Source organism: Cynocephalus volans, chromosome 13 (assembly GCF_027409185.1).
Source record: "Cynocephalus volans isolate mCynVol1 chromosome 13, mCynVol1.pri, whole genome shotgun sequence".
Lineage (NCBI taxonomy): Eukaryota > Metazoa > Chordata > Mammalia > Dermoptera > Cynocephalidae > Cynocephalus > Cynocephalus volans.
Window position 1 is genome coordinate 41024012 of NC_084472.1, and position 130583 is coordinate 41154594.

General features: G+C 44.8%; 1 protein-coding gene across 2 annotated transcripts; it reads left to right on the forward strand.

Moving 5' to 3' along the window:
* Positions 1–45388: 45388 nt before the first annotated feature.
* SLC14A2 (solute carrier family 14 member 2) lies at positions 45389–104943 on the forward strand. 2 transcript variants are annotated; one of them, XM_063077044.1, is made up of 20 exons: positions 45389–45562; positions 49305–49485; positions 50499–50688; positions 55435–55563; positions 62981–63173; positions 67254–67401; positions 68464–68598; positions 70333–70382; positions 70804–70975; positions 76831–76836; positions 87456–87578; positions 90018–90100; positions 90842–91001; positions 91655–91844; positions 92166–92294; positions 93125–93317; positions 96273–96420; positions 97047–97181; positions 101796–101845; positions 104743–104943. In XM_063077044.1, the coding sequence occupies exons 1-20, from the start codon at positions 45389–45391 to the stop codon at positions 104941–104943; spliced, it is 2790 nt and encodes a 929-aa protein (XP_062933114.1). The 2 variants fall into 2 exon arrangements, with proteins under 2 accessions (XP_062933114.1, XP_062933115.1); XM_063077045.1 differs by lacking the exon at positions 76831–76836 and having other exon boundaries at positions 45407–45562.
* Positions 104944–130583: the final 25640 nt, after the last annotated feature.

Sequence of the window (130583 nt, forward strand, 5' to 3'; positions counted from 1 at the left end):
GGGGCAGTCCCTCCAGAGTGAGCAAGGCCTCATGTCAAAGCATCAAAATATAGAAAATAAAAAACATGGTTAATACACATGATGGCTCATAGCTCCGAAAGCTTCAAAGTCACACAGAATCACTTCTGTTACTTTTTATATGTAAGAAGCAAGTCACAAGGTCAGCCCAAAGTCAAAAGTAGAGGAATTGGGATCTACCTATTGATGGAGGGAGTGTCAAGAAATTTGTGGACATGTTCAAAAATCAGAATACCTCTCAAAATAGAGTCTCCACAACATGTCGTTAATGACTGATGGGCCCCTTTCTTCATCCTTTACATCCCAGAAGCCTTAGACTGGAAATCTGCTAAATCTAATTCCCCATCTGTTAGCAGCACTGCAGGCCAAAATGCTAGACAAAGTGGTAGAGTCAGAATAATCTCCAGGACTCTCTTAAAATGACAGGGGTCAAGAGTGAGAATTTGTGACCCCATTGCTTTGAGTTACAGGAACATGTCCACAGCAAAGTTCATCGTTAGTCAATGTACTCTGTCAGAGTCTCCCAGTAGATATCCAACTCCATGGATGATATCAAGAAAGAAGGAAACTAGCTCTACTCTCTAGGAAAACACACTCTGGTGAGAAGAAAAGTCATGAAATACTTAAAGAAGGACATGGAGTTCAGAGAAATGATAAATTAGTCTTTTGGGAGTAACCAAGGAAGGCTTCATAGAGGAGGTAGACCTTAAAGGACATGAAGGCAGCTCATATCCACTTTCATGGTTAGCTCACTCCATGACAAGCCTGGAAGTCTCTAGACCTCTGGGCCAAACCTCCAGATCTGTCCCACAAACAAAATAAAATGCTTTTCCCTTTCTCTGTGTCCTATCATTCCGTACCTGGAAGGGTCTTTCCTTTCTACTTTATCCTTTCAGATCCTGTCATGCTTTGGGGTCTACTTCCTCCATAACCTCTTTCCTGACTATTCCCAAACAACCATTGCCCTGTTTACCACACCCTTAGGACCTACTACTTTCCACAAATTTCATCACTCATGTCTCCATTTGTGTGTGCTTGTCATTAGTTCAGACTTGTTGACTTGTTTTTCCATCACTAAATTGAGATTATTGCAAACCACCAACCACACATTCTGCTCGTTCTGAATGCCACTTACCCAGGGCCAAGTCTAAGTGTACAGTGGCTACTCCATGTTTATTTTGGAGGCAGATGACTGATAATGTAAGAGTAGTGGTTGTCAAGCTGTGTTCCTCTAGGGTCCCCAAGGGGCCAACATGCAGGGAAGAGCCAAGAGGGAAGAAAGGCATGGGGGTCTAGGGCCTGTGCCAGCTTCAACAGAAAGGGGCTCTCTTAACTGACTTTCCATGTTGGGACTCCACACAATTTTACTTGAAGGAAGCACTCGGCAGCCAACCAATTGTTGAAAACCACCAGTATTGTGGAAACAGCATTGAATTAGGAACTGAAGCTTTGGCTCATCAAACTTCTGATTCCTCACCTATGAAATGGTGATAACTTTTGTTCCTGTCCTGCTTTTCTCAGCGTATACAAGTTAACTAGAGCTGCATAACAAACCACCCAAAACTTCTAGGGTTAAGACAACAACATATTTCACTCATGAGCTGAAGGTTGGCTGGGGGCTGGTCTGGGATGGCCTCACCCAAGGGTCTGTGGACAGCTAGAAGGCTGGCTACCACTTGGCTTTGCAGAACTTGCCCACATGTCAGAGGTCTTGGCTGGGATGAATCAGCTGACTCAGCTCTGCTCCCCGTGGAGCAGTTTGGCCCAAACTCACTCACATGGTTGTCACAGGTGTCCAACAGAGACAGCAGAAGCTGCACAGCCTTTAGAGGCCTAGACTGAGGACTAGCTCAATGACACTTCTGCCATATTCTTATTCTTGATCACAGCAAGTCACAAAGCCAGCCCAGGTCCAAGGAATGAGAAAATAGATTCTGCCTCTTGCTGGGGAGAGCTACGACATCGCTTTGCAAAGGATATGGATACAGGGAGGCATGGAGAATCAGGGCCATTTCTGCAACCTACACAGAGAGGTTATGAAGAACAGAGGAAATTACAATGTAGAGGTATTTGAAAAAGTACACAACTTTACACAAAGTATGACTATTATCATGGGAGTTTTCTTTTTCTCATCAATAGATTTTGGAATAGTAGTGATGCTCTGAGACATGTTCAGTTATTCACGTTAACAGTGCTGAATAGAGAACAGGTAATGTGTTTCTCCTCCTTAAGTGTTTTTTTTAAATTACTGTTATTCTCAAATGTCTTAAAATTATGTTGCCTTCTAAAAAAAGGAAGGAAATCTGCTTTCATGGTTCAAAGCTCTGTCTTTTTTAGGTATATGTTATTGCCATGCCTTGTTAAGCTTGCACACCAGCAGCATGGGATCGGGGCTCATTCATTCATTCACTAGGCAGGTCCAGCACCTGCGGCACCAGGCCCGCTACAGGCACTAGCGGTGCAATGACCGATAAGACCCCATCACTGCCCTCAAGATGCTCACACATCAGTGGGGGAGACACAGTGCAAAGTAAGGGAGGTATGAACCAAAACCTGTAGGAGAGAGAAAGAGAAGCAGCTAATTTTACTTGGGGGAGTCTGGAAAGTCTTTACAGCACAGTGGTAAAGAAATAGAGGGAATATGCACTGTTCAGGGAGCCCAGAGGAAGGAATACCAGGCGGCGGGAATAGCATGTGCAAAAGCATGGAGGTGTGAAGGGAGTGGGGGGTTGAGAAGCCCAGAGGTTGTCTTGAAACAAGGATGGTATACAAGGAGGGAGTGTCGGGATACTGATGCTGCAGAAATAGGTTGGGGCACAGTGGAAGAGGCCACAACACCTCAACCCTTAGGAAGAGCCCCAAGGTCAGATTTGCTGTTAAGGAAGATGTCTGCTGGCAGCAGGGAGGGTTTCAGTCATGTAGGGAATGAGACAATGTGAGCTAGAACCACAGCAGGGCCAGTGGGGACAAGCAAGGAGGTGCCACATTCAGGAGACAGTTAGAGAGATGGAATACACATGGTGGCTTGGGTGTTGGAGAGTCTGTCTGATTTCTAGTCTGAGGGTTAGTGGCTGGAAAGCTGCCATTTGCTGAGGCTGGGAGAACAAAACATTCCATTTGGAGCTTGTTGAGCTTGAAGTGACTATAACGCAGATGCCCAGAAAGCAGTGAGGGACATGGGTCTAGGTCCCTCAGGACTTCCTCTAGGGAAGGTAACAACCAAGTCCGTGGGGCTGTGTGCACAAAGAGGGTCATCGTAGCAACGGATTGGAAAGGGCTGAGCTGCCTACGGGAACAGTCGAATTGTTTCTGGTACAGTTTATGATGAAGTACTACACAGCCCTGCATTATTGTTGTAAGTACATATAAACATATATGTTATATATCATATGCTATGCATACTCGCCCAGCAAAGACTTGGAGGATTTTCCCAGAGATGTAACAGTTGGGGTCTCTGAGTGGTGTGGTTATGAGTGATTTACACTTATTTCTCTCTTTGCTTATCTACGTGATGCACATTTTACGATGAACATGGATTGCTTGTGTAATAAAAGTGACAGAATTTGAACAAAGAAATGTGGGCATTGTCAGCAGATCTATCTTAGTTAAAGTCACATGAGTGGATGAGATCACTGGGGAAGAACATGCAGAAAGACTAAGGCCAGGAAGGTTGAGAGAGGACAGCTCTGGAGAGCACCAATCTCTGGGGAGGATCAGGAGAGGAGGCGGATATTGCAGAGGAGCATTACAGGGCTCAGCATCAGGGGAGAGGGAAGACTGAAGGAATGTGATGCCAACCAGCCATGGGAGCAAAAAGGTCTAAGGGAGCATGGGATGAGAATCACTAGCTAATCCTCATGGAGAGCTTGCCTATTGCTGTAGCTAGTTCTCATGGAGTGCCTGCCCCCATTCCAACTGTTTTGCATGGATTAACTCCTTTAATCATGACAGCTATATATTGCAGGTAATGTTATAAGCCCTATTTACATATGAGAAAAAAAAGGCATGGGGAGGTCATGTAACTCACTCGAGGTTACAGAACTAGTAAAGGGCAAAGCCAAGATTCAGACTGAGGCTGTCAGGAAAGTCCAAGCCCTCCCCACTGTGCTCTGTGGCCTCCTATGGTGAGAAGGGACATAGCATCAAACAGACTGGGTTTGAATCCTGGCTCTGCCATACACCTGGAGCAAGTGGCGTATCTTCTCTGAACCTCAGTTTTCTCATGTGCAAAGTGTACATAATGGTAGTTCTACTCACGCAGGTGCTGGGAGAAGTGCACGACCCGTAAACAGTCCCTGTTAGCTGTGTTGCTGTTGTTGATATTGCTGTTGTTAGCAATCAGCCTCTGAGTCCTGAATGAACCTGCAGGAGTCATTTGTGCTAGTGTCTGAGCAGTACTTCCTTTAAGATGCCCAAAGAGAACTGCGATCTGATCTGTTTCCAGCCCTCCAGAGAAGCTGCCCTCATTTCCCCACCACGTGCTCAGCCTGGTGAATAAGCCCTTCTGTCTGTAACCAGCGCCGTGCCTGCTCAGCACCTCCAGCGGTCTCTGCACTCGCAGCCCTAGGCCCCATGGGACAGCTCTACTTCTCAGAACTTGCTTTCCTCCCCAAGACATCTGCCTCCTTCTGTGCATCTATGGCCTCTTTCCCAGCTCCACCCAGAATGAGCCTACCATTCTGCCACCTGACCACCCTAAAGTGTTTGAAAACAGCTATCACCCCGTCTGCCCTTCACCCCATGCTTTTTCCACTTTTTTTTAACTATGCATGCTCAGCTTCAAACAGACCCATGTCCAGTTTTTCCTGCATATGTTAGAGAAATAGCTTGAGGGGAATGTCACTGGAGCAATTGCTGTGACACAGTACAGGCAGGAGGAACCAAGAGAGGACGCTCCACAAGCATTCATAGAAGCTCTGAAGGTCTGAAGGCTAGAGACTAAGGGACAATTTCCTGAAAAGAGAACCTTCAGGGGTCTTGAAGAAATTGAAGTGGCAGAAAGGAAACTGGGGGTGGCTCTGGACCTGTGGTGGTGGCGGGTGATCACATCAAGGTGGCGAAAAGGAGGGGTCTTGGGAGCAGCCTGGAGGATAGATATAAAAGAGCAAAGCTGGACGAACAGCCAAGGCTTGCCGGGGAGAGGCTTGCTTGCCCAAAGCAAGCATGTGTCCCTGTCTGCCCCAAGAATCCACTGGTGGCTTTAAGGCATAGGGGGGAAAAATTAGACAAAATCTGTCATTTAGAAGAAATTTTCTGACAGAGAGGAGCAGACTGGCCTGAAGTGAGATACAGATGGAAAGAGAAAAGGTCAGAAAGAACATGCAAGACACCGTCCACTTCAGAATAGCTTTGCTCTTGACCCACTGGTTTCTGAAGCAGCAAGAATCCCCCAGGTGCCAAGAGATGAGCAGGAAGGGTCTACCGTGAGCACCTGGGCCAGGTAGCCGGTCCTCTGCCGTTAGCATCTAAACAGTACAATACCTGCTCTCGGGATTGAGAAATCCCCTGACAAATTAGTGATATTGGGCTAGAGGTGCTAGGAAATGTAAACCCCTTTGATCCTGGGTTAGCAATTCCACACTTTAGGTCTTAGAATCATCAACTATATCACAGCAGTGGTGTAAAGTGCTGAGATGAGAAGGATTTTTTGTTTCTACTATGTGCTACTGACCATTTGTATTACGGGCCAAAGCCACGTCAATAAAAAACAATTTGTTTAAGGTTTATTTTATAAGAAGTAGCAAATATTCTAGTCACGTGCTTAAACCTTCAGAGAAAACATAAAATAATCAACAAATATAACAAATATCAAAACACATAGAATTTAGTCCAAGCGTTCAGTTTACAGATAAGGGAACTGAAGTCTAGAGGTGGAGTGACCTTCCCAGCCATGCAGGAGGCCTTTTGCCAGGTGGTTTCTCCACCACCCATTACTCTAATGTCACTGTCAGTGACACACCTCCTGACTCTCCCCTGCCACTCCCACCCTGACGCTGGCACAGTGGACAGAGAGATCTCATTTCATCTTCACATGGCATCTCCCATGAGACACACCCCTGAATTCCAAAGTCACCCTCCCCCTTAGGAACACTCCAATGACCAAAGGGAGCCCCAACTTTCACATGGAGTCTCTGCGTCCGTCTCCCTTCTGGCCCTTGGGGAGGGGTCCCCAGATCCAGTTTGATCTCTTCACCACCTACTAGGATCTGGCATCAAAAACTTCATTCCTGTATGGAACCCCTGACCGGTGGAACATAAGGCTTTAAAGGTTAAACTCTCTACATTCCAATTCTCCTTTAATGAAAGAGACATTGGAGAAGGGCAGCAGGAAGAAGAGAGAAAATAATTGTGTGTGGCTTTTTAGCCTGTAATAAAAAGCCATTCTCGTTGTGTTCCAAAATTGTCTTTCAGTCTCATCGAATATCACTCCCTTTTCCTGCCTCCCAGCTGTGGCAACCCCAAGCCACCTGGCAGTGCCATTCCACCGGGAATTGTCTTTCCCAGCTTCTCTTCTGACAAGCTCCTATTCACCCTTAAAGAGCCAGCTCAAATAGCCCCTCTCTCTGAAGCCTTTCCTGCCCCTGCTTCTCCCACTTATCCAGGCACTGCAGGCTGTCCTGTTCACTGGGTCCCAGCTTCATCACTGCTCAACTTCTGTTCTATTACAGATGTCACTGTCATTAGATCCTAAATGCCCCAAGAGCAGGATCATGATTTATTCATCTTAATCTCTAGGGTCTAAAACATAGACCTTATTCATAGAACTTATACATAGAACTTATTCAATGATTATGGGTGACCGAATAAATGAATGAAGTAATACAGGCATAGGGGAAAGAGGTAGAGGAAAGCACAAACAACTCCCACACTCAACCTACACACCCAGAAAAGAAATCTTGGGAAACAAAACATCTAGAATAGCAATAACTGAGAAATGTAATGTGAGGAGTGATATGCTGGTAAACCAGCCCTCAAAAAAAAAAAAAATAGAATAAATAAAAGCCCTACTTCATAGACCTTGCTAATTTCCATGGTGTAAAAACTCCCCCTGTGGTTGATTTCTTGCTACCAACCTTACCTCACTGAACTCAGAAGTTGGGAAGAAAGGCACACAAATGGCTCTCATGAACTAGTGTGAGCCTGCTCCAGCACACCACTGAATGCCAGCCACATGCGTAATTCTAAATTTTCTAGTAATCACATTAAAAATTGTAAAAAACTGCCAAAATAGATATAGTAATATGTTTAGTTAGCCCAATATATCCAAAACATTTAAGAAATTATTACCGAAATATTTTACATTCTTGGTTTTATATTAAGTCTTTGAAATCCCAGGGTGTATTTTACACCACAATACATCTCAACTTGGACTAGCTGCATGCGGCTAGCGGCTACTGTTGAACAGCACAGGTCTAGAATCACAGGATCGGGGCCACTCAGTAACAGAGTAAGATGGCCATCGTGCCATTTTTAGGATTTTGTCAATGATGGTGATTTCTAAAATAGTGTTGCATTTTACAACTTCAGGCAGAAACTGTGTGTGTCCCGTAGGCTAGAACAATTTAAGAGGAAGCCATATCTGTTACACCTTAAAGGGATCTCACGCCTTCTCTCACCCAAATGCTTGCTCTGTTGCGATCCTGCACCATGTATCTGCACTCGTAAATTACCACGTATTTTTTCCAGCTCTCAGTACATGAGACTGAAGGCAGCTAATGAACACCCAGCTGCATTCCCTCTGCTCCACGTGGTAATTCAGCACCAGAAACTGGCCTTCTTCCAGGACTGCTCCTCCCATCATGCAATTGCTGGACAGTGCAGGAGCACAGATAAAGAGGCTTGATTTTTCAGAAGCTAGATGTGAATGGGCAATGTTCAGAAATGCACCTGTTCGTTAGCCTAGGAGTCAGCTGCTGCACAGGAGCCTCGGGGTGGAGAATGTGAGGTGTTTTTTTTTTTTTTTAAAGGAGAGTTTTTCAAATTTGAAGCAGTGATACAGGCATCAAAAGTTGTGGGTTCCAGCTCCAGCTCTGTGTGACCTTCAGAAAATCCCTCTATCTCTATAGTGTAGCCTGAGCTTCTGTAATCTGACATTGAGAACCTGGCAGCAGGATTCTGAATGTAGAACAAAATGGGTATGAAAATGCTCTGGGAAAGTGTTAAATGCTGGAATATTGAGAACAAAGGCAGCAGAGCTTAGTGGGAGATGCACAGAATCGGAACAGAAAAACCTGGGTTCTTTTCTTGGCTCTGTCAGAAGTAGGCTGTGGACAAGTCATTTAACCTCTGGGCCTTTCCCTGGTCACTAGAATAACAGGGCCAGTCTAGTGACCAGTGGAAGTTAGATCATGTCATCTCCTAACACCCTCTAATAGCTTCTCATCCCCCTCAGATTGATATCCCCCAGCCCCCCTCTCTATCATCATCTCTTCCCCCTCTGCTCTTTGTTTTAGGCTTCAGCCACTCTGGACTCCTTGTTCCCTTGACCTTCACTTGTCACTCAAGTGACACCTTTCAGTGAGGCTCCCTGACCATCCTATTTAATTGTAACCGTGACCCATATTTCATTTCCTTTATAGCCATTATCACCTCGTAGTATAATATAAAATTTGCTTATGTATTTTGATATTTGCCTCCCCTCTCCAGGATATAAGCTCTGTAAAGATGGGAATTTTTGTCTATTTCTTTATCCTGATGCATTTCTAGTGCCCAGAACAGCACGTAGTAATTCTTCAACAAATATTGTTTGAATGAATGAATGGGGACTATTCTGGCTCTAACATTCCAAGATTATGACTTTTTATAATAAAAATTAGCACTCTACCCAGACAGGTTAACAGCTAAAATTCTAGAAACCTTCGTATATCGTAGGCATACATGAATCACCTCCCCTCCTAAGGCAGATCCAGAAGTGACACTGCCAGGGTGGCTTCCCTTCACCTGCTGAGCCCCAGCCTCCCATTGGCAGCACCTGCTCCAGTCTTCGACTCCACTCTCTCCCCATTCCAGATGCCCTAGACCTCACCTGTCCCCCCCCCACATGTGCCCTTCTCAGGAGATGCTCTGATGGCCCCTCTGAGAAGTGGCTCCACATGAGTGAGAGTCCCTGAGCTGCCTGTTGCTGCGCGGGTACCAGTTACACTCCATCTCACCCTTAGAGCAGGTTCCAGGTTTGCCCTGGGATGTCATCTCTCACTGGGAAAAGTAAATCATTCACTCACTTATTCATTCAATGTGTATTTATTGAGAGGGCTGGGAATATGGAGACAGACCAGACAAAGTTCCCTGTCCTCCTGTGGCAGAGACAGGCAATAAACAAATAATGCTAATAAATATATAATACACTGTTGGCTGGTAATAAATATGATGAAACAAAGTGAAGTGGGTTAGGGGAGAGAATGGTAAAGAGTGCTACTCAAGGTGAGGTGATCAGGGAAGGCCACCTTGAGGAGACCTCAGTGAAGTGAGGGAGTGAGTCACATATCAGGGACAATCAGTGCAAAGGCCCTGAGGCAGGAGTGTGCCTGCCTTGTCCATGGAACAGCAAGAGAGTTAGCGTGGTTAAGGGTGAAGCACAAAAGGAGAGGAGCTGGGGGAGACAGCTAGAATCTAATTCTAGCATACCTTGGAGGCCTTGGCTGATTGGGATTTTATTTCCAGTGTGCTCAGAAGCTCCAGAGCAGGGAAGTGACATGATCTGATTTGTTTGCCCAAAGGATCCTTCTGGCTGCTGGATGGAGAATGTTCTGTAGGGAAATAAGAGTGGACAAGTCATTGCTATAGTCCAGGTGACACATTTGGTGACTGGGACCAGGCCATGACAATTTGTCCTCCTCCCCCACCTCAGCATATTGCATGCTTGTCCTTCTAAGGCCCTGCTCTTCCATCAGAGGCAACAGGTCTCTCACCTCCATCCCTCAATCTACAATCAGGAGTGTCAGTGGTCTGCAGTCTTTGGTTACCTCCACCTACAAGCTGAATAGGGATCCTACAGCCCACACACTCCTAGGCTGAATGGGGATCCCACAGACCACACACTACCAGGCAGGAGGCACAGGCAGGGATTGGAGGAGAGGCCTTGGGTTATAAGAAGCAATGGAGAAAAATGCCAACTATAACTTTATCCCTTTCTCTATTAATTAAAGAACTTATGATAGAATGTGCATGAGTAGGACTGATGCTGTTGTCAAAAAAATCTTTATTCTGCTTTAATTTTTTAATTATGCATTCATAAACTCAGTACTTTAATGTTAATAATAACACATGGCTTGCAATGCACTAACACACAGCCATTTGCTTTCACAGTGTCAACAATGGGGAAGAACCCCTTCCAAGATACCCTTTAGGGCATCTGGTTATAAAATGTCTTGCCCAGCCCTTTAATTCTGTCCTTTGTCCACTTCCTGTCTCATGAATATGAAAATAGGTTCCTAAGAAACAAGACCTATGCCTTCTACTCCTCTGGTCAAGTTCACTGTCAGCACCAATGGATATATGAGCAGAGGGTAGTAGGGTCTGAGATACAGAAGCCTCCAGGGCCTCGTTCTAGTTGGCATCAATATCTGCCCTTGTGGGGCTATTGAACCAGAAGGGACCTTGGTAGTCATTTAATCCAGCTGATTTCCCAGAGGGAGAAACTGACCCCCAAGGAAGATGAAGTGTCTAGTCCAGGACCACCCAACTAGGAAAGATGGGTGAAGATAGGAAAGATGAGAAGCTATGTGAGGAAGCCCCCACTCTCACCAGTCCATGCTGGTCCTGTGTCCATGCTGAAGAAAGAAAATGCAGAGGAAATGAGCCTCTTCATCTCATTGCAATCTTCATAGCCATTCTAGAAGGTAGGAGCAAATGGTATAATTATCCCCATTTTATAGGTAGAACAAACAAAAACCAAAATTCTGCTGAGTGTTCTAGATCATGTGATCAAAGATGGGTATGGGGGTGATTGAAAATGCTGGGTTGTCAATCAAACACAGCAAACATGGCAGCACTACAGGTGACCACAAGGGCATAATCAGAAAAATCCAGATATGGTCCATTCTACCAGGCTTAGATTCTTCAAATATATCAATGTTGTGAAAGATCAAAAAAAAAAAAAAAAAGGCAGGTAACTGTTCTATATTAAAGGATATTAAAGAGACATGACACCCCAACCCTGAGTAGATCCTGGATCAGGAGGAAAACTACTTTTAAATGAAATTTGGGAAACATTTGGGAAAAATTGAATATGGACTATAAGTTACATAATATTATTTAATCAATATTAAATTCCTTAGGTGTTAAAATGAAAAAAAGAAAAGAAAAGAAAATGCTGGGTTAGTCCTTTTTCAATCCTTGGAAAGGAAAAAGTTGGGATGAATGTGATAATGGAAAGAAGGACTTGAATTCTTCTGTGTAGCTCCAGAGGACAGAATGAGGACCAGCAGACGCAGGAATAAGCATGAGGACCTGGGTTTACAGGAGGGACAGCTTTCTGATCATTAGGGCTCTGAAGGTAGAGGGAACTCGCTTGGGAGATAGTGGTCTTCTGGGAATCAGGAGGTCTTCCTGGGCAGGCTGGAAGTCGGTGAGTCAGGGGCACTGTTGAGACTCTGGCTCTTCAGGGGCAGTTGGACTGAATGACCTTTGAGGTCCCCTCTGAGCCTGATATTCAGCAATTCCAGGTACAGAGAACTTGGCATCTCTCCCTTTGAAACCGGAAACAGTTTCTCCTCCCAACCTGGCTGGAGGCTTTCTCCCCAATCATCCCAAAGAACAGCGACTGGATGTCTTCCATTCTGTAAGGATGGGATGAGAAGAAATGGCCTTAAATCATGTGACTTCCCTTGGGCCTATGAAAGATTTCCTATATTGTGAGCTACTAGGTGGGGTTCAGTTGCCAGAGGGTGTCACTGAAATTCCTCTCTGGTGATCTCTGAGGAAAAGGTTGGTACCACGGACTTCGGTGCTTTGGATAAAGCAGAGTGCAGGTGAGAGAGTGAACTGCACGACCCCTCACAGTTCCCACCAGCCCATTCCAGCTATGATTCTATGATGAAACCATTAGAGTTCCCAAAGGTGGTTTAGCTTCATTTCTCCCATTCTGGTGATTGAACACATTTTTTTAAAACCCTATAAACCCTAAACCCTCATTCTTTTACAGCAAAGGGAAAGACAGGGCAGTCATGCACAGTTTGGAGCAAGGGAGTTACAGGAAGAGGTTAAAGGGGGAGGAAGGTTTGTTTAGATTGTGGTTGTCTTTTTTTGTCTGGGGTTGGTGGGTGGGGGGTGTTAAATGTGAAGTTTGATGACTGAGCAAAAGCAGATCAATAGAGAAAAAAGAATGAGAAAAAACTCAAACCTGCAGTTTTCTGATACACAGAAGGGAAACCCAAACTCCGCTCATTATGGCGCATATTTATGGCAGATCATAACATTAAATTACAACTCTGCAGCCTCAGCCAGGACTGCGGAGTTCTTCCCATGTGCTTCCAATTAAGCTCGTTTGAAGTTGCCCTGGATATTTATTTGTAGGGGATTTACTGCGCAGAACGATTAAAGTTTGTTCTTGTTAGGAGTTTGGGGCTAGTTTTGGGGGGTGGGTGAGATGGAAAGGGAAAGAGTTAGCTAGAGAAAGAAAGGGGGCTGCAAGGGTACCCTGAATGAGTTCAAGTATATTTTAAAGTGCACACAAACACACACACAAGGAACCTTTGTTTTCAACATGGTAAGGGCCAGCATCTCTGACGGTGATTTTGTTTATAGGAAATCCTTTATAATGCACGTTTAGTGTTTCCATATGGAATTCTCATAGGACATTTCCCCACACCACCCTCCCCACTCCCCTTTTTTTATTTGGATAAGGCAAGAGAAAAGGGACTGTACATTCCAAAGATTCATAGTCATTCCGGATCAAATTCAATGGATTTTGGCAAGAGTTGAAAAACCCAGATGCAGGACTTCAGCCTCCTGCTGAGCCGCCTCCAGCTGCGAGTGTCTGGTGGAGGCACTTTGTAAAATCATGAAAACCCTATTAAATTCATGAAATATGATATACTGTCGTTTCAGACTAACTTTCCATTGAACTGTCCACGAAGAGAGAATTCGGTTAACTCGGCGGGGGTGGGGGGAGGCCGGGGTAGGATGGTGAGGCGGGAGGTGCTGTTGAGGAATGGAGCACAAAAAAGTGCTGGGAAGGATGAAGAGGTTGTAAATTTCTGTGTCTGGGTACAAGGCTCCTTTGGACTCCAACAGGACCAGGCCTTCTCAAGCTCTGACTCTTCCCAGAAAAGGAGGTGGTCACCTTGATTCCTCTCCCAAGTTGGTGAACATCCCACAATGGCCAGTTTAGCTGCTGGGATGATTAGTTTCAGAGCTCATGAGACTCCAATAGTCCTTGGTGGACCTTTAGGTTCTGTGCCCCATTGTTTTACAGCTGCAGGGTCAAGGGCAGAGAGAGAGAATGATTTGCCCAAGGTCCAGCAAATTGAAAATTCGGGACTCCTGAATCCCCATGTGGTTCTCTCCACCAAAGCACGCAACTTCCCTGGATAAATGAGATGGAGAACTTCACTGTGGGCACCAGCTCCATTTACCTCAAATCAGAGCTGCTGACAACATTGTTTTTTACATGAACTCACAGGCCCAGACTCCCCCCCAGCTATGAAACAGCCCATCCTGAAGAAGTTGGATTCTCTTAGTTCATTTCCTATTGGACTATAATTCACATCATAAAACTATTGCATGTTTATTTTCAAACAGAACAGGGTGAGGAGTCCCTGGAGGTGAATTGGTTTTGCTTTCTGGAATCCACCACAGGACATGGGCAATTGCCGGAGCTCTCGTGTGTGTGTAGAGTTTGCCTTGCAGGAAATCAATTGGGGCCCTACTTCCCAATGTTTGGGCACCCTGGGGATCTAAACGCCAGACTCCTGGAATGCAAGTATATACATGAATATCAGGACCCACCTGTCATCCATGCAGTGGTCCCTGAAATAGAAATGTCACAAACTGCAATCAGCAACATCTCTGACCCAGCAGCCAAGGCTGATTCATGCATGGAAAATGATCAGAATAAAAGCTGACATTGATGGAGTGCTTACAATGTGCTAAGGCACTGTTCTGAGGGCTAGACATGAATTAGATCATTTCATCTGAACAAGAACCCTATGCTGTAGTAATACTATTATCCCCATTTAACTGATGAGAAAACTGAGTCAAGTTGCCCGAGTTTTCATACTGATTAAGTTCACATAACTGATGTAAGTGACTGAGCCTGTATTAAACCTTAATAGGCAGGCTCCGGAGACTGAACTCTCAAACTGCTCACCATGCTCCCCACTCCCACCCCACCCCCAGCCCCAAACACACAGACCTAAATACCGGATGTCACTGAAGTCTTAGTTCTCCCCTTCTCACCCCCATGGAGATGTATTATTTTTTTTTTTTTTATTTTTATTGAATCAAAATTGATTACATATATTTTGGGGGTTCAACATTGAGATATGTTGATCAAATCAATATTACTAGCATATATATTGTTACAAATCATAATTACTCTTTATGCCCCTTGTCCAGTCTCTCCCCATACTTTTTTCATTAAGCATTTCACACTCTCCTTACCCTTACCCTTTTGATATGCAAACACTCATGAGGGTGGTAACATCTTAAGTCACTAATACCTAAGCCAGTGCTTCTCCCCACTGCAGTGGACATACAAATACCCCAGCAGTCTTGCTGAAATGCAGATTTGCATTCAGTAGGTCTGTGGAGGAGCCTGGGGTTGCACATTTCTAACACACTCCCCAGTGCTCCTGCTGGGCCATGGAGACACCTTTTGAGCAGCAAGGCTCTATCTAGGCTGTTAACCAAATGGCTTTCCTCCTCCAGCAGAGGCACCCACAGCACACTGAGTCCGGGATGGAGGCACATGTAGAAGGTAGCTAGGAGGACCAAAGACATTTCATCAATTTCACAGCTGTGGTCCAGGCTAGCCTGACTGCCATCCATCAGTGAAACCACTAGATTTGCAAGCTTAAAGTGCCAGGCACTGGGAGACACAGGGAAGGGTACAGTCTTTGTGGCCACTAGAAGCCCTTTGATTTTCATCTTTGCAGCAGCAGGCAACAGCCAAATGACACAGGAACAGAGTCCAATGTCTCTATATCATGGCAGGGGCAATTATGAATGTATAGTAATCGCTGTGGTCAAGAACAGTCAGCACCAGATGCCTCCCTTACATCCTGCAGGGAGGTGGCTGACCAAGAGGAACTGGCCCAGTGATAGTGGCTCCCACCTTCTTGCTGGAAGAGCTGGAGCAGACAATTAACCTTTCTGGTTCTGTTTGTCGGACATGTAAAATGAAAGGATTACACTAGATAACTTTTGCCTCTCTCCACCCCCATCTATGAGTCTATAAAGGCCAATACAATTAGTAAAAATTCAACCAATTGTCTGGATATCTAAATATTCTGATGTCCTCGTTGCCAGCCCCACACAGCAGGATACCAGATGGAACCAGTTTTGTTTCCAGCTGGAGGCTGAGCACCATAAAACACAGCTTCCACATGAACCTGGGCGCCCCATTCCCATCTAAATCTTGGGAAGCAGATGCAGGAAGGTTGGCTCCCCACAGCCGCCAAGCATGCTGCCTGAGACCCGAGACACAAAGGCGAGAGTCTAGCCCCCAGAGCTCTGCCTCACAGCCAAAACACACTATATTGTATTCCTACCAGCTCTGAAGGCCTTGCACAGCCAAAAGAAACAGGCCTTTGAGAACAGGAAGGGGCAGCACTTGACCCCTGGCCTGTTCTGTCTCACTCTCTCTGGCAAGGGGAGGTGAAGCAAGGGGAGGCCTTGTAACGGCCAGGGAGGCCCAGCACACAGTTCAAGTCCAACAGAGCTGGGTCCAAATCCTAGCTCTCCCCTATCTGTGTTATGCACTTTCTACCTCTGTGATCTTGAGCATTATTGTGAGCATTATTCCTTATTAGGCTAGGCACAGAGTAGGTGGGCAGTAAGGTGAAGCTATTCCATGGAGCAATTGTTGGCAACAAATCAGACACTCCCAGATCTGCTCTCCAACCTACAGAGTCCAGAGGGACCCCTTGGAACCAGTATCGTTAAATAAGTAAAGATACAGGGTTCTAAACCAGAGCTGTCCGACAAATGGAATGTGAGCCGTCAGTGTGAGTCAACATGAGCTGGTGGGGAGGGAGGTAGGCTTCAGCTCTCCCATCATCTCCAACAATCCCCCCATAATAATAATATTAATAACCATAAAACCCTAAAAATACTGTTCTTAGATATGGTGGCGAAACATTTCCTCATTCTTATGTAAAGGGTAAATAAGAAGATTTTTAGAAAACTATGCCGTTTTTAGTGATCTTTAATTTGAGCTAAGTAGAAATTATGGGCTTGCTATGCAAATGAAACCTTAGGACATTAGGGCCTTTTACCTCTTCCAGACTGTTGCCCCTAAGCTCCCCCAATACAAAATTTCCACAACTATAACAAACCAGTGGAGAGGGTATTGGGCAGTACAAAAAAAGCACCTGCCAGAGTTCCTCAACAAATGAAGTGTTTAGTGCTACTGACTTTATTCTAAAGTGTGATTAAAATGGGGACCTTGATCACAGGTGCTGGGAGAACACAGACTGCATGGTGCAGGGTGCGGAAGGTACTCATATGGTACAGATGATTCACTACTAGAGCAGAGGATTTGAGAAGGACCACAGTGCAGACTCAGCACAAGGTACCAGGAAGCAGCATGTTAACAGATGTGCTGTAGCAGTGGGGGATTTCAGCATAAGACACATCACAGATATAAAGTGCATGGGAAGCAGGGCACAGGGTGGGGGAAGTGGAATTGGAAGAATCCATGGCCTTCTGCAGTCAGAAAATGGCACTGCAGGTTTTCTCTGAGAGCTTCACGATCACTTTGTTCCTCACTTCCAACCTTTGTTCCTCATCTTATCAATGGGATTGCTTGTCCTGCTTATTCCTCCCCCCTCACCCCACCCCTTCCTCTCCTCTCTCTCCTGGACCAGTTGTCACCTCTGCTAACAGGACTCGGGACAGAGGGGTGGACCAGGGCAGAGCAGGTAGACCCATCACAACCCTCCACACCTTACTTCCCTCATCCATGTAAAAATTGGCGTAGTATTTTGAGCCTGATGAACTGGAGGCTGAACCAGATGCCCTCTAGCTCTAACTTCTGGAGCTCTAGGAAACAAGCCAGAACTCTACACCCTAAGTCCTGTCACCAAAGTGAGACACCCACATACGACCTCATGGTTCATCACTACCCTGACTCGGCCACCCTCAGCAGCGGTCACACCCAGTCAGGTGGTTGGGACCAGAACCTTGTACTCTCCATCCATTGGCCCCCAGGCCTCCTGCAAGCTTCACAATTCCCTTCCATGTACACAAGAAACAGCAAAGACTGTAAATTCCAGGCAGAGCCTCCATTTCCCCTTCTGAAATAAGAAAACAGTAATAATTTCCTAGGAGGGATGCTGTGAGGACTGGGATCAAGAAAAACTCACACATGGCCGGGCACACAGTAGTACTGGGAGAGTGACAGCCTCCAGCCTCTTCTCTCCCTCCCTGCCTCCCTCCCTTCCACACGCTGTGCAAAACTTGAACCTCCTTGTTCAATTTACCTGACTCAGTCTCTGATGTTTGGAGCCAACATCAGACTGAACCAGCCACCAGCAGTTATTCATTAAGGAGATTTATGCCCCCCACCCCACCCGAAAATCATGGACATGAAATCCCAAGACCCATGGTACTCATGCATCCTGGAGCCCCTCCTGCTGAGTGACACAGACTCCATCCAAGAAAGAGAAAACCACCCATCATCAACCAGAGGAAGCATCTGCTCCAATAAAGACCCTCCCCTCCCTCTGTCTCCAGGGAATCCCTCCCCCCAGCCCTCCTTTACCCTCTCCTATCTCACCATGGTGGCATAAGGCTAAGTTAATTAATGTGGGTAAACCATGTGGAAATGCCCAGCTTGCCAAGTGCTCTCAATAAGTTTGAAATACTGTTGGAAGCAGTGGAAATTGGCACAGCTACCTAGATCAAAATTAATTTCACCCCCAAGACTCCTGTGCTTGACTGTGTTGGTTTGGGTCTCTCCGAGCAGCACGAATAAGTCCTACATTGTACATGTGTGACTTTACGCACACAGGAGGTGGGCAGATACCTGCTTCCATTTCCCCGACAGACTCATCCCTGCTCCTCCTCCACAAGACTCTGGTAAAGGAAGTGGGGCAGAGGCGCCCTCGTCTGGAGGGTGGACATGGCTGCAGGGCACCAAGAGACCTGCCTCAGGCAAGGGCTGGGCTTGATTCCTGCCATGGCTGCTGCACAGTCAGGGTTCAACAGAAAAGCTGAACCAGTAGGAGCTGTGTATATTAAGAGATTTATTGCAAGGCTTCTGCAGTTTGGGGCTCTCCAGGCAACTCTGAAATCCATCAGAGGTAGGGGCTGATGCTGCTGAACACAAACAGAATTTCTCTTTTCTCAGGAAGGCTTCAGCTCCACTTTTGAGGCCTTTCAACTGATTGTATCAGGCACATCCAGATCATCCAGGGTATCTCCCTTTCTTGAAGTCAACTGTTTATGGGCCTTAATCACATCTACAAAGTACCTTCACACCAATACCTGGATTAGTCTGAAATTGAGTAGCTGGGGACTGTAGCCTGGCCAAGATGACACAGAAAACTGCCATCACAGCTGCTCCGCTCCTCCTCTACCATCAGATGCTTCCACTCCTGAAGCCTCCCCTTCTCTGGGGGCTCTCTGGTGTCTCAGACCCCCCGGAATGGCCTTTGAGCCATCTGTCAACCAGTCCCATCCAAACCTTGAACAGGTCTCCAAGGAAGATTGATTGCACATCTTTTCACTGTTTTTATTATCATGTCTCTGGTGAGTTCCAAAAATGGCTTCCCAACTGGTCTCCCTGCCTCCACGTCTGCATTGCCATTGCCAAGAGAATGTATTTCTAAGCTGTAAACCTGGGCCAGCCCCTTCCGTGCTAAGACCCCCTCAATGGTGGCCCAGTGCCTTCCGGGTGAATTGCACATGTCTCATAATGGTGTCCAGCCTGCCTTCTCACCCCACCTACCTTACTCTCTTTCAACCCCCCTGGGCTGGAACTTGCCACACAGGCTCAATCCTCAGCGCCAAGACCCTTGCACTCCCCTGACCTTCACCCATGCCTTTGACTCATCCCATCCTACTGACATTGAAGACAAGCCCTGGGCACCCTGCGCTTCCTCCCTGGACACCACTCACCCCTTATGTGACTCCCTGCCTGCCATCTGCCCCCACCACTAACTGATGAGTATTGCGCCCTTGCCCCCAGTGCCTATCCCCATATCATCTCACAGTGTATGCTCCATACATGTCAGTTGGATTAATAGGCAGAATGTTTGTCAAACGATCCCACTCCCTCACTTCCTCTCCAGCTCTTCCAGCAGCCTTCTCACTTTCTGCCTCTCCCATAGTACAACTTGAAATTTACCAGAGAGGTTTTTTCCTTCTCCCTCTCCCTGTCCTGTCAATTTGAAAACTATTTTGGGCAATAATAGTGTCATGATGATTTGTGGTATGAAAATTATGGTTTGAGACAGCAGGGCCTGCTTCAGGGATTGAGAAAACATAGGCTGGCTGCAGCGAGAGGCTCAGGTGGGTGGCAGGAGGCATGACTGTGAGGCTGAAGGAGCCTCGGAAGGGTCTCGGCAGCAGAGGGACAGACCCAAGTCATGGCAACATGAGGATGAGGAAGGGAGACCAGGGACTGGGCTGTTTCAGGAAGGCACCTATGACATGATGAGATGATGAGGGATGGGCTGGGGAGGGGCCTGGGTGAGACCAGGATCCGAATCTGTGATGAAAATGGAAAACCCACCTACGCAGGCAGATGTTCAGACATTTTTTCAAAAGAATAGATTACTTTACAGTCACAGTCTTTTAGCCATTCATTCAAGAAATATTTGAATATGTAATTTGTTATAGGTTGTAGAGCTATCCCAGTGAATGAGACACAGTCCCTGCCCTTAGGAGCCTTTATCCCAATGGGTATGTGACAGGGTGTCAGGTAGCCAGGAGTGCTCTGAGGAAAATAGCAGGAAAAGGGGGGCAAGTTGGGGAGGGGCAGGTGTGCTACAGTAGAGAGGGTTGCTGGAGAATGCCTTGCTGAGGAGGAGCCACAAGACTAGCTGGGGGAGGGCGTTCGAGCAGAGGGAATGGCAGAGCAAAAGCCCTGGAGCAGGACTGGGTTTGTCACACTCAAGGCAGGAGAGAGAGCAAAGGGTAAAAGGTGACATCAGAGGAGTCGGCAGAGGCCGGGTCACGGAGACCAATGTGCCATGGGAGGACTTCAGCTTGTGTCTGAGTGAGCTGGGAAGTCACTGGAGGAGTTTTGAGCAGGGGAGGGACTCAGTCTTCGTATCCCAAGGACCCCTCCAGCTGCTGTGTGGAGAATGGACTGAAGGCAGGCACAGGAAGAAGTGGAGAGACTGGTCCAGAGGCTATCACAATATCAGGAGGGTGGTGGCAGCACTTTAGGCTCAGTCACTTAGCAGTAACAGCAGTGAAAAAGTCAATTCCAGATACAATTTAGAGGTGGAGCTAATAGGAATTGCGGGTGTCTTGGGGTAAGGGGTATAAGTGAAAGAAAGGCCTGAGCAAGCAGGCAAGTGACAATCCCTTTTACTGAGATTGGGAAGCCCCGCAGGATATCAGGTGTGGGCAGGTACAGGCCAGTCAATGACACTCCTGACCAGAGTGCTCAATGCATCCCGCATTTTGTTAAATGGAACTTTCTATAAATAGACTGCCCACATGTTTTACACAGCAGTTATGCCTCACATGTCCCATGGAGATCCTGAGACCCAGAACATCCTCAAATGCCTTCTGATAGATGTGGAGTCAGCCAGAGCTCTACTGTTAGTGTGTATTGGCCCATGTTGTTTATCTCTGCCACACTTTACCCATCATAACTGCCTACCCCGAACCCTTATGCCCCAATTGAAGTGACCCCTCTGTAGAGAGAGAGAGACAAGACTTTGAAGGCCCAGGGAGGGCTCAGAGAGGCTCAGTGCAGTGGGTGGGGTTGCTCAGCGGGCTGACCCCAGCATTGCTCCATGCCTCTCCTAAGTGGTCTGGATCAGCATGATGACTTGTGGGGGCTCAAACACTTTGCTCTTATAGGTCCCTTCCTCCATAAAAAAAATATTAAAAATTATGTGTTATGACTCTATTGGTATTGAGACAAACATAATGCAAGCTGGATTGTATGCATTTTTCTTCTGATTTTAAAAGAAATGAAAGTATTTTTGTGGGCCCCTTTTGTATCAGAGGCTCTAGGCACTGCACTTAGGAAGGAAAACAGGTGGGTTTGGATTCTCCGTGGGGAGCAGGAGGCCTGGGCCTTTGTCCTGACCTTTGATCAATTCGCTCTTTGACCTCTGGGTCTCTCCACCGCTGAAGACCTCCGCCTCCTCGTCTTTCTAAGGAGCAGCGGGACTGGAGCATCTCTCAGCTGCTTTGTGGTGAAACTCTCCAAGATTCTAACTAAAGCATGCACACATCTCACTTCGTTTTTAACTTTCTTACCCCAAGGGAAGGCTCTTCCTCCTAACTGTAATATTAAACTTGTTTTCCTTTTCTGGATCTTCTTCTCTCATCAAATCATGTGCTGGTGTACGCAGCCACTGGTTCCCAAAAAGCGGCCATAAAACCATAATGAGCATGGAAATACCAATGTGAAAACGACAGAGAGAAAGTCATAAACATTCAAATAAATATATAAATATAAACAAGTCTATAAACCAAACCCTGGAGGTATTTTAAACACATAACACAGCATTTATATCTCTTACTTTGCGCGGCAGAACTTTCAAAGGAAATTCATTTAATTCTATTGCTCACACCCCAAACCCCCATCCAGGAGTAATCACTAATAACCAGCACAATTACAGCCTCCCCCCTGATCGAGGACGGTTCATTTCGGAAGCTCATTCTCAAATTCATTATTGTGCTGCAGTGAGTTGAATCGCAGCGGATGTGGCTGTGTGACAATCCCCCTTGCACTTCCAACAGCTGGGCTCAGCAAGATGCCTGACACAGTCCTGGCCCCAGCCTTCTCTGACCACTGCCAAAGTAGTTACCTCTCAATTACCTGGCCTGATTTAAAGAAGCAGGTCACGACTCCGGGAGAAGGCAGATAATTCTCCATTTTGTTATGGGCTTGATGAACGGAAGGACGTCCCCCAGGGAGTGCGACTGCGGCCCTTCCACTCCAGAGCAGGCGGGGAGAGCACTGAGCTGCCTGTGCACCTGGCACCATTCTGCTGCTTTTCAGATACTTGCTCCTCTAATCCCCACGAAAGCACAGGAGGTGGACACTGGGCCAGCTACAGAATTTGTGGGGCCCAGAACAAAATAAAAATAGGGGACTCTTGATCAAAAAAGCAGAGAAAATGAGATGCAGTTAAAGATACTAAAATATAAAACTTTTCTGAGTGGCATTCTCTTTCTCTCTCTCTCTCTCTCTCTCTCTCTCTCTCTCTCTCTCTCTCTCTGTCTCTCTTTCTCTGTCTTTTTCCCCTCCCCACTCCCAATGTCATGGCATTTTTATTTGCTGTTTAATTTCACATTCCCTGGGGCACAGGGACACTTGTCAGGTGAGTGCAGACCTGCACAGGCACCCAGGATTCCATCCTGAGACTTGATGGCGCACACAAAGGGCTCACTGGCTGCCAGGTTTCCCCTCCCACCAGCCATCAGATCATCATCAGAGGAGTTGAGCCAGGCAGCTCCTCTTCCCATTGGCCCTCCACCCCAACCCACAGAAAATGGGTGACCCCCAAGTCATGGCAACCTCTGCACCAGGATACGCTTGGTACCAGGATTGGGCTGACATGCTGCAGGGTACATGTTCCCAACTCTGACCCTTCCCAGGGCCCATGCACACTTCTGCACAGAACATAGCAGCAGTGGCTGGGTGGGGCGCAAGGAGGGAGAGGCTGGGCAGGGAGGGCCCTGGGCACCAAGAGGCAGGTGAGTGGGCAGTCAGGAAGTGGGAGGTAGTGGGAGGCAGGACTGAGTGTGAGCAGAGGATCCAGTGGTTGATGCTCCTTTATCCCACCAGACTTCACTTACAAATTCAAGATTTTGAATAAGTGAAGATACCTGAATTATCATGAGCTTCACTTTGGCATGCAGGGCCATGTGCAATTTCATTGGTTGCACACCCACGAAGCCGCCCCTGGGTTGATTTTATCACCATTCTCATTCTGCAGATGAGAGAACTCAGGCTCTGTAATCTGTCCAAGGTCACGATGCTAAAAAGTGGTGGAGTGGAGGGAGGCAAGTCTCATACTCAGTCATCTGCCTCTGGAGACTCATTCTTCACCAGTTCCCTAGGCTGCTCCTTATTCCACCAAAGCCGGCTGCCTCGCCTCAGGGTGATCATTGCCTCGCCACACGGTCTGGTGGAAAAACACAAGAGCGCGTTCAGCCCAACCTGCACCATCCTGCTGACTTCACCACCTTGGCAAGTCACTTAACTTTTCTGAGCTTTCGCCTAACCTACCACATGGGGTGCTGTAACAAAACCCATAAAGGTACATTTATATCAAATCATTCAGTGTGTGGTGGGAGAGCCCTAACAAGAACCCACATCTCTCAGCCATCTCCTCCTTTCCCAGGCTTTCCCCAGGCTTCTCTAGGCAGCTGACCCTTCCTAAATGTCCAGGAAGACAGTGTGCATGCCCTGTGGCCACACAGTAAGAGGCAGGCAAGGTTGAACCAGTTCACTGCTCAGGTCTCTTGGGGATGCAATATTTTCTAGGTCTGTGTACAACTACTTTGATTCCCTTGTCTTAATTCCAGTGGGGTTCTCTTCCCTCTCTCTATTCAGTCTAATGGGCTAACTCTCTCCATTAGTGACCCAGAAGGAATCCCTTGACCCAGACTGAGCAGATGTTTGCTAAGCGAATGTCACTAGGAAAAAGTCTACACAATGTTTTTTCTCTAATCAACTGATCAAACTGACCCATCGAGACAACATCTTGGTGATCTTCTACCTCTAAGTCTTTTCTGTTGAGCTAGAGTGACTTGCACTTCCTTGGATAAGGTTGGGAGCATCTCCTTTGGTCTGATCCAAGAAGCATCTGCTTTGGCAGGACTGGGTGAAAGATCTGAATGGTTCGAGCCCTTGGGGTGTTGGCCATTGTGCTACCTTGTGTCAGGTGAGGTTGTACATGACTGTTCAGGATGCCCAAGGGCCTCCTTCTTTCTGGGACCCAGGACCTGCTGCAGGAGTGTCAGTTAATTGCCCAGATCAAGACAGATATATCCAAACATCCACCAGAACTTCAGCTCTAAACTTCAACCTAGGAAGCTCATCTCATGAAATATCAAAAGGCTGTAGATGAGCCATACAATAGCCAGTGATCATGAACATTAAACGAGATAAAGTGTGAAGTGCTCAGCAGAGAACCTGATGAATAGTAGGTGTTCAACTAATGTCCATCCCTAATGAAAATGTAGTCTTTCTTAGAGAGGGTGAGTGAGCAGAGTAATTTGTCATTCATTCCTTTGGGGGATTAGAGGATATTTTCCCTGGAAAGGGAGAGTATGAGGGCATTGGATGCTCTCGTGGTGGGTGGAGGAATATCAAAAAGGAATTTGAAGCAGGGAGAGGTGGCAGGAGCAAGAAGTACAGAAAACTGAAAACCTGCTATAACCACTGCGTGGCTTTTCCAGGGGCTGGGTCTCGTGTGAGGTTAATGTAAGGTCTATGGTGTAATGTGAAAAACACATTTACTCCCAGGCTCTCTCCTGCTGCTTCTGCCTTCCCCAGAGACTGACACATGTAACCGTGATGGGGCACATAAGTTGGTCTTTCCTTGAGAAACTCAGGACCTTGCAAGAGATCAGAAGACACAAAAAATCTCTCAGGTTGTTTCAAAAAATTTTCCTCCTTCAGAGAATTTTCCTCTTTTTGTATCTTGAGGTCAAAAGCCTTGTGGTTCCTCATAAAACAGACATTTGAGTGCTTTCTTCAGAGCAAAAATTGGTTGACACTCTCACTGATGGATTCAAACATTTTGACTCAACTCATTCAAATTCCCATCAGTTTAGTCAATTGATGTCATATCAAATATCTGTCAGCACAACCAGCCAAGTCGATTAGACACCTGGTCTTTTTAGTTAGCTAACTTGTTATTTCTGAAAACAAAAATAAAAGATCAAGATTAAAATAACCCATCAATTTAGTTAGCAACTGACTGATAATTTCTATCCAAAAGTACATTTTGTCAAATGACTTTGATTTTTTTACCCACTGAATCTATTGAGTCAATCAGTTGTTGGGAGGGAGTGGGATTGAACAGATGTGTCAGCGTGCTGAACAAGCAGGGGGGTAAATATCAGAAGTGAATCTTCAACAAGATTCCCTCAGAATGGTCACTGCTCGATCATCCCCAATAACAATGAGAAATGGGGTCCTGTAAATATATGACAGGTAATCTTGTGCTTTGAATGGTATTTATCTATTCCTTCTAGAAATTTACCCTTCCTGCCTCTTGTTTGTCCATAATTGATAAGAAAATGGGTGTGATTTCCCAGAGTGATCTGATCTGTGCTCTAGACTACCCATCGGCAATCAACAAGCAGATGACAGTCACTGAAACTTGAGGGTTTACTGTATTTACTGGGGTTGAATGTTGGATTATACTGAATTCATTCTGAAAGATGTGATTCCTACCCAGTCCAGAGGATTATGATAAATTCAGTGGTTGACATCGTCTATTTTAGACCTGAATCAAAGGGTTAAAATTTAGGGTCTTTCCTTGTCAAAATTGAAATCATTGTAGCTGGCTTTTGTCACTCTCCTCCTACTGCCTTCACTCTTTTCCCAACCCTCAGTCTTCATCACCCCCTCCCTCATATCCAGAGCCCTAACACTCTCCAGAGTCCTCCCAGCAGGGGAACCACTTAACAGACCGACTCACACTAAAGTGTCACTGACTCCATGTGCTAACTCTTTCCAGGGATGCTTGTTTTTCAAAAGAGGATACCTGAAGAGGTCTGTGCTTAGCCCAAAGGAGTGAATCACTAATGGCGTAATTCCAGATACCAGGTAACTAGAGAGGTATCTAAGTATCAGCAGGCGTGGTTTTAACAAAACCGGGTATTTGAAGAGCCATCTCACTTAGACAACCAGAATATATTCACTCTCAGATGTACTCATACAGAATTCAGTGGCTCGCTTTTGTCCAAGTCAAATATTCCACTGGTCAAATTTTCTCCTGGTCATAGATATTTCTGGAATAAGCTGATTATTTGTGACTAGTTACTCACCACCTACAATTCACTTTTCCAATTTTCTTCTGTTGCCCATATCGTGGCATTTTGTCAATTTCCATGGTTTATTGACTGAGTTCTGAGGGCTGGAGTAAACAAATTACTTCAAGAATAACTATGGGCTGACCCCGTGGCTCACTCGGGAGAGTGCGGTGCTGGGAGCGCAGCAGCACTCCGGCCGCGGGTTCGGATCCTATATAGGGATGGCCGGTGCGCTCACTGGTTGAGCGTGGTGCGGACAACGCCAAGCCGAGGGTTGCGATCCTCTTACCAGTCACAAAAAAAAAAAAAAAAAAAAAAAAAAAAGAATGACTGTGGTGTAATAAGTGCATTCCTTGTCAGGTCCCAATTGATAGAATTGGTGTGTGCTAGAATTAGCCCTAACGTCAGGAGGAGATTCACCACGCTGAGGACGCAGGTTACCATAACCCATCCTATCAGCAACATAATTGTGTATGGTACATAATATTTACCATTTTTTGGATTCTGAGTAAATGTCTGATAATATCCAGATCAAATAACTTTTCAGATAAAATGCTCCAAATCATGAAGTCCAGTTCTTTAAAACCCATTGAAAATATACTGCATAGAAACAACCCTGCTTTGTGAGTGCATGAGGAGCACCAATTACCAATGTGTCCACATCCTTACATTGCACTGGAGGATATGCATTGTGTCTAGGGAAAATCATTACATAGTCAAGACCCAAGTCTATGTATACCTCAGTGGTCTCCAATTTCTTTACTGTGCAATACTACTAGAAAAATATTTTTGAGCAGGCATCCCCAATATGTTTGTTTGATTATAAATTATATACATGCACTTACAACAGCCAATATGTCAAGGCACCATACACACTTAGGTGAGAGTCATCTTTAATGAGAATGAATATAAATCCTTTTTTTAAAGTAGACTTCATAATATTGAACTTTTTGGTCTAATCTTCATTGTGGCTGATTTGATTGTCATCACCTTTACTTCATAATGTGGCTAGTGATGAGCTCGTAATCAGAACTGAGAAAGCAATAGTCCCACCACTTTCTTATGAATTATTTGGGATTGCACTAGTCTTTTTTGCAGGGATCTTATTAATTTAAATTTCCATTTTGTGTAAATCCTTCTGCACTGTGAGACTTCCACTCTTCTCCAGAATGATCATCATAAATATATAATATTTATAACCAATATAAAGAATTTGTCCAGGCAGTCTGGCTCCAGCAACTGCACAAGCAACCACCATTCTCTTAACTCTGCAGTGCTGATCTCCACACATGATAGACAAGGACCATATGTGACAGGTGGCAACTTTAAAGACAATATGAGCCAGGACACATCTTAGATTAAATGCTTAATTTTCTTCTTACCTTTTAGATAAAAACATACATAGAAGTTCTAATATTTTCTACCCACACCCAATGGACTGTCTTATATATCCCTCGGGGTGAACTTACCACTTTGGGGACCCCTGGTTTTATTTCATCTTAAGAAACAGCCCCCTCTCAAGAGGACCATGGAGAGAACCACTGAGACAAATAAGACTTTATGTCCTGCCCAGGAGTTTCAATATCCTGGGGGCACCAGGAAGAATTGAAGAGTCTTAAAAGAGAGGTGATACGATCTAATTTACATTCTTACAAGATTTTTCTGGATGCACCAGGAAGAATGGATTGATGCACAGATAAAAGGAGAAATGGTAATGATCTGAGTTAAGAGCAGCTTATAAACCAGACAGAAGGGGGCAGATCCACAAGATATTAGAGATTTGGTTATTAATTAAACTTTCCCAAGGTTAAACAGCTGGTAGGCAGCAGAGCTAAATTTAGATCCCAGTTCTTCTCAATCCCAATGCAATGATTTTTCTTCTGATGTTCCATGTCAAAGAACACCTGGTCCCTCCGTCTTATCCTCCCCTGGGGAGATTAGGTGATCAGGAGCTGAGCATGGGACAGCAGCCTGCAGTCTCCAGCAGGGTGATGAAGGAAGGCTGCATCAGGAAAGGAAACGAACTGCCTTTTCCAGATGCATTTATCTTTGTAGGATCCATGAGGGGCCTCCATGACAATCTGTTTTCTGCTTATTAAATCCCATATTGATATAACAGATTTCCCAGTGACAATGAACAGAAACTCCTAGTAACTATTCATTCAAGTCCAGGCCCTAATGAAAACCATAACCCATCCAGCTGGAGGGTGGGAGGTGATGGGGAAGTACCAACTTTGGGGAAAGAGAAACTAACAACCCTCATCTCTCCTTCTGGACTGTTTGAAATCCTTGCTCTTTTATGCTAAAAAGCTACCTCCTCCAAAAATTCCTTACTCATTATCCTTTCCCTCCCTTCTCCTGGCCCAATCTCCTGTAACCCTCTGGTTCCTTTCTCATGGCGCCTATCAGTCGGGGTTTAGCATAGGAAACAGTAACCGCCACAGGTATCTTAAGCAGAAAAAGATTTAATACAATTTTGAGTGGGGTTTCAGGAGGGAGTTCTACAGGTAGACCAGAAGTGATTTTGGGGATGCTGCAAAACTGGTCTGCCGTAAGAGCTACCACCTCTGAGGTTACCACTGAAGCCAGGAAGCCAGAATGACACCACCACTGCAGCTACCACCACTCAAACCTCACAAAGTTGGTGCCTAAGCACAGAGTTGCACGAAAACATTTTATGTTCATGACCTTACATCAGAAAACAGCCAGAAGAGCAGGAAGAAGTCTCCTGCTTCACTTTTACCTTCTAAATTTTGCCTAAATGACTATAACTGACAAAGCCTGATTTTTCTTAAAACCCAAACTGCAAAGGATGCTGAGAACTTTAATATTCAGCTGTCCCACCTCTTGCATAACCTAAAAGGAGGACTGAGCAAGCCAAGCTGCAGGTTCCACCACAGGAATTTTCTGCATAATATACGCTATGTCATTTTTCTGCAGCTTACCACCCCTCAGTTTCCAGAAGACAGGGATCACAGGTCTCACATCCTTCAAGGCTACAAGCCTTGCAAATGAGAGGTCCTCACTAAGATGAGCAACTAATTAAATGATGGAGTGTCCTATTTTCAATATTTTCTGTTTCAGTATTTTCTTACTTTGCTTTCTGATTTTTTTTTTTTTTTTTTTTTTTTTTTTTTTTTTTTTTTTTAGTCCATTTAAGTGTTGCCTCTGCATTTGACCTCCTTGAAAGAAATGTTGGTTAATACTCTTGGGGATGTCCCCAAGGGGGAGCCAAAGGGCTGGGTATATACCTTCCACAGTTAGTGAGTTGATGTTCAAAACTGATCCCCAGTCAGAGTTTTTCCCTGAAAGGGGCATTTCTGCCCTGTGAGATTCAACCAATAGGAAACTAATTTTCTGCAAAAGTGTGAGGCTGACAGGTCTTTTTCACATGGTCCGTCATCCCATTTTGGCAGCGGACTACCTCCAAACTGGCAGGCAAGTGCTCTCCATGATTCTACTTAGTTGCTAGGAGGATTAAGTAAGATAGCATAGGTAACAGTGCTAATACATAATAAGTACTCAATAAATATTTGTTATTTCCTTCCTCTAAGAACTTTTTCCTCCGTTAAAAAAATATAACTTCCTGGGTTCCTGGTAAGAGACCAGGTAATCTGATCCTTGAATAAGTATCCATTATCTATTAATGTGTGACAAATTACACAAACTTAGCAGCTTAGAACAACAATAAACATTTATTATCATCTCAATGTTTTGGGCCCAGAAATCTAGGAGCAGCATAACTGGGTCATTCTGGCTTAGGATCTCTAATGAGATTGCAGTCAAGGTATTAGCAGGGCGGCTGTGACCAGAAGGCTGGACTGGAGCTGGAGGATCCACTGTCAAGGCAGGTCACATACATGACTGGCAAGCTGGTGGTACAGGTTGTTGTCAGGAAGTCTCAGTTCCTCTCCACAAAGGACTGCATAAGGCTGCCTGCGTGCTGCCAAGACATGGCAGCAGTTTCTTCCAGAACAAGCAACCCAAGAGTACAAAGCCAAAGTGGCAATGTCTTTCACAGTTTAGCTTCAGAAGTCACAGACCATCATTTCTACAATGTCCTGTTGGTTACACAGACAGGTCAGGTCTGTGAGGGCCACCTTGGAGGCTGGCTGCCACACCTAATAATAGCTTAATAATTTTCTCTTCTGGTTACTGTAATGGCGATTTGAGAGGAATTTTGAATATCTCAGTGCAATAGTTTGAGATATCCTCAGAGTTACTTTTATCTCTATCAACAGTTTAGCTCTGGAGTGTTCTCATGTGACACACAGGAAATATGTGAAGAATGAATAAATTTGTTTTTTAAGTAATATACAGGCATACCCAAACATGGACCAACTCAACAGCAACTATGGACCTTTCTTCCAAACATATGAGGGTATTTCAAAAAGTTCATTGAAAGAGTCTTTTAATTCTATTTTTCTACACACTTTTTGAAGTGCTCTTGTATATGTATATGAATTACATATCATGTGTACATGTGTATGTGATAAAATATTGTCACCCACAAAATGAAAAACAAATAAGGAACTTAAGAATGTATAAGCTGAGATAAAAGAACTAGGAATGATCACTGAAATCCTTTACACATACAACATGGGTATTTTCTCTCTCTCTCTCTCTCCCTCCCTCTGTAAATTATAATTATAGAATGAAGTATATAAATCTTGATGAAATAAAAATAACAACAATAGATATACATATTATTAATAAATAAATCATTATTGATTTATTGTTTAATAAATTACTAAGTGGTTAGGCTATTTATTAATAAATTATTTGAAGTAATGGTAGTTATTAAATTATTTATCAAATAACTATTACATTAATTCAGAAATTTTTTAATTTAAGTTTTAAATTTTTTTCTTTATTTTTATAGCAGTTTTAGTTTTACAGAGAAATTGAGCAGAAAGTACGGATAGTTCCCATACTCCCCTCCCCCCACCTGCATATACAGTCTCTCCTGTTATTAACACATTACATCAGTGTGATACATTTGTTACAATTGTAAATTAATATTGATATATTATTATTAACTTAATTTTACAGTAAAGTTCCCTCTTTGTATTGCACAGTTCTGTGAGTTTGGCCAAATTTATAATGTCATGTATTCACCATTACAGTATCAAACAGAATAGTTGTGCTGCCCCAAAAATCCTCTGTGCGCCACTTGTTCAGCCCTCCCTCCCTCATCCCCTGAAATCCTGACAACCACTGATTTTTTTTTCTGTTACTTCAGACATTTTTCATTTCTTTGCATTGTAAATATTCAAAATCCTCTCTTCTAGCTAATTGAAACTACACAATAAATTGTTGTTATAGTCACCCTACAGTGCCGCAGAACACTAGAACTTACTCATCCTATCTATTGTATTTTTGTGTCCATTGACCACCCTCTCACTATCCCCCTCTCCCTACCCTTCCCAGCCTCTGGTAACCACCATGCTACTCTCTACTTCTACGCAATCACCTTTCTTAGCTTCCACATATGAGTGAGAACATGCAGTGTTTCTCTTTCTGTTACTGGCTCACTTTACCTAACATAATGTCCTCCAAGCTCACCCATGTTGCCACGAATAACAGGATTTCATTCGTTATCCATTCATCTGCTGATGGACACTTGGGTTGATTCCATATCTCGGCTATTGTGAATAGCGCTGCAATAAACATGGGAGTACAAATATCTCTTCGATATACTGATTTCCTTTCCTTTGTATATATATCCAGTAGTGGTATTGTTGGAGTTCCCTTTCTCCATATCCTCACCAGCACTTGTTATTTTCCATCTTTTTGATAACAGCTATTCTAATAGGAATGAGATGATATCTCATTGTGGTTTTGACATACACTTCCGAGATGATTAGTGATGTTGAGCATTTTTTCATATACCTGTTGGCCAATTGTATGTTACAAATTTTAATTTTAAAACATTAATCATTAAATTAACAAATTATTAACAAATAATAAATGATTATTTAATGATGAATAATAAATAATCAGTCAATAAATAAAATTATTAATAAATAATAGAATTAATAAAAGTTGATGAGAGTATACGAAATCCAATTTTCTCATTTTTCTTAGTAAGAAAAGTAATCAATACTGCCTAAATATGAAACCTAAAAATTTTTTTAAATACTAAGTTTTTTTTTTCCAAAATAGTTTTTGTTTTCTTAGCCTTAGAGGGTTATAAAAACTAAAACTATTTCTTATGATGAACAAATATTTATCTGAAGTTTAGCAGTTTTGTACTTTCACTTTAATTCATTTTTCTTTCGATAAATTAATCTAAAGTTAAATATAATACATTTAAAAAATAGCTCATATGACAAAATCCTGTTTCTAGAAAATTATTTTTGTCTATCCGTTTCTTTTGCTTCTTGTGAATCTGAGCAGAGGGATGTCTGGGAGAATAGTCTCCAGTGTTTATGATGGCCATTTCTGCATTTGGGAAATGGCAATAATGTTTTGCTCTCTTCTTTAAACTCTTTGGTAGTTGAAGTTTTCATTGTGAGTATGTAGAATTTTATGAACAAGATAATGAGGAGTTTCAAATTAAAGAATACAATTATTTGGTGGACCACATTATCATCTCATTTTTAGAGCACATCCCCAAAAATGTTTATATCTTAAAGCCTTAAAGGTCTTTGCAAACGTTCTAGATGGGTCATCAACATTTAGAGGACCCTTCACCTGCTTCTTGTCCTAGCAGGCTAGTGTGTGGACCTAATGAAGCCAAAGACAGTGGGTCCAGATCCAGTTGGACCATTTGTCTTTGTCCAAATCTATGATCCGTATCTACACCCCTCACCAGAGCTGGACCTCTTATAGAGGCACATCACTCACCAGTGGGTCTACAACTCCTGGAATCCTGATTGAATCCCACGTCTCCTCAGTTCACAGCTGGCTGCATCAACCTTGTGGATGAAGGAATTAGGAACAATGTTTTTCAGAAAAGCAACAGAGCTGTTATGTGGAAGGAAAGGTCCTAGGAGAAGAGAGATGTGCCCGTAAAATCTGAAAAACAGGAGGAAACAGGATATGGGACCCCTTAACACCCAGTTTAAAGCTCCCTTAAAAGTTGGTCTTAGGAAAATGATGATATTAAAAATATTTCTACCAATAAGCAAGTTTTTGGTTTTCATGACTTTTTTCCATCCATGGTCTACGATGACTTCTCACTGAGCATTTTGAGTGGGACAATTCTCCATCATATAGGCCTGTTCTGCATATTGCAGTATATTTAGCCTCCCTGGCCTTTAACCAATAAGTTCTAGTGGTGCCTGTCAGTCATTGAGAAAATCAAAAGATGCCCCTCCACTTCCGTCTTCCACCCCACCCTTCAGTGAGAACCACTACATTCCCATCCCTGGGCATTTACAGTTGCTTTCTGGTTACCATTAGAGCAAGAGCTTTTTCTTGGTCACTGTGGAATCCCTTGTGACTGGCACATAGTAGGTACTCAACAAGCACTTCTGAATGAATGAACAATATCCGACACAGGATCTGCTATGGAGAAATTGGTGCTTTAGGAAGATTAACTTTCCTAAATATTTACTTCAGCAAATCCGCTCCCATCAAATCCCTGATATCCAAACTCCTTAGAACTTGTGAACAACCCCAGAAAAGATGAAGGGAGGGATGCAGAAACTGACCCTTGTCAGCACTGCCTACCTGCTAGGCGGCACCCTGGGCCCTCTGTGTATGGCCTTATGAGGTAGCTCTCACCATCCCTGCTTCACGGATGGGGGGGAATCTGTGCCTGACACGGGGCTGTGGTAAGTGGCAGTGCTGGAACTTGGCGGCACTCCCGCATCCGCGTTCTTTTTGTTCCACCCGCTGTGACCGTCCCAGTGGGTTTTGCTCATCAACACTCACCCTCCTTTTAGAAAACACATCTTTAGAGATTTCACAACAAGCTCAACTAATTTTCCAGTGATGTCCAGAAAAATTCCATCTTTTCAGAGTCTTGGCTGTTTGAATAAAGCCAACTTTTCTGCCCCATTACGTCAGTCAAGCTTCAGAGGGATCAGGCGACAAGCATCTGAGCAAATGCCTTCAGCCGCTTCCAAAATGCAGACATTCTTTAATATTCTACTAATGCAACCTTCAGTGGCTCCTTTGGGAATCTGAAGAAAGCTCACTTTGTAAATCTGGTTAGGCAGGAGGGAGCAGAAAGGGTGGAACAGAGCTAGAATTGTCAGGTTCCCATCTTCTTGCCAGGTCCCCTCTGGTTTTCCTTCTTGGGTAGCTGGTCCAGGGACCGTCGATTTCGAAGTCAAGCTGGTTTGTCAGGAGCCACAGGGCAATGGGAAAGAAGAGATCCAATGCCTCTTGTCAAGGAAGACTGTTGCTCTGTCCTTCACACGATTCATGGAAGAAGGGAGGGAGAAAAAAAAAAAAAAGAAGAAGAAGGGAGGGAGGGAGAAGAAGAGGAAACCTCCCCGGGGAGTCTTCGGCAGCTTGAAGGCTGTTGCTCCCTTCGGAGCAGGGACATGTGGCTCAGGTGCATCCATCTGTGTCCCTGCCCCATCCCCTCTTCAGCCTGTTTCGCTTCCTCCTCAGCACTCCCTTCACCCTACCCCGAGCATCCAACCTCCCCTGCGCTGCGCCTTCAATTTCTCCTCTCTCCTCCTATACTCCTTGTCTCCTTGTTCCTCTTCCCTTCTTTCTTGTGTCTGTCTGCAATTCCCTGATCCTTCCCTTTTTTCCTTCCTTTCTGCCAATCTCAACTCTATTTCTCTTCTCACTACTTCCACAAAATGTCCCTTTCCACCCACGCGGGGCTTTCTCTGTTCTCTCCTCTTTGGCACTGCACAAACTGATCATTTCATTACTTACAGTTTTTACTGGTACTCTCCATTCCAGCATCCACCACCTCTCCCAGCATCCCCACGGAAGTTTGCAGCAAGACTCCATCAGGGCGCCATAACTAAAGCCTCCTCACTTTGATTCACCACAACATAGGTCTGGAGGGCCCACGCTTCTGTCCTCTTGAGGGTTGGGCAAATCTGTCTTTCCTCTCTTTGATCTTGTGTGGGTTTACAAGGCAGAAGTGAGCATTCCACTTAGATATTTCAATAATTGAGTGAGCCTTCATTCCCATACGTGATAACTTTTTATTTCTGAAATTGTGCACCACCTACAACGAGCTTACTTGGGAGCAGCCAACCCTGAGCAGGTTGCAGGAGAAGAAGGGATTTAGCTTCCCCCAGGTCGAGACATTTGCTGAAAGAGACTTCATGTGCTTGCCTCCTCCTTTCTTCTGGAGATAGAGGATGTAAATGGTGTTTAATTAAAGCCATAAATCTAGTTTTTGTTTTGGTTTGGTTTTGCTCGTGCTAAATCTAATCTGGTTTTGCTTGTTTACTGAATGCTCTGACCACTAAGCAAAAATTCTGTAATAAATGAATATTGTTTCCAGGCCCTCTACCCCCATCTCACCATTTTGTGTAGCTGGCTGCACCCACAGCCCACCTCTCAGCAACAGCGCTGTCCATTGACACCCTGCCCAGCGCTTCTCAGACCTGAAAGAGCATAGGAGTCACCTGGGCTCTTGTTCGAGTGCAGATTCTACTTTTGCGGGCGAGGCTGAGAGGCTGCTTTTCTAGCAAGCTCCTGGTGAAGCTGATCATCAGCCCTCACCTGGGGCTGCAAGGGAGAAAATATGTGCAGTGAGGACGGATATGCAGAGATCTAGGTCAGGGGCTCTCAGTCTGAGCTGCACATTAACATCACCTGGGGAGCTTTTACACATTCCAATGCCCTGGTCATACCCCAGACCAATTAAGCCAGAATCTCTGGGGAAGGGACCCAGGCATCGGCAATTTTTTAAAGCTCCCTGGATGAAGATGACCGTGGTATGCTGTCGAGGCTGAAGATCTCTGCTGTCAGGGCTTACAGGAAGGAGCACTCACATCCAGCTTAAGGGAAAGGAAGAGGTGCTCTAAAAACAAGGCCGTACAACCAAAAGGAATGCCTATCTCACGGGGGTGGTTAGTTCTCCTTGACAGCCTAGTGGAAGACACATTTTGGGAATGGCAGACTTTGCAAAGCTCTGTAATTCCATCACTCCATGGAATTCCAGGCTGACCCAGTGTGGCCACACAGAGTCCACTGACAGTCTCCTCTCACTTCAAAGTCTGCTTTGCTCTAACCCTGGTCTCCTCACCACCCACAGATCCTCTGCAAGGCAGCCACACTGCGCACTCCTCACCGGGTCAGTTTTCCACCGAGCCAGGCTATTTCATGCAGAAAATGTATTATGGGAGACCAGTTTTGAAAGACTGTAGGTTTACTGGGGGGATACTCCCACCTGCGATGACTCCTAGACACATGATGCCAGGCTGAGAAGTGACGTGGAAGGGCGCGGAAGATGGGCACAGCCAGATGCTGCCCTGGGAGAACCTAGCCCTGGTGGCCCCTTCAGCTGGTGCTTAAGAAAGACCTGAGATTTAGCACCAGCGCATTAACTACCTGCCCTGCTCCCACCCAACACCACCCTCACCCCCAACGTTCACAGCTCCATTCTGTCTGTAAGTTGCCCTTTTCCCCACCAAGAATACCTTCAATAGTCATCTGACTCTGAGTTTTACCTGAATAAGAGACTCCTGGAACAGCCTCTGAAGGGATCTGTCCCAATTTCCACACCCTCCCAGGGACAACCCTTCCTCCCCATTCCAAATAGGTGTCACTCTTAGAAAGTAAACATCTGTGCAGGAAAAAAAGGTCTAAGTTTTGCTGAAATGGAAGGGGGTGGCACAAGGGCCTAAAGGCCATGCCAGACTAAGTCCTCATGGAAGCCAAATGCAGAAGAGCAGTATCTCTCCCAAAAGGAAAGAGAGCGTTATCCGCCATCCCAGCTGGCACCTGGGAAGACCCCACTTCACACCACAGCCCAGCATCTGAAAGGAGATGTGTCTTCAAAGAAAGCAACATACATAAAAGCAGACCTCAGCGGGGGTAGCTGTGGGGCCTGAGGAAGCCACCTGCCCAGAACATGGGCACCTGCTGCAAGGGAGCTGGAGATTGGCTGAGGCACAGGTGGAGCCTCCTGGGCAGAACTGTGGGTGATGGAGAACAGTTGCTATCCTCAAAGCTTCTTAACGTCTCCCCTTAAGTACCCCAACTGGTGGGGAGAATCGACACATTACCCCTAAGCAGTCAGGGGCACAGCCTGAAGCAGGCATCTGCAGACTCAAAATTTCTTCCCAGAAATTTTTATTTTAAAAATGAAAAGGTTTGCATTTGACTCTTTTATAAGCTATGCTTGCTTAAATATACAACTGTTGTGCTATGTTAATTCCCATCAAATTCAAATAACATTCCAGAAAAATGTGCTTCTCTGTCCCCCAGGCACTGGTCACCCCAGGCTCAGAGCTTCAAGTCCAGGGGTAAATGTGCCCGATTCAAGTAGCAAGGCACTCAGACATGGAGCACCCCAGAAGTTTTCTGACCAGTGACACAACCAAGTAGTGTTTTAAGATAATTTATCCATCACCGGTGGCAAAGTGTAGAGGACGGAGGGAGCCTGAAGTCAAGGAAACCAGCTAGAATCTCACCTGGGTGGGGGAGAGCCTGGCCCAAAGGTGACAATCCATACAAAGGCACTTGAAGAAAAGTTTGATGGCTTCATAATTGCCGTTGATGGGATGGGGTGAGGCAGGGACTCAATATATACAGCATTGAAGGGTCACCATACTTTAAAAGTGCCACTGAGAAGAGTGTGGCAGGCTCCACCGATGCCTTTCCAAACACAAGCTGATACCTAAGGAGGAGCCTCAAAGGAGGTCTGGCCTGTCATCCCACCCCACAGCCACTGCAGCCTCCTCCGGCCTTGCAGCTAAGGGCCAGCCTTTCCTGCCGGCCCTGGTTAGATCCTCAGCAGCAGCACCCCAGCCCTGGTCCTGCAGGAAAACCCAGAAAGATCCAGCCCCAGGCATGCTGGCCCAGACAGTCTGCAGATGGCCCGGAGGAGGGGGCGCTGCTCTGACTCCCACCCACCCAGACTGCCCCTCTACCCCAGTGACTCAGGCTCCTCTCAGCCCAGATCAGACTTGTGCTGGAGCTGCCAAGAAAAGCTCTGTGCCACCTTAATAAAAGGCAGTGCTCAGACAACTTCTTCCACAATCCAGCTCTGAGAAAGGCATCTCTCACCTGAGCCAGCTACTGGCCTGTTTACCTGCCCTGTCTGCCTAGTGACCCAGCCTCTCCTGGCTCCATCCCTCCCTGACCTCCCTGGGGTATGGTCCACAGGCCATGGGCCTAGTCTGCCCCATTTCCACGGCCCAACCGAACACCCACCCAACCCCCCACCTGATTTCATCCCTTCAGCAGCATCCACCACCTTGGGGATCAGCACAGCCCCTGACCCCAGGGATCCAGCCTGACTCAGCAAGGTCTTTCAGAGTGGTGCTGCCTCTGTTGCCCCAGAGGCAAAATGGCAGAGAGTCTGGGGGCCTTTTCTGGTGAGCCAGACAGAAGGAAAATCAAGAAGGCTGCCCTAGAGAAAGGAAGGCTTAGGATCAACCTTGAAAGTGTGCAAAGGTGGGCAAGGGAGCTCACATGTCCTGTGCAGACATGATGGACAGGACTGGCATGAGCCAGGGGTGAAAGCAGATGCAAGGGTTTCTAGTAATCAGGGCTATTCACAACAAGAATAACCTACCTTGCAGGAGCCAACAGGAGCTAGACAGCCATCTGTCAAAGATGTCAAGAATGGGTCCCTTCATCATTTGGTAGAAGGCAAAGAACACCCCTTTCCTCCCTAAAGTTGCAGAAGTGTACGGAAGTGCTCCTTTTCTGTAATTACTTGAATTGCAAAGTCTTGGGCAAAGTTCATCAATTCAACAAGTATTTTGGAGAGCCTACTAATCCCTTTTTCTTCTCCAGAGCAGCTGTGACCTCAGTTACTCAGCTGGTCAGAAGATGACGTACATGAGGCCATTTTAAACTCACCCCCGGATGACCAGTTCACTGGGATACTTAACCCCAGAGAGCGTGGGGCTAGTGGGGGGTGGTGAACTCTGCACTGACTCACACCAGCTACCGAGGCGGCAGGAGTGTGCGGGATGGCACGGCTTTCCCCACGGGGCATGAGCGCCCCCTTCTATGCTCCCACTAGGAATGGATGGGCTTTCAGAGAAAACAGAAGAAGAATTCAAAATCAGTACAACAGAGGAGGAGGCACTTTCTCTAAACACTGGAAGGAGAATTTGGTGCAAACATAGGGACTGAGAACTCCCCACAGGCTGGCTTCTGAGCCCCTAGTTTTGCCTTTGACTGCCTGCTGCCGCCCCTCCCACACTCCAGCGGGGTCCACACTAAGATTTCCTGGCACAAACCGTGAACTTTCTCAGGCATTTCTTTGGCCTACACTGTGCTCCTCTCTTTTGCCTGCTCAGCCAAGCATGAAAGCTGGGCCCCGGTCTCTCCAGCACCAGGAGGGTGGGGGCAGCTGCTCTGAGCTCCTCCGGCTGCCCCAGCCACCCTCTACTATGCGCCCTTTCAGTACAGAGCATCTGTCACTGATCACCCTGCCACCACTCCAACATGACCTCTTTGCAGGCCAGGCCTGGGCCGTTCAGTTTCTGATCCTTCCAGGGTAGCCCACAGGTGCTCAGCAAGGAAGATTCTTCCAAAGAGGAGGGAGGAACAGGTCTGTTTTGGGAGCCCCTTGGCAGACATTCAAGGCCCGGCTTTTTGCAGAGATGTGGGGCTGATCCAAACAGCCTTTTCTGTCCATATTTGTGAGGGAGAAGAGGAGGTGCGGGCAGCTGAGGAGAGCGAGAGCATGCCAGCAGATCATTATGTGTTCTTGGAAGCAGGTTTAACGGACTGGCTCCGAGCTGAGCTGGGAACTGTCTCTGAGGCCCTCAGACGGGACGTGGCTCGGGCAGGGTTTCACGTCCAGTCCTAACAAGTGGCGACGCCTTATGGAAACTTTTGCAAGGCGTGCTGTTTCCGACCAGCCAGCTTGTACTTCATCTGATTGCTCTAGCCATTTTTCCCTCCAATTTGGGAAGAGGCAAACTGAAATCACTGAGTGCCTACTACGTGCCAGAAACCAAGTCAGCAGTTTCATTGTCCCAAGAATCCTACGTTGCCCTTTGAAGAGGGAGAGATGGAGGCCCATGCAGCCCCTGGTGGCAGGAGCAGCTTAGCCTCTGCAGCCTGTGTTCTTTCCAGATATAGTGACCTCCTCTTTACAAGGCCATTTTTGCTGCATATCTCACCCCTACCCCAAAGCCAAAATTCCCCTATTTTAACAGGATAAACATTCCCATGGCAGAGGAACGCTGTGTTCCCTAGAGGAGATGCAAGCACTTTGTTTCTACTGAGGCTGTGTGGGCTTATGAAATAGAATGCTGGGCTAAGGCCTGGCCCCAGCCTCGAGGGCCCACTGGCTCTTCATATTCAGCCTGGCCCCCACAGGCAGATGGAGTAAAAAAGGAGGCCATGGTGGGGAACTGGGTGTAAACTTGACCCTGCAGCAAGCTGCTAGTTTTCTGTCTCTGCTTCCTGCCAACAGCACAAGGAGGCAAGCTTGCTTTAGAAAGTACAGAGAGCTACAGCCGCATGAGAAACAATTCCTATTTTGCTTTGCTAGGCCTTGATTTCTCTTTAAATGGGAATATTGTCTGCATACAGGAGGGACTCAAAAGTGGAGAAGAAAGTGCCTTTTTGGAGAGTACTCTGGAGCATCCTTCCACTTGTTCAAAATTCATTCTTTCCTTAATTCGTTAAATATTTATCAATGGATCATTACATGTAAGGCTTTCTGCTGGGAGAAACAAATACAGAAATTAACAAGGTAACAGTCCCTGTTCTTAAAGGGCTCATAATGTAAACAAGTTTTTTTAACAAAAGAAATATAAAAATGTTTGAAATCTTGTGGTTAGAAAATACTTTCTGAAGATGCCCATTCTCAACTCCTACCTGTACACTTGAGCCCTATCACTTAAAAAACCACTGTAGTTCCTTTATTATATGATATACATTGTTTTCATATTATAACATTTTTGAAATCAAGATGTGCCTTACAATTATGATTGGCAGCATTTTCTTCTTTCTTGATGATATATAAAATAATGATATATCTGACAGTTGATCATATCTTAGATTCAATGAAATATATTCAAGAGAAAGCTTCTATCATTACCATTTTTCAACTGGAATTTTCATAGATTTCACAGTCACTCAATGCAACACATGGCATTTAAAGAACATTTCTAGTTCATTCAGATGTGTGGTGTCACGCAGATCACGTAGATATCTGATTGCCCCTCACTTACTTTTCGTATGATTGGCTTGGATGTCAACTTTTACCATCAGCCAGGGATGCTGTACTACCTGTTGGCCACCAGATGGCACGAGCTCATTGGAGAGGGACAGGTTCCCAGGCTTGCTGGGGTTTGCTCTCTCCTAAACCTTTTCCAGCGTGCCCGCTCCACAGCAGCGTGCCCCATCCTGCACTGACACCCCATTACAGGGTCAGAATAGAGGAAAGGGCCCCATTCTAGGGCGACGGCAGCATTTGGGTTGGTTGGATTTGAATGTTTGCAAACCCACACAAAAACTAGCTATGGTTTAATGAGCTCCTCCTGGGAGTGAGGACAGGTTCTAGGCATGACCAAGAGTTCAGCCCCCTGAAAATGCAGCACTGGTGGGTGGCCCCACACTCTTCTTAAATCATGGAGACTCCTAAGAGCCACAGGGATTTGTAAAGTTCTCCAAAGAAGTGTTCCCACTCTAGCAGTCACCTGCAGCCTTATGATTCCTTCCTTCCTTCTCTCCCTCCTTCCTTCCTTCATTTAATATTTATTTATTGAACACCTACTAAGTGCCAGGCACTGTGCAAAGAGCTGGGGATACAGCAGTAAACAGAACAGAGAAAGTTACTCATGAATCTTAAGCTCTGGTGGGAAAATACCAACTATACAAATAAATATACAAATCTGCTATGAGCAAAAGTACTGGGTCCCATGAGAGTGTAAGACAGGAGAACATGGTGGGTGGGTGGGAGAATCTGGGAAGGCTTCCCTAACAAGTGATGATTAAGACAAAGCCTGAAGGAAGAGTAGGGGCTGACCAGGTAAAAAGTGAGGGAGAGGCCTCAGGCCAATGGACCAGCATTTGCAGAGGACCTGAGCTGGAGAGTGCTCAACACATTAGCCCTAAAAGGAGGCTAATGTGGAGCCCAAAGTTGTAGGGCGAGAGAAGCACAGGAGGAACTAAAGCGTAATGGAACGTCAGCCATGCAGAACCCTACATTCCATGTTAAAGACGTGTTTTTCCATCTGAAACCATTGAAGGGTTTTAAGCTGGGAACCAACATGAGTGGACTTGGATGTTAATATGACAACTCTGCCCTGTAGAGCATGGCTTGGAGGAGAAATCTGAGAAAAAGTAAGGGCATCCAAATGAAAGTTATTGGAGAAGTGGTAAGAGGTGATTTATGGTGGCTAACTGGTGACCGTAACATGAAAGTATATTTTAGGAATAGAATTCCTGGATTTGGAAAGTGAAGGAGAAGGGAGTAATAAGTATGACTCCTGAGTTTTCTGGAGGAGCAGCTTGGAAGCGGAAGAGGAGTTTTACTGGGGTGGGCACCTTGGAGGAAGGACAGGATTTGGGAGGCAACGTGACGAGTTGCTTCAGCTTATTGACTTTAAGCAACTTTTGGAACATCCATGTGCAAGTGTAAAGGAGGCAACAGAGTCTACCAACCAGTGCTCAAAACTGGGCAGGAAATGTTAGATTTGAGAGTCGTAGGCACGTAGATGGAGTATAAAGCCATGGCACGGGCTGAGATCACCTGGGAAGGATCATCGGTGAAGAGAAGATGGCCCAGATCAAAGCTCCGCACAATGCTCCTGTTTACAAGAGGAGCCAGCCAAGGCGAGTGTGAAGGGGCAGGTAGAGAGAGGGTCAGGGGTCAAGGCTGAGGAGAGTGTCAAGGCAGGATGATCAACTCCTGCAATGCCACCGAGTGGTCTAGTGAGATGGAGGTTGAAACGTGTTTGGATTCACCACCATGGAGGTTCCAGAGACCTCGGCAAGGGCAGTACTAGCAGACCCCAGATGAGGAGGGCTGAAGAGAGAAAAGGAGCCACATGGTTGTTCAAGGATGGCAATTGTAAAGTCAAAGAAAAAGCAGTCTACCGCATGTGTGCGAATGTTCTCTAGCCGTGTTCAGCTGCTTGGTGGACACACAGAAAACGTGGAGGGTCGGGGTGTCCTGGCTGGGACTGCACCACACAAGCGTGAGGGAGCCAGAGAGGAGCAAGGGAGTCGCAAGAATAAACAACAGGCTGCGAAACCTAAGCTGGCCAAGGAGGGAGGGGAAGGTAGTCGCTGGTGAAGCCAAAGCATCACAGGTGTTCAGGAGGTCAAAGGGCTGTGTCAAACGGAGCACCTGAGCAGGTGAGCTGGAAGTTCAAGGTGCTTCAAAAAGTTTGTGGAAAGATGAGTATTATCTTTCAATTCTACTTTTTCCATGAATTTTTTGAAGTACCCTCATACAGGAGGCAGTAATCAGAGGAGAGATCTGACTTTTGAGATTTCGTCATGTCTGTGACATCAAGGTCATGTTGTGAATGTGGACATGGGTGGCCGAAAAGAGGAAGCGGAGTCACTGGAAATGGAGAGGACAAGGATCTGAGAAGTCAGCAAATACCATGATGATCCACCTGGACACCAAAGTTGCTTAAAACTATTGGAGTGGGATGAACACGATTGGTAGGAACACTTCGTGTCTCCATTGAATGACAGAGTGACCAGAATGTTTGTCACAGCAGTGAGAAGTTAGAGAGGATGGTGTGGCCAAATGGTAGAGCCTCCAGGAAGAGCGGTTTCTGCACAAGCAATGTGCGTGGTGGTCTAGAAGCAACGACAGAGAGCAAGAAGTCCTCTCATTAGTAGTAGACGAGGTGGTAGCCCAGGGAGATAGTCCCAAAGCAGGGGGAGAAATGGGACTTTATCCCCTTTGGAAGAGAAGTCTGCAATCCTTTAGCAGCGTCTGCAGTGGGAAGTGTCAGGCATGGTAGCACCCATGTTAAGGATCTGTGACCACTGTCCCAAGAAAGACTGCACTGCAGCTCAGGGGATGCAGCGTGGAACTGTGGGGAAAACTCTGGATCATATTGAGAGGAGACTGCGCAGGTCCAAAGCCACCTCTCAAAAACACAATAAACAAAGACATAACCGAGCTGGAGAAGGCCAAAGAAGAATGGTAAAAATGACCAAATATGAAGGAGAGAAGTACAGCACTACCAGGGGCAGCCAGATGAAAGAGGGAAACTGAGGACCTTGAGCAGAGGACATTCTAAAAGCAAGTCATGGTGCAAACCCTGGCCCTAGTGGCAAAGGGAAAAGGAGCCCCACCTGGAAGGGGTGAGGCCTCCAGCCTGGCTGCACACAGCTTTCAGCAGAATATGCCAGAGCTTCATACTGCTCCTGGGGAAGAAAAGGGGGAAAGAGGCTGGAAAGGCACCGAAGATATAGAGGAGAGAAGGACTGGAGATCAAGTGTAAACAATATAGTCTCCATAGCTGTTTAGAAAGTGAGTTTCTCTTAGACCCTCAGTCAGTACTGGACCTACATATATGTATGTATCAAGAGGAAAATATGTGTACAAGTAACTATCACAATAAGATGGTACAACAGGGAATATGAAATGTAGAGAAAAAAATATTACAGTGATCATAAAAAAAAAGAGAGAGAAAGACTTCAATTCTAACTAGATGGTCAGAGAAATCTGCACAGCAGAAATGAACTTTCTTCTGGACTTGGAAAAATAGGGGATTTTGAAAGGTAAATGTGGCATGGGTGGCAGGATGGCCCCAGGCCCCTCTGGCAGCATGCACTACAATAACAGTTGGTCCCACATGTGTCACTGCTCACCCCCAGGACAGACCTCATGCTTCCTGAGGTCTTAGTCAGCCTCAGCCAAGTCCCTCTGGGCCCCTCTGCCCCTGACTCACCTGTTCTTTCTCTTTAACTCTCACAGGTCACGTGACAGATGAGCAGCCGCCCCCTGAAGGAGATGTCTGACACCCACAGCAGCCCTCTCCTGCCAGAGCCTCTTTCCAGCAGATTCAAACTCTACGAGGCAGAATTTACCAACCCTAGCTGGCCTTCAAGCTCCCAAGACACACACCCAGCCCTGCCCCTCCTGGAAATGCCTGAAGAAAAGGTGAGAATGTCCCTCCTGGATGGTTCCCAGGTGGGGACTGGGGGATAAGGGGAGTGAAAGATGCTGCTTTCCCTGCTTCCCAATGGACTTGTTATATACCAAGGAGGTACCACTGCCTGGGGAGATCCTGCCCCCAATCAATACATAGTTACATTCATGATGGGTCCTACTTGGCTGTAGAAAGAAAATGTGGCTCTGTGTGAGACATGATTAAAGACAAGTAGAGAATACACACACTGACAAACCAGTCTTCCAGTCTCCAAAACATTTCCCATTAGACCTGCTCCCTTGAATTGCTCTATTGTCTCCAAAAATGAGACATTGTTAAAATGCAGGCTACTTGCATTCTTTGAACACAGTAACGCACAGGTAGACTGGCCTGCTACTGATACAACAGAGACAGACACATGAATGCTAAGATTCTTTAAAAATGAGATACAATTTATGTACCACAAAATTCACCCTTTTAAAATGTAAATTTTAGTGGTTTAGTATATTTACAAAGTTGTATGAACATCACCAATATCTAATTCCGGAATATTTTCATAACCTCAAAAAGAAACGTCATACCCATCGGCCTTCACTCCTCATTCCACCCTCCGCCAGCCCCCGCAACCACCAGTCTCTCCTCAGTCTCTCCTTCTGTCCCTGTGGATTTGCCTATTCTGGAAATTTCATGTGAGTGGAATCACAATATTTGGCCCTTTGTGCCTGGCTTTTTTCATTTAGTGTAATGTTTTCAGGTTCATCCGTGTCGTAGCATGAATCAGTACTTTATTCCTTTTTATGACCAAATAATATTTCATTGTGTGAAAATACCATATGTTGTTTTCCATTCATCAGTTGATGGACATTTGGGATTTTTCCACTTTGCGGTTATTATAGATAATGCTGCTAGAAATATCAATGTGCAGATCTTTATGTGGATACATGTTTTTATTTATCTTAGGTACATATCTAGGAGTGAAATTTCTGGGTCATGTGGTAACTCTATGATTAACATTTTGAGAAACTGCCAAACTGTTTTCCAAATCATTTTACACTCTCACCAGCAATGTATGAGTTCCCAATTTCTCCACATCCTCACCAAAACTTATTATTGCCTATTTTATTATTGCCTGGATGAATGTGAAGTGGCATCTCATTGTGATTTTGATTGGTATTTCCCTAATGACAAATAATGTTTAGCATCTTTCCATTGCTTATTGGCTGCTTGAATGTCTTCTTTGGAGAAATGTCTTTTCAAATTCTTTGCCTATTATTTAATCCGGTTATTTGTCTTTGTATTGTTGAGTTGTAATAGTTCTTTATATATTCTGGATACTAGATTCAGTCAGATATATGATTTGCAAATGATTTCTCCCTTTCTGTAGATTGCTAGTGCCCTCTGAAGCACAAAGTTTTTAATTCTAAGTCCAATTTACCTATTTCTTTCTTTGATTGCTTATTTAAGAAACCATTTTCTTATCCCTGGTCACAAAGATTTACACCATGTTTTTATCTAAGAGTTTTATGGTTTTAGCACTTACATTCAGGTGTTTTTTTACCATTTTGAGTTAATCTTTGTGTACGGTATTAGGTAGGGAATCCAACTTCAATCTTTTATATGTAGATATCCAGTTGTCCTGGGACAATTTGTTGAAATGACTGCTCTTTCTCCATTTAATTGTCTTGGAACCCTTATCAAAAACCATTTGACCACAGATGTATATTTCTGGCTTTCAATTATTTCACTGATTTATATGTTTATTCTTATGCCAGTACTACACCATATTGATTACTTGGCTTTGTAGTAAGTTTTGAAATCCGGAAGTGTGTGTTCTCCAACTTTGTTCTTTTTCTTCAAGATTGTTTTGCCGATTCTCGGACTCTCACATTTCCATATGAATTTTAGAGTCAGATTTTTCCATTTTGGGGGGGGAAAAAAAGACTACTGGAATTTTGATAGAAATTGTGTTAAATCTATAGATTGATTAGGGGAGTATTTCCATCATAACAATATTAAGTCTTCCAACCCATAAGCACAGGATATCTTTCTATTCATTTAGGTCTTTATTTTCTTTCAATAGTGTTTTGTCATTTTGTGATTTGTATACATCTTGCACCTCTTTTATTAAATTTATTTCCATATATTTGATTCTTTTTAATGCTATCATAAATAGAATTGTTTTCTTAATTTTATTTTTGTATTGTTCATTGCCAATGTATAGAAATACAATTTATTTTTGTGTGTTGTTTTTCTATCTTGCAACCATGCAGAATTCAACTCATTTGTTAGCTCTAGTAGCTTTTGTGGGGATTTTTGTTTTGTTTTGTTTTTATAAACTCTTTAAGGATTTTCTATGTAAAAAGACATGCCACCTGCAAATAGAGATACTTTAATTTCTTTCTTTCCAGTCTGGGTCACTTTTGCTTCTTTTCCTTGCCTAACTGCTCTGGCTTTTCACAATGGTGAACAGAAGTGGCAGGAGCAGACATCCTTGTCTTGTTCCTGATCACAGCAAAAGGCACCCAGATTTTCACTGTTATGTATAGATATTAGCCATAGGTTTTTAGTAGGTTCTCTTTACCAGGTTGAGGAATTTTTCTTCTGTTTCTAGTCTGTTGAGCATTTCCATGTAAAGAGGAGGTTGTAGAAATCTATAGACCAGTAGTGTACAATAGAAATATAATGTGAGCCACATATGTAAGTTTAAATTTTCTATTAACCACATTAATATATAATCTATATTATTGTTATCTCTAAATGTGATCAATCTAAAGTATCATTGAGATATTTTGCATTCTTTTGTCATACTAAGACTTCAAAATCTACGTAGAGCACATCTCAATTCTCACTAGCCATATCTCAAGCTCTCAATAGCCACATGTCCTGTTGGCTGTTATGTTGGACAGTATGGCTTTAAAGCAAGCGGTCCATAGATAGAAATGAGGGGGGAATGAACTTGGATGGGGAAAATTAATTATCTTTATTTTCACTAACCTCCACAGAACTTTAGAGTTTCTGTCAATTATGAATATAGGCAATGAACAACAGTCATATTATAGTGCCTGAGATTTCTGTTACTATCACAGACTGGGTTCCCCAGGAAGCTGACTTTGAGATGGAGATTTGCATGTAAGAAGTTTACCAGGTTGTGCATTTGAAACCAAAACTCATAGAGGAGTAAAGGCCACAGTACTAGGCAGAAGGAGAAGTTGGGCTATGATGCAATCACAGTAAAGGCCTCAGCTGATTCCGCATTGAGCTCTGGAGCTGGGATGGCCTTACAGAGTTTCCTGAGTTGAGCTGATGAGGTCCCATGTATCTACTCATTACTACTTTGAAGTTATAAGAGGTACTGGATATGCTATGCATATATGTATATTATAATTTTTGTAGTATTATGATAACTGCATTTCAATATAATTGGTTTTATTTGTAATCCTATTATTTTATTTTATACACTCCCAAACATTATTCTGGAAAGAAGTCCATAGGCTTCACCAAACTGCCAAAAAGGATCCATGACACAAAGGGGGAGAAGCCCTGCTCTGAAGACTACATAGTGGCCTGGGAAGAGCAGACTCATGAGGGGCACACTGGACCACAATGTACAGCACTAGACAATGGACATGTGTCAGTCTTTGTCTCATGATCTTTTATCTTTATCAAAAAACCTAACAACTTCCTCTACCCCCAAATACCCCTGCTCTCATAAAACTATATTATTTGATAACTTGTCATTGCTTCTCCTGAAAGGATCTCCGGTCATCCAACAAAGATAGCCACATTGTGAAAATTGAAAAACCCAACGAAAGATGTAAAAGGAGAGAAAGTGGGATGGCCCATCGGGGCCCTGCAGACCGGAGGGGCCCCAGCTTCTTCCAAGCAGCAGGCTACCTCACAGGCGAGATGAAGGAGTACAGAAGTTGGCTGGAAGGTAGGCAAATGCCCAGGGAAGAGGCAGCCAGGCCAGGCCAGGCCAGGGAGACAACCCTCTCTCTGGTTTAGACCAAGGAAGCTGCTCCCTCATTTACCCATGTGAGGACTCCCACAGTCAGGTGGGGGGATCTCTGAGTTGACTCTTGATGGGGGTAATATACCCTACTGACTGGAAATTCTCATGGTTTCAGCATTAAACATATTTCACTGCTTTTAGTTTTTTGCAAATTATTTCTTGCTGATATAGGACAACCACCTTAGCAACATAGAGCCATTTCCCAAACAAGCCGAATGGTCATTCCTTCATTGTTCCACAGCCATGTATTATTTGCCTACTGTGTGCCAAGAAATATTGGCATCAGTCTCCCCAAGGTTCCTGGGTTCTTTCCCTTTAACTTCTTCCTGCACTAAATGCTGCAACAAACACCGCATCCTCCCCACTCTCACTGCTCCCTCACCCACCTGCACAGGTTGTCCTGGAAACCAACCAGAGTACAAGACAGAATGCATGTCCCCTCGCCCACACCTGGCTTCCTCTGGGTCCTGACTCAGTAATGATTTTCACAGCTGGGCTACAATAATCTCTTTCCCAGCTTCTTTTCTTCAGGCTGCTTTCTTTGCTGCTCAGATACTAGTCCTCAACTGAGTCACACAGCACTACAAAAAAAGTTTCCTTCTCTCTCCATGCCTTCCCTTGGACCAATAAATTTCCCCAGGAATGCTTCCTTGCCAACCAAGCTGATGGCTAGAATGGCGTTAAATTGGTCTCAGCATGGTGCCTCAGTTTGTACAGCAGAAACTACCAGCCACCACAGACTGATGGCTGGACCACTCAGAGATGTGAGCTGTGCACCACCATCTCCCCCACCTTCTTGCTCCCCTACCACCAGGCTGAATGAGGGGAAACATCCTGGCCCATGAATCCCTGTTTGCCTTGGTTGCCATGACAATAAGTAGTCCAGCAGGGTATCACAGGCTGGACCAGCTGATGGCTCTGTCTGTCTCTTGCAGATAAGCCCCTGGCCCTCCAGTTCACAGACTGGGTCCTGAGGGGGACTGCTCAGGTGATGTTGGTCAACAACCCTCTCAGTGGGCTCATCATCTTCATCGGGCTCCTGATCCAGAATCCCTGGTGGACAATTGCTGGGGTTCTGGGGACAGTGGTCTCAACCTTAACTGCCCTTGTCTTGAGCCAGGACAGGTAGGTTCCTTTCTATGGGGGTCTTGGCAAGATGCGTGGGTCAGACAGGTGGAGAGGTGTTTACCTGAGTGAACAACCAACCTTCTCCTACCAGCCAGCCAAAGTCTTCTGAATATCAACTTTGAGCAGGTCTCTGGAAGTCCTTCCAGCATCAAACTGCTCCTGCTCCTGCTCCTGCAAGTGACAGCACCAGGCTTCATTTGGCTATAGAGCCTTCTGGAAACACTTCCTCTGAGCAGGGTGCAGAGGGACACTTAAACTGTCCCTCCTTCAGGGAGCCTATCATCTAGTTGAGGGAGACAAGATTAACTGGCAACAAATGTCTCAGAGTGATGCAGGACAGTATACAATCGAGAGTTCAGAAAAGACAGACGTCACTAAGTGTTGGGAAGGTTAGAGAGGGCAGGCTTTGAGCTGGAAACATTGGAGATGAGTGATGGGAGAGAAGTGAGAAGAGGGGGAGGACAGAGGACAGCGTGGGACAGAGCATTGAGGAAGGGGAACACACAGGAGCAGCAGGAGGCAGAGAGGTGGGGGGTGGCAGTGGCTGTTGGGGACCTGGTGCACTGGCAGGGGAAAAGTCAAATAACAACAATGACTAGCATTTTGTAGAACTTGGCCGTTTCCTCAGGCTCTGTCATATGTTAATGGTTCCCAAACTTTCCCAATGGTCAGAATCACTTGGGGTGATTGTTAAGAAATTCAGTTTCACCATCGTGTTAAGTGAAGTAAAGCACAAAAAGGCAAATACTGTACAATTTCACTCATATGTGAAAGATTTTTTTTTTTTTTAAAAGTGATTCTCATAGAAGTAGAGAGTAGAATAATGGTTACCAGAGGAGGGGGGCTGGGGAGGTGGGGGGAAATGGTGGACTAACAGGTACAAAACTGGGCCATCGACCCTAAGTGAACCATCGTGCAGTGTATGCATGTATTGAAACAACACACTGTACCTCACAAATATGTACAATTAAATGTTTAAAAATAAATTTAAAAATAAAGGAAATACAGTTTCAGCCCCACCCAACCCCTCTCCTTCCCGTAGATGTTCCAGTTCAGTAGATCTGAGAGGGGGTATTTTTAACAAGGTCCTTCTATACGCTTTTGATGGTCAGAGAAGTTTGGGAAACATTGGATTACACCATATTTTAGTGTTTTTCAATTTGGGGACCTCCAGCCCATTTACAGATCATGGATTAATGGTCAACAGCATTTTTTACAGTTAAAACAATAGAATAAAATAAAACTGATTAGAGTAATCCATATGTAGTAAAGGTAAATATTATTTTGTAAAATTTTTGTTTCATTTATGTTGAGGTGTATGTGTGAGAGAGAAAGAGAGCGAGTGAGAACTAGGTCATAATATAAAACGTACACCCTACAGTGGGAATACAGTCAAAAATGGAAAAACACGCTCACACCTTGTTACATGTGACTCTTACCACCACCTCACAGTGCAGACAGTGAAGGCAATAGAGTCTGCATTTGCAGGTGAGGGGAAGGAGACTGGCAGGGGGCAGGTGCTCACCTACGATGCCACAGCCAGTGAGTGGCAGGACTCAGGCTCAAGGTCATGCTGCCCCTATCATGGCACCTGCATGGACAGAGTGCCCAGAAGCCCCTAGCAATCCCTGAGCAGTAGGAGTTGTTGTGTTGTAAGCAACATCTCCTCCCTCCGGGCCCACCTGACATTTCACATTCCACCAAGGCAAATGCAGGAACTGGTGTGGCTCCGAGAGAAGCTGCCCACGCACCGCACCTCGTGGGTGGCCTTGGGGGACCGCTTCCATTCTGGCAAGCTGGAAGGCCATTCAAGGTTGGAAGGAGAGGCTGAATGCTTCTGAGTGCAGGTTTGGTGGGTGAGATGAAAACTAGGCTCCAGCTAGGGTTTTCAAGCACCGGGCCCCTATTTCTTGTTTCTACTTTCCTATTGTCTCAGGGGCGGCTGGCACAGAATTGGCCCCCTGACAGATCAACTCTGTCTTACCGCTTCATCGCTGTTTGCTGAAGCTTACCTGGGGCGAAGCCCATCCAGCCCACTGCCTTCTTAGCTCTGTGACCTCAGGCACACGCTCCCCCTCTTGGCCACATTATCCTCATCTGTAAAATTTGTACAGTTCAGCTTAGATGAGCCCAAGTTTCTTTCTACTCTGACAGTCTGATTCTCCGATTTTCCACCTGGCCATAATCTACTACTAAACTTGCCAAGCCGTTCAAAAAGTCTCTTCACGGACTTCAGTTTGACAAGGGGAGGCGCACGCCAGGCCTGCCTAATCCTCCCAAACACCCTGATTAAGAATTTAAGACAAATATGCATCAGACAAAAACCCAGCTCCTCAGCTAGGCTTCCAAAGCCTTCTTGGACAGTCCCCGCGCTACTTAGCACTCATTCAGCACCACACTCATCCCAGTGAAGCACTTTCACTTCTGTGGTCCTGACACCTGGTATACCTCTGCCTATCTAATCCTACCATTTCTTCAAATCCCTCCTCCTGCAGGGAGCCACCCCTGTTTGCCCCCAGTATACTCTGAATCCTCCTTTCTTTCTGAACAACCACAGAACATACCCTACTATATTGGATTTTTCTCTAATTTTTTCCTGAGTCTTCTTTCCCTAGCATGTTCCAGACAGGAAGTTCATTTCCTATGTTCCATATTCCACCACAGCACCTAGGAAAGATTCCAGCTTTCTTGCTGACAGGTCGGTACCATGTTCTGCACCACAGGCTGAAAGTCCCAGGCACCCATCACAATACCCACAAACATGTCCTTCCAAGGAGCCACAACTTCACCACAGTCCACCATGACCCATTGGCACGGCTGCACATTCTAATCATAATCCTACCCCCACCCCCGACCCTCAACCACCCCCCATCCTCATCCCCTTCCTCCACCAGCTTGAGACTGTACTTTCCATATAGTAGCTCAAGGTCATCAACACTGATGCTGCAGTGTCCTGATGGAACGTGGTCCTAACGAAGATCCTTTTGGCTTTGAGTTTGCACTTCATTTTTTTATTTTTGAAGGTTAGGGCAGGGATGAAAGGAAATGGGATTCTTTTTGACAACAGCAACAACAAAAATGCTATGAGAAGAGACAGTCCACGGGAGGGGCAGCCGTAGAGGCAGCCCTTATCTGTCCCACCAGTTTTGTCTCCCTGGGCCCTCTCATTCTGTTACTGCCCATGCTCCACCCAGACACTGGGGCTGCAGCCACTGGGACTCCCACAACATTGGTCAACTGTCTTTCCTCAGGTCACCTACAGCAACTGATTTTAAAACAAAAAAGTATAAATTCTAACACTGAACACAAATGAGGAAATGCAGAGAAAATGCAAATACACTAAAAATAATGATTTTCTTGAAACACAGGTTTCTGCTCCTGAGGTGACACCAGTTGCCTTCCCTGCCACTCTCATTCTTTCTGAGCCCCCAGCCTGTCCCCAGCTGCCCCCATATCTTCCTGGCCTCGGGAGCAGCTAAGGACCCAGCATATCCTGTGTCCAGTACAAGCACCACACAGTGCTCTGCGTCCTCAGCCATCCTTGCTGGAAATAGTCTAAATACTCTCTCTCCTGCCTCTCTCTCATCCTCTGACTCTCCCCTAATCTAGGTCAGTGGATCTCCTGGTCACTATGAAGGTGAAAAGTCCTCCTCCTGCCAGACCTAGGTCATGGCCTCTGATGGCGGGAGCCTTCCTCTCACCAGAGTCCCTTTCTCTATCTCAGGGAGCCTCAACCTCCCAAAAACCTCTGCCATGCAAGAAGAATAGTCAGTACATGATAAGGCTTAGCACCCACACACATTCATTCAGCAGGTACTGGCTGCAAGTCCTCTGTGCCCCAGGCCCTGGTGGCATTGTTGGACACTGGGGGTCCGGCAGAGGACACAGACCAGCTCCAGCCACCGTGGAACTGAGGCGAGCGCAGGACAGAACACAAGCACATAAAGGTCATTCTCTGGCAGGGACCTTGCAGTGTGGTTTGCTCAGTTCCTTCCCTAACCCCACTCCCCATTGTGCTCATCACAGAGCCATTGGGAAGGTCAAGGACAGTGTGTATCAGGATCACGTAGCGAAGTTTAGATGCATACAGGCTTCTCCTCTGAAACAGAAACAAGTGATAGCCTCAAGTGTGGATTGAACCACACCTCTGGGCCCCTCCTTACTGAGACATGGGGAGGGGGCATGTGGACATCCAAAGCCCCCTCAGCTAGTCCACTCTGGTGCAGACACACACACAGAGAAGGCACCCAGACTTCAATTGCAATCAAAACACATAGTGCAATCAGAACACTTTCCCTCCCTCCCCATCTCTTCCTTCCTCTTCCCCCTTCACACACACACACACACACACACACACACACACACACACACACACACACACACACACACACACACACTTCGCTTCTCTGGGCTGCACCTCAGGTTTCTATTAAATTTCCCGCTATACCTAGCAATCTGAGACTCCCTTGAGAAGCAAAGGCGAGCTTAGCCACAGATAAGATGAAAGTGCATAATTTTAATTCTAGATCAGCAAGGGTAATCCAGGGTGTCTGTGTGCATGTGTGTGTGTGTGTTGTCATCTAGAAAGGTGCTAGCAGCTATGTGACTGCCCAGTACTCATTGAGCGAGCTGACTCTTTTCTATGCATTATTACTATTAAAGGAATCATCTAAATTGAGAATATCCTCAGACTACCAGAAGGGAAGGGCCCAGTAATAAGTAATTCTGTCTTTTCCCCCCGAGGTCTGCCATCGCCTCAGGACTCCACGGGTACAACGGGATGCTGGTGGGACTGCTGGTGGCTGTCTTCTCTGATAAGTTAGACTATTACTGGTGGCTTCTGTTTCCTGTGATCTTCACAGCCATGGCCTGGTGAGGCACCTCATTCTCACTGTTCACAGACCCACAGGGCCCCTAGGTGGTTGCGTCTCATCTGGTCAGGGACAGAGATATGCACTATGTGGGGCCCAGTAGCTTCATAGCCAGGCAGATTTGTCTAGCAAGACACTGTGAAAGCCCATGAGCTCAGCTGCAACACAAGGGGATCATTTTAGGATGTGAAATAACAGGGATCTTCTAAAGCAGCAAAAAACCATGTTTTTTATTGTGCTGATAATCTTCCTTGAGTGTAATAATAGAGGCTAACATCTATTGGGTATACCTATATGCCAGGCACAGTGCTAAGAAAGGTACATTATATTTGTCCCCAATTGCAGAAGGGAAGACCAAGGCATGCAGAGATTAGGTGATTTGCACCAGGTCACACTCTGTAAAAGTTTTCGATGCTGACATTCTGGATCCAGAATCTGCGTGATTAAACTCCAGGTTTGTTATGGTTTGAATGTCCCTCTAAAAGCTCATGTTGAAACTGAATCCCCAATGTGGCAGTGTTGTTGAGAGGTGGGGCCTTTAGGAGGTGATTCGATCATGAGGGTTATGCCATCATTAACTGGTTAATGGATTAATGGGTCATCATGGGAGTGGCACTGCTCACTTTATAAGATGCTCTATGCCACCTTGGGACTCTACAGAGAGTCCCCACCAGGAAGAAGGTCTTCACCAGAAGTGCCCCTTTGACCTTGGACTTCCAGCCTCTGAAACTGTAAAAAATAAATTTCAGTTCTTTACAAATCACCCAGTTTCAGGTATTCTGCTACAGATGACAGAAAATGGACTAAGACAAGGTTCCATGGGAATCATCTGTTATGTGGCCTAAGCAAGACCTATTATTAGCTGACAACAAGCTTGTAATGGAACCAGAGAGCTTTCCTGGAACAGAATGTCTACGTGTAAATCTTAGAATCTTTGAGCTAGAAGTATCAGCTGAGATCTTGCTACGCAATCATCATTGCATGCATGGTGTGCTAGGCCATTGACACATATAATCCTTTGTTTGTTTGAATTTACAGCAGGTTTATAGAGTATCTGAGGATCTCAGTAGTGTGCCTGCTGTCATGGTGAACTTTTGCCCCCAGCCCATGACTGCACATGTGTATACCACCTTGTTCTCAACTACTCTCAGACATGATTTCTTCCTGTTCTCAACAATAAATCAGGCATGATGATTTATTTTTAATATCTCTAAGAAGAAAATGTCTTTCTTTGGTTTCAAAGTCTGGAGTTACTAAAACCAGTTAGTTTAATTTAGCTTAAGTACTGTTTCATTACTTTTTAGTAGTGCTTGCAAATAAATTACTACGTTAAGCATTCTGAGCAATTTATTTTTTGTCTTAGGGTTTCTTTCTTTCTTAATCCATTGGGGGGAAAAGCTAAGGCAGTCATTTCTGTGGGGAATTACTTACTGCTCCCTACATGCTCCTGTGTGAGGAGGAGACCTTGTCTTCATTTGCCTGTTTGTTTTATATCTACATAGATTAAGCCCCTCAGCACAACTCCTCAGCCACATTGCACTGGGTGGCAGTTAGATTTTAGTGCCCCACACACACACACACACACTTCCCAACTTAAAAGACAAAAATATATTGACACCCCACCCTGGGCTGAGCTCTGTGCTACTGCTCCAGTACATTCATTAATCCATTCATGTATCCTTGAAATTCAATCCACAGGGAGGGTATTAGTAAAGCCATTTTCCAGATTTATCTAATAAACAGAGATTTGCTGAGTGCCTGGGACTATTTGTGGAGAACGGGGACCATCCTAGATGCTGGGGACAGTCGTGAAGGAGGAAGAGTCTCTATCATCTTGAAACTTACATTCTTCTTGCAAAGATAGACAAACTCATAAACTAGCTCATAAAAATGATCATTTTAAGTTGTGATAAGTGCTTTAAGGAAAGCAAAACAGGATAAGTGGGACAGAGAGTGACTTGCAAACATGGGTGGTCAGGGAAGGCACTTTGCAGAAGGGGCATTTAAGCTGTCACCTAAATGATCAGCAGACATCTGCCGTTAAGATCTGGGTGAAAGATGTTGCAGGCAGAAGCAGCAGCATGTGCAACTACCCCATCTGGAGAAGGGCGACGTGTTCCAGAAATAGAGACCAGACCAGTGAGGCTGAAGCCCAGAAAATGATGGTGGAGGCCAGAAGGTGAGGGCGGAGAGTAGACGAGGGCCACACCACATACGCCCTGTAGATCCAGCAAGCCTTTTGATTTTTATAACACCTGTGATGGGAAGCAGTTAAAGGGTTTTAAGCAAAAGAGTGATGAGATACGTTCGTTTACATTTAAACAAATCACTCTGCTTGCAGTGTGCAGAATGGATTTTAAGTGGAGCAAGAGTGGATGCTGGAAGCATCTGCTGCAATAACCTGCAATGTCTGCTACAGTAACCCACAGAGATGAGAGTGGCTTAGACTAGGGTGATATCCATGAACATGGCAACAAGTGACTAGATCTGAGGTATATTTTAAAGAAGATAGAGGCAACAGGACTTGCTGGGAAACTGTAGAGCATGAGGGAGAAAAAGGAAATAAAATGCAATACACTCCTATAACCTGGGCTGATGGAGAAGACTCAGAGAACAACAGATTGGTGGTGGGGGATGGAATAAGTTCTGTTTGGACACATTAGACTTCCAAGTAGAGATGTTGAGAAGGTAACCGGATGTATAAATCTGGAACACAGGGATATGGTCAAGATTTGGAAGGTAGAAGTATATAGCAGGTATTTCATCCATGGGACTAGAGGATATCACCCAAAAGAGAAGATTTTTTAAAAGAGAGAGAGAAGATACGAAACAGAGCCATAAGATCTAACACTTAGATGTCAGGTAGAGAAAGGGGAAAATCATTGAAGGAGACTAAGAAAGTCCAGTGTCATGGTAGCTCAGACAGAGAGTATTTTAATACAATGGGAGGGTCCAACTGCCAAATGAAGAGGACAGGGAATGACCATGGATTTGGCAAGATAGGTGTTATTGGCCAATTTGGCAAGAGCCATTTCCACAGTAGAGTGAGGACTTGCACCAGACTGGAGTGGGTTTGGGAAGTACTAGGAGCAGAAAGATTGGTGACAGCAAAGAAAGCCAACCCTTTTGAGGAGGATTGCTGTGAAGAGGAGAGAGAAATGGGGCAGTAGCTGGAGTGGACATCAGGTTAAAGGAGAAGGAATTTTAAAGGCAGGAGATGCTAGAGCTTGTTATATACTGATGAGAATGACCCGGAGAAAAAGAAGAGATTGAAGCTGCAGGAGAGAAAGGAGAACATTGCAGGAGTGAAGTCCTTGATTGGATCCAAAAAACAGGGGAAAATTGGCCTGATAAAGGAGCAGGCACACTTCCATTATATGAAAAAGGCAGAAAGACAGAGTACCTGGTGACAAAGCAGGCAGGGTGTGGATTTCACAGTTGAAAAAACAAAGCATTTCTCATCTTGTCAGTTCTATTTTCTTAATGAAGTAAAGCCAGGTGGTTGGCTGAGACTGAAGGGAAGCAGACTGCAGTGGATTGAATTATATCCCCCAGCTTTATTTTTTTTGCTCAGCATTGCTTTGGCTATGCGTGGTCTTTTATTATTCCATATAAATGTCTGGATAGTTCTTTCCATTTCTGAGAAAAAATGTCTTTGGAATTTTGATGGGGATTGCATTGAATTTGTATATCACTTTGGGTAGTATGGACATTTTCACTATGTTGATTCTTCCAATCCAAGAGCATGGAATATCTTTCCATCTTCTTGTATCCTCTCTAATTTCTCTCAGCAGTGGTTTGTAGTTCTCATTATAGAGATTTTTCACCTCCTTGGTTAACTCAATTCCTAAGTATTTTATTTTTTTGGTGGCTATTGTAAATGGGCAGGCTTTCTTGATTTCTCGTTCTACATGTTCACTATTGGAGAAAAGAAATGCTACTAATTTTTGTGTGTTGATTTTGTATCCTGCTACTGTGCTGAAATCATTTATCAATTCCAACAGTTTTTTTGTAGAGGTTTTAGGCTGTTCGATATATAGGATCATGTCATCTGCAAACAGGGACAGTTTGACTTCATCTTTTCCAATCTGGATGCCCTTTATTTCCTTCTCTTCTCTGATTGCTCTGGCTAGTACTTCCAACACTATGTTGAATAGGAATGGTGAGAGTGGGCATCCTTGTCTAGTTCCTGTTCTTAAAGGAAAAGCTTTCAGCTTTTCCCCATTCAGGATGATATTGGCAGAAGGTTTGTTATATATGGCTTTAATTATGTTGAGATACTTTCCCTCAATACCTAACTTATAGAGGGCCTTTGTCATGAATGAGTGCTGAACTTTATCAAATGCTTTTTCAGCATCTATAGAGATGATCATATGGTCCTTGTGTTTGACTTTATTAATATGGTGTATCACATTTATTGATTTGCGTATGTTGAACCAACCTTGCATCCCTGGGATGAATCCCACTTGATCGTGGTGAATAATTTTACGTATGTGTTGCTGTATTCTGTTTGCTAGTATTTTAGTGAGGATTTTTGCATCTATATTCATCAAGGATATCGGCCTGTAATTTTTTTTGGTTATATCTTTACCTGATTTTGGTATCAGGATGATGTTTGCTTCATAGAATGAGTTTGGGAGATTTGCATCTGTTTCAATCTTTTGGAATAGTTTGTAAAGAATCGGTGTCAATTCTTCTTTGAATGTCAACTTTAAGCTATACTACAAAGCTATAATAACCAAAACAGTATGATATTGGCATAAAAACAGACACACTGATCAATGGAATAGAATAGAGAATCCAGAAATCAACCCACACACTTACTGCCATCTGATCTTTGACAAAGGCACCAAGCCTATTCACTGGGGAAGGGACTGCCTCTTCAGCAAATGGTGCTGGGATAACTGGATATCCATATGCAGGAGAATGAAACTAGATCCATACCTCTCACCATATACTAAAATCAACTCAAAATGGATTAAGGATTTAAATATACACCCTGAAACAATAAAACTTCTTAAGAAAACATAGGAGAAACATTTCAGGAAATAGGACTGGACACAGACTTCATGAATACGACCCCAAAAGCACAGGCAACCAAAGGAAAAATAAACAAATGGGATTATATCAAACTAAAAAGCTTCTGCACAGCAAAACAAACAGTTAACAGAGTTAAAAGACAACCAACAGAGTGGGAGAAAATATTTGCAAAATATACATCTGACAAAGGATTAATATCCAGAATATATAAGGAACTCAAACAACTTTACAAGAAAAAAACAAGCAACCCAATTAAAAAATGGGCAAAAGAGCTAAGTAGGCATTTCTCTAAGGAAGATATACAAATGGCCAACAGACATATGAAAAAATGCTCAACATCACTCAGCATCCGGGAGATGCAAATCAAAACCACACTTAGATACCATCCAACCCCAGATAGGATGGCTAAAATCCAAAAGACTCTGAACGATAAATGCTGGCGAGGCTGCGGAGAAAAAGGAACTCTCATACATTGTTGGTGGGACTGCAAAATGGTGCAGCCTCTATGGAAAATGATATGGAGGTTCCTCAAACAATTGCAGATAGATCTACCATATGACCCAGCTATCTCACTGCTGGGAATATACCCAGAGGAATGGAAATCATCAAGTCGAAGGTATACCTTTTCCCCAATGTTCATCGCAGCACTCTTTACAATAGCCAAGAGTTGGAACCAGCCCAAATGTCCATCATTGGATGAGTGGATACGGAAAATGTGGTACATCTACACAGTGGAATACTACTCAGCTATAAAAACGAATGAAATACTGCCATTTGCAACAACATGGATGGACCTTGAGAGAATTATATTAAGTGAAACGAGTCAGGCACAGAAAGAGAAATACCACATGTTCTCACTTATTGGTGGGAGCTAAAAATTAATATATAAATTCACCCCCCACACACACACACACACACAAAGAAAAAAAAACAGGGGTGGGGGGAAGAAGATATAACAACCACAATTACTTGAAGTTGATACGACAAGCAAACAGAAAGGACATTGTTGCAGGGGAGGGAGGAGTGGGAGGAGGGAGGGAGGTTTTGGTAAGGGGCAGCAATAATCAACCACAATGTATATCGACAAAATAAAATTTAAAAAAAAAAAGAATTATGTCCCCCAAAACCCACTGAAGCTTGAGTTGTGTCCCCCAAGTTTTATATATTAGAAACTTGGCCCCCACTGTGACTGTTAAGAGGGTGGGAAATCCTATTATGGTAATTGAAACGTGGATCCTTGAAGAGGTGATTAGATTGTAGGACTGTGTAGTAATGAATGGATTAAAAATGGTGGTCAGGGGCATGGTTCTGAGGGCTTTAAAAGGAGAGCACATCAGAGGTTAGTCTCTCTCTGCTCCACCATTTTTCTGCCATGTGATACCCCTGGGTCACTGTCGCCACCACCAGTTGGACTTTGGATTTCCCAGCCTCAGAAACTGTAAGCAATAAATGTCATTTTCTTTATAAATCACCCAGATCCATGTATTTTGTTATATGCAACAGAAATGAACTAAATCAGAAAATTAAAAAGATTTGAAGGAAAAGGTGAAAATGTGAAACAGTTGTCTCGGTGAATTGAAGAGTTAATTTGCTAGGGATGTGTAGAAGGGTTTTCAGGCAATCCTAAATGCCCATTTAAGATTCATGGACATTTATTAAAGGTAGATTGTGCAACCAGATCATGTGATCTCATGTTTTGTCCAGCAGCTCACTGAGTGTGGGAGACGTGAGAAGTTAGGGGTCCAGGGTGGCTGGTGCCTTTCAGAGGAAACTGAAGCTGAGGGAGATTAATTACCTAATGTTGCTTGTTCAGCCTGTAAGTATAGGAGTGAGTTCGGATTTGTACTCAGCCCCATCTGTCTTAGAAATCCATGCTCTTTCCAAGGAAGAGGACATAAAGACAGAGGGTACAAACAACTGAACGTTCCATTGTCACTTGGCAGCTTTCAGAGTAGCTCAAAGCATTTTTGCTGAATCCAAGCCTGCATATTATCTGTATACCATAGCAGCCTCCTCCTAGAAGGTCACACTTCTAAAATGTTATCACAGCCTGGGACAATAGCAATGATGCATCTTGATGGTCCAAAGCTGATACATTTTATAATGATGTATTTTGTTTAGTTTTCTTGGTTAATATTTAAGTTCTTTTATAGTTTTTAATTCAAAATACATTATAATATTTTTAAAATTTGTTTCTCAAAGGTGTTAGCTTAAATTGGGCATCTTAGTCTCAATCCCAGATCAATGGACCCCTCCAGTCTCAAGGGAGTCAGAAACAGCTGAGTAGGGACAGCGATGGTACGGTGGCCAAAGCTGATGAGACAGTGTAGACCTGAGGATCATCACGGTGATTAACCCTTTGTCTCCTCCATCTTCAGTCCACTTCTTTCTAGTGCCTTGAATTCCGTCTTCAGCAAGTGGGACCTGCCAGTCTTCACACTGCCCTTCAACATCGTACTGACCACGTACCTAGCAGCCACAGGCCACTACAACCTCTTCTTCCCCATGACGCTGGTGGAGCCTGTGTCTTCAGTGCCCAATATCACTTGGACAGAGATCAAAATGCCCTTGGTAAGTTACCCAGCGGCAATGAATTGAGACTCCCAGTTTCCACCACAGACCCTCTCGCTAATCAGTGTGTGTATTACCCGGGCTCTCAGCTTCTTTAGAAGCATCGCTCCCTGATGATGGGCCTGAGCAGAGGATCAGAAAGCGTTACTACCACATCCATATATCCTTTCAACAAATCCTTATCGAACTTCTAATGTGTGCTGGCCACTTTTCAGATACTGGGAGTACACAGGGAATAAGGCAACAGCATCCCTGCCCTCATGGAGCCCACATTGCACAGCAGGAAACATAATATACAAGCAAGCAAAGAAGTTTCAATACAGAATAATGGTTGTTGAGCGATATTAGATAAGATGGCTAGTTTGATAAAGGGGCAAGAGACTAAAATAATTGTTTAAAATTAAAATTTTAAAGGTATTATCAATAGAAGACAGGAGATGAATTTTCACACACTTTCTATATCTGTGGCTCTCAAGCAAGGTGATTTTTCCCCTTGGGAACATTAAGCAATGTCTGGAGACATTTTTATTGTCAAGACTAGAGAGGTGTTGATAGCATCTGGTGAGCAGAGTAAAGACCAGGGATGCTGCTAAACATCCTGCAATGCGTGGGACACTTTAACCCCACCCCCAACAAAGAATTCCCCAGTCTGAAATGTCAATAGGGCCAAAGTTGAGAAACCCCAACTTTATATTCTACTATCCCACTATCACAAATATACATATTCATTTATTCTGCTGATCTGTTGTCAGTGGGGATAAAGGAATGTAATAAAAATCTAACGTAAGATGATGACATATATAGAATTGTAAAATATTGACCTTGTTAATGAACATAGATATAACTAACAGCTAATAACTAAAGCAAGCTTATTATGTATCAGACCCTGTTCAAATGCCTTAACATATTAACTCATTTAACCCTCATAATAACCCAATACTGTACATACTACTATTATCCCCCTTTTACAGATGAGAAAACTAAGGCGCAGAGAGGGTTAGTTGCCCAAAGTCAATCTGCAGTTAGTCCCTGTGCTTAAAACCCAGGCAGCCTGACAGAGTCCAAGCTTCGCACTACCCCCATCATGCAAGGCAGGACATTACCTTCAGGTTGAACAATCACAGTGTAGCCAAATCCCAGCTTCTCAATGCAGTCCAGAGCCTCATCAGCTACCTTTAAGTGCTGGGGTGTTCTTAACACTCATCACCCTTTATCTTTCACCCATTAGTTCTAGCTCTGCTTTCTAGAGTAATTCAGAACATTGCTCCCATGATAGTCTTTTGAATATTTGAAAACATAACCTACATCCTCAAATGCTGTTTGTATAATAGAATTTTGAGCCCTCCCTGCCCAACCACACCCATTGTCCTGGTGTTCTTAAACCTCGGCTGGCCCTGCTGCTGGCTCTCAGCTCCAGAGCTACCACTCCACAGGGTCCTCCAGGAACGACCATACTCTAAACCTAAACCCATTAGAAAGGGAAATGCTCCCCTGCCCCTGATGGCAAATGCTGCTGCAAACACTGCAAAGCCTTTGTAACATTTTTGTCTTTTTAAGTTTTAAGTTTTGTGCAGGGCTGAGGCTGAGGCTGAGGCTGAAATAGGATTAGAGGCAGGTTAAGGCCTAAACCCAAGAAAATGGGAAAGGCAGAGCCCTGCATTTGAGAGAAAGCCCACTCTCTCAGATGGAAAATAGCCAGGGCAAGAGCGGGGACAAAACTCAAAACTTCGACAGATTCGGCAATGATCAGCCATCTGGCAATTAGGAAAACTGCCTTTGGGTGCATGGGCCCACTGTGTCTGATCCCTACCCATGAGGTGTTGTCAGAGTGACAGCCACAGGCACATGGGGCACTACCAGAGAGAAAGGGTCACGAGCCCCCCACCCTACACTGTGAGGCTGGACAACCCAGCACAGAGGGTACCAGCCTGGTGTGGGTCACAGAAAGGACATGTCTCTTGTTTATCTTCCAAGTAAACAATCAGAAAGTGTAGAGAACACAAACCCACTACCCTGAGGTCCAAGCTCACCCTCTTAACTCCCCACCAGCCCACCACTCTCCTTTTCTTCCACACCATCAGACCTGAGTTTTGAAGATGCAATGCCATTTTCCTCTTTCTCTTTAAAATAACAGGGGAGAAAGGGGGATTCCTTTTTGTTTAACCAGCTTATTGTTGTAACATGAGAATTATAAGGAGTACGAGTAGGCTGGGTGCTTAGTAAATTTCCACAGCACACCTGACTGCCCTTCACACCGGGCTGTCAGCTGCGTACAGGCGAGGGCAGGCTGCTGGAGCCCAGTTCACCAGCTAGACTACAGATCCAGCCGAGGAAGCTTCATTCGAAGCCCAGGCTCTGTTCCAAGGCCACTTGTTCCCTCATTCCTCTCATTCCTGACTGCTTGAGCTTAACACCTGTGTCCCCGATGGAAAGATGGAAGTTGGATGCCCCTCAGCATCCCATATTCCTCAGATGTTGGCAAGTCGTGGGATATTTATTGAGTAGACTTCTGGCCTGTTCCCAACACTTCAGCTGCGTTCCCTGGTCTGCTACAAAGTGTTTTCTGGGTTCCTATAAATAAGATTGGTCCCAGCCCTGTCATTCCTTTCACAAGTTTATAGGGTCTGGCCCAAACAGTGTTGGGTCAATAAAAGGCCACCCATTCCAAGACAAGGGGGTACAAAACTTAGAAATTCTCTAGGGCTCCTCAAACACTATTCCCTAAAGAAATCACTTTGATCCCAGAATTAAACCAAATTTTTAGGAAGTACAAAATTTCATCCAAAGAAAAAAATGCAGTTACTCCCCACATTTACAGTAGCTTATCTGTAACTTATCCAGTGCACCCCACACTCTGGCACATCAGTCTCACCTGAGGCCCTGGGCATGCCCCAGACTGATTAAATCAGAGTGTCTGGGGAGGAGCCAGGAACTGGTATTTCTTTAAAGATCCCCAGGGGATTCCAATGTACAGCAAAGTTTGGTAATCCCTGAGCTAATCAATACCTATTTATTAAGCACATATTATGTCCCCAGCCATAGAAGCCCCATCCTCAAAGAGGTCATTTGGCCCGATAATGGGGAAAGGAACTTCAGAATTTTAAAGCTGGAAGATCATCTACCAGGCCAGCCTCCCCTAGTTACAGGGGAGGATTCCGTAGCTCACAATGAGGAAGGCACACATCCTCAGTCCCACCAGAAACTCATGCAGAGCCCCCCCAACTGGATCCCTGGACTCCCACTCTCTCCTTGCCCTGCCATTCTCCCTCTCTTCCCTTTTGCCCTCAAAGGACTGCAAAAATATGGACAATTCAATCCAGGCAGAGAAAGGCCTTCTGACATCACAGCCAAATTAATCATCCCCAATTGCAACACCGTCAAATCACTCTCAGGCTCAGGGGTGTTTGGGCTTCGTGCTGCTCCCAGATGTTCCACACGCCACCTTCATGCAATGCTACTTGCTCCTCCAGAGCAAGGCAGATGCCTTCTCCTCCTTCCAGGGACCCAAAGCCCCCAGGGTAGTGTTGAATGGGCAGCAGCCACCAAAGAGGACATGCCAACAGTGGCTTGATGGAGAATCAGGGAGGCTGGTAAAGACCTCAGACTAGGGGTCAAGCTCAGAGGCTCTAGCCTGCCCTTGGCCACCAACAGGCTGGATGACCTTTGGTCAAATCATTCATTGAAATGACCTAGAATATTTCCAGGATTGCAGAAGGTCTAGAGGAAACTCTCTAGTTCCCTGAACCCCTGTGGCAGTCTATGGAGCAGGTGCATCTAGTCCCCTCAAAGCTCCCACTCTCAGAGCAGCAGCCATGTGTTCCTCAGAAACACCAGGCCCAGCCCCCGTGTAGGGGGCCCTGACTTTGCATGAGGGGTGCTCAGGTGCCTGCTAGGTAGTGGAATGAGGAGCTGTTCATTTCAGCTCGTGCCCTACCCATCCTCACACGAGGGAGGACATAGTCATCTTCCCATTCCACCCCAATACCCACCCCCCCAGGACTGGCTCAATCCGGGCCATGAGTCCTGGTATCTGCAGTATCGGCCTATGCTCCAGTGACCTGGATTCTGTTAACTTTGCAGTTGTTACAAGCCATCCCTGTTGGGGTTGGCCAGGTGTACGGCTGCGACAATCCCTGGACAGGCGGCATGGTCCTGGTGGCTCTGTTCATCTCCTCGCCACTCATCTGCCTGCATGCAGCCATTGGCTCAATCGTGGGGATTCTGGCAGGTAGGACAGAGCCCCCTCTCTGCAGGGAGGTCCTTGGGATAATTTCTCTGATGTCATCTCAGCCCCACACACAGCAAGCATTCCAGACTTATTCTCCTCACTGGAATTTTAAACACTGTCAGGGGTAGAGGGTTATTTTTCCCTTTCCTGAGTATGCAAGGGGAGCAGTCATCAATAGCGGGACATGTAGAGAGATGCAAGGAGACTGAAGACATGGTTGGCATGCAAACTGAGCTCCTGGAGTGAGGGTGGAGGAGGGTCCCCAGGGTGGAGGTGGGGCGCAGCAACCAAGACCAAGCTAGGGCGTAAGTAGCCAGCACTTGAAATTTTGAGTAAGCTAAAAGGAAAAGTTTTCTCAAAACTTGGATTACATTTGACACACGTGGGTTAGTATTTTTACATATATGCATGTGCACACATTTATATACGTATGTGCTCTTTCTGACGACAGAGTCAGACATTGAGGTGGGGGCACTGGGAGTAGGAGCCGGTTTTTGACTTATCCCAATATTTTTCAAAGACTTTTGGAAGCAGAATTTTAAAAATATATTTCATTTGGAAATCATTTTAAATTTTAAAAGTTACAAAAATAATATGAGGCACTCATAAATTCTTTACCCAAATTCGCCTATTGTTCATATCCTACCCCTTGTGATATATCATTCCTCTCTGCATATATCTACATGTGTGTATATGTAATTTTTCTGAACCATTCGAAACAAAACCTTTTAAATTAATATCTTTCTTGCTAAAAATGCAGCTGCTCCTGCTGGAGGAGTAGGGAGGGCTTAGAGTCGTACCTCCTTGGCTGCCCTCACCCCAGAAGTAGCCATACCTCTGTGTGAATACTATGACTTTGAAAAACAGTTTGGAAACCACTACATTCTTCTCCTTATTGGTTTCCTAAGACCAGATGCCATTTGCAAAGTCTCCTTTGATGGGCAGAGCTGGGATGTGGGGTGAACGACAGGATGGAGGCCACCCTGAGACCTGGCACCAGCCACGGCATGGCCTTTGTTCTGTGACCCAGAATGAGCCAGAACAACACACCTTGTCCCACAGCCCTGACATTGGCCACACCCTTTGAGACGATCTACATGGGCCTCTGGAGCTACAACTGCGTCCTCTCCTGCATCGCCATCGGAGGCATGTTCTACGCCCTCACCTGGCAGACTCACCTACTGGCCCTCATGTGCGGTAGGTGTTCAGGAAAACTGACAACTAAGTCACTCTGGCTATTACTTCCCTCCTTGGTTATGCAAAACCCATGACGACCACTAGTCAATACTGAGCAGTGTGACAGAAGGACCTAATGCCAGCACTACCTTTCGCAGCTGGGGATTTTAGGTTCCTCCTCTGTCGATTGGAGTCACAACTAGCTTATGCCATTGTACTTACACAGTGTTGTGTAATTTACAAGGAAATCACATGTGCATTTCTTTGCATGCCCATGGCAGCATTCCTGCTCTCTAGAACTCTTCATTCAAGACTGCTCATAGAGCACCACTGAGTGCCAGGCCCCAGGCTAGGCACAAAAGACTCAATGGTGACCATGTCCTCATGAAGCCCCAGTCTAGCAGAAAAAAAGTAATTGCATAAATAATTGTTAAGGCTGTGACATCTGCAAAGATTGTTGGAAAGATCCGGTGAGGTGATGTACCTGAGTGCACTGCGGGCTCAGGAGGTCATAACACAGTGTCATGGAAGTGCAAATTCCATACAGTAAGTAGGGAATGTGCCATCTGAAGGGAAGTTGACCACAGTCCTCATTGCACACCTGCACCCCAGCACCATGCTCCGTGTTGTGTAAACATATGAATTCACTCATCCTCCCAAGAACACGACCAGGCACGGGTTGTCAGCCTCACTTTACAGATGAGGAAATGAGACTCAGGGGTTAACTTGCCCTAGAACACAGCTGTTAATGGCAGCCCCCCTCTCCTGGAGTTGTGACATTCCCTGGAAACAGCAGGAAATGACTTTAATAAGTAAAACTGGAGACAAGTACAGGGAAGAATGGCCTCAGAACAGCTTTTCTTTTGCTTTTTCCCAAGTGTGTGGAGACTGTAAATGATGTCCGTGTCCCTTGTATCCCCCTCAGCAGCCAACATGAGGCTGGGCATGGAGACTGTAGGCTCAACAAATATTTGTCAAGTCTAAAGTGCCAGATATTGTGGGGTTCAGACTGTAACTGCCTTTGGCCTTCAGAAAAGTGCCACATTCCAGGGAGAGGCTGGGGTTTATCTCAACCCCTGTGAGTAGGATTTGCATGGGCAAAGAGAGGGGGAAGTGGTGTCCTGGGCAGAGGAGAAAGAGAAAAGTTGCAGGGGCAAAAGGGGATTGTTCAGAGACACCAGCAGTGTGGACAAGCTCCTGTAATAGTCCTCGGGGTCCAGCTCCTGGTGTTATCCCAACTGCCTGGCCCCTGGGAACCAGCTCATGGACCCAGTAAGGTTCAACCCTGATGAGATTTGGTGAGCTTCAAACAGCATCATGCTCGTCAGGATCTTGGACAGGAGGGATCTTAGTGAGAGCTCATGTAGTCTGACCTCTCTCCCCACTGACATAATAATCCAGACTGTGCTGGCCCATCCTCAAAGTCAGTGTAGACAAGTAAAAGATGCTCATTGACCCCTGGCTCTATGCAAGGCCACCACGGAAGTGGGGGAGAGGATAAAAGGATATCTAAGCTTTTATCTCTGTCCTCAGAGAATGCACAATCTGATGGGAGATGGGCCACATCTACCCGCAAAGATTAGTAATGTCAGACAAACGAGCCAGATATCAGGGCACAGTGCAGACACTGAGTCTGTAGAAGAGAGAGTGGGACCCCTGTTCTAGGTCTGGGCTTGCTGTTCTGCCACAGCAGTGGCTAGGAGAGGGGGCATCAGGCTCTGGAAGCTGACTCTAATGGTTCTCATTCCTCCACAGCCCTGTTCTGTGCATACATGGGAGCAGGCCTCTCCAACATACTGGCAGTGGTGAGTTTGGATTCTCCTGAACACTACCCTAAGGTGTCCTTCCCCAGCCAGAGCTTCCAGACACTGCGAGTCTCACGGAAGAATCCTGTGTGGGTTATGGTAGCTAGTACTCCACACCATGCCTCTGTCAGTGTTTACGTAGGGTTTGTCCAGAGAAGGACTAGCTTTTAATGAATGGATAGATGGAGCTCTATGGCTGGATATGGGAGACGATTCCTAAAAGATTCTGATTGTGCCCAAAGGTACCAACACTTCTATTCCTTGGCCAACTACTCTGACATTCTAAGTCCAGGAGCACCAGTGCCTTCACTTGGCAGGGGGGGTCCATCTTCAACTCCTATCACTTCCTTCTCCCCCAGAGACCCTGACCCAACACAGGAGCCTAAGAACATTCTTCAGACCCCAATGCTTTTATTTCCAGGTTGGCGTGCCACCAGGCACCTGGTCCTTCTGCCTTTCTACCCTCATCTTCCTGCTCCTGACAACCAACAACCCCACCATCTACAAGCTCCCACTCAGCCAAGTCACCTACCCAGAGGCCAACCGCATCTACTACCTGACAGTGAAAAGCAGTGAAGAAAAGTCCCCCAGTGGTGACTAGCCAAGCTCCAGGCAGAAGTGCTCTTTGCCTGGACCTGGTGTCTGCTCCCTGTGGTCTCAACTCTGGATCAATCAGCTGCTAGTCCTCTTCTTTGCCTCTCTTTGTACCTGGGTGGAACTCAACATACCTGTAACTCCCTTTCCCTGAGCTGATTTTCTCTCTGTGCCCAAATCTCCATAACTACCCATCGTGCAACATTAAAGGAAGGTGATAATGAGATTGCCAGAGTTAGAAGTTAAGGAGTATGTTTTAAATGTTGTTGACTTAAAAACATTACTTAGTCTTTGGAGAAGATGATTGAGATATGATCTTCTTGGCATGTTTAACTAAGCAATGAATGCTGTAAAAATTGAACTTGCCAAGTGGTTCCTAGGCAGACACGAAGTGGGAGTAAGTCAGGAGACACATGCTAGGAAGTGAAGATGCCCCAGAGTGCAGAGCTGGTTGCTGACGGCCACAAAAAGTTTTGCACAAAAGAGAGGAATTTCACATTGATGGAGTTTTAAAGTCAAAACGGGGATAATTCTGGCACTGAAATTGTCTAAATAAGGAGACTTGAGCATTCAGTGGTCTGAGTAAGGGGCAAAATGATACCCTATAGAGAGAGAGGAATTAATAAATTAGAATCCTATATATGATTTATTATGGAGGATAAGCATTTCTTTGTTAAGATCAAACCAGCAACTCTGATCAAAGATTTCAGCTGAGGAAAGTACCTGAGCTCAGTGTGTGAAAAGCTTGGGAAATTTATTTCATTTTTCCATTTGCTTGTGGATAATGGAGGCTTTATGAGGTCTAATACTTAAAACAAATGGTTAGCCTTAACTGTAGAGGAACAAATAATTATCTACGAATTTCATAATTTGGCTTCCCAATTATTGTCAGTAGCTTGCAGTAAGTCTTTACATATACATAGGTCAAGGGTCAACAGACTTTTTTTGTAAAGGGCCACATAGTAAATATTTTCATCTCTGGAGGACATACAGTCTCTTGCAAAGTCTCAACTCTGTCATAGTAGCATAAAAGCAGCTGTAGACAATATGTAAATGAATGGCCATGGCTATGTTCCAATAAAACTTTATTAAACAGCTGCCAATCCCTGATAGAGATAATCAACATATTAATGGTTAGAAAGCAGTGGGTATTCTATAGACCAAATGGATACCACCAGGTCCATTACAACAGACATAGTGACAAAGACATTTTATATGTTGAGTGGTCGTGTGAAGACTCCTAGGAAATTGAAGGCACCCAGAAAAGTGAGATTATCATGGCTGGAGGGGAAACTCCTAAAGCATTCTAATGAGAGATAACCAGAACTAGAAACCTCATTCACTGCCCTAGACAATCCCCTTCTCTCTCCATCAAGCTCTTCAGGCTTTCTGCCCAAAGTGGACCTGAATGGTAACTTCTAGCCATGCTTATTGGATTCTCAGCAGGAAAAAACTATTTGGATATGAAAACTTCTTTTAGTTCGCTTGGACAAGATTATCTCTTTCTCTCCCTTCTCTTCCCCCTGACACTGCTTACCCCACTACCTCCATCTTATGGGATTGGAGAACTCCCTGGAATGATCTTGTCCCCACCTTTGCCAGGGTGTCCTCATCTCACTGACCTGCTGAATGAGTAGGTGCAGGAGCCCTAAACGTAGAGACTGCTATCACCAGCATGAGGTTGCAAGGAAGCAGGCCACCATGAGAGAAGAAGGGCTTTGGGACCCTCATCCTGGTTGCTTTTCTACTATTGCCCCAAACTACCGGCAACAGCTCTGCCCTGTTGAACTTAAGTATGGAGTCATTAAAGAGAATAAAAACGTCTGGGTGGGGTTGGGGAGGAAGGAACTTTCGAGGAGGCTGAGTCGAAGCCACTCTTTCTCTCTCCCGCTTCCTCCCGTTTCCAGCTCCTCTCCTACAACACGGATGAGTTCCACTGTCAGCCAGTCTTGTCCTACTGCATTTTAAAACAGTGGATATTGAATCATCTTTTCCATCTTTTCTATGATAATTGACATAGTCAAATTTTCTACTTCATCTTGGGTCAACTTCAAAAATTTGTTTGTTAAGATATAATACGTTTTCTTTTCCTTTACAATTTTGTTACCATAGAATTATAATGTTCTCGTACAATAATTTCAGTTCTCCTGTATCTCCTTTTCATTTCTAATCTTATGTAATTTTCTGCTCTTTTTTCTTTAATCAGGTTTGTGAGGGGTTCATCCATTTTATTGGCTTTTTCAAAGAGCAGTTTGGGATTTAATTGTTCTTCCTACTGGTTTTGGTTTGTTTTCTATTTTATTATTTTTCTTGTTTTCTTATGGTTTGTTTAAATGTTCTTTTTTTTCCCTAACATTTTTAAATTGATGTAAAGTTCCTTCATCTTTGGTTTTTCCTTCTTTAGCAACAAAACCATTTAAGGTTATTAATTTTCTCCTGAGTATAGCTTTAGCCATGTACTGTAGGTTTTGGAATAAATAATTCTACTTTCAGCAGTTTTTAAATAGTTTGTAATTTCAGTTTTGATTTCTCTTTGGTTATTTGAGGATAATATAAAAATGTGTTTCTTAATTTCCAGTTTAATTGCATCATGAGTGGAAGATATGACCTGTAAAATTTCTATTTTTAAGTTTTATGAATTTTTCTTTGTTGCCAAGTACCTGATTTTGGACATATAAAATGAAATTTTTTGATTTGAAGGAAATACATATTAAATTAATTTAATTGTACTATTCAGTTCCTCTATGTCTTTATTTATTTTTTGTCTATGGAGTCTTAATTCCAAAAAGAGCTTACTAAAAATCAATTATAATTCTAGAGTTTTATCAATTTCTCTTTGCATTTCTAAAAAGTTTGCCTCATGTATTTAGCTACTACATTGTTTGATGCCTATCGATTTATGACTATCATTAATTCTTCGTGGGTTTTTTCTTTTACCCTTACAAACTACCCATCTTCATCCTAGTTACTGCTTTCAACTTCCATTCCAATTAGATAAATATTAATGTCGTCATACCTTCTTTCTGGTATTTTCTTTGTTTTAACCTTTATTATCTCCTTTTATGTTTTTTAACTTTATCATTTTATTTTAACTGTATTTCTTAAAAATAACATATAGCAATCTTTTATGTTTTAATCTAATCTTACTGTTTCTCTAATTTAATAGGTTAATTCACCCTTTTCATGTTTAGTCTAACGATCGGCATGCTTATTCTTTCATCCTACTTTTTTATGGAAATGCAATTGATTGTATGTATCGGTGGGGTACAGTGTTGAACATCAATACCTGTGTGCAATACATGATGCTCAAATCAGGATAGTTAGTGTATTCAGCATTGCACATTGATCTCACTTTATTTTTGAACTATTTATTTTTCATTGCTACTTTTGCTTTTTCATGTTGCTCATTTTGCAAATTTGATCATATTACCATCTCTTTCTTCCCTGTGCTAATTTGGAAGGTCTGCTGTTGTTTTCCATTCCACTAGTGGTTACTGCCCCTTCCCCAACACTCATGATCAAAAGTATGTTTCTATATTATTTTGAGGGGTCTTCAAAATGTTTATGAAAAGATTTATATACTCTTTTAGTTCCATTTTCCCACAAACTTTGTGAAATACCCTCGTATGTAAAAACAAGATGCCAGACAGTTCACCTGACGAGATGCCCTGTCTCTCCAATGCCCCTTCCCAACTCCAAGGGACTAAAGCCTTTATAATGCTTTCACTATAGCCCTTCCCAGTGCCCCAGCCTTAAAGCACTTTTACCTCTCCAGCTATCTCCTACCTCCAAATTCTGCTGAGATTATTTATCATTTTTAATTTTCTCCCCTTGTAATATGCCTCTTCTTTTTACAAGAATACTTACTGAGCTCCATATATCACAATTCCCAGCAATTCTATCATTGTCCGTGTGGAGTTTACTACTGTCTTGGACGTGTTACCTTTTATTACTCTTTGCTCTATTCTTCATCTTCCCTTGTCTTTCAATCTCTGTTCTGATTTATTTATACTTGTTTAGAGCTCTTTCTTGAGTATTTTCTTCAAATAATGTATGAGAGGCGATGGGTGACATGTTCTCTGACTTTTTGCATGTCCACGATTTTTCTTTTTCCTGAAGAGTGGATGGCATTTTGGCTGAGTGTGGAGTCCTTAGGTTGTAGCCCTTCCCTCAGGTGTCTGTAGATGTTGCTCCTTTATTTTCCGGCTTTCTGAAAGTTACGAATGAGAAATCTGATGCCAACCTTATCTTTTTTTCTTTTGTAAATAACCTGTTCTTTCTGGAAGATTGTAAGATGCTCTCTCTCTCTCTGGACTTCAGGAATTTTATGAAGTTAAGCCTAAGTTCGTGTCTTTTCTCATCAATCCTGACTTTCAATCTGCAGATTCGAATCTTTCTTCAGCTCAAGCAACTTTTCTTCTAACATTTGTTTATATTTTTCTTCCATCTCTTCCTTGTTCTCTCTCTGGAACTCTTATATCCATATTAGGCCCCTGTGATCTCTGTTCCAATTTGCTTATCTTCTTCTTTACAATTTTTATCATCTGTATTTTTGCTCTGCTTTGGAGGTACTTTCATGTCCCAACAGTAACCATTCTTTCCTTCAATTCAACAGGTACATTGAAATTTTTAGTTCAAAAATCATGTTTTTAGTTTCATAAAATCTCTGGGGATGGGGGCTGAAATTGAATCTCCATGCATATTTGTACTATTCCTTTGTTGTTATATATCCCCTCTTCCTCCAAAAATCAGATACAGTCTCTGGTAACTCATGGCCCCAAACTTCTTCCCTTCCCCTCTTCCATCACAGTTGGGTGCCTGTGTTGGTTGCCAAGGGCCATTTGCCAACTTTCATGACCACAGAAACTCTACCTTGTGGCCTGGCCTCACTCTCTCATTCGTCCAGAAGACATTGCATGAGGAAATATTAAAATGTTACTCAGGCCCTGGGCTTGACAATAAACCAGGAAAGAATCAGACCAGTTCTTGCCTTCAAGGAATTCATTTTATGGGGATTTTCCTGGCCAGGTGAGTAGTCTCACCTTAGGTGAAGATGAGGACGATATCACAGACTGCCTGAGCCCACTTAGGTTCACAGCACCAATTTCTATCTTGAGTAAAACTGTCTTGTCAGGTAGGTCTTCTGTTCAGGGAATGTATCAAGCATGATTTTAAGGGTTCCAGGAGATTTTCAGTGTCCTAACTTGCTGTAATCTGCTAGCCAAGCATTCCCAGCCATCCCTTCGATTCAAGGCTTGAATCTGTTAAAATGTTAGTAGTCCTGGGAAAGTAATAGAGTGAGCGTGATCGATCATCCACATCTTATGTTGAAGGATCCATTTCTAAGGATAGAGTTGATGAAAAAGGAGGGAGAGGATAAAGAAAAACTGGGTGACACACTTGAGAGGGTCTTTGGCAAAGGAGGGCATGGCTGAAATGAGGCCAAACTGGGTGAATGAGAGTCTGGAGCCCCCTTCTCTCATAGAGAACGATGAAGCTGGTTGTATTTGGCTTGAAGAAGAGAAGAAATAGCTGGGGCCATGGCTGCCTGCAGTATGAGGTAAGGCATGTGGAAGAAGTCAACTTACCCAATGTTACTCCAGAGCATAGAGCAAGCACCACTAGATGGGAGACTTTGAATCAATGGAGAGGGGTGCTTCTCAACAATGGAGGTTGTGTGAGAAATGGTGTCCTGTGAGACCCTGAGTTTCCTGCTCTGATAGTGCAGGAGCAGGGGCCAGAGTCCTGTTGGGAGTGCTTGTTTTGGGTGGGGGACTAGATCGGATGACCATTGCAGCCTTCCAACTCCAAGTTTCTGTGATTCTATGACCCTGAGTTCCTATAGAGGAATAAGGGGGCGGTATCACTGAGATGGCAAAATGGTTAGAACATGATAACCATATGTACCAAAAACATATCACTATCACCTTTCCAGCTAGCCATTTGGTCACGTTAGCAAAATGCTCAACTTGGCTGCTTGTGTGGACACAAACTGGGGGACCAAGGTCATTCCACTGGGCCTTGGCTTTGACTTTCTCCTCCCAGTCCCTCTCCCCCTGACAGAGGTTCTTCTGTTAAACCCTGTAGGATCGCCCATCGAGAAACTCAGTCTGTCCAGCCTGCACTTGTGGTTTCATCAAACTGGTGTGCCCAAGCTTGTGTGTGCTTCCTCTATGAGTCTGAGCTTTGTTTTCTTGGGTCATAAAGGTTGTGAGGGCCTGGGGACAGCTATAATCTAAAACCAGGAGGGGGCTGGCCATTTCAGTGTGGGCATGATTTCTGCTCTATAAAACACAGTCTCATTTGGCGACTTTAAAGGCATTCACATTTTATGTGATGTTTTTTGACTTGCGTGGTTTTTCCTGCCTCTAGCCATTCACAGAAGATAGAATAATCCATAGGGAACCTTTCTACCCCAAGTGGAACTAGAAATTCCAAGACCCCAAAGAAGGGGTCTGGGAGAAGATGACAGGTCCTTTTTAACCCTCTGTGAATTGATAACAAGGAGCCCCCCAGCCCCCTCCTACAGCTGCACAAGCTGCTGCAGCAGCATGAAGCAAAAGAAGCTGCTCCCTGGAGGTCTAGCTCCAATGTGAGTTTATTCCACATGGACTCTGGCCCTATCCCCTGGAGGAATCTGACCTCCTCAGGTTTAGTCCCTGGTGGTCAATACGGGTCTCCTAAGATTGGACATTTAGAGTTGAAGGGAGCCATGATCACTGTGAAGAAATTTCTATTTTGAAGTGAATTCTGATTGAGCCTTCAAGGAAAGTCTGTAGACATCAATGGATCTTTTGGATAGCCCTTGGTACCTGAGCTCTAGCCTTCGGTAGGACCTACTGGAGAGGATCCTAAGTCTAGTGTGTGTGACAGATACTCACTGCACTTCTGAGCACCACAGTCATTTGGCTCATGGGTGCATGTGAACTTCCTGAATGGCTTCTTAAGGAGCAATTGCTTCCTGTCTTTTCAGACTGGTTACATGTTGTTCACAGGTGGCATCTCTCTGTTATCTCTGGGGTGGATGGATGCTTAGGTAGCTGGAGTGAGCTCACCAGAAGCTCAAGGCCAGACCAAGAAGGCAAGAGACAAGCATCAAGGGCTGAGCCAAGAGAAAGGTGGAGGCCCAGGTGTCATCAGCAGATGGCCAGGGGCCCTGAGTCAGCAACACCAAGGACAGGCACCTGTGCAGGGAAGTGATATGCTCCCCACATCATTCCCCACCTCTCCCTGGAATGTGGGGGCCCACTGGGCTCCTCCCACCCCTTTGTTTGCTTTTCTTCCTCAGAAGGCCCACAGTCATCAAGACCCCTCTTCCGTAGTTCCCAAACACCTGGTGCGGTGGGAAGGGGCCCTTTGACGTCAGTGGGGGAGTCTGTCTACTCAGGTGTAGCTAATTTCCTCAGTGTGAGGTTTTGCTTCTGAACCCAGGTAGGCCACCTTACACTCCACCAGAGTATGTGTGTTGGGAGGGGGAATACAAGAGTTCAGGGGTTCATGCATGACCCATCATACTCACAAAACCAAACAAAACGTGTTTGGATTGGGCCCCCTGCCCAAACTCCAGCCCACCAACCCTATGGCTTCAGGCAACTTGGGAGGGCCGGCTTCCCCAACATATAAGCCTCAGAGTGCTTTCTGGAGGTAGGAGTTAGGTCATGCCCTTCTTGCTCTGAGATGGTCCCTTGGTGAGCTTCCAGACCCCCTGGATGCCAGTCAGCAGGAGTCAGAAGGAGAAAAGGTCTGAAAATTTCCACAGAACCAGAAAGACAGAATCTAATATTGGGCTGTGCAGAAATTCCCATCCAGACACCGATGGCAATACTGTTCCCCAGCCTGTGCCCTGCCTGTGTGGGGAATTAAGGGAGCTCCTTGTGGTTGGAAGGCGAACTGGCCCCCTGAGGAGACAACACTTAGATAATCACTTTAAAGGCAAATGCTGGAGCGACAATTCTAATAAGAGAAGAAACTGGGAGGTAAGGCCTGGGACAACAGGGAAGCTACTAAACAGTCCTCAGCCCTGTCCCTTTAAAGGAAGCCTGTCTGATCCAACCAGGTGGGGGAACCATGGTAGCTGGAGCTAGTGTCCTCCAGGGAGCTTAGGAAACATTTTTTGGGTGGGAGGGCCAGAGGGAGCATGGGAGAGCTACAGAAGGAGCATTTGTCTTTCCTCTCCCTCCTCCTCTGTGGGATCCTTCCTCAACCAACAGATGTGCACCAGGCATAGGTTTAGGGAAAGCTAGTTTGTGGACTTACACAAAGTCAGCAAGAGGACATGCTGTGGGGCTCAGGGAAGTGAAGGGTTCGGGTTTAGGAGAAGTCGCAGTGCCCGGAGATGAGGACCAGAGACATCACCCAATCGGAAGGAAGCTTCTTCCCAAATCCCAATGGTCTAGATTCCTCCAGCTCTGTGCAGGAAATCAAAAGGAGCCCAGGTAAGAGGTCCTCGGGGAGAGAAATGAACCAGGCAGAGCCCCTAACCAACAGGACCATCTGACTTAAAGGAGGCGCATAAAGCAAGGCTGGTCTGGTTCTGTTTCTTCCTTCTTTTGAGCTATATCTAGGGAAGACAGTCCTGGGGTGGGAACCTTACTAAGAACTCCAAAGAATCTAGATCCTGGAAGCTTCAACCCGGCAAGACTCTTACACACTTATAGTTCAAATCTCTTATGTTGTAGATGAGAAAACCACGCTTGTTCAGAGACTTGTCCAGGGGGCAAAAGAGCGTGGGCAAATGTCCAGGTGTCCTGGCTCACAACCCTGAGTGCTTCTTGTTCACCTGGTGAGGGAACCAGTTAATCCATCAGCCCTCACATCCCCTTACTACCCCACCTGCCCACTGGATGAGCCTTCGCATTCTTTGTGGTCCTTTCCACAACTCTATGACCCACAGCTCTGACCTCAGTGTGGTTCCCAGCGCAGCATCATGCTGAGTTGAGCCTCTGGGATGCAACCTTTGGTTAATGAGGTAGAGTCGAATACTTCTGCCTGGTAGTCCTGCATGCTTGCCTTAGATATTCCAATAGAACTGGATCATCCCCATATCCACAAGCATCTCAGCAACCCGATTTCTCAACAACTTGTCTCTTCAGTGTCCCTCTCTTATATACTCATCTTAGATTACTGTAGACTAACTCTGTGTCGCTACCAAGAGTAGGTGCTTTTGGAAGATAGATAGCAATGCCATAAGGAATAGCATTCCAGGATATTGAAGTTATCTGATCAGAGAATAGATAGCCTCGTAAGCATGTGATCTCCTCCAAAACGGGCACCAAAGGATTTGAGCCTTGGGGAAGTTGCTGAGGGAGAGCCATTCTGTGAGGCTTGGATGTGCCTGTGGGCAGGGCTCTTCCTACCGTCAACAGCCTGGCCTTGATGTACCCCATCCTCTCAAATGTTTACATCAACACCCTTCTGTATGGTTAGAGGGAAAAAATAAGTTTACTCTCAAGTACCAACTCTGACTGATTGGTATTGGTTTCTGAGTCATTGTGTTAAGAAGGATTCTGAGGCTGTATCAAAATTTATTGGGAAAGAGTGCTGTGGTCAATTAGCTGGGTCTGTCATAGATTAGATAATGGGGGGAGGGGACAGAAAAGCATGTGGAGAAAGGGACTATGGAAATGTTGCCGCAAGAGAAGAAGGCAGTATATAATAGTCCAGAACTTTCACTGGCCTTTCAGAGGGGATCACAGATGTGATGACACACAGGTGGTTTTTGTAATTTTTTGTAATTTTTGTTACTCCTTTTGGATATGAAATAATTTATAATTTTTTAAATAAAAAAAGACAAAATCCCATTGATATAATTTTGGAAGGCTCCAACTGTCTGTAAAACACCTACATTGCAGGATTAAAGAATCAAAACCACGAGATCAAAACCTGGCTCCATTACTGATCAGCTGTGTGGCCTCAGGTAAGCCACTTCTTTCTGGTACTCAGTTTCCTTCTGCCAATGCGTGGACTTAAAAGTCATTTGGCTAGCCAGAATTGATAGATCCAAATAGTTTCATTAGATCAAAGAGCATTTACTGAATATTTTTCATGTGCATTGTAACTATTAATATAAAACTTCACTGTGACTCTAACTTCAAAAGATGTAGTCTGGAGTACCTTCTGCAAATGCCATAGAAATTCAGAGAAGGGAATGATCCATATGGTCAAATAAGCGAAGGATGGCTTCCTGGAGGAAGCAGAACATAAACGAGACCTTGAAGGATGGATGGAACTTAGGCAAGAAGAGGGACGGAGGGAGCACAGAGAGCCAGTGATAAGGCCAGAGACCACCACAGGGGTGTGTTGGGAAGGAAAAGGAGAAGGCTGATGATGAAGTTAGCTGTGTCGTGGATCATATGGAAAGCCAGGCAGAGAAGTTTCAGCATTTTGCTCTTGGCAATAGGGAGCCATGTAGGTTATTGAGTAACAGAGTGACAACATGAGATGGTCTAGCAGTTGAAGCACAGAGTGGATTTAAAGAGGAAAGATCAAAGTCAGGGAGACTAATAACATAGACTTGCAATTCTGAGGGTGTGGGCTGGGGTAGGAACAGGGGAGGAGAGTTCGAAGTCATTCTAGAGGAAGCTCGGTCAGCTGTTACTCCAGTTACAGATGGGGTGCTCTGACTTTTGTAGTCTCTTTAACCTCATTTGTGTGAGATTATCATAAAGTATCATGAGGCTAAATGAGGTATCAACTTATTTATGCTTATTAGTCTCTTCCGCGTGGAGTGATCCAAAGGTACCAAAAGAAACAATCTAGGCGAGCCCATTGGCCAACTTGGGAACTGCGTGGGGAAGGAGAAGAGAAAGAGCTTAAAGCATTTACTATGAGGATGTCTCGATTATTTCAGGGTTACAGTGATTCACACCCATCCTTCTCTAAAAATAAAAAAATTGGCTAATTGATTAAGAAGTTAAGGCTTCTTAATAATTTATCTCCAATTGTTCCCATGGACCTGGACTTCTCTTTACTTCATCCGTCTCTCAACCCACCTCCCGTTCCAGATGGGAAGGTTCAGGAAGAATTTGGGGTTTTTTGAGGAAAGGGAGCCTTAGTTTAAAGAGAAATGGATTCTAGAATACCTAATTAGGACATTACATTCAAACACAGACTTGAATTCATAGATCGAAAATAAATCAGTAACAGAGAGTGAGGTTTAAGAAAAGAAATCTTAGATTACAAGGCAAGAGACAGAACAGATCTATGCAATATCTACTCTTGGCTTGGCTATGTGGTGTTAGACAAGTCACTCCATTTCCCTAGACCTCAGTTTTTCATTCTGTAAAATGAGAGGGTTGGACTACATAATTTCGAAAGCCTTTTCTAATTCTAACAGTCAATGCCTCTGATAGTTTATAGAATGATCTTTGAAAATGTCAACTAAACACAACTTCATAGAAAAAGGTTCCACCCCATTTACCACCAACAAACATCCACATTTCATACACGCACACACACGTGCACACACACATGCACACACACAGAGTAGCCCTGGAAATTACAAGTCATGGTGCAAATTCCATGTGGGGAAACAGCTGTCCAGATTGTGGCCAAAGCATAATCATGTAGAACTGGCTGTAGAAAATCAAATTATATCTGATGTATCACTTCCAAAATAAAATCGTTCTGGTGATGTACCTAGGAAATTGTCTTGTGGTGTGTAGGTGTGTCCACAAACATCAGGTCAGGGGAGTGAGGGACCCAAGGAGCTGGGGAGGGATGAATGACAAATGGGTCTTGATGGTAGCTGCCAGATGCTGCATATGTTGGACATTGTGAGTGATATATGGACAGCATTGATCCACCTGCAGGAGAGCATAAAACTTGTTCAAATCCTGAGAAAGACTACTTTCAGAACTTGTACAGACACGGACCTGTTTAGGTAAATGTTGATTTTCAGAAGTATCGACTAGATCATTTTTCCCTTTCTGAAATATGTCTTACATGGTTTGATTTTGTTTTGTTCCCCCCAAAGAAATTGTCATAAGCTTCAAAATTATGTTTCACAGGTGGGCTCTTCTATGAAATCTTTTTTTTTTTTTTTGCCAATGATATTTGAACAGTTTGCATTTTGTATGCATTAGAAGTCAGTAGAGACATGAGTACTTTGGGATCACTACTCCCCAGAAAAAGTGTTTCTGAGCAAATTTTTATGGCTCATGGTTGTTCTTTCCTTCTCTGTATCAGTGGGAAGAAAACATCACTGGAATCTTGCTTGTTAAAACATGGGATAGTGGCAATCCTCAAGGCAGAGACTGTGTCCCTGAAATGGTCCTGAATGGCCCCCAGCATGGAGCTACATGCATTGGGGTACTTAATAATGCTTGTCAGAGAAGTGGACAGCAGTGGTTCCTACACCGGAGGCATGCCAAGGAGTTACTCAGCTGCTAAGATGTACCCACAGGTTATTGAGAACAGAGCTTCCCAGCCCATGTGCCATAGCATGCATGTAGCTGTGCCAAGAGAGCAACCCTTTGGCCTCCAAGCAGCCTGCTGTAGCCAGAGTCCCTGGGCGCAGGACCACCGTCCATAAGTAACATCATCTGTTTACTGCACCATGCTACACAAGTACTATTTTTCTACATGTGCCATGATGTTAAGGGGGAAAAAATTGCAAAGGAAAAAAAGCGATCAAGGCACTTATTGAGTGCTTACTGAGAACAAAATTTACTGCCCAGCCTCACCTCCAAGCAGCTTAGAGTTTTGCAGCCTGATGGAATGGAGCTATGTAATAACTTGGGGACCAAAACAAATCACATCAAGCCAGATGTCCATCTTCAGTGGCCTATTTTCTTTTCTCTCATTAACTGAGTTCTTGCCACTCTTATAGAACTTCTAGGTTTCAGGTTGGATGGTCTACGTGGCCAACCATTCATCACCACTTATAAAAGTCCACTTTTATCCAAGTAACACTGGAAATAATCAAACCTTACTCTGTGACTTCAAAAATCCTACACAATCAGCTGTAACTTTTCTCAACCTGCAAAACTCTTTATCTGTATTTCAATATTTATCAAGCATTTAACATTTACCTTAAGACATATTACTTTTAAAAATAGTTCACACTCTGAAATATCCAGTGACACTGTTCATTTATACCATTAAGAAATTAAAATGTGTAGGATAATTATCCCTCATTAATTTATTCAATGAACACTTCTGAGTGCCTATAGCATATCAGACTCATGCTAGGTGCTGGGGGTGCCAAGGGAAATTGGTATAATTCTGGCTGTTGAGGATCTCACCGTTCTGTAAAGTGACAGTCAAGAACACAATTAATTATTAGTAAGGTGAGAGTCAATGCAGGGAGGTATAAAATGCCTGGTGTGTCCTAAGGATAAGGAGCCATCCTGCTTGAAGCAGAGGGGTCTGGTACCATCAGAGGGCCGCGTCCTCCCTAAGAAGGTACCTGATGAGTGAGCACTGCAAAATTCTTTTCCAGAGCATTTTGCAAGCCTTATCTCATCTTTATAACAATACAAAGAAAAAATGGCAGGTATCCCTCTGAGATATCTGTCATCATTTACAGGTTGGGTTTGCAAGGTCAGCTCTACAGTGTCTACATATTTCTCTCAGAGAATTTCAAGCCTGCAGTAGTGGAAACTGTCAATGAGATCACATGATTTGCAAAATGCCATGCAAAAATTAGCGACTTCCTGTTCCCAGCCAGTGTTGTTGTTTTCTTTTTCCCCACCATTCCAATGACACATCTCATTTCTAGAACATTTGATAGACACGTTCATAATATTATTTAAATTTCCTTTATCCATTATGAAAGTCCTGAGAATCTGTCCCAGAGGCCCTTTAAGTATTTTCCCAGCCTTGGGAAGTTTGTTATTTTATTTCCATTCTTCTTTGTGGCCTGGGTTCCCACCTTTCACTCTCAACTCTCGGCTGGCACATCTCAAGGGGCTGCTGCCCTCCCTGGGTGGTCTATAACCCAGAATTCCAATATTGTCCATGTGAGAATGTGCTTTTTGTTTTTGTGTATTGTGGCTGGACCACCAACTCTAGGAACACACAGTAATATGTGTTCTTGCCTTCACTTTCCTGGGTTCTGAGCAGGCAGCAGAATCCAGGATGCTAAATGTGAAGAACTAGGGAGAGGAGGCTGAGCCACCAGCCTTCTGCAGCCATCTGTCACCTCTACCCAATGGGCGGGCTCAGCCACACCTGGCAATCACTTACCCACCCAGATCTCGGTCGGCAAGCCCAGCTCTCTCTACCTGTGTTACTGTGGCTGACCCCTCAGTGAAAATATCTGGGCTATGTTAACAATTAACAACTTTCCTTTTTGTAGTTCCAAAGTTCCAGGTAGATGTTGCCTTGGTTTATTAAACTGACGCACCCTTTTTGTAGGTATAAAAAATAACACAGGTTAGTAAATGGCATGTCATGGTCTCCGATATACAGGACCAGGTCCCAGACTAAAAGGAAAGATCCTTTCTTGTATCAAACAGGTCTGTGCTGTAGAGCACAGTACAGCATCGGGATGGAAAGAACAGTGAATTGGCAGTCAAGAGAACCGGGTGCAATCCCTGGCTTTGCCATGATTAATGAGCTGTGTGGTGAGTTGACTTCTTTGCACAAGGGAAGTGAACAGTGATCTTGAAGCTCCCATTCGGTGCTGAATTTCTGATGCTGAGGTCAAAATAATAGCTCTGTGAAGGGGGTGACTGGGGTGGCCAGAACTTGGCATAGGGGGGAAAGAAGAAATGGGCTGGCAGAGGTGCCCTGGGGATTGGCACTATAGGAGAATGCCCCACTTTGTCAGATGGAGCAAGGATACCCATTCAGTCCTGCATGAACCCTGTCATCAAAGGTGTCCCAGGGCAAGTGGACATTCCAGGTGTCTCTGAAGTGCAGAGTCAAGGGGCACTTCCCAGCCCTGGGAGTTACAGCTCAATGCTGCCCCATGGTCAGGGTGCTGGAACAATAGCTACTTCTCCATGCTGAGCCAGAGGGAAGGGACATGGTCATGCATGTCACTTTTCAATCTGAAAGTGCAGACAGGACCTCTTTCCTTGCTCATGCATGCCCCGCAGCGCCTATGCTTGTTGGCCCTGCTGTATTCTGAGCTTTGCTAAAGTTATTTCTACATGAGCAGTGTGCTCTAGACCAGTGCTTTTGAGCTTTAATGTGCACACGAATCAGCTGGGGATCTTGTTAAAAGCAGATTCCAATTCAGTAGGTCTGGGGTGTGGGGCCTGAGATTCTGTGTTCCTAGCAAGCTCCCTTGTGACATCCATGAAGCTGGTCCAGGAACAAGACTCTACATAGCAAAAATGCAGAGAAAAGAATTGGGAGCTGAGAGTCACCTGGCTCACCATAGGATACTACAGAAATCATTCTGAGCCACAATTTTCCACCTTTTGGTGATAACAATGCCTGTCCTATCAATTTCAAGGTACTATTTGAAAGGACCAAGTGAGTTAACTTAGGAAGTGAGCAAATGTAACAGTCCAAATGTTTTCCACTATTCCAAGAAGCTACCAAACCATCTAACTCTGGGGTGTACTGGAACCCCAAGCAGAGCGCAGTAAAGCTGCATCCCCCAGGGATCAGCAGATACTCTAAGTGATAGATCTGGGATGGGCCTAGGAGCATGCACTTTAACAAGACAACGAGGTGATTCGATACTGTCAGTTCTCAGATCATACACTGAGGAACACTGTCCTTAGTGGTAAGGGTGCTCTCCTCCTCAATGTGTGAAAATTTAAGACAGCAAATACAACAGTGAATTTCTTGTAGCTGATCACAGATTCAGAACACTTAGCTCCCCATAGACTGGTATTTGTCAAACTTTAATATGCTCAGAAATCACCTGGGGGACCGTGTAGAAATACAGATTCTGATTCCTCCAGTCTGGGGTAAGGCTTGAGATTCTGCATTTCCAACACGCTCCCAAATGGTGTTTCTTCTGCTGGTCCAGAGGCCGCACTTTGAGTAGCAGGAACCTATGACAGTAGTTCTCAGCCCAAACTGCACTTTAGTCATCTTTTAAACAGCACAGACGTTTAAAAACTTTAATTTCTTAAGCTGGTCTGGAGTAGGGCTCGGGCATTTTTTTAAAAGCACTCAGGTGATTCAAATACACATCCAGCTTTGGACCTCCATGCCACAGATGGAGTCCAAGGCCCTGGCTGAAGGGCAGTGAGTGGGCATCAGCCCGCGGTCCACCTGTTCATGCCAGTCCAGTGCAGTTAAGCGGGTCTTAGAGAGGCTTCTTGCTGGAGAAATAAGGCTGGTTGGCTCATTCATTTCTTGACATAGATATAAAACATAGGTTACTGTGGAGAGAGAAAGTGGACGTCTTAATGAGGGATGTGATTCAGAGACTGATGCAATTACTGCTCCAGCTTCAGACCTCACTGCTCTCTCCTTTCCAGCTTCTGGCTGTGATTTTTCCCAGCTCTCTGCTTGGCTCTCACAGGTGCGGACCAGGTGGGACACTGACCTGTCTCCTTTTGCCCTGGCTAGGTGGCGGTGAGGAGCAGCCACCTGCAGAGAGCCCAAAGGCCAAGGAAGGCTCGGAGGCTGTGCTCCCCAAGCACAGGAATGTGTTCCACATCGAGTGGTCATCCTTCCGGAGGAGGAGCAAAGGCAAGTGTCTCCTCCCCCTCGCGTCCGGTCCCTGACTTCCTGGTCTCTAATAGAGGAGGGACATCAGCAGTACCTACTTCACAGGCTGGTAGGGAGACCCACGAGGGTGAGGCTCATTCTCCTCACACCTGACCTCTGACCAAAGCCATAGTTCCCAGTGCCTGGACGCGCCTGAGGTGGGAGAGAGACTGGAGCCAGGACAGGCAGTGGGACAGGCAGTGGCCTACTGTAGATCTAGGCCAGGGGCTAGATCAACTGAGCTGCACATTGGAATCACCTGCATCCCATACCCAGAGACTCCAATTTAATTAATCTGGGAGCATCCTGGGTGAGCATCAGTATCTTCTGAAGCTCTCACAAAATCCTAATATGCCACCAAATCAAAAACCACTGGTCTAGGAGGCTAGAGATAAAAAAATTCTCACCTTTGGCAATGGTGGGGATGCCAAGGCCATGGGAACAGGTAGAGGACCATGGTGGGGAGGGGCTTCCCAGAGGCCGAAGAGGGGTAGCGGGGTTCAGAGGGCAGCTAAAGCTGAATAGGTAGAGAAGACAAAAATTTGGACTTGGAAGCTGAAAACATGTTGTGGCAAACAGTGAGGAATCTGGGAGACCTCCCCAGCCAGCTGCAAGGTTGGAGCAGCCTTATGAACAGCCAGGATACAGGGGCAATTTCACTCCACCCCAACTCCCAGAGAGAGGAGCAGAATTGTCCAGAGTCACACAGCAGGCTAGGGGCACTGCAGGGGATAAGACTGACCCCCAGATTAGTGTCCTTTTTATAACATCTCGTGATTCCCAGAAGATGCATTAGTGACTTTCTTCCTCCAATTCACCTAACTCTCATCATTTCATATCAAAAGTCAGCCAACCCAGAGAAATGGGCCTGGAGAGGTTACAGGAAAACACACAAGATGAAGAGTGCACTGAGTATACCTCAAGAGCCCCTCTAGCCCAGGAGCTCATCTCTGACAGGGGACCCAAGGCATGGCATGGAAGAAAGGATGGTTTGCCTGAAAAGGTTTACAACCTTCCTTCTAACGTCTTCTTTATGAGAGTGGCTGGGGACTGGGGTGGGGGAAGGACAGAGTAGAGAGCTCCATGCAAAGGAGTCTGGAAGGTGGAAATGAGCCAGAATTTGCAAGGCCCTGGCAGGCAGAGGGGAGCTTCAGACAGAAGCAGCAGGTCAGCGTGAATGTCACCTACGCTGACCTCCTAGTTCAGAGAAATCCTCTCTTCCTACTCTTCCTTTCAAGGCTTCCAAAATAAATGTTTCTCCTGCATGGAATAGCTTCCCAACCACATTGGTATTTTCAGTCCCTTGTCCTTCAAAAGTGGGAACACAGTGCCTTTGATGCATCCCTTCTAGTACTTTGACACCCCCAAGACTCGTGAATGCAGAATGGGAACAGCCCATTCAGTCTGAAAATACAGGGCGGTCAGGGCACAGCCTGCCGTTCTCATACTTGACCACGGGAGGGAACCAGAGCATCAGGACCGAAACTTCTTTCAAAGGATGCATAAAACCCTACGAAATTGGTCATCTTTAAAAATAAATGATCCATAATAATGAAAATATGTTTAGAGACGCATTACAAGAGTTTTCTAGAATGACAAGAACATACCAAAAGCTATTTCAAGTGACTACATGGATATCACTTGTCCTAATCCAACCAGCAGTTGCTACTGAAATGCCTAAAATTCAGAGATAAACATCAACAACAAGAAAAGGGCTCACTTGGGAGAGTGTGGTGCTGATAACACCAAGGCCAAGGGTTTGGATCCCTATATAGGGATGGCCAGTTAGCTCACTTGGGAGAGCATGGTGCTGACAACACCAAGTCAAGGTTTAAGATCCCCTTACTGGTCACCTTTAAAAAAAAAAAAAAAGAAAGACCAAGACAGCCTGAGCTCATGCAGCTGTAGAGAGTCATAGCCAAATTCAAATATAGATGTCGCATGGCTCAGGCAGCTTAATACTTTATGAGGCGGGAGCAAAGGTCTTCAACCACAACCAAGTTCCTTTTTTTGTACATCTATGAGTTCTCCATGTGGTACAGGAGAAAGAGCCCTGGATTCGGGGATCATGAGCAAGCCACTGTCTCTCCAGGATGCTATTTCCTCATCTAAAAAATACAGGGGTTTAGCTAAATCAGGGCTTCTCAGTAAAAGTCAGTGTAGTCTCTGAACTCCATAAATTCCTTGTAAAATGTCCTGTTTACATGAACGTGTACATTTTTCCCCAAAGATGGTCCAAATGGGTCTGTGACCGGTAAAAGAAAAAGGGGATTTTCCAGCTGCAAAACACCATGGTTCTGTGCTTCCTCAAGCAGAATAAAAAATACTTACTATTCTAACTCTAACCTTGCCAGAAATTAACTGCTCAGGTGCCAGAATGGAGGCATTCTGACTGATCGTGCTCTTTCTTTCCAATTCCAGTGTTTGGAAAAGGCGAATATCAGGAGAGACAAACCAAGGATCCATTTCCCTATCGATACCAGAAGCCAGCGGTTGAGCTGCTGGTGAGTACTGAGTGTCCGTATCAGGGACAGCACCCTGCAGTCACAAAGCCTACAGCAGATGAGGGAGCTAAGATCTGTAAAAGATGTTCTCTGATTTAGACAAATTTTCTGGAATTCATATTTTCAGAAATGTAATTGCCAAGGATAAAAATGTCTATTTTTCACAGTCCACTTTGTAAACTTTCATATTTATTTTATTTGAATTATTTATTATCAGTCTTCCTCTAAATCCAGATTTCAAGCATTTAGGAAATAAGCTGGTGCCAATTTTCAAAAACAGAATCTTTACAAGTTCAATTCGATAACTTTATGTTTATAAACATTGAATTTTAAAGACTAGACATGCTGGAGGAAAACAATTGCTTCTAGAAATAGTGTCGTATAGTGAAAGTAGTAATTTTTAAAAAAAACAATCTGAAGATCTGTGGTTAAATTTCAATTCTACCCTTTGATCTTGACCTTGGCAAATGAGAACTTCCCATGCCTGAGTCCTTATCCACAGAGTGAGAATAAAGATGTCATTTTATTGAACTTCATGGTGGCTGCACATATTAAATGAGGTAACATGTCAAACAAAAAAAAAAAAAAATTTAATCTACAGAAACAGGGAGATGCTTAAGTAGTAATTTAACTAAATACCAAATAAAAATCTCAGTTTGGTCCCCAAGTGACCACAGTGTCACTTCTAAGTGTGAGCCACAGCACATCGGACATTCTTGCCCATCTCTCATCCCTGGGCAGGATCTGGACACCATGCAGGAGAGCTCTGAGATAAAGGTGGAACCAAACACCTCCAGGACAGCCCGGATTCAGAGTTCCATGGTTGCTGCTGGGAAAAGCCTCAGCAAAGCCCTCAGCTACATCACAGGAGAGATGAAGGAGTGTGGAGAGGGGCTTAAAGGTAAAGGTCCATGATGGCAGCCCCAACCCTGCAAATGTCATCTCCAGCTGTCCCCAGGAAACACATTGCCATGGAGGTTCCCTATAGACTAGTCTGAGTCTCGTTTCTACAGTCTCTCAGAGAAGCTAGGAGTTTTGCTGTTATGACAGACATTCAATCTCTTGGGATATAAATACCAATACATGTAAGGTGTGAGCTCTCATTTTTGAACACAGCAGTCCTGCTCTCTCAATATCCCATATGAATAGTACAAATGGGCATTTTTAGCACTGGGATTCTAGAGCCAGCATTCTAGAAAAACGGTCTCTGGATAGTTCATGGGAGAACTGTGTCTACTAGGCCAATAGGTTCTCTTTAGCAATCTTCCCAGAGCTCAGGTCATGGGTTTAATGCCCTCTGTGCAGCAAGAGACTTTTCTTGAAAATTTATGCTACTATCAGGGGGGCACAGATAGCTCAGGGTACCTAATCCCACTGCTACAAAAACAACCTGAAGGCAACACCTGGCTGGAAATGGGTCTCAAGTTTTCTGGACAGTCAAATGCTCTCTTGGGTTCTGTTTACCTTCTGTGGCAGGTGACAGCAGGTGGCTGTCTTGTCCAGGGCCATCCCACACTCAGCATTTGCTGATTTCCTGCCCTGGTCCCATTTCAGACAAATCCCCAGTGTTCCAGTTCCTCGACTGGGTCTTCCGGGGCATGTCTCAGGTGATGTTTGTGAACAACCCCCTCAGTGGTATCCTCATCATCCTCGGCCTCTTCATCCAGAACCCCTGGTGGGCCATCTCGGGCTGCCTGGGCACCATGGTGTCCACCTTGACAGCTCTCATCCTCAGCCAGGACAGGTGAGTCCCCAGAGGCCCAGGACCCCAGCCTGAGGCCAAGAGGTTGCTCCCTGGTAGGACCATTCTCCGCCTTCCCACTTCCAGCTCAGACACCCTTCAAAATAAGGACACTGACAACTAAAAATGACTGTTCCCTGATTATCTGTTCATAGTGACTCATTGTCTAGAGCAATAGGAAGGGTTTCCCTCCCCAGTCCCAGAAATGCAGTTTGTTTGAAGGTGTGTGTCCTCAGACCCAGGTGAGAAAAATCTGAGTCAGAGGGAAAATTTAAAAGGCCATGGAGAAGCCTCACTCGACCAGCCGTCCCCCTCTCCCGCCAGGTCAGCCATCGCGGCGGGACTTCACGGCTACAACGGGGTGCTGGTGGGGCTGCTGATGGCCGTGTTCTCAGACAAAGGTGACTATTACTGGTGGCTTCTGCTCCCCATCATCGTTATGTGCATGTCTTGGTAAGTTTGCTTCTGAGGTTGTGGGCTCAGATCCAGGACCATCAACCTTTTTATCTGAACCCCGTGACTGCCTGTCTAAAGGTGATTTTAAAGCAGCTTTTATTCAGTGTGAGCATCAGAAACATGCACTGGAAATAATTACCAGTGTTATCCAGTGACAGCACCATGCTAGGTCTTCTATATACAGCATCTCATTAGCCACCATCATTTACTCTTCTTTTTTTTTTTAATATCTAAAGAGGTTTTTGGTCTCATCTTGCCAGAACACAGAGCAAGAAACTGTTTCTGGAAATCTCATCCCTCCTGCCCCGCTGGCTTTTCTTTATCCTTGAGACCACTGACCAGACCAAGACAACTTCTTAGGGTAGGCTGAAGGCCCAGCCACAGGGCAGAGTCCACAGGATGCCAGGCCCCATTCCCTCCTTCACGTGCAGAAAATGCAGGGCACCAAGCCATGAGGCTAGTGTGCATGGTCACTCAAAAAACATTTGGTAAATGAATGAAAGTGTTTCCCTCCCCTCTGCTCCCCTAACCTGTCCTCTCTCCTCATGAATGGGGATGGAGCTATGTGACTCATCAAGAAAGTTCTGAGACTCCCTACCTTGAAACGTGTCCCAGAAAGCCCTCCCTCTTATTTTGAGTCTGGGCATCCTGCCCTAGTGTAAGGAGGCGGTCCAGGGAAAGACCTGCTCAGGGTAGTCAGGCTCAAGGAGGACGCCCAGTGGCTGCTTGTCTCCAAAAGGGTGCAGGGAGCCCCCCACCGCTTCCCAGTCTAGTGTCAGGGCCAGGCAGCACTTTCTGATCAGTATCTCCTGTGCTTCTGCTATCAGCCCCATCCTCTCCAGTGCCCTGGGGACTGTCTTCAGCAAGTGGGACCTCCCAGTCTTTACACTGCCCTTCAACATCGCTGTGACCCTGTACCTAGCGGCCACAGGCCACTACAATCTCTTCTTCCCCACGACACTGCTGCAGCCTGCATCCTCCGTGCCCAACATCACCTGGTCAGAGGTCCAAGTGCCCTTGGTAGGTACCACGGGAGGAGGAGGGGTAGTGTCTGTCCAAACCTGTCTTAAAGTGGCATTTACTTATTTTGCACATCAGAAACATCCATGATTAATAATTATTAACAACTATACAGTACAAGGCATTCTACATGCATATCTCATGAGCTACCGTCCTTTCCTCTTTCTAAGAGCTAAAAGGGCTGTTTCTGGTCCCACGCAGAAGAGACTGGCTCAGGAAGAAACTGAGGCCAGATCAGAGATTCTCCCCAAGTTACACAGTGAATTAGTGAAGAGCAAAGTCAAGGCTAGAACTCCAGCCTCCTGACTTGAGGCCTGGGTTGTTGTTGTTTTCCCCTTTTTTCAAAAAAAGGTTTTTAATGCTTTACTCTAGTTTTAATGCAGCGCGTGCTTTGTATTGTCTTTCATTTAATCACACCAAATCGTGAAAGACGTGCACATCATGCTGTCTCTATTGGCTTCAGAAGTCACTGTTCCAGCCTCCAGAGTTTAATCCATTTGCTCTGAGGTTTGCTCAAATTGCAAAGCACGGGAGCTCCCGCATTAAGGAACATATATAACAGAGCTTTTAAGGTTTTTCTTGTTGTTTTCTCACAAGTATTCTCTCTATAATGCTTACCACTGGGAGTCTTCCGAGATAATTAATAAGAAGCTACACTAAAAGCATTAAGTCAGCATGTGCCCGCAGCCTCTTTATCTCACCGGGCACCTGTTCTCTGAGGCCCTGCTGCTTCTGTCCCACTAGAGCAGGGCCCCACAGTCTGGGGCTCACTCTGAAACTTCGTTATTGGCAATTTTTTGCCTAAGCACAATGCCACTTGGGCTTGCTGAAGGAACTTCCTTTCAGAATAAATTTCTCTCCGTGTTCCATTGTCACAACGCATAATATAGTGGAAAGAGCCCCGCATTTGCACTAAGGAGCACCATTATTTAGGAAGAGAAATGCTTGTGTGAGCCCCGTCCTCGCTGATTGTGCGTGTGTGTGTGTGTGTGTGCGTGTGTGCGTGTGTGTGTGCGTGTGTGTGCGTGTGTGCGTGTGTGTCTCTGTGTGAGTGTGTGTGTGAGTGTGTGTGTGTGTGTGTGCGTGTGTGTGCGCGCACCTTTGCAGGCCAGCAGCGAAAAATGTGCTGTGTTGGCAGTTCAGCTTGTTAGTCTTCTCATTCGGGATGTTTACCCGATCGATATCTTTTGGAGGTAAAATTGCTCTCATTGATGTGCTATGAGGAGATGGTGTTAGAAAATGCTAGTTTAATATAGTTCGCATTCTCCATGCCGCATTTTCAATTGAAAAGATATTTCAGAATTTTATAGAAATGGAAAAAATAACTGCAGAATCCTATACAAACACTTTAGAACCCCAAAGTTCCAGGAAATACAAATTCAATTTGGGGTGCTTATCCTTTAAGAAATAGGTGGAGAGGGGGGAGAAAAAAGAAAGAAATTTCTGCCCAATTGAATGGATTATGATATAATTCATATTTTTTAAACAATTATAATTACAGCCTTGAGTTTCTGGGAAATAAGTGGTGAATATCACAGAGAGGGTCTAAAACTCCCAACAATTTTTAGTCCCTGTGGGTTCCTCTGTTCTTTGGCCACTAGTGAGGCCCCCTGGAGGGTGTTAGGGACAAAACTGCCCAGCCCTGCCCACCACTGCCTCTGTATAAACCTCTCTCGCCTCTCCCCTTTCCCCTGCGTGGCAAGGACAGAGCCTCCACTGTTCTCTTTCCCGGGGTAATGGGAGACTGAACCAAATGGTTACCTGCTAGGCCCATCCTGTTGTCTCCAAACACTCCCGCTGTGGTTTGAGAGTTTGGCCCAAGGCCCTTGAACTACAGGATTTCCTTTCTCTGACACTCTGCAGAGTCCTCCAAGAGCACTAGGAGCTGAGAGAAGAACCACCTGGCCATAACATGTACACAAAGTCGCCCTAGGACTCCATTTCTTCTCAGCTCACTGCCCAAGGGGTGAGACCAACTCCAGTGCATCCCAACGTGGCCCAGAGCCTCCTCCCTTAAGCCCTTCCCTAGCTCAAGGGCCTTTGGCCAAACTCTCCAAAACACAGGACCTCGTCCTAGTAGCTGGGGAAGCCCTCATCCCCAGGATCCTTTTCCCAAACTCCAGGGCCCATGTGCAAGTGCCCACAAGGCTTCAGTCTTCTCCAAATGCTTTTTCATTCACGCACTGGCCCCCGAGATACATGGAGGACTCAGACAAGCAGGTGCCCTGGGGTTTACCAAGCCAAAGAGCAGATGCAGGACAATACTAGCTTCTCGGGGCCCCTTCTGCGGATACTAGTCCAATTGCTCACCCAGACAGGTCTAAAGTGACCACACCCCCAGCACATTCAAGGAAGCACAAAGAACCATTTCTCAGTGTAATATTTAGCCTTATCATCATCTTTTTAGCTTTAAAAAAAAAAATTACAAGAAGCTTTTTAAACCCCAACTTTGATCAGACATATATTACTTTTTTAATGAATAATACCCTAATTTGAAAAGTTTTCAGGTTCTCTTCACTGGGGGATGAATGCCTTATACTCACGTTTCTTTTTTTTTTTTTTTTTTTTTAAAGATGACCAGTAAGGGGATCTTAACCTTTGACTTGGTGTTGTCAGCACCACGCTCAGCCAGTGAGTGAACCAGCCACCCCTATATAGGGATCCAAACCTATGGCTCTGGTGTTATCAGCACCACACTCTCCCCAGTGAGCCACGGGCAGGCCCTTATACTCATGTTTCTAAAGAAAAGCATCCCAACCCCTTGGTGTAAGAACTCAAGATTAAGATTACTATAGCCTCTGTTCCTTCTACAGTGAACCTATTTGGATAGGAATATCTTGGAAACTTGTTGGAAAATGTTAGTGTGGAGGGTTTGGTGCCGAATTTTTTTTGCATCCAAGGCTCAAATTCTCTCTTTTGCCTCCAAAATAAGCATGTGATCTCTCATACCTACAGCTTTTGAGAGCCATCCCTGTTGGAATTGGCCAAGTGTATGGCTGTGACAATCCTTGGACTGGAGGAATTTTCCTTGTAGCTCTGTTCGTTTCTTCACCTCTTGTCTGCTTGCATGCAGCAATTGGATCCACCATGGGGATGTTAGCAGGTCTGTGTCATCCCTTCCCCTTGTTAATGGGCTGTAAGGTTGTTCAAGTCTGAGGCCAGCTCCACAGAAAATGGTGACATGTCTCACCTGCTGGTTCTCTCCTTCCATTATATCATGTTTGTCCACTTTTGGTGCTAGTACCCTCATGTTCCCTTGAGCAAAAGCTGCTGTCAAAAAAAGGCTTTGGTGTTAGTCATTTACACCTTAGTATAAATTTAAACTTTGGGAGAGGTTTCTTCTAGGCATATTTATATTTTAAACCTTACCTGCAATAACAGTAAGAAAGATTTGTTCTCCATTAGAGAATATTAAGATACAAATGAAGGAGAGGTCCTTTCCTGGAAGGGGAAGGACATTCCCTGGATTGCTTACATCAGACTTCAGATTCCTTACTCAAAGGGTCTTTTCAACCCTACCAGTTTAACAAGTAGCATTCATGTGACTCTATGGTCATTTGTTTCCTTTACATGCTTTTTCACTGAATACAATTAGAAGTCCTTTTTTTAAATATAAATACTTAAGAGGATAACTGGTTCTGGGCTCAGAGGACTGTGGTAGATTTCAGAGTGGGCAGGTGAGCCCCATAAGACCCCAAAGTCACCAGCGACACCTGCCCTCTCTTGTAGCACTCACTCTCGCAACGCCCTTTGACTCCATCTACTTCGGCCTGTGTGGCTTCAACAGCACCCTCGCGTGCATAGCCGTGGGAGGCATGTTCTACGTCATCACCTGGCAGACGCACCTCCTCGCCATCGCCTGCGGTAGGTACCACCCACAAAAGCCCCTTTTGGCCTCAAATGATGTTGCATCCATCCCCGCAGAGAAAACCACCCTGCAGAGATTCTGCTACTTCCCCAAAGATAAATGGGAGGAATTGCTTGCTTTACAAAAGGGTTTTTATTTAAACTGTTTTCAGTGGTGTAGTGATTACTACATTAAAAAATATTTTCACTGAATACACAGTGTTCAGCCATACGAAGACAGATTTTTCTAGGTCAAGGTTGTTTGGTGGTTGTTCACGGTCTGTCTCCTATGATTGCTATTTTCCTGGCTGGTGATTGGTACTAACTGACAGTGCCACTCTTATGTAAGTTAATCCTTTTATATGAACTCAGATGATTTACATCACATAGCAAGTGGCATTAAGCATCCAAACATTGACCACAGGCCCTTCAAATGATCCCTCTTGGTTGCATATTTGTCCAGAGTTCCAGGAAATTAGATTAACTACAACAATTTGGTATATTTATATATCCTTACCCTTGAACATCCTTTATTTCTTGATATTATATGAATGGAAAACAAATAAAACTTTTTTTGACCAAGACATTTAAAACAGGTTTCATTACAGCACACCACAGACTCTGTAAACATTATTTTTTAAAATAAGTTTATATAGATAGCATAGTAGTTTGCATTTTTAAAAATAAGTTTATAATTTTAAAAAATTCCCAAATATTCTTGGGCTAAAGAAAATGTTCTGGAACAGATATAGCTTTACATTTGTTTTCTATTAAGAAAACTATTAAGATAGTTTGTAGATATATTTTCTTTTGCATTTTATGACAGTCACTGCAAAGATGGAGAAAAATTCTGAACTAGATGTGAAGGTTAATGCTGCTTTCTTTTCCTTTCCTCTTTCTTAGAATTATTTTTTGCTACCTCAAAAAGCTCAACCTAAGGCCAGCACATTGTAGTTACTTAAGAAATAATAGTTGTCATATTGACCGAATAAAAGGTAGCCATTCACCCAGCACCTACCACAAAAAAGGCTCTTTAAATACCTCATGTCTATCCTTAATGCCAACTCTTCAAGGTTGGTATTATCATTTCCACTTTGCAAAAGAGGAAAAATTGGGACAAAAATCAGAGCTGGGACTAGAGGGAGACAAGTGAGAGAACCGGGATGCAAAATTTAAGGAGGTACTCACTCTCAACGACCTGCAGGCAATGATCCTCACATAGCTCCATGACCATGAGAGTGAGGGTCACCTTAAATTTTTCACCCCAGGTGCCACACTCATCTTCTCCTACTACCAACCCTGTCAAAGAGGATAAGAAGCTCAGCCATGTATTAAAGACAAGGCTGGGATATGAATTTCCTCACTCCAAACTCATGTTATGTTCTTAACTCCGCACCCTCTTTCCCACCATGGCTCCTCTCTATGTCCCAGATGCCTCTGATAAATCAAGGAACACTCACGGTTTCCAGGAAAACTGAGTAGCATCACCTCCAAAGAACTGCAGATGGGCCCAGTAACTCCAAGGAACATGAGAATACTTTAAAGTGAAGGAATTTAAGGTCCCCTTACGTGAATCCCTGAACTTGTAAACAGACCACACAATAGTATTATCCAATGTTGATTGGTTTTTATGAAAATACTTTACAAACATCATCCCATGAGATCATTGTAAGAAGCTGGATACTCTATTCCCATTTTGTAGCTGTGGTGCCTGTGGCCCAGGGAGGTTGAGAGGGCTTGCCCATGGGGAGAGGTGGAGTCAAACCTCCTTCTACAAGTTAGAGAAAGACCTGGAAGCATCCAGTGATGTACTTTCAGACCAAAAATGGAGAAGGCTATTTTTTTTAATGGGTTTAATAAGCAGAAGATTTTAAGATGAGGCTATCCCAGAAAATCTGGAACATGTGGTCAGCTTACTTGAGTGTGGGGCCTGTTGAAAGGCAACCAGGAAGCAGTGGACTGGATAGCTCCTTTATCAATCAGAGCAGCCCCATTTGAAATGAATGTCACAGTGAATATTTTAATTTAAATTTAATTTAATTTTTAAATAGGCCAGCATTTATTCCATGACCTGAAACTCAGACCCATGCCTTTTAATTTCCTTCCCTAAAAATGTCCCAGTGACAAAAATTTTAAACTTTTACACATATCTTTAAAATCTCTAATGATTTATATTATTGAATTTATTTTGGATTTATAAAAAAAAAGAAAAAAGGAAGTGTGAACACCAGAGATGAAAAGCCAAGGAGTCCTGAAGATTTTAGAAGGATTCAGGGCCATGACGGTGCCTGCTGTAAACTCACCTGCTCTCTCAGCAGCCCCAAACTCCACCCAGAATCAGGGCATGGAGGTCGCCTAAAGGGAGGGACTATGTCCAGTGCCTGGAGCTGTAACTTCTGTCCAGAGTGTCAGAGGCCAAAGACATCTGGGGTACCAGCTGGGAAATGACTTTACAGCCCCAAGTTCTGCTTGTCCACTAAGGAATGTTCATGTTCAATAAACAAGTCTTAAATGCTCAAATTATATCAGATGTTACCCCACTGGTTCTCAACCAGGGGTGATTTCCCCCTTCCCCAGAGACATTTGGCAATGTCTGATGACTTTCTTGTTTGTCACATCTAGAGGGAGAAGGGCAGAATGCTCCTGGCACCTAGTAGGTAGAAGCGAGGGATGTTGTTAAACATCCAAAAATGAGCAGGACAGACCCCACAACAAATAACTGCCCAATCCAAAATGTCAGTGGTGCCAAGGTGTGAAACCTCGACACATGTCATCTCATTTACGCCTCACTACAACCCTGTAAAGTGTGTGGATACTATTACTATCACCATTTCACAGGTGGAGGATTGAGGCTAAAAGCTGAATAAATTGCCCAGAGTCAGGTCTGCCTGACCGTAGAAGTCCGTGCTCTTTACAGGACACCACACTGCTTCCTGAGCCAGTGCTTTCTCTGCAGGTGAGAAAACCAAGGCTGAGAGCAGTTAGGCTTTTTTCCATAATCACACAGCCTGTGGTGAACAGGACAGGTGAGGTGGCCAGCATCCCTTCTGGAAGGTTCCTTCCACCAGAGCCTGCTCCACACACCCTTGGACAGACAACTCTCCCTTTAACCCAGACAGGCTATATGTCCCGTTCCCTTCTCTTCCTTCTGTTCTTCCTCCTGGATCCCCACTCTGCAGGCCCTTCAACCACACATGAGCACACACGAGGTTTTCAGAGGGTTTGCCTGCTCATAACAGACCAAAGTAGATAAGATAACAGTGGGAGAAGGGAGAGTGAAAATAACTCCTTTGACTCTGGATCCCAGGGAAGACGGATGGAGTTGGGGTCTCCACTCTTCGTAGGCCACCCCCGGAGTCCCACTCAGGCCTCTGGCTCCCATTCTCTGGGGCTTTGCTGGAGCTTGGGTTTACCCTCCATATTCCCCCCTCTTCCTAACCTCAGACCCAAGAGGCTGCAGCACTCAGCAGCTAAGAGCCCTCTTCTGGAGCCAGGTGGCCTGGCTTTGCCATGTGTTAGCACGTATTCCTGGGCAAGTCACTTGAACCCTCAGCACCTGATACCAACAGTGCCCACCTCCCAGAGCTGTTGTTGAGATCGGATCAGACAAATCGGATGCCTGAAACATAGAGAGTGCCGGGCACACAGGGCCCCCCTTCTGTATAAACAACATATATTACCACGTGAGGATTCAGCTGACACAAAGGACGGCATGGGCGGCTATCCCCTCTCAGAGAAATGCTCTGTCTGCTGCAACCCGTGAAGCCATTTCCTGCCCTACAGCCCACTTCACATAACTCCTTCCTTAATCTCTACGCTTCCACTTTGAACCCCTACCTCTAAAACTATGGGGGCTTCTCCTACTGTAAGACAGGCAGAACGGTCATCATTTAACCTTTCTGAGCCTCAGTTTTCTCACTTGTGAAATGAAGACAATCATAGTGCTTACACTGTAGGAATGCTGGAGGGTATAGTCAGTATTGCTATGAGCTGGGCATGCAGCAACTATCTCATAATGGTTAGCTACTGCTATATCCTAGGAAAATTGGGATGCTCTCAGTTGAAAAATTAAGGGTTCAGAAGCAAAGCCCAATTACGCTGGTCCATTTTAATAGCTTCTCACTTCTTGCTGGCACTCAGTTCCTCCCAGTGCCCGGCCGGGTCACGCCCTCCGCAGAGCCTAGAGAACCAGGCAGAAGGCATATCTGGTCTTCCTCAACCTTACAGAATGCTGCTTCTCCCTAGGTACCCATATTATGTTAATAATAACTTGTGATGAAATATTCCAGTAGGGAGTTCTGGGATTTACTTGCCTTTGCTGTACGGTAAAATTTCCATTTATGGTTTATGCTTTTAAATGTCCCTTTACTGGAATGCAAGGTGGTAGGACCCAAGAGAACCATAACAGCTAAATTCTGGCCCTTTTTAACAAAGTTCATCTGCTGTCTTAGCTGTGCCAGCATTTGCATGGAATTTAACACTTTTAAAGCTGCCAAGCACTGGAATCATGACTCAATTTTTTTAAATCTGAGAGTATTTGTGGCATAAAATTTATGTGGAGGAAATATGTAGACTAAGTTTGGGTCACTGTCCAATAGTTACTGGACCATTTCTTGTTGCTTCTTTCTCCAGCACTGTTTGCGGCCTACCTGGGTGCTGCTCTGGCTAACATGTTATCTGTGGTGAGTCAACCTAGGCTAAGAATGTGCCCACAACACCTTCCTGGTATTCTCTTGGCTTCCCAAAGCCTGCTCAAAACCCCTCTTCCAGGAATCCTTCCCCAACTCACCCCTCTTATTTCAAATCACACTACTCACCTTGGCACCTACGAGACAGAAGGAGCTGGGTCTCACAAGTTTAAATGTCAAGTGTTGCCAATTAAATCCCACTGTCAGTGGGCCAAGAGCTCCTTAGAGAAAGACAATTCAAAGAGCATTATCTCATAAGTCAAACTCCTTTCTATTATATAACCCTCTAGAACTATTTTTAAGTCTTAATTATTTAGCTTGTGTTTATAGATCGTCTGCCCAACTAGCTTGAGAGCCAGGGTACATTTTGTTTGTCCCATAGCAACTTGCACACTTGGTGGGGGGTGTCACTAGCTAAGGCTTCAGGGAAGAAGGGGAGTCACTCTCTAGCCAAGAAGAGAGACACAGAGCTGGTAGCTTGGGCAGGTGCAGCAGTCCAAGTGAGAACGCCAACTTTGTCTGGGCCCAGCAGGGGGTGGGGAGGGCGGGGGGAGGCACAGGGCTGGCCCAGGCCCCAGCACAGATGCTCGGGGCTCAGCTTGCAGTCGATGCCTCCCCTCTTAGATGAGGGTGCAGGGCACATCTCACTTGTTCCACCAGGAAAAGTCCTGGTGATGCTGCGGGTGGATGGTTGTGCATTCTGTGGACACCTGCCTATATCCCTCCCTCACTGCTAGTGAAAATGGGTGGTTTGGACTTAGCATACGACGATATTTTCTAAGGAGTATAGTTGGCCCTCCCTAATACTTTCCTGTCTCCTCCAGTGGGCTAAGTCCCTCCACTGGGCCCCATCGCATCTTTTACACACCTTGGCTACAACAGTTGATATACAATTTTGTGGCAAGCCTAGTGCCCGTCAGTCCTCTTTCACTTTCAGCCTATGGGATCCTTCAGAAGCAGGGCCTTTTCATGTTCTTATCTTTATCTCTAGTACCTATTACAGTGCCCAGCACATAATCGGTTCTCAAGAAATACTGAGTGAATGGATCGCTCAGGCAGTGAGCCTCCACAGTAGGAAATATTAGACCATCAGAAACACGGAGGGGGGACAAGAGGATGGAGTGTGGCCTCTGAACTCTGTCCACTCCAGGCTTTAACATCTCTTCCTGCATTCTTCCATTCACCCAGTGTTCATCCAATCAATATGTAGCATGTGCCCTCCTTGGACAAGGCACTAGAAGAGATGCAAACTGGGAGGCGTTGGTTGCTGATCACAGGTGTTTCTGGTGGTCATTGGCCTTCCTCTGTTTGCAGAGAAGTTACAAACTATACCACTCAATAGTATAGCAGACAGACATTTTCGTCTGGTCAACAGACATTTTTCAAAACAAAATCAAGTTTACTTTTTGTGTGCTTACTATGTGTATGACGCTTTGCTGACCACTGTCAGAGGGGAAGAAAAAAAAACAGTGCAGGTTAACTCACACTGAAGAAATTTCCAATCTCGTTGAGGAACAGGACATAAAAATGTTGAATGACACTTATGAGACCATTCAAGCCCTTAGAAGAGCACTTATGAGTTATACTTTTTTGTTTTCCAACTGGCACATGTATGTGAAGCCCCATGTCTCCAGAAATGCCTCCATTGGCTTGACGATCATGATCACATACTGAGGACCATTTATTGAGTACTTAGCATGTGCTAGGCACCAACTTTCTGAGCAGGAATTGTTAACCCTCTTTTACTATTGAGGAAATGGGTCTCAGAAAGATTAAATGACCATAACAAGGTGATAGGAGTTGAGATTTGGAGCTGGGTTTGAGAAATGCCACAACCACGTCCTTTCACTGCAGGACTCCTAGCGGCACTTCCTAACATACCTGTGCAGCCTTAGCAGGGCTTTGGAATGACTCTTTGAGTGGAATTTATCACTCATGGGTACCCCTTACGGCCTCAGTTCTGGTACCAGGTGATCACCGTTCTTCCCCAAGTCCCATCCAACAGTGCCATCTTTGTACACACACATGACTGACATTGTTACTCCCATGACATTACCTGAGGCTTTTACTGTTTATAATAAAATGATATTTGGGGAAGAGGGGGCATAATTTAATCTACCTCATGATTAAGTTGGTAGACTCTTTGTTAACAAACTCTCTGCTCAAGCGATCTCTAATGAGGAGTATTAAAAAGCCTCAAGGCATCTCAGGGAATAAAACATAGGGCAACATCATGAGAAAGGGAGCTGGGGGTGAGAGGGCCCTTGAAAAGAGAGGCAGCTAGTCTCCCCTCCAGCTTCCCAGGATGAGGATGCCACAGCCCTATCTCTCCATGTCCTCTCTCTTTCCCTGTGTCTCTCTGTGATGGGTTTTGTCTGCTGCACACACAGCCTTCAAATGGCCACCCATCCCTAATTGGTTCTCCAGTCCTTTAGTTCAAGAGCCCTATGGACAGTCTCTGTACCTCTTACTTCAAATTCTCGAGAAAGGGATCCTATTGGCCCACGTGACCTGCCTATGGGAAGATGCATTTGAGTCAGGTGTCCGCCTCTAGTCCAATTAGCTGTGACCAAAGAGAAAAAGGTCTTAAGCTACAAAATGGCTGCCAAAAACATTCCTTCAACAAGGGCTGATGGGAGAAGGCATGGAATGGCCATAATTCTTAGAGTGGAAAGTATAGCCAGACCCCAAGACAAAGCATGTCTTCTACAAAAGGCAGACTGATACTACTGGCAGGATTTTATTTATATTGGTCTTCAATTAAGTATCCTTATCAATGCTCACGAAGCATCCCCTCCTCTACCCAGAGCTGCAGATTATTGATAAGGGCTCACTAAACAAGCACGAGCATCCCATGTAACCAATGCTTCTCTTGTGTTCCTCTGTCCCAGTTTGGATTACCACCCTGCACCTGGCCCTTCTGCCTCTCAGCGCTCACCTTCCTGCTCCTGACGACCAACAACCCTTCCATCTACAAACTGCCACTGAGCAAAGTCACCTACCCAGAGGCCAATCGCATTTACTACCTGTCCCAGGAGAGAAACAGAAGGGCATCGACCATAACAAAGTACCAGGCCTACGATGTCTCCTAAGTTGCCCTTTCCAAAACATGTCACTATAAATTCAGCCTTTGGTAGGCCATCCAGGTCCCCAAGCTAAAGACCACTTAACCTTCCCTTTTGTCTGTCCTACGACTATCCCCCAAGCTAAGGGAAATACGTGTGTAGTCACCATTCAGGGACCTCTGAACACTTATCAAAGATATAATTAGTTTAGACTTTATACCTGTAGCTTTCTCCCAAAGAGCTCCCTTTAAAGGGAACTTGCCCTCTTCTGCAAAATATGCCACATCTTTAAAGAGAAGTCACCAAGAAGGGGACAGAGATTGGTGATGTGGTCACCCAATTCAATCATTTAATGTAGCAAAGCACAGTACCAAGAAATGTGCATTAGCCTGGAAGACAAGAGGGCTGGCTCACCCCAGCTCTGCCACTAATGAGCTCCTACCATGGTGGACAAGTCCTTCTTGGCTCAGCCTCTATTTCTTAATTGGTTTCATGACAAGAAGAGATCGAAAGTCCTTTCCACCTCAGAAGTGTTGATTCTTCTTTATCTCCTACAAAGTGATAAAAATCAGGATGACCAGTGGGTAATACTTTGAGTTAAGCGAAAGATGGAAGGGTTACCCAGAGAAGAGGCAGGAAGATGTTAATATTCTATGGAGGTTTATCCTTGGATCATAGGAAGATGCTCTCCAGACCTGGGGTTAGGAATCTAAATTCACTGAAATGCCAATATGCCTTCCTGTACATAACAGAAATATATCTAGAAATGTCCTAAGATGAAACCTGATCTTTATCAACATTCAAATCATATTGTAAACAAGTATGTTTCCTTTTGTAACATTCATGATCATACTCTCATTAAACTGTTTAAGTTTGCAAGTTGGTCTCAGGGCTTTCTTAAAATGGGCCTGACCCACAGGTTCCCACATTGCCCACCTGATGGATTTTTCACAGTCAAACCTGTGTCTCCAAAGAGATGAGAATGGGTTAAAAATTATCAGAAGAGGGTTTGATTTGCTTGTGGAGGGAATTATACAGAACTGACCATGGACATTGTTTTCTGTTGAAGCACAAATTGTTAATAACCCATTTCACTTTTTAGGGGATCATCTTTTAGCCTTATACCCCAAAATTACAAATTGAGCCACTCTTGAATGGCCAGTAACTCTTGCTATTTAGTAACTCCGGTTATAGCATTGAGCTCCTAAACCACAAAACCCCTTTGAGGGATGCCACTTGGCCCAGCCTTTCCACCACTTCCCCAGAGGAGGAGGATGAACCTCTCATAGTACTGCAGTGGGACCACCACCCCCCTCCACACACACACACACACACACACACACACTCTCTCTCTCTCTCTCTCTCTCTCTTCCAGTTTGGCATGCTGGATTGAGAACATGAGAGAGGGTTGGGGGAGGAAGCCAGGGGGATGGGACAGACTTGCCATAAATGCACCTTTAAGGAAGAAATTACATTTTATCAAAATCCACCCTTCAGAAAAAGCTGGCTTCTATGTTTATTTTTTCTCAGTCTGTCCCATAATCCGAGCCATCTTTTACCAGCCCAAGACCACCAGGCTGTATATTCCTCTCCCAGGTCATATCTAGTCCATGGTGACTTTGCCATGAAAATGGAACTCTTCTCCATGGAAACAAATCCTCCACGTAGGAAAGATGAACAAGTCACACTCCAGAGGTTACCTCTGAGTTTGTCATCACACCTTGAGGCCAAGAAGGTCTCAGGCTTTATTTTAATGACCATGGAATTACTGCTCTCTGAGGATTAAGCATCTAGCAATTTCACCAGAAGGCTGTTTATGCTCACAGCTCACTCAGCTGCCCCAGAGCCTCTAAGTGATGACAGAACTATTAAAGTACCAGTTTTCATGTATTTTCCACCAAAGTGTTATAATCTGGTTTTATTAATAGCAGGAAACCCTCTGCATGCATGCCGTTCTGATTATTGACCACTAATAAAACCCTTGAGCTGTTCTAAGTATTTCAATATCCTCTCCAATTAAGCAAGCTGAGTTGGCCCAGGATACTAAGCAAGGTGGAACTAGATTGGGTAAAAGAATTTGGCTTATGAATATGTATGATGTCTACAGGATACCAAAGGAGTCAGTCTAGTTCAGCACTTCAATCAAGCTTTGATGGTGGAGAGCTGGAGCCAGCTCCACCAGCTCCTGAGAGGCAATTGTGCAAGTGAGAACATTTCTCCCAATGACATCCAGTGACACCACACTGATAGCCTGAAATTGGCCATGGTGGGAGTATTTACACCACAGAAAGCAGCCAACTCCACAAATCTGGGCATGCACACAATACACGTTTTACAAGCACATATACAAACAAAAAAGGTACATTGGAATACAAGAGGGGAAATAGAGTGAGGTATAAAAATAAAAGGACATACCCACCTTCATACATTCAAGAGAGGGGCCTTGCATGGTCCAATGAAGATTACATGCCAGCAATTAAGTCATGTGGTTAACTCAACTCTGTCAGAAAAAAATTAAAAATGGGTGGGGCAGAGTGTGTGCTACATACATATACATATATACATACATGCACATGCACACATACAGTTGTTTTTGCTGTCTCTCTCCTTCATAGAACTAGCCCAGTCGTGGCACATAGTAGCCCTGAGAAATAGTTGATTGAGTAATGGACTGAAATACACTCCCATCCCCACTCTCTCTCCCTCTACAGAGTCTATTCACTCATTCTTGCTGGAATCTGAAATCTGTTTCACACACACAACTACATACTTACAATAGACAAACAGAATTACAGACAGGCCAGCTGACTTAAGCTTGCCTCCAAAATTTACTGCCTGTAGCCTTCTCCCAACATGCATGAATGGTGTTCAGGAAAAGAACTCCTCAGAACAGTGCACGCCATCTAGCCCTAAGCATTCATCATTTTATCGGCAATAACTTCAAGCCTCTGCAAACAGTCTTTTGCAACCATCCTTTCCTTAGAGAGCTTCTACAGCTTGGAGCCCCAAACCATGTAACTGTCTCAGGTGAGGCAGGTAGATGGTAGGTCAGTCATTCTCAAACTCGAGCATGTATCAGAATCACCTAGAGACCTTATTTAATACAGATTACTGAGTCCCATTCACAGAGTTTAATTCAGTAGATCCAGGGCAGGGCCTGAGAGTTTGCATTTCTAACAAGTTCTCAGATGATGCTGATGCTGTAGGTCTGGGGCCCACATTTTGAGAGCCACTTGTGTAGTCTTAGAAATGGGATGCTGCCTCCAATCACTCCTCCCCTTCATTGCACATTGTAATGCACTTGTTGCAAACTCTTGTGCATAGAAGAATCATCTGCAGGATTTATTAAAACAGATTCTCTGGGCCTCACTCCAAAGATTTGGATTCAATAGATCTGGGTTGAGCCAAGAATCTGAGCTTCTAACAAACTCTTGGGTTACAAGATGCTGCTGGTTCAAGGTCCAGACTCTGAGATCATTGCATAGGTCCTTAGTACTGGCTAAATTAGAATCACCTGATTGTGATGCACTGCCCTACCCCAGACCAATTAAGTCAGCAGTGGGCCTGGGCACAGGTATTTTTTCAAAGCTCCTAGGGTGATTTTAATGTGCTGCCAGTGATGAAAACAAATATGGTGTCTGTTTCCCCGGTCCCCACCTATTTCCAATCAGAGTCACTCCCAGAGGATAAGCCCTCAGTCCCCATCCTCAGTCCCCAGGTGGGTTTTGATAAGGGGCAGTGAGCCCGACAGGGGGGCAGTGAGAAGCATTAGGCACCTAGAGGCAGGAGGAGCATGAACAGCACAGTTTGTTTGTCAGTGTTGTTGGGGGCCAGCACTGCACCCCAAAGGAGACTAGATGAAGAAAATGAAACCACTAACCAGACACCTCTGGCTTATTAGGCCGAGCATACAAGCAGGATTTTGCACTGGCCCCAGAAGGCTGCTGAGTGAGCGCCTTCACCCTAGAAAGGAAAAGTAAATCAGTGGGGTTGTCAGCAGCCCCTCCAATCACACTGCTCTCGGTCAGGCACTGTGGATGCAGGTAGTGCTGGCCTGGCAGAAAGATGTGGCTACAGATGAGAGGCAGCAGGCGTGCTTTGTGCACAGGTATGGAATGGGTCACAGGCTCCCTGGGGCGGGACAGAAGGTGGAAAGGGTGGGGAGGTGGTGACAGCAGCAGCTGTGGCAGGCAGGCAGGCAGGTGGTGCAAATAGAAAAGGAGATCCCACTAGTCTGGCACGCAGGAAGCCCCAAGCAGGTAGACATCTGAGATAAGAGGCAAAGCAGAGAAGCAGAGACATCGAGAAAGCGAGTGCTGGCGGGCAAGGCAGTGCTCACTGGAATAGGGAGGAAGAAAAACAGGCAGGTTTCAGTGGGGTGAGGCTCCACCCCTCTGCCAGCTCCCTGGTGGGGCCAGGGATGGTTCAGACACAGGGATGGCGGTGTCTCTCACGCCTTCCCCAGCACTCGCTTCTTGAGGGGTCAGTCTGAGTGATGAGGATCCACCATAATATTGGAGAAAGAGACTCGCTTAGTGTGGCCTGAGCAGACGTGGCAAGGAGCGTCACGAAGCTGGAGGTAGCAAATCAGGCAGCAGAACATTGAAAAAGCCTGGTGTCCAGGCCACAGCCCAGACCCACATCTTCAGAATCTCTGCGGTGGCCCAGGCAGGAGTGGTTTTCACAGCCCCCCAGAGGATGCCGATATGAAGCCAGGGTGCCCCCCCTGAGTAGAAGGTGTGGAGGGGCTCTGGGCTGTGGGGAGGCTTCAGGGAGAAGATTCTCTAGAGAGTTCTCAAGTGAGAGGAGCCCCAGACCGCATAGTCTTGTCAAGTGGAGGTCGTCCCAGTCTCTGGAGTCAGAGGTGGCCTGTTCCCATGCAATTCTTAACCTCTGGGTCTGGACAAATTTAAACTGTCCTCCCGGCCCTTCTAAAGACCTGTGGAATCCTCTTGTGCTCATCTGTGTATGTTTTGTTTTTACACCCACTGAGAGACACTGATGCCCAGCTAGTTTCTGGAAATCCTAGCATAGGGCAAGACAGAGAACTTGGGACACAAGACTGAGGCGAAGACCTAGAGGACAGGACAGGGACCCCAGGCCAGCCTCCTGGGCCTGTGACCCATGTGGTCACATGGACCCGCACATGATTGAGAGCTCTGCCGGCATTGTCTTGCAAGTCTTAATACCTTTTGAACAAGTGGACGCACATTTATATTTTGCACCAGGCCTGGTGAATTATGTAGCCAGTCCTGCACTGGGCTCTTGATGGCCACTGGAGCTCCCTCCTCCATGGCAGCAGCATCAAAGTTCCCCTGGACTACTTCTCTCTCTTTCAAACTCCTTCCTTGCCCATGACAGCATGAGACAGCAACACGATACCCCAATACACACAAAGGGGCCTAATAAGGAGAGGGGGTACTCCAAGGGAAGAAGGAAACACAGAGAGAGATGGCACCTGCCACCCTGGAGGTCCAGCACACCTGGGCTCCATGGTTCAGGGACTGGATCAAGCCAGGAAGACACCTAGCAACAAAAATGTTCATGAATTTTCTAGCTGGAGTAAAGGAAAGACCCAGAAGACCCATACTCATAGGCAACACACTACTGTAGAAAAGCATAAAGAACAGCCAAACTTTTCCCCTTCCACACTCCCCTGGAAGCTCAGGATTTCACCCCAACATGAGTGGGGGGCACCTCCATGATGTGGCTTCCTGCCCAGGGCATCAAACCACGACTGGTTCTGTAAACCACCGTCCCCACTGTGCTCTGTAATGATCCAGATTGCGTGTATCTCGCTGCCCCTATTCCCAGGCCTTGGCATGTGGCAAATACTTGGTAAATGTTTACTGACAAATGGACCCATACTTTAGCATCCTTGTAAAGCTGGAGTTAATTCCAGAAGGTTTGTATTAAGGAAGGTAAGCCTTGTTCAAAATGCAGATTGTGGGGCCCTGACTTGAGAGATCAGTATTCTGTAGTGGCAGTGTACTAGGAATCTGTACCTTTGTGAGCATCTCAAGTGACTTGAGAAGGCCGATTCCCCTGGTTGTCTGAGGGAGGCGGGTAGGGAGAGGAGGCCTCAGGACGGGGATGTGAGGAGGATTCACACAGAGGCCCAAGGCATAGTTTCATGAGTGGCCAAGGATCGGGGGGGGGCTCTCCCAGTGTTGAGTGATTCTGCAAATTCTAGTGCTTGGAAGGTCTTCTCCTAGAAAGGCCAGGCTGATGGGCCTGGCAGGTGGCTACCATCCACCAAGAGTAGCTGCAGATGGCTCCATGCGCTCTGCGGACCTTGCCCACCCTCCTTCCCCACTATCATGACGGTTGCCCGAACAGCCCAGAGAGCCACAGTTTGCTGACAGTGGGGGAAAAGAGCTGAAAAACGGTCCAGCATAACGTGAGGAACATGAGTGGTTTGTGCATTTCTCCCCAAAAAATCTTCGGTTTGCCTCCTGCATGAATTTCTTAATAGCTCCTATAGTCATTTAAAAACTATAATTTTAACATAAAATGTAATATTGACCATACAATTTAATACTTAATTTTTATATTGCCTGGTATCGCTTGTCATCTGGATGGGCCTTATTTCCCCAATAAGGTGACAAATTCTGAGGTCAGGGACCTCATCTCATAATTATCTGGACACAACTTAATTTGGGGAGACCAAATACATCACTGAGCACAGGATAACTCTGCTGCTTGAGTCAGTTAATATTTGGACTCCTGGTCCTGGGACTGTTATCTGAGAGAAGAGAGAGGGTACCTGATGGGCTTCCACAGAGAGAGGAAAACAGTGTCTGAGCATTAAAGTGTGTGAGCTAGGGAAGTCGCAAGAACTCTTAAGAGTTTCAAAGTTTCAGCTCTTATATTTAGGCCTTTAATCCATTTTGAGTTAATTTTCATATATGGTGTGAGGTAAGGTCCTCAGTTTTCCCAGCACTGTTTGTTGAAAAAACTATTTGTTTCCACATATAAGAATTTTTTTTAGAACCCAGAAAAATCTTTAGTTTACATTCCTCTTGTTCTAGGATAAAATTTCCAAAACTGGTGAGTCATAGATCTTAATAAATATGTAAACCCCCAAAAATGAAAAAAAGCCATATGATCCAAGAAGGTCCAGGTACCTTAAGCTAAATAAAGTTAAACATCTTTCTTTACCATAAGCTTCATAAAGACTTTAATGCCAGTGTGCTGTAATAAAACTCTCATCCTTACTTTATCAGAGAGGGCTTGTGTGTGTGCACTTATTAACGTCTCTCGGCACACACGTCGAAAGAGCTCCAGTTTTGGATTCACTTCTTTTTGAGAATAGATTTAATGATTTGAATACTACTGGATAGTTTTAACTTGATCTTTGAGAACTGGGCCACCAGGATGGTTCAGGTTTATGTGTTTTGTAGAGATGTATCTTTTATCTTTAACCAGGTCAGAGCAAAAATAAGACAGTACCACGTGAATTCCTCTGGAATCCTTCCAGCAACTGGATGTAGAAGCCACATTTGTAGTTTACTTCTGAAGGATCCATATTTCTTAAAAAGCTGAATATTAAACAGTGTGTTGTTTTTAGCTTTGTTTTGTTTTTTGAAAGTATAGTCCAAGAACCACCTGCAACAGAAACTCTTGGGTGCAGTCACAAAAATGCAGAGTCCTGGGGCCCCTTCAGACATAATAATCAGAAACTTTGGGGCTGGAGCCCAGACTCTGCAGCCTCAAGCTCCCTGGTGGTTCCTGTGCACATCAAAGTTTGAACAAGGAGTTCACCTCTGAATTAAAAGAGACCCAGTTGTTCATAGAGAGATGGGGAACAGAGGCTGACTGGTATCTAGGACCAAAGTGGCTCTTCCTGTACCTCTTCCCTTCCTTCCCCATCTGCACTGCCCGTTCTGTGCCCTTTGGCATGTTGACACAACTGTGTAGCCTGTACTGAACTGTAATCGTCGAGCCCAGGCACACTGAGAGCTCCTTGGCTTATGACACCTCCAAATGGTCACCAGAGGGTGCCAGAGCATCTCCAAAAGCCATGCAAGGCTCCCTTTGCTCCTTGCTTTCCTCTTTCACTGCAGGTTCTCCACTCAGTCTAGTCTCCCTAACTGTCCCCATCTGATTCACTGATGCTCGAAAGGACATTGGATCTCATGAGAGCGTACTGTTGCTAAGAAAGGCACTTATTAGTTGTGAGGGCCTGGGGGATTTGTCTAATACCTCTGAGTGCAAGTTTCTCGTCCTAACAAGGAATTAATATGAACTTGTAACAGTTAAATGAGATAATAGGCGCAAAGCTCCTTGATCAGCTCCTGGCTCTTAGTCTATCATAAGGTAGTGATTTGCATTGCTAGAAAACCAGAAACCTTGAATTGCAAAAAGATTTTTTAGAATTTTATTATTACCACATTATTGACAAATCTAAGTTCAGCCTTGGCTATCTTTCATCCATATACTCAGAAACCTTTCCATCTCCTCTATAATTTTTGGTCCTGACCTTGTTGTTTCGCTTGCAGCACACTTCACAACACCAATGGTAAGCAGAACAACACAGGTCAAAAGAGAGGAGCCTCTTCTAGAGGTGGGAAAGGGGGAGTGCGAGGAGGGTTACGAGAAATTGGTAGAGGGCCACAAAAAAATGGTTACATTGCATAATGTTGAACATACTGATTATCCTGGGTAAATAAATAAAATTAAAATAATTTAAATCTTTTTTTAAAAAAACTGTGTTCTAAGGAAAAAAAAAAAAAAAGGAGGAGCCTCCCCAAACTGATTAGCTCAGTTCCCAAACTTTACACTGAACTCATTCAGCACTCTTTGTCTAGGCTATGCTAGGTATTTAAAAATTAGGTATAATTTAAATTTTGTTTCCTAATTAAGTGTGCTATAATTAGCATTACAAGAATTCATTCCGTGAAGACAATTATTGTAATAGGTACTCCGGTGGCACAGGTGGTGATGGTCGTGGAGATGGAGTTGGTGGCAGCACTGATGGTGATAATGAAGTTGGTGGTAGCACTGATGGTGGTAGAGGGAATGGTAGACTCTCCTACTTAGCATTTTTCAGAAGTTGCACCTGCCTGGAGAATAAAGCCCAAACTCCTGAGCTTGACAGACAAGGTGCTCATGCTTGGCTGCTGCTTACTTCTTTAGCCTCACTTCTTACCAGCCACACACTCACGAAGCTCTTCCACATTAGAATATTCTCTGAGCCTTATACTCAATGCACCTTAATTTTATTCAGTCTTTGTTTATGCTGTTCTTGTCATTTCTTTCTTCCATTTTCCACCAGAAACACTCCTACTCGGTCTTCCAAACCCATTTCAAATGTCACTAACATCTTTTGTAAGGACTTCTCTGATTCTCAAGGCCAAGTTAAATTTCCTTTCTCGACACTTCCACAGCATTTTGTGTATATCTCACCTTTAATATCTCTGATCTGGCTTTCAAGAGGTTGGTGGGGTCTTCCTGCCCACCAGAGGTGGACTTTTGATTGACCTCTTCAAGAGCCCTGTTAAACTGATCCACAAACTCTGACCCAGTGCCCTCATGCTGAGCTAGAGTCACTCCGTTACAGTCGTGTGCCTACCGTGAGGTTGAGTGTGGCAGAGCAGGGAGTGCTCTGGGATCAGACAGCCTGTAACAAGTTGGGTTTTTTGTTTCATTTTATGTGTTATTAAAGTATGACATCTATCCAGAAAAGTGAACAAATCATAAGTGTACCATTTAGCCAGTGAATTTCCCGTAAACGAACACACCCATGCAACCAACATCCAGGTCAAGAAACAGAATATTACCAGCGTCCAGAAGCCCCTCAAGGACTGTATTGAAAAATGCACTTCTAACTATTTAAACTTATGATTTTAAAATGGGCTATCAAATTTCAAATATACAAGTAGTTACTAGTTTTTCAAAGACATTTTAGAAGTGACAGAAGCCAAAATACCTCCAAGGAAGTCACTCTGAGGATCTGGGGACACTGTGTTCCTTTCCTAAGAAAAACACAAACACTCAGCTAACCTGGGCCCCACAGAGGGCACTCCCGAGCCCTGGGGCTGAGCCAGGGTCAGGGAGGCGGGTACACCATCTGATTAGGTGAAGCAACTAGTGATGCTTGGAGAAGAAGATCACATTGACTGTAAGGACATTCCAAGCAGATGTGGATGGAAGTGAGGTGGAGAACATCCATAAATAGTTGCCTGTAAGCCTCTCCTGGTTTCTTTGATAGGAACTTTACACATACCGTCTCACTGATACCATTGAGAAGGTCATTCCATTTTAAAGAAAAGGAAGAGGTAACAGAACTTGTCCCAAATCTACATATGATGATGTGTGGAAGCCCCAGAACCCGCATTTCAATCCACCTGGCTCCCAAGTGTATCATCCTAGAAGGAACAGCATAGGTAAAGGTGCTGGGGTGGGGAAGAGGACACTGTCCTAGGGCACGTGCACTCAGGGGGAGCTGTCTCACCCATGTAATGTCCCACTGAGGAGTAATGAGAGTTATGGATGGAGGGGTGGGGTAGCACCCATTACAGAGGGAGGGTCCTGAGAATAGGTAGAGCAGCTTGAATGGAGGGCTTCTTCCACTCGCCCCAACCAGCTACTCTGCCCTTCCAGCCCCTCCATGCGTCATGGTTAAGAGTTCATGGTGGGGACCTTGCTGTGAGTGTGTTCGTGTGTGTGTGTGTGTGTGATATCTTGACATGTGTTTCTTCCTCTGCATGTCAGCAGATGCCTTGGTGTTTCATGTGTGTTTGGTAGTCTCTCCCACCCTGCTGTTTTCCATTAGAGGAAGCATACAGGCTCTGTTATTTGACACATCACTTCGGCCTTCAGCATCAATCAGGTGTTTGGAATGGCATCCTGACCTTCTGGCCTGACGTGCTTACAGGAAAAGTACAAACCCAGCAGCCAACACCAGGCAGAGGGACCACAAGCCTGTGTCACTGCTCTGTGTGAGCACAGATTCTAGCACATTCTTCTGTATCTCGAGAGGTCCCTATGCTCAAGGCAGCACGTTGCCCACCACCCCCTCAGGCTGACCTTCAAGGCCCTTCTGTGGGGCCAGCCGACCTGCTCAGGTGCCTTGTCACCCTCTGCTGTTGGCAGCTGCAGTGTCGGAGCACTGTGTGCCCTGGAGGAGGAAGGCTGGGCTGGTGTCCTCGCTCCACCCCCACCAGCCCCAGACATTTCTCAGTGTTGGATAGGAAGAGAATGCCACTTGAAAAGGTGAAGGAGCATCTGCCCCCCACCCCTTCAAAATATATGACCTCAAGCACAGAAATCATGACTGGTCTGTGACTATACCATCCAGAATGCACCCAGTCTCATCTGACCTCAGAAATTATGGTTGGCAGAGCCAAGCAGAGAGTCCTCGCATGGGGAAGCACCAAATAAGCTTCTGCCTTCTGACGAGGCTCATAAGTGCTCTTTCTAGCTGCTCTACCACTGTCCCAGAAGATGTGCCTGTGCTCTCACCTTCCCTGTCACTTCTGCATAAATGATCCCCAAATTCAACCTCTCCAGCCCTGGGTTCGTACCCAGACTGGAGTCCTGCATCTCCAACCGCTTCCTGGGTATTTCCACCTGCCTGTTCAGACGTCTCAAACTCAGTGTCACAAAGTGGACTCCCAATTGTCTTTGCTCCATTTCATACTGTCACTTAAATATTTTTATTTATTTTTGTTGTTGTTGTTGTTTTTTTGTTTTTGTGACCAGTAAGGGGATCGTAACCCTTGGCTTGGTGTCGCCCGCACCGCGCTCAGCCAGTGAGCGCACCGGCCATCCCTATATAGGATCCAAACCCACAGCCTCGGTGCTCCCAGCGCCACACTCTCCCAAGTGAGCCACGGGGCTGGCCTTAAATATTTTTATTGAAGTATAATAGACTTGCATTAAAGTACACATATCACAAGTGGACAGCTGGATGAACAGTCAGACTGACACAGCCAGGTAACCAGCACCCAGATCAAGAAACATTATCAGCACCCCAAAAGTCCCCCTTGTGCCCCCTTCCAGTGGTGACGAATCCTGACATCTCTCAGGTTAGTCTGTTATTGAACTTGGTGTAAATGGAATCATACAGTCTACACTCTTCTGTGCCTGGCTTCTTTCACTCAACACTGTGAGATTCATTCATAACCATGGCATGGAGCTGTAGATCATTCATTCTCTTGCCGTATAAATACATCATTATTTACCCATTCTACTACAGAAGGGCGATTGGTTTGTTACCCATTTTTGACTAATATGAATACTGCTGTATTACACTTTGCTGTGCTTGCCTTTTGTTGGGAATGTATGTACACATTTCTTTTGTGTATGGTCCTGGCGGTGTCAATGTACATTTCTACCAGCTGCCTATGTAAGTTCCAGTTGCTCCACTTCTTCCCCAACACTTGATGCCATTTTTGATTCACCTTCCTTCACCTCATGCCTATTGGTTGTTCTTTTTCATCCTAAATTATCTCATGTTGCAGACCTTTCTCCCATGGTACTGTCTTGCCACACAGGCTGTGAGCTCGCAGCGAGCTTCCCAGGCTTTGAGCTTCAGGCCACCCCGTGGACACCACCAGACAATCTCCCTAAATAAATGCTGCTCTATCATCACACTCTTCTGTCCACAGACTTCAGTCATTCCTGATCTCCTATTACTTTAGAACTATATCTGTTTATTTGTCTGGTTTCTGACACTCTCCACAAACCTAGTTAGTGATCAAGCAGACCTCATCTTTCCTTCAGGCTTCAGTGCTGCCTTTGTAATTTCCACATGTCATTTTCCAGTGCCTTAATCCCTCTTCCAGCAAGTCTCTGACATCAGCTTGTTTGGCAGGAAAACTGTCTTCTGTGTTAGCAGTTCTGTAAAAAACCAGCCCAGCAACTCTTATTCCAACATTCTTATTTTCAGAGAACCACCCCCTCCCAAGTTGTAAATAACTTGTTAAAAAATACTAATGACTTGGCAGGTGTTTTCACATCTTTTTTAAAGTGACAACTGCCATTTCTTGTTTGTTGGTAGCTTTTATTTGATCTAAAAGCAGGCAGAATTTTAGATATTAACTGAGCAGGGGAAAACTGAGTAACAAAGAGAAATTTCAAGTCCAGCCTGCTTTTAAAACTGCTTCTCGGTGAAAGAAACATCCCCATCAGCAACAGTTGTCAAGCATCGGCCACAATTCAAGAAGTTTTCGACAAGCAGAAGGTTTTGAAACCTCCCATCATTATGGAGAAATCATAGAAATATGTGGAAAATAGAAAGAAGACAGATTTTGCTTATTTCTACCAAATTTTAAGAAGGCAAATCAAATTCTTGTGTTTAATGTTTGCTTACAGTTTCTTACAGTAATTACTTAAACATATATTTTGTACAAGGGACCCCAAAACATTCTAGTTCATGTTGCCCATATTACAGAACTTAGTGCAAAAATTCACCATTTTAATGGCCGTAGTTGCATCTAGTTGCATCTTTCCTTTTATAATGTAGCATTTTTCTTACCTATGTTTTATTGGATGCTGAGTTTTGGGTAGGGACTATAGGAGCTCAATGCCCGGTTATTGCAACGTATCCCATGAGGAAGCCAATGTCAGAGTGCGCTGCCAATCCTGATGCCTTGTGCAAACACGAAGGAACATTGCTTTCCTGTGGGCACAGCAGGACTGGGTTCGCGGGCCATGACTCACCGAACACACCCACCAGTCTGACCGATCACAAGGCTGTGGCAGCCCCACAAACATGCCATGCTTCTCTTGGTTTATACTCATGACTCTGCCACGAAGGTCGTTCCTTCTTTTCCTGCCTTCACTAAATGCTACTCAATGTTAAGGGCCTTATTAGGCCCGTGTCTTTAGTAAAGCTCCCTCTGCCTACTCCAGACACTACTGATAGTACCCACATTCTTTTAACCCTAAATCGTGACTGCCCACAATTTAGCACTTAATTGCATATTATCTAATATCATTTAAGAGCACCTTAAAATCTGGCAGTTCTTGATTAAACTTTACAGGCATCACATCCCTCCCACTGTCACCATTGAATGATCAATATACGGGCTTGATGTTGACACTAATGTTCCCTGTGTCTTTTTGTTGCACTGGGATGCAAAACCTGTCTTACACTTCACACCATCACCCAGAGTCCTGAGGACTTACCTAAATATGCAGTAGGATGGGAAATAGGGGATGAACAAATGGCGGCTAACTGGAAGGGGGCCTCGGAGCACAGGCTACAGCCTGAGAGAAGAGGCTGAGTCCCTGACCATAGGAGAGTGGTGAACTGGCCTGGGCATCATGAGTTTGAAGCTTGACCATGAAGTAAAGAGTGGAGGAGCTGGCCATACCCCACACCCAATCCACGGGGATGCCAGGGCTCCTGAGTGTGGGCTAAGCCTGGGTTTGGCAGAGGGGATCGGGACTGTCCTGTGTCATCCACATTGATCTCTACCAAGGAAGCCCCAGAAACGCAGGATTCCTTTCTGTTTGCCACCCTCTGAATGGCTCAGGTGTCCCTGGAACTGACCAATCGCCACACCTGGAGCCGAGGGCTCAGGTCTCCCCAGTTTCATGGCAGTCCTAGAGGCAAGCCAAAGCCTCTGACCACAGGGGTAGACCTGCAAGGCTGGAGTGCTGAGTGATTTGTGCCTATGGCTGATTGACCTATGGCAGGAGCCGATGAGCAAGGGCCATCCACATGTGTCCAGGGTGGCAGGAGCATCACCCCCTTGACTACACACCCCAGTTGTGATGCTGCAGCCCTGCTCTGAGGGCTAAATTTCAGGGGAATCGACCCCACCCCCTTGCCACACCAAAGACACACAGACCCTATGTCAGTACCATGCAAGAACTTATTCTAGCCCTTCAAGAGTCAGAGTCATTAACCCATTTATTAAACCATATACTCAACAAATAACTATTGAAACTCTACTCTCCATGAGCCAGAAACTGAGCCTGAAACCAGGGCTACAGCAGTGAACAAGACCAGCCCAGACTCTGCCCTCAGGACACTTGCAGGCTAGCAGGCACACTCAGTGAAGCAAAGACTCACAAATTATGTGATTATACATAATGAAAAATGCTGTGGAAGAAAGAGAAACACTCTGGGAGGCAAGTGCCAGCAACTGCTGCTCTAGCCTGAGTGTTCATTGAGTGACTCTTAATGGGAGACACTTACCCTCCTCTGCCCTGGAGCAGGAGGGACAGCGAATGGGATGGCAGGTGTCCTTTGAAAAAGCATATTCAACATGTCTATTGTTGTAATGTAGGCTATAGAAAGTACAGTTCCACACAGCTTCTTTGGCCTTTTGGCCAAAAGAGTTATATACTAAGGGTGGAAGGGAATCATTGCAGGAGCCATGGGTTTAAAAGGTCAAGAAAACACCAAGGTCCAGGGTTTGATCCCTGTACTAGCCAGCTGCAAATAAAAGAAGGCCAAGGAATCCAAAGTGGAAAAGCAAGGGGGGGGGCAGGAAAATGCTTAGGGATCCTTGAGACCTTTGGGGGTTGTTACTGCAGCAGAGAGTATGTCAGTCCCCGTGAGTGGGCAGGATGCAGAGGCCTCTGGCTGGACCATAGGAACTGCTGCCAGGCTCCCTGTGCTGGAGGAGGTCCTGCACCTGTGCATGCGAGCATTACCTTTCTGTGACCTGTGATCATGTCTCATGGTAACTGATGGCTGTGAGGTACCCATCGAGTCTACGTGAAGGAGCCAGCACCAGGCAGAAGAAGGGATTTGATGGAGTGACTCGATGGAATCTAATGGATTGTGGGGCTTCTCCTAGAATGCTGCCTTCAACCGGTATGTGACAGTATGTGACAGCGTGTGACAACATGCTCCATGCTGCCAGCCAGAATGTAACCATGACTCACTTGGGCTCACCATGGCATCTCCAACAAACACATTGGAATTTGTATTCTGTCACCACTCCAGGAGCCTGAATTCTTCTCTTTCCACCAAGTCTCAAGGACAGGAATGCTTTAGAGTGGTGCTTTCCAAACTAATATGCACACAGATTCCCTGGGGATGCAGATTCTGATGCAGAAGTTCTAGGTAGGGCTGAGATTACTCATTTCTAAACAAGTTCTGGGGGATGTTGATGTGTCTGGCCTATGGACCACATGTTGAGTAGCAAAACTTGAGAACATTAACCAGTGAATGAAATTAAATCTTCTCTCCTTCATCAGGAAGGATGATCAGCTCCACCATTTGGTAGTCACTCAGCAAACATTTTTTTGAGTAGAGCTGTGATAATTATGGTACCATTGGCAGAAGTAAGGAAGTCAGAGACAGGAATTATTTTAGGGGGAATAATAATAACAATTACCTGTGCTTGAATGCCTCACGTGCCATAATCTTGTTTAATCTTTATATTTGGCAAGGTGGGTGCTATTAATCTCCATTAATTTCATAATGGAATTAAGACTCAGAAAGGTGAAGTAATTTTCCCTAGGGTGTTATTGCTGGCTGGAATTTGATCCTGGTCTATCAAACTCCAAAATTCATATGATCCTGTTAAGACACACTTCCTGGTTTGGGAGGGTAAAGAATTAGGATAAGACAGATTCCATCCAGTGGTTTTCAAATTTCCCTGCCCATTAGAATCACCAAGAAGACTTTTAAAACTCCCACACCTCAAACTAATTACATTAAAGTCTTTAGGACAGGAACCCTCTATCAGAATTTTTCTAAAACCTCCCCAGGTAATCCCAATGTGCAGACAAGACTGAAAATCACTGAGTTAGCCCAAGTCCTCCTATACTAAGTGAATGGAGAAGCTGATGGATGAAGGGCAATCTCATCAGTCAGAACTAGTACCTTGAGGGCAGCCCCCTCCACTCAGAAGCAGGAAAGACAGCATGCCCGGGGTCCTGGGCAGGAGCTGAGGGCAGACTTCACCTCGAAGCAGGCAAGAGAGCACATGAAAAACACCACTTCCATGCAGATGGCCCACCATAGCCATGACTGCTGCAAAAGTAGCTTGATGCCACAGCAGTAGCCACACCCACTGGGGAGGCAGCCCACTAGATGCTCACCAGTGGAAAGGAGAGTCACCAGTGGAAACTAGAGTCACCAGTGGAAACTAGAAAAAGAAGAGGATGTCTCTGTCCTCATAGCTCACTCCACAGTAATAGAAGAAGCCACTGCTCTACCAGATGACTAGACATCAATGCAGAGATACTAGAAATACGAAAATCCAAGAAAATATGACACCACCAAAAGAATACAGTAATTCTCAAATACCAGGCTTTTAGAGCAGGAAACCCTTGAAATGACTGAAAAGGAATTCCAAGCAACAATCTTAAGGAAATGCACTGAGATACAAGAAGACTCAGATAGACAACATAATGAAATAAGAAAAAAAATCCAGGATATGAAGGAGGAAATCTACAAAAAGTTTAATATCTTAAAAAAGAATGTAGCGAAACTCGTGGAACTGAAAAATTCATTCAACAAAATATAAAACACAACTGAAACCTTAAGCAGCAGGCTAGAGCAAGCAGAAGAAAGCATTTCTGATCCTGAAGATAGTGTATTCAAAATAACTCAGGCAGACCAGAAAAGGAAAAAAGAATTTTTTATATTTTACTTTATCAATATACAAGGTAGTTGATTTTGATGTCCCTTTACCAATTCCTCCTTTCCTCCTTCTCCCTCTCCCCTCCCCCATTAACATCATATCTGTTCAGTTGTCTTAACAAGTTCAAGGAATTGTGATTGTTGTGTCTTCTTCCCCTGCCCCCTATTTATTTGTTTGTATATTTACTTATTTTTTTATTTTTAGCTCCCACAGATAAGTGAGAACATGTGGTATTTTCCTTTCTGTGCCTGGCTTATTTCACTTAATGTAATTTTCTGTAAGTACATCCATGTTGTTGTGAATGGTAGTACTTCATTTTTTTATATATAGCAGAGTGGTATTCCATTGTGTAAATATACCACAGTTTACTTATCCACTCATCTGGATGGACATTTGGGCTGGTTCCGACTCTTGGCTATTGTAAATAGTGTTGTAATAAATATAGGAATACAGATATCCCTATGTCGTGATGATTTCCATTCCTCTGGGTATATACCCAGCAGTGAAATAGCTGGATCATATGGTAGATCTATCTGTAATTGTTTGAGGAACCTCCATAACTTTTTCCATAAAGATTGCACCATTTTGCAGTCCCACCAACAGTGTAGGAGGGTTCCTTTTTCTCTGTGACCTCACCAGCATTTATCATTCTCAGTCTTTAGGATATTAGCCATCCTAGCTGGGGTGAGATGGTGTCTCACTGTGGTTCTGATTTGCATTTCCTGAATGCTGAGTGATGTTGAGCATTTTTTCATGTGTCTTTTAGCCATTCATATATTTTCCTTTGAGAAATGCCTATTTAGCTCCTTTGCCCATTTTTTAATTGTGTTACTTGTTTTTTTACTAAGTTGTCTTGAGTTCCTTGTATATTCTGAATATTAATTCTTTGTCAGATGTATATTTTGCAAATATTTTCTCCCACTTTGGTTGTTGTCTTTTCACTATGATAACTGCTTCTTTTGCTGTGCAGAAGTTTTTTAGTTTGATCTAGTCTCATTTGTTTATTTTTCCTTTGGTCACCTATGCTTTTAGGGTCATATTTATGTAGTCTGTACCCAATCCTACCTCCTGGAGTGTTTCTGTATGTTTTCTTTAAGGAGTTTAATTGTTTCAGGATGTATATTTAATTCTTTAATACATTTTGAGTTGACTTTGATATATGGTGAGAGGTATGAGTCTAGTTTCATTCTCCTACATATGAATATCCAGTTTTCCTAGCATCATTTGCTGAAGAGGCAGTCTCTTTCCCAGTGTCTAGACTTAGTGCCTCTGTTGAAGATCAGATGACTGTAGGTGTATGGGTTGCTTTTTGGATTCTCTATTCTGTTCCATTGGTCTGTGTGTCTATTTTTATGCCAGTACCGTGCTGTTTTGGTTACTATAGCTTTGTAGTATAGTTTAAAGTCAGGTATTGTTATGCCTCCAGCTTTATTTTTTCACTCAGGATTGCTTTGGCTATTCATGGTCTTTTGTTATTCCATATGAATGTTAGGATTGTTTTTTCCATTTCTGAGAAAAATGTCTTTGGAATTTTTATGGGGATTGCATTGAATCTGCAGATCACTTTGGGTAGAATGGAGATTTTCATAATGTTAATTCTTCCAAACAAAGAGCATAGGATATCTTTCCATCTTCTTGTGTCCTCTTTAATTTCTCTCAACAGTGGCTTGTAGTTCTCATCATAGAGATTTTTCACATCCTTGGTTAACTTTGTTCCTAGGTATTTTATTTTTTTGGTGACTATTGTAAATGGGCTAGCTTTCTTGATTTCTTTTTCTGCTAGTTCATTGTTGTAGTATAGAAATGCTACTGATTTTCGTGTGTTGATTTTGTATCCTGCTACTTTGCTGAAATCCTTTATCAACTCTAAGAGTTTTTTTGTAGAGGCTTTAGGCTGTTCAATATATAGGATCATGCCATCTGCAAACAGGGACAATTTGACTTCATCTTTTCCAGACTGGATGCCCTTTGTTTCCTTCTCTTCTCTGATTGCTCTGGCTAGTACTTCCAACACTATGTTGAATAAGAGTGGTAAGTATAGGAATCCTTGTCAATCTAATTCCTGTTCTTAAGGGAAAGCTTTCAACTTTTCACCATTCAGGATAATATGGGCAGTGGGTTTGTCATATATGGCTTTAATTGTGTTGAGATACTTTCCTTCTATTCCCAATTTATAGAGTCCTTATCATGAACAAATGTTTAATTCTGCCAAATGCTTTTTCAGCATCTATAGAGATCGATGAAACAAAAGGTTGTTTTTTTGAAAAGATAAACAAAATTGACAAACCATTAGCAAGGCTAACTAAAAAAAAGAAGAGAGAAGATACAAATAACAAAAATTAGAAATGAAAAAGGTGATACTACAACTGATAACTCAGAAATAAAAGGAATCATTAGAGACTGTTATAAACAACTATATGCCAACAAATTTGAAAATCTGGAGGAAATGGATAAATTTCTGGACACACACAAACTACCAAGACTGAGCCAAGAAGACACAGAAAATCTGAACAGACCAATAACAGTCAAAGAGATTGAAGCTGTTATCAGCAGTCTCCCAACAAAGAAAATCCCAAGACCGAATGGCTTCACTGCAGAATTCTACCAAACCCTTAATGAAGAATTAATACCAATTCTCTACAAACTATTCACAACATTGAAACAGAGGCCATTCACCCAAACTCATTGTATGAGGCAAACATCACCCTGACACCAAAACCAGACAAAGATACAACAAAAAAGAAAATTGCAGGCCAATATCCTTGATGAATATAGATGCGAAAATCCTCAAAAAAAATACTAGCTAATAGAATACAACACATACATAAAATTATACATCATGACCAAATAGGATTCATCCCAGGGATGCAAATCAATAAATGTGATACACCACATCAATAAAATCAAAAAAGAATTTTTTTAAAAAGAAGAAAATCTAAGAGAGGTAGCAGACAATCTTAAGTGCACAGACATTCAAGTCATAGGTGTTCCAGAAGGGGAGGAGAAAGAAAAAGGCATTGAAAATCTATTCAACAAAATAATAATGGAAACTCCCCAGGTATAGGGAGAGACATAGGCCTTCAGATCCAGGAGGCTCAAGGATCCCCCAACAGATTCAATCCAAAAAGATCCTCTCCAAGACACATTATAGTTAGACTGATAAAGCTCAAAGACAAAGAGAAAATCCTAAAAACAGCAAGAGAAAAGCATATAGTCACCTAAAAGGGAGCCCCTATCAGACTAACAGCAGACTTCTCAACAGAAATTCTGCAGACCAGAAGAAAATGGGATGATATATTGAAAAAACTAGTAGAAAAAAAACTGCCAGCCAAGACTACTGTTCCTAGCAAGGCTATTCTTCAGAAATGAGGGATAAATAGTGCATTTTCCAGACAGACAAAAACTGCGGGAGTTCACCACCACACAACCAGATGCCAACAGTAAGGAAGGAGGAGGAGTGAGGGCTAGGAGACTTTGGATCCCTCTCTAGCTGTTGGCTGCCAACTGGTGTAAGGCAGGGGAATAGTAATAGGGAGCATTTCTTATAACCACGAAGGGTCCTTTAAATTAGGCTGAGCTGACAAAACTGTGCAGCCAGCAGATATTAAGTCTCCACTTGGGACAACTGTGAGGAGCCTGAGCCAGCTGCCACCTCTCCAGCTCCAGAGAGCAGCCTCACCTGGACACATTCACCCCATCCAGCCAGGCTCCCGGGTGAGAAACCCAGGTCCCAGGTGCAGAGAGCCACATTCGCAATGGTGATGCCAGGCCATCCCGCCTTCCCTTCATGGCCCAATTATAAGATAAAGTTCAATTTCCAAAGCTTGGGGCCAATATCACCGTATCTCTCACACTGAGAAAACAATCCAGTAAGTTGTGGATTACCTACAGGAGAGGGCCGAGGGAAATGTGCCCATGCCAGTCCCCACCCCTTGTTTTTCCCTATACTTTATTCCCTTCCTCAACCTAGTCTAAAGAGATTGGAAAGATTCTCCTCCTACCTCTTTTTCTGTTATTGCTCATTGGGAAATAAATTTTTTTTTAATGCTAAAGAAACAGAAGCACCAGCAGGACATTGCTAGCCAGTATGGCCCCTTTGTGCAAAGATATCCCAGCACCCCTTTTCTCAAGATGTTTTAGAGCCATCTGCAGAAATTTTGTTACGATAAATACATAAATGTCTAGGATGTTAATGGTGGCCCTTTAGACATGGTGCCTTTGTGCAATGTGCAGCCTTCACACTCTGAGGCACTGGCCAATGATACCAAAGACCTACATCGTCCTTGCACTGGCCTGAGTTTAAGTTAAAAGGTGGAAAGTTGATATATGTGGGCATCTGATGAAAGTTGTAGGCAGTAATGGAGATTCCCTTATCCTTCTATTTTGTGCAGGAGAAACTACCTCTCTTTGGGTGCTTCCAGCTATTGAGGCCCCTTCACTCCATAAATGGAGCTGAATAATTGCAGGACTGCATTTAAGAGCTAAAACATAAGTGCCTCAGTGCCTCCTGCTGTCACCCATCCCCAAGCTCCCCTGTCAAGGGCAGGCAGCAGAGGTCTGAGCAGGACATTCACACTACACAGCTGCTTGTCCTTTGGCTCCGCATCTAGGAATTCCTACCACTGAGGGTACCCCCCAAGTGGCGTTCTGGGTCAGTGGGAGTTTTGGCTTCCATCTGGTACCTTTTTCGTCTGACTGTTTACCAAACCAAAACATCTGTGAGCTCAGAACACACTGCAGAGGGACGTTCTGTTCCAGACTGAGGGTCTTTGTTTCACTCTCGGTTGGGGGAGGGAGGATAGAGAAGAACATGTTTTTTCTCTAATGCTCTCTTCCGTTTAGAAAGCCCCACTCAGGATGCAGAAGAGCCCTCCGTGGCATTCTCCTCTTGCAGAGTTCCTGAGGGTGGCCACTGCCGAGCACACACACTTGTAGTACAAATTACTTGTAAAGTTAAACTGCCAATACATAGATCACTATCAAGCAGCAATCAAAATTAAATAGTGTCATAATACTTTCTGAGTCAAAAAACACATATTTACAAAGTCCTACAAATGCAAGACATCACAGAAACAGTTTTAAAATTGTGTCATTATCTATAGTTTTGTTCTCTCTTCTTCCCCTTTCTTCATCTAGTCCTATCTCCTCTCCTACGTACTTGATGAACTACCTCAAAATCTTTCTGGAAAAAAAGAGTTTCATTAAACATAAAGAAAACTATTACAGTCGCACCTTATCATCCTAACCTTAACCTTACAGCCCAGATGAGACTGAGCAGCATAAAATTTAAATAAATAAAAGACAATACCAGAACTGTTGCAAGGCCAGGGGGCATGATTATGTGCCCAGTGAGGAATATAGACATTAATTGCTTTAAGTTCACAGAAGTCCACTGGGAAATCCAAATAGATTTGGACAGAGTGTGGATAGGGAGAGAGGAGAAAGAACAGTCTAGGGGCAGAAACTCCATGGAGAAAGTGGAAGAGGAGGGAAACTGTGTGTGTGTTTACCTGTGATTGTAGCCTGATGGAGAGATGGAAGGTGAAGTCCCTGAGAACAGGGACAGAGAGAGGGCCACACAAAGAGAAGTGGTGGGAGAGACTAAGGAAAGGCGTGGCAAGGAAAACCACATTAGGGCATGAACATGCAGCAAATAATGCTTTGTAAATGATACCAAGAGGTACTGGAGAAAGAACTGAGAAAAAGTCATTGACTTGTACAATTGGGGCCGTTTAAAAATACCAAGAACGAATGGATGCTGTCAGTATTGGGAGCCCCATTGTCTCTCTGATCTCCAGCCCAGGGGTTCTCTCCGAAGCCACAGCAACCAGGTGGCAGCAGACCCTAGTGTCTTGGGATCTTGCACTATGAGAATTTGGCAAGCCCTGCACCAGCCACCTGCCTGATCCAGGGTTCTTGCCAAATGGTTGCCTCTGTGCTTATAACTGCACCCCTTCTAATGCCAAAGCCAAGAAGAAGCTTTCCCTCTGGTCCAAGCTGGGAGAAGGATCCCATTCTGGAATACTTGAGGGCAATGCAATGCTGATTGAGAGGGGCTGACATCAGAATGGAGACACCTCCACATGTAGGGCATGGTGCTTTACATATGTCACCCGTGGTCGCACCCTTATAAAAGAAGTAAACTTACCTCACTTTACAGTGAGGAATCTGAGATTCAGAGAGGGTGAATAACATACATAATGTCACACAGCTAGTAAGGGACTAAGCCAGGATTCAAACTCGGGTTTACTTGACTTGGAATCCCACACGCCTTGTACTACCTTGTTATACCATATGACAAGGCTGTATTTTGTGACCAGCACTTAAGGTGTGGCTTTATAGGGATGGGGGGAGAGGAGGTGGTTCTGCCAAGAAGGACTGAGACTCACTACCTACCCTTAGCCCCTAACCAGGGCCACTGAGGCAGAAGGGCGCGTGAGTGCCGTGTGGAGCCCCTTCGAGATGAAGACTGTAAATACATGTTGATGGCTGAGTTAACTGGGTTAATTAATGAATTAATGAAAGCAAACATGGGCAGAAGTTGAAAATATTGGACAGCATTAGAGTGGTTAAAAGTACAAATTTCAGTGTTAGACATCGGACAAATTATTTAAACTCTCCGAGCCTCAGTTTCCTCATCTGCAAAGTAGGAACAATGGATTTTTTCAATGATTGGAATGACTGGTGTGTGGAAAGCGCTTAGCACAGCGCCAGCAGACAAGGTGAATGCTTAGCCATTTGTGGCAGTTCTCAGCATTAGATTATCAGTATTATTACTATCAGGGATTATGGCCCATTTGCATAAGAAAGTTGTGGAAGCCTGACATGATTCTTTTTATTCCCAAAGCAGGCTCCTCACACTGTCCTCTTGTGACTTCTCTCCTTCAGAATAACCCTGGGGGTTATTTTCTCCTTATTTTACTAGGAAAAAAATGTTGGAGGGAAATTTGTCTGAATCTCAAAACTCTAATCATGGACCTGAACCTATGAGCTTTCTATCTGGCCCCAGACACGCCCACCCGCCACAGTCCCCGTGGGAGGCACCGGAAGGAGGGGATCCCAAGCAGACAAAGAACCCTGTGGTCTGGCAGGTGTCCAGGGGTTGGAGCCAGAGAGTCCCCCGGCCGCTGTGCTGAAGGCCGATAAGGACTATCTGCACATCCAGGCGGGCGGGAAGCGTACGTGAAGGGAAGACCCATGGCTTCTGCATGGTTTTCTTTGTTTTTTGTTTTCTGGGTTTTGTGTGTGCGTGCTCATAGACGTACACCTGAGTTAGATTTCTGCCATAACAGAACAAGCCACAAAATTGAAATTTAAAAGGATAGGGAAGGAAGGGATTTTAAAATTCAGTTTTAGTTTCCCCTGCTATGGAATGTTTGCCTCCTGACTTTTAAAGGCGGTACAATTTGTCCTGGGATTCTCACCTAGAAAGAGGGATGTTCCAGGGAAACATTTGTATCTTTGTTTTCTTCTCACTGGGCAAAAAGGCAGTTGGTTTACAGAAAACAGCTCACACGCACCTCATCCTCCCCACCCTCTCACTACACCCCCCAGGCCCTGGCCAGATTTTTGCACCTGTGCAGAAATTACGTCAAGTCTAAAAGAAAATTCCACCCCAGGAGCAGCTGCATAGCTCCTGAGTCCATTCTGCAGCAACCTGTCCCGTGGTTTTTAGCTTAAGTAACAGCATTGACTCTTTTCAGTGACAAATCTTTCCAAAAATATTTCAGGGTAAGGGGAGGGGCTAGAAGAAACAGGGTGAGGAAGAAAAAGATGCTTTTGAGCAGGATTATCACTGGGCAAGGACCTCGAATGCCGTGGAGACAATGGTAAAGCAGTTGGCACAATATCAAGAACAGAGAAAGGGAGAGACATCAGGCGCCGAATCCAGGGGACCAGTTCCTCAGCATTGCTTTGGCACTGGTGCCTGAAGTGGGAGGAGAGAGCCGAGCCCATGGATCCGCAGAGCAGGGCTCTGGGTATAAGACTGTTAGGTGCCTCCCGCCAGCACTATCTCCTCTGGAGCCCTCTCCCTTTTAATAGAGCCCTGCAGGTCTTTATCAGCCGTTGCCTTCTGCCCTGGGAAGCCAGCTGGAGTGTAAGTACCCT

Coding starts and splice junctions, on each gene's coding strand:
- SLC14A2 (XM_063077044.1), top strand. CDS start 45,389: ATGAGCAGCCGCCCCCTGAAGGAGATGTCTGACACCCACAGCAGCCCT. Junction 50,689..55,434: donor CTTGTCTTGAGCCAGGACAG/GTAGGTTCCTTT, acceptor TTTCCCCCCGAG/GTCTGCCATCGCCTCAGGAC. Junction 93,318..96,272: donor CAGAGGTCCAAGTGCCCTTG/GTAGGTACCACG, acceptor TCATACCTACAG/CTTTTGAGAGCCATCCCTGT.